Here is a 130,182-nt window from a genome sequence, read left to right as displayed (position 1 = left end):
GCCAATGGCAGATTAAGCATCTCCTCATATGCTACAGAGATGGCCTTGCACTTATGCAGTGTCCCATAGCAAACTGATAACCCTATCAGGCCCGGGACCAGTAAACCTGCTATGATGCATAATGCCTTTCCCTTTTCAATGCTAATTTGTCCCAGAGTATCACTATCCCACTCCCTGCATTCTACAAAGTCGTTTTCCTTAGTGAGTACAGATGAAAAGTATTCAATTAAAATCTCACTTACCTCCTTTGGTTCTACACTTAGATTGCCAATTTTGACCTCCTTGTCCTTAACATACTGTACATAAAATGCTTGCATATACAATAATTTGTAGATGTGAAGGAAACAAGCAGATCGCAATGAACTCAGACAGGCAATGTTTCAGATTGGGGCCTTTCTTCAGAAAGGATAAGGATCAAGATGGAATTTAATTGCAGAAGAGCCAACTTCTGCAGGTAGAAGTTACTCAGAAATCTAAAATTAGAAGAGCTATAATTAAACACAGAGGCTATTTAACTAACAATGTTTTGGGAATAGATAGGAAACAATGTTTCAGGTGCGGATAGGAGATAAAGTAGTGACCAAAGTGAGACCTTTCTGGATTTTGACAGAGATAGACAAAGTGACAAAACCCAAAAAAACAGAATATAGGTCATATGTTACGACGATTGCACGTGAGAGCGCAGCTAAAAAGGGAAAGCACAGAGGGGAAGTGAAAAAGGAAATAGGCTAATGAAAATATTTTGAGAATAGATTCAGTGAACACAAAAGGAAACACAAAAGTAATGTGAAGCAATGTAAGAAAGCAATTTGATAAACGGGGATTAAATTAGGACTCCAGAGGTGATCTATGCCAAGATAGAGTCAAACAGCATGGAAGCAGGCCCTTCGACCCAACTCGTCTGTGCCGACAAGAGGTCTCTTCTCTGCTAGACCCATTTGCCTGCATTCAGCCCATAGCTTTCTAAACCTTTCCTATCCATGAAGCTGTCAAAGTGTCTTTTAAATGTAGTTATAGTATCAGCCTCAACCATCTCAACTGAAAGCTCGCTCCATATACTCACCATCCTCTGAATGAAAAAAAAATGCCCTTCAAGTTCTTATCTTGCCTTCTCACCTTAAACCTTTTTACTCTGGTTCTTCATTCCCCTCCCCTGTGAATTCATCCTATCTATTTCCCTCAAAATTTTATACACCTCAATATCATCCCCTCAGACTGCTGCGCTCCAAGGAATAAAGCCGTAGCCTGCCTAACCTTTCCCTATAGCTCAGGCCCTTGAGCTACAGGCAACATCCTCGTAAATCTTCTCTGCATCCTTCCAGCTTAATGAAGCCTATCCTATAGCAGAGTAACCAAAACTTAACACAGTACTCCGAATGTGGGACCAAAACTGAACACAGTACCCCAAATACAGTAACCAAATCTGAACATCGTTCTGCAAAGCCCATCACAGACTATTCTGGTCAGCACTGCAGACTGCCTCCTCAGAAAATAAGTGTTGTATAAGAAGGATAAGTATCTTAATGAAAACCATCAGTCAGCCACATATTGCATACAAAAAACTCAAATAGTTTAACAGTAATTGATGTTCAACACGATTGCATCTTTAATTAGAGGAAGGGATATGGATTATTTGCAGTCAGATAATAGTTGGTCTTGGCATCGTGTTCGGCACAGGTATGGTGGGCTGAATTCTCTGTTCTTGTTCTGTACTGTTCAATGTTCTAACATGTTAAGAACGTTTGAGAACCAACTTCAATCTTCATAGAATAACAGGATCTTCAACCAAGGAGGCCACTTGCCCCATTGTGCCCGTGCCAGCTTAAAGAGCATCCTTTTGGTTCCACTTACCTGCCTCGCCAGGCACACCTTCACTTGACACGGTATTTATTGATGACATTTAAAATCAACATGAGCTCACACTTTCTTGATCGACTTAGGTATAGGTTGGCACTTGTATTCGTTTTACTATTGTCACATGCACCAAGATGGAATGAAAATTGTGTTTTGCATGCTAATCAGATAAAATATCCATACGTGAATATAATCAAACAATACAGAATGTAGTGTTACAGCTACAGAGAAAGTACAGAAAAAGAAAGTGCCAAGGCCACAGAGAGATAGATTGGAAGATCGGGACTACATCCGGGCTTACAGGAAGTCTGATGACAGCAGGGAAGAAGCTATTGTTGAGTAGACTTTTTCAAATGCCTTGCGAAACTCTAGGCATATTGCAACATTTGTTCTACCATCACACCTGATGTTACCCCAGAGATTTAATTTAAGTTCCTTTTCAAAATTCATTTTTGGGACTTGGGCATTTATCGCTCAATCCTTGTTGCCCATGAGCAGGTGATGGTGAGCCACATTCTTAAACCACTGCAGTGCTGAAAGTCATAGTCATACGGCATAGAAACAAGCCCTTCGGGCCGACTCCCCATGCTTACCAAGATGCCCCATCTACACGTACCACTTGTCCATGTTTGGCCCATATCCCACTGAACCTTTCCTATCCATTTAACCGTCAATATGTCTTTTACATGTTGTTACAGTACCTGTCTCAACTACCTTCTCTGGTAGCTCATTCCATATACCTCTTATAAGCAATATTTCTCTTATTGCTTCTTCCACTTGCGCAATAAATGTTTATATTTATGTATAAAACTCCCCTCAATCCCATCACTTACTATTCCCAGCGTTTACAAAAACTGTGAACTGAGTGGGCATAGCTCTAGATAATTACACTGCATGTACATCAAATGTAAGCATAAAACTTACCTAGGCATAGGAAAAAATAAAATTAAAGAGCACCAAAAACATGTGATAAAATACAAATGAGGTGGAGTCACTGTTGTAACATAGTACTACAGTCAATGTGCACACAGCAAGCCCCCAAAAATAGCAATGACTAACTATTCTATTTTAGCTTTGTTGTTTAAGAGAGAAATATTTGTATGGACAACAGTGACAACTCTTCTCTTCCTTGAATAGTGCTATTTATGTTTTTATATAACTCACTGTTACCTCTGATGTGACAGGTGGTGATTGGATTCGCAAATACGCTCATAGTTCTCCTGCCAAACTTGAGGTGAGCCATCCAGTGGCAGAGCTAATAGAAACCTGGCTCGATCTTGATCTCCAATGCTATTTGTGTGGAGTTTGCAGGTTCTCCTTGTGACTGTGCAGGTTTCCACTGGCAGCTTTTGGGGGTTTCCTCCCAACACCCCAAATCCTGCAGATTGCTGGTTAATTGGTCACTCTAAGTCACAGTTGAAAGATAAGTAATTGATACTGGGGAGGGTTGATGAGAATGTGGGTGACAAGAAAAAAAGGATTAATATAGGATGAGTGTAAATGGGTGGTTGAAGGTTGGTTCGGACTCCATGGGTCAAAGGGAGTGTTTCCATGCTGTATCTCTCTGATTCTAAGAAATACAAACATATGCAAATGCTATCTGCATTTAATGTGCCCTTCCAAAATAAGTCAAATGTAAATTCTTGGACATATTTAATGTAAAGACATATGTAATGTAAATTACGTTTGTTGGATTCCCGCAACAGTAACACTATAAGGAAAGAGATAATGTTAACCAAAATCTAAAGAGCCCTGAATTTATGCTATTATGGTTATGTGAAAGATTGAGGAGGCCAAGGTCATTCTTCTTCGAGATTTAATGGACATCAAGAAAGTTCTCACGTTACGAGCTGGCACAAGAGGTAACCCGAGTTAAACCTCGTGGTAATAACGTACGATTAACGTACGGCATTCGTGGACGCAACGTAGTGCATCGTGGCGCTAACGGCAGGTTCTCATATAACTTGTCTACTCTTGCAAAAAATCAAACATGTTTGAAATTTTCCACGAGTCAATTTTACTCTTGTGGTTAATAATTGAAACATTTTAACTCGATTTAAGAACGTAGTGGCCCGTGCGTTTACCTTAGTGTATCGTGAGTCTACCGTGGGAACTCAGCGGGCAGGCACCAGCAGATTGTCGCTCCCTTCAGTTTCCCAGCGACAGTCACCTGCCACGCGAGAGAGATCATGCACTGTTGTAGGTCTCCTTTGCACGTCGGTGTTTCTGTCTTTCTCCACTCATTGTTGGCTCCATCTGTCACCACCCCCACCTACACCCCTCAGCTTCCCGGCCATGTGTGTGACCCCTTCCCTCCCCTCTCCAGCTCCCCGCCCATTGCACCGGCGCGGGGGCTTTGCACTGTCTTCACGTCGGCGATGCCAGCAGGTCCGTGCCAGTCACCGGAGACGTCAGGACCAATGGGACATCGACCCCCAGGCCCACTGCAAGCACGGAGAACCCAGAGACCCACAGCCAACAGCAACTCCAGCCCCGCTCCAACTCCAGAGGAACCCGGGTTGCGGATGAGGGGGCGCTACTCGGGCTGTGGGCGAACTGCCACTTGTCGCCGTAGCGGCCCATCGGGGAGCGGGTTCCTGTTGGTCCTGACGTCTCCGGCCACCGGTACACCTGACGTCTCCGGCCACCTGACGTCTCCGGTACAGGAGCTGAGACTGGGAACTGTACCGCCCTTGCAGGTGAGCAGGAACCTTGAGCTCCGTCTCACAACAATCTGATGTGCACATTCTTCCACATTCAAAGATTTAATCTCCCGTCTCCCCGCAGTGTGTAGACATGGCAGTAAATTCAATTAAAACATATCAAACCTGTGTGTTTCAAACAAATCATAAGTATAACTGCTCTGGCACTGGATGGTGCGCATTTTCCCTTTGTGGGTCACATCAATAGATGCGGCCACTCTGAATTACATCTTTAAAACAAAGCCACAGGATGGAGAGGTCTTCTTTAACACTCATAACAATCTTCTTCTTATCGAGTCCACACACAGGATTAGAAGTTGTTCAGCCAGAGCTGAACACACCTCTCGGCATCTGCATACAATGGGTGTCTGTCTTGTCGCTTCTTGTGCTTCTTGTGCGTGGTGGTGGAAAGATTGGTGGAAACAGGGCCACGACGTGAACGCTCTTTCCTTGACCCCACTCATAACAATGTTGCTTATTAAAACAAAACTTCAATGAGGATTGGCTCAAGAGTAACTCGGGAGACGAACTGGGAACATCGCAGAAATGACAAGTAAACGGGAAACTGCCGTCTACCCGTGGGAACTCGGTTAACCTCTTGATCTTTCACTTGTTATATCGTGCTCAACCACGACCCCTTCACTCGGGTTACCTCTTGCATCAGCTCGTAACGTGAGAATGGCAGTAAGGAAATACATACTAATCTTTCTGTTGCAGGAGACACTATCCCCATATTACTTGATGACCTTAATAACTAGAAATCAATTATCAATAGATATCTGAATATTAGGGTAATGACATGATATGAGGATTGTGCAGTTAAATGGCAATGAGGTAAAAGATTGTCCATGAAGTTCATGAATGGGCATTTGACCTCTGCCTGGTTCTAATTCTTATCTTCTTATTGAGGTAAGTTTAAGTTGGTGGACGAGGGCAAGAGGCATGAAACTTCCCAATCTGGAATGCATAACAAAATAGCTGTAAGATTTAGTGATGATTTTCCAAAGGGTGTTGCATTAAGGCATAAAGAAGATGGATTTGCAGGTGCATGGTGAAAGATTAGAAGTGATATTAATTGGAGTACTCTTGAGACTAAAGAAGCAAACTTTCTGTTTAAAATCAAGAAAAACTGAAGCTACAGATTTCAAAAATCAGAAATGCGTGAAATATTCAGCAAGTCAGGCAGTAGCATAGGAAGTGATAAAATAAATTGGTTTTAAGTTGTTGAGGGAGTGGAGATAGGACGGATGGGACAAAGGGAATCTTAGAGGTTTTATCATTTTTTGACATAAAAATAGTAAAGTGGGAATTAAGTGCTCAAAATATTTGAAGGAATATAAATCTTGAAGGTGACATAAATTAAGAAAGTGCATTTCTGATTGTAATTATATTTTTTCTGATGTTACACAACAGAATGATAAATGTTCTAGTGAAAAACGTAAGCTTAAAGGGAGCACAGGAAAGAAATACGTTTCAAGAGAACCAACTCAGAGTGTGGGAACCAGACCCTGGTGAGCAATTGGAATTTCTGATTAGTTGGACGGGGATTATTGGGGTTTTACTGTTCCACTTTTCTACATTACAGTGTTGACCATATTTGGGACATCTTTAACTATGAATACTCAGGAATGTCATGAAATGGATGGCAAAGAAAAATCAAAGTATAAAATATCCAAAGATGCTCCTCAAGGATGGTGGGGGTTAAACGTTAGATATATTTGAGATGGAGATGAGTAAATATTTGAAAGATAAAGGGATTGAGGATTGTGGGGAACTGACAGAGGAATTGAGGCCTCGACAAGATCAGCAATGATCACATTCAACGGTGGAGCAGTCTGAAGGAGCCGAATGGCCTCCTGCTATTTTCTTGCAGACACAAGGAACTGCAGATACTGGTTTACAAAAAAGGATACACCATGCTGGAGTAACTCAGTGGGTCAGGCAGCATCTCTGGAGAACATGGATAGATGACATTTCGGGTCAGGTCATAACCCAACAATCATATACATGTTCTCCAGAGATGCTGCCTCTGTTACTCCAGCAATTGTGTCTTTCTTTCCTTATTTTCTCGTGTTTAGGTGTGTTCGACCACTACCGTACAGGACAGGCTCTTCAGCTTACTATGTCTGTGATGATCATGATACCAAATGAACGTAGCTGTCCTGTGCCTGCACATGATCCAGATCCATCCCAACACCCGCCTGTTTATGTGCTGCTCTATACGTCTCTTAAATACCGCTATCGTATCTTCTTCCATCACCCACCATAACAGCATGTTCTTGGCACCTACCACTCTTGTAAAAAAAAAGCTTGCCCAATCTCACGATAAAGTTCTGCCCTCTAGTATTTGATATTTTTATCCAAAAATGCTATCTACCCCGTTTATGTCTCCCTTAATTTTAGAAAAGCCTCCACATCCTTCCTGCATTGTGGTGACTAGTACTGCTCACAATACTCCAAATGTGGCCAAAGTTTTATTGAGCTGTATATGACTTCCTGATTTTTATACTCAATCCCCCGATCATTGAAAGCATGCGGTATACTTTGTTTACCACCTTATCTACTTATGTTGCTATTTTCAGGTAGCCATGGACTTGCATCCCAAAATCGCTATGTACTTCAATATTTCTTAGGGCATTAACTGTGTCATTTCCCTTTACATTTGACCTCTCAAAATGCAATACCTCAACTTGTTCAGATTAAACTCCATTTGCCATGTCTACAGCCATATTTCCAACTGTTCTATATCCCACTGCATGATTTGATAACCTTCATCACACTATTCACAACTCCACCATTTTTTGTGTCAACTGCAAATGTACTCATCAGCCCATCTGCATTTTTGTCCAAGTAATTTATATATATTACAAACAAGAGGTCCCGGCACTTATCCCATGGAGACCACTGCTGGTCACAGATCAGAAACACCCCCTCCATCTCTACCTCCTGCCTTCAATCACCAAGCCAATTTTGAATCTAATCTACTAAATCATAATAGATCCTATGTGCCCTAATCTTCTGGATCATTTTACCACCTTGTCAAATGCCTCACTAAAGTCCACGTAGGCGACATGCACTGCCCTAGCCTCGTCAATCATCTTTGTAACGTGCTCAAAAAACTAAATAAAACATGAAGCAATGAGAGGTGGAGAAACTGGATGGGAGTATTCAGCATTCACTAGACCCTGCCGTGGCATTAGATCAAATACCGGATAGAAATATCCTGAAAACACTCCAGCAGCAGAAAACCACAGACCCAGTAGTTCAGAGCATCAGCGTAGAATTTCCAGCACAAGGTGGCCATTGATTTCATGGCAACCAAAACTTGAGGTAAATTTATTGTTTCTCATCTAGGTCCACAATTGCTTCAAGATCAAATCATATTGAAATAATAAAAGACTTGCATCTCTAAAACACTTAAAATACATATGAGCTCAAATCATCCCAGAACAATAGGAGCCAATGAGACTGGCTCCACTTGATTGACTTAGAGATACAGTGTAGAAACAGGCCCTTTGGCCCACTGTGTCTATGCCAATCATCGATCACCTGTTTACACTAATATTATGTTATCCCTCATTCGCATCCATTCCCTTCACACTCGGGGCAATTTAGAGGCCAATTAATCTACAAACCCGCATGTCTTTGCGATGTGGGAGGAAACTGGAGCACCCAGAGGAAACCCACACGGTCACATGGAAACTCCACACAGACAGCACTCGAGGGTAGGATCATATCTAGGTCTTTGGTGCTGTGAGGCACGACTCTACCAGCTGCGCCACTATGCTGCTCTCAAATGTGACATGAAGTAAATAGGCAATGCCACTGTTACAGTTACAGTATGCAAACATTGAATTAAGGAGATTGTACATTTCAGCAGCTAATATTGAACAGTGGGAGTTAAGCTTTGGATGTCTTCCTGGAAGTGAATGACTTTTTAAAATTGTGTTCCGCATGCACAGATGCAATTATTTTTTTCTTTCTTCCTGCCTGCTTTCTTTCCGGAAGCTGTTGAGATGTGCCAGTGCTAGTGTTAATGTTTCAACACACCCAATGACCTTCAAGCTTATCGCCTGTTTGAAAAGCATCACAGCCTGATGCCGTCTTTCATGAACTATCACTAACTCACTCCCAGCCAATGCAGACGAATGGCAAGCAAGTTCTAGAAGGTTTAATTTACAGTAACTCTCCATTACACCAACATACCACATGTTACAGAGGAGGAGCTCCCACCAATTCCATTGATGTGCAGAGGAGTTCTGGAATTATGTTGAACAGCCCACTCTTTTCATGCTCCGTGATTCTTTATGGTTCACATGAACCATTCGACCACTGCAACGGTGACACTTCAACATCATTTGACATTTCCAATGGGCTGTGTACTTGTCCCTACTGTCCAATCTGTTTTTATATTTTTGTCCTGAATCATGCCCTACATGACCTTGGGAGAGGAATGTACTTGAGATACAGACTGGATGGATTTCTCTTCGACCTCCAGTGACTGAAGGCAAGGACCAAGGCGCATGTGTTTCCAAGATGGCGCCCAACACAGGCGATTATTTGTGTGCTAGTGGCAGAACCAGATCTACAATCACATATTACAATTGCTCCACACTTTTACATCTTTCTATACACTCGATTGTAATCATGTATTATCTTTCCTCTGATTGGTTAGCACGCAACAAACTCTACCTCGGTACACGTGACAATAAACTAAACTGAAACTTAGAGTTCAGCAGTTTTATTTGTCATATGTAGGTTAACACAGGGTCAACGGTATAATGAAATGTGTTTGACAAGACAACGGGTCACCTCAGCAATATTACCATATAACCATATAACAATTACAGCACGGAAACAGGCCATCTCGGCCCTTCTAGTCCGTGCCGAACACGTATTCTCCCCTAGTCCCATATACCTGCACTCAGACCATAACCCTCCATTCCCTTCCCGTCCATATAACTATCCAATTTATTTTTAAATGATAAAATCGAACCTGCCTCCACCACCTTCACTGGAAGCTCATTCCACACAGCTACCACTCTCTGAGTAAAGAAGTTCCCCCTCATGTTACCCCTAAACTTCTGTCCCTTAATTCTCAAGTCATGTCCTCTTGTTTGAATCTTCCCTACTCTCAGTGGGAAAAGCTTATCCACGTCAACTCTGTATTATTACAAGGATAACAATAAGATAAAATAAGATAATATAGATATAATATAGATAGAGGCACTGTTTGCTGATGGCTGCACCCTTGGAGCACATTCAGAGTTTGATCTTCAAGTAATCGTCTACATGTTTGCCAAAACATCATGGCCGGTTGGTCTTACAATCAGTCACAACGAGATTGGGGACCTGCACCAATTAGTCCAGGCCTTGAAGTATATCCTTTCAGTATAAGTATCGATGGTGCTGAGTGAAGATACACTTCAAGTACTTGGGAAACATCATCTCTTCTGATGGCTCTCTCAACAGGGAAATGGTGGATCGTATCAGCAAGGCCAGAGAGTTGCTTGGTCACCCATGCTTTCGTGATCAAGCTGTCAACCAAGATCAAACTGAAGGGTCTCGACGCGAAACGTCACCTGTTCCTTTTCACCAGAGATGCGGCCCTCTGAGTTACTCCAGCTTTTTATATTTATAGTCATATAGGCTATGAGATTGGATACTTTACAGGAAATACATAAAACAGCTTGTGGGTTTCCACATAATATCTCAGCAGTCACTCATGGGCATCAAATGGCAGGTCAGGGTGTCAAACCTAGATTTCCGGACAGGATCAGCACCGAACCATGATCCCGAGAGCGCAGATGTGCGAGATAGGCCATGTGATCAGTATGATGAAGCCGAATTTTAGTTAAAAATAAAAGAAGATATTAAATTGGCTTCTGGGCTAGCTTACAGCTTATATTTAGTCTCAAATTAGGCTTGCCTCAGGTTGCAGTGTGTGGGATAATAAATACCATAACATTGTCTCCCAAGTGAGGAAGTGACGAGAGAGGATCCAGGGAAGTGGAAAGATAAGATGCCATAAACCAAATGGCCTATGTTTATGAGGGACCAAGTGACAGAGAGGAAGCAGCAAAAGAGCTAGGGTGATCTCTTTGAAGATAAAATGACCTAAAACAAATGGCCAATGTTTTTAGTATATCTTGTACCATGTAAACAAAAGGCCTTTGATGTGATGCCTTTTCCTGTACCTCTGACCATGACTAATGTCTGTGGAATGTGCTAAGGTGACAAAGAAACACTATATAATGCGATGTAATTCTGTTGTTCAGAGAAGGGGACCGAGGACAGTCGAGTGTCTACATTGGTCACTTAGCTGGAATTCTCGCTCCCTTCCATCGGCCGATGTTAAGTAAAGTTTTGAACTGATCTACCAAACAGTTTGTGTGGTGTCTGTTTATTAAGAAGCAAACCTGGTTTAGTTGTTAAGAAAAGTAGCTTTTTCATTGGCGTAGTTATGCAGGCCTCGCTGGGACCACATCAACGGCTGATTGTGCAAGAGGTTGCAGAGGTTGCCGGGATTGGAAGGGAGATAACTGAGCTCTATCGGCCCCCTTGTCAGACCGACTCCCTAAAAACTCCCGGGAACATCTGTGATCCTTCATCAGACATTGAATTGGTTCCCTGCCGAGGTTCTTAGAAACAGACAAAGGTAAGACCAGTTGGGCTTTATATGGGGTTTTTTTAAGTAGGGATTGTGTATGTATTTTTAAGACAGAATTGTGCATGTATTTTTAAGAAGGGCTTGTGTATATTGTTAAGAAGGACGTGAGTGGTTTCTCTTTCTCTCTCTCTGTCTATCTCTCTTTGTTTTCTCTTTTTCTCTATCTCTACTAAGGGCTCATCGGCCTCGTTGCGACATCCGTGATTTGTCGGGTTGAATGGGGGTTGAGGTGTGCGTCTGGCTTATTGAGACATCCGAAGAGTTGTCGGATTGAGAAATAAGTGGCGTTGTATATTATGTTTAAAACGTCTGCCAGGTTGAGAAACTGGGGTCTCGAGTAGCGAGTCGGCCTGGTTGATATATTTGGAACGATTCGGAATTAAGAAGTCTGTTTTCTCTTTCTCTTTCTCTTTCTTTCTATCTATCTATGGGGAATGCTCTGGATAACAGTCCAACATATGTGTTATTTGAATCCTAAGTATAATAAGAAATTTAGAATGTTAAGTTACAAGTTGACCAAACGGTTAGGGGATGAAGCCTGGCCAGTAGGGGGAACATGGAATGTAGAGACATTTATATGGGAAAGGAAGGCAGGAAAGAAATGGAAGAAAGGAATTAAAACATGGGACGCAGACGCAGTGAAGAAGCATGAGGAGAGTATAGAGTTCGAAGTTGGATGGATGCTGTATGTAAGAAGGGGATAGAGTTAAGAAACAAGGATAGCACTCGGAAAGGATGGAAATTATTGCAACTAGAATGCCAGTGGGCAGAGGAACAAGAGAAAAGAATTAAAAGACAGACAGGAGGTGAGAAACAGGTGATGGTTAGTAAAAAATAAACCCAGTACTGGTAAATCCTCTGGAGGAGACTTCATGTCTGGCACGACAACCCTGTTTGGTAATGAAGATGAGGAGTTAGATAATCTTGGGAGACGTCCACCTCCCTATGCCCTACCAGTAGCAATGGCATCTTTACCTGGGACAGTTCCGTCAGTAACATCCCTATACCTTGAAGTTCTGACCTTACAAAGCTCCCCAGGATTGGGAGCACAGGAATGCCTTTCTGTGCGTAATTTGCTTGAGGCATTGATGCTACCAGAACAGCTGGTCATTGTTAAATGTACTGCACACACTGGTGCTGGGGACCCTATAGCAAAAGGCAATGAGTTGCCGATAGTGTATCCAAACAGGCAGCCTGTATATCCAAATGCGTAGTGACAGCACGTAAACAGACGTTAGCAAATAGAACGGTCCTGCCAAACATGAAGGAGGTATGTACATTACAGAGGGACGCCTCTCATATATAAAAATAACTATGGAAACAAGAGGGCTGTGCCATTGATTCAGCACACCCCGCTTGGACAAGTTGGTGTATACGATACATTTTTACCCGTCTTACCCATGCTGGTAAGGAGGGAATGATAGGATAACAAAGGAAACGTGGTGGCACCCGAAAATTTGATAAGAGGCACTGAAGCAGGCCTCTAATGTAAAAGTTGCCAATGAAGTAATCCAGGCAAACCAAATAAGATACCCTCAGGGGTGACGCCAATGCCATCACGACCGTTTCAATGTATACAGATTCATTTTATTGAAATGCCAAGGGCCCAGTGTTATAAATATTGCTTAGTGATTTTAGATTTATTTAGCAGGTGGAGTGAAGCTCTTCCAACCACTAATAATACTGCTGAAACTACAGTAACATTGTTGTTAATCCCAGGTTTGGCCTACCTACTGTCATAAGTTCAGACAATGGTCCTCATTTTAACCACTATTAATAAGGAAATATGTGCACATTTTAATATTCGACTGCAATTTTACTGTATACACCACCCACAGGCATCTGGGATGGTGGAAAGAGTCAATGGGGATTGCAAAACAAAATTACCCCGGAGGTAAATCCTTTTTCTGACAGGCAACTATGTTATAAAAAGAATTGGGGATGAAGGAAAATTTGATGGAGAAATTAGGATAAGGTAGGGAGACTGAAAAGTCACGGGGAGTCTGACTAATCATGATCTGGATCAATGTCCAATTAGGGTTAGGTAACCAGGATTTTGGTAAACAGAAGTCTTGTCAGAAAAAGGGAAAGTAAATTACAAAGAGATGTCTTTGAAGATGAAATATTATATACTGCTGGTAAAACAATGTTTTTGTATATATACTGCTGGTAAAACAATGTTTTTGTATATGTACTGCTTGTAAAACAAGGTTTTTTGTATGTGGAATGTGTGAAATTCAAAGCAATGAGCAAAGTTGTGTGTCACTTTAAGAAGTTTGTCCTTTAAAATGCAAATGGACAGTTTATGGTGTGCTCCATTAAGAAACAGGCATGAATGGGGGGCGGAGCTATACTCGAATGATAAAATGTGTTGGTTGATTATAAATCTTTTGAACCAAGTTTTAAAAAGACTCATCCCGATTAAAGTGTTAAATGAGATTGGAAATGTCAAAATTACAGAGAAAAAGAAAATGTATTATTGATTACTGATTCTGAGTGAGTCTTTTGGGAAAGATTGTTTTGATATGATAACAGAGGTTGCCTTTTAAAATGCAAATGAAGCAAGATTACTGTTTTCAAGCAAACAAAAAGATGTTGAAGCATGTGCTGTGTGAGGGAAATGAAGGTAGATGAAAAATTGTCTTATGGCTTACAAAAGGGGGGTTGAGGGAACTCACAATGAGGGATAAAAGGTGAGAAGATAAAGTAGATTGGGGAAGAGAACATATTTAGAGAATTGAATATTCAGGTGGAGAGAGCCTCTTCGGATATAATCGGATTAAAGAATAAATTCAAAGGGAAGTGTTAGGAAGGAACTGGAGATGCTGGAGGATCAAAGGTAGACAAAAGTGCTGGAGAAACTCAGCTGGTGAACAAGATTTACAACTTTTTATTGATGCAGGAAAAGCTGCTGTGTCCACCCCCTGGAGAGTGGGGGGAAGCCACCTACAGGCCCTGGGCAATTAACTAATTATGTATGGACGGCAATTAACCCATGTCTTGCCAGATCTACATTCCCAGGTTGGAGGAGTTTTTGCTGGAAACCAGTGACCAAGGCCATAAAAGCTATACGATGATGGTGCTGGGATAAGAAGAAATTGAGATTGTGTTGAAAAGAACAACCAAGTGTTGCTAACAACATGAACTGCTGTGAAGATGGAAGATCATCGTCACTGGATACAATTGATTGACTGTGAACAGTTTGTGGAAACAAGGACGATGGGCTATTGATGCTCCCTTTATTCTGGGGTGGCTCAGCCCACATGGACTGAACTTTCTTCAGAATGGCAAGCTTGTGGACTAACCCACATTCAAAGGATGGTACACACCTCCTTTTAAACAAGATTGAAGTCAAACATGACAAGCGCAGCAAAGATACCCCGACTACAGACAGTAAGAGGTCTGCAAAGGCCAGTTAAATCTACCTGTTTTTGCCACAACTAAGGAACTGGTGTATTTTAAGGAAACAGTATATTTGTGACAGGGCATTGTTATGTTGCAAATGCAGTGCCACACAAGAGAAGTATGAACCAGTTACACCAGCACACGGGGAGTTCCAAGCGAAGCCGAATAAAGGCTGAGCAATTTTTATGATCCTTTTCCAGTCCCATGGTAGTATCTTAGTGTCACGTCCGGGGGAGATTGGTGGCCATTTAAAATGTTTGGAGGGACTTGTGGAACGATTGTCCACTATGAATTGATTGTGTTACTAGTGTACTATTAATTTGTCTGATGAGATGCTTATGGTCTTTCGTATGTACTCAGCAAGGACTGAAGTTATCAAAATTTTGATAAAAGGATGGAATGATGAAGCCGAATTTTAGTTAAAAATATAAGAAGATATTAATTGACTTCTGGGCTAGCTTACCGCTTATATTTAGTCTCAAATTAGGCTTGCCTCAGGTTGCAGTGTGTGGGATAATAAATACCATAACATTGTCTCCCAAGTGAGGAAGTGACGAGAGAGGATCCAGGGAAGTGGAAAGATAAGATGCCATAAACCAAATGGCCTATGTTTATGAGGGACCAAGTGACAGAGAGGAAGCAGCGAAAGAGCTAGGGTGATCTCTTTGAAGATAAAATGACCTAAAACAAATGGCCAATGTTTTTAGTATATCTTGTACCATGTAAACAAAAGGCCTTTGATGTGATGCCTTTTCCTGTACCTCTGACCATGACTAATGTCTGTGGAATGTGCTAAGGTGACAAAGAAACACTATATAATGCGATGTAATTCTGTTGTTCAGAGAAGGGGACCGAGGACAGTCGAGTGTCTACATTGGTCACTTAGCTGGAATTCTCGCTCCCTTCCATCGGCCGATGTTAAGTAAAGTTTTGAACTGGTCTACCAAACAGTTTGTGTGGTGTCTGTTTATTAAGAAGCGAACCTGGTTTAGTTGTTAAGAAAAGTAGCTTTTTCAAGTATGGCCACTCCCGCATGCCACGTCAGCTCCTTTACGGAGTTATTGCACAGAGCCACCAGAAGCAAGGACATCCAAGAAAACAATTGACAATGTCATTCAACACAGCCTTTAACAGAGTAGCATTCCTGTAAGAGAGTTGGAGAACCAAACAGGCTGATTAATTTTGACCAAAAAGGCCTGAATCAACTTTAAAGGCAGTTGATAAAACGGAGTCACCAGAGCTGAAGAATGCGGGAAGGTCTAAGCATCTATATCTGGCACAGCATCCTTTTCATGCCCCCAGCATCGCTGAGTGTGCGCCTCCAGGGCTGGTCTTGCCAGCCACAGTCAGGCTCACCAATAAACATTACACAACTGACATAATTGAACTTGATGGTCAACTGACGAACCTTTTCGGCTCATCTTCTCTCACCTATATCTTTCAAATTCATTTCTCCCCTTGCTTTCACTTATATGCACCAATGCCAATTTTAGTTTTGATTTTTACGAGTTCCTCATTGAATTTATAAACGATTAACAGCATAAAATACCACATATCTACAAGCATTTATCACACAATTAAACTCTTTCCACAGCCTGAAGTATGTCAATCAAACACTCCACCTCGCCTTCATTTATTTATTTCCTTTCTAGATAGGTTCTTCAGGCTGACAATGTGAAGCTGTTTACATAATGGATGTTTTAACAGCATCATGCAGAACACTGCCTTACTGTGTTTTCAGAGCTTCACATTCTTAGCCCACGAGGCAGCCCCCACAGTCACCAGGATAAGTGCCTTCAGCTGTACAATGAATAATTGCAATGTTTAGGACTTCAATTCCTGCACAACTGTTTATCTCCATGGACTTTGCAATAGTAAGAGTCACTGTTGTGTTGAGACTGCAGCTTGGGAGGATTTTCATGTTGTTTGAACTGTTGCTGTGGTTAGACAGAACCTTTAAGCCAAACGGTATATCTAAGGCAAAAAGGAAGACTTACATTTATATAGCACCATTCACAACTTCAGGATGCACCAGACCCTATTGCAGTAATTTAAGTATTTTTAAGGTGCAGTTATTTTGTAATGGATAACATGAACAAAGTAACCTCCGACAAATAGCAATAGAGTCATAGTCATGGAGGGATACTGCATAGATATAGGCACTTCTTCCCACCGAGTCCACACATTTGTCAACCATCCATTTCATGCTAATGCTACATTGAACCCTATTTTAAAATCGTCTGCATTCTCAACCGCTCTCATCTGCATACTCGAAGCAAATCACAGTAGCCAATTAACCTAGCAGTTTTTGGAGTGTGGGAGATAATTAGAGCACTTGGAACAAACCCACACAGCAGCAGAGAGAACACGCAATTTCCACACCAAAGCAGTGAAAGTCAGGATTGAACCTGGGTCACTGAAGATGTGAGGCAAAGGTTCTACCAGCTCTGCCACTGCACCGGACATTGTGACCAGATACATTTTCATGATTTCGAATGAGAAATTAGTACAGGTCATGACACCAGACAGAATTTATCCGCTCTTTCATTTCCATTTAGCCTTACGTCAGAGAAGGCGGCTCCTGTTGACTCAAGGAGCAATCTCATTCAAGTCAAGTCAAGTCAAGTTTATTCGTCACATACACATACGAGATATGCAGTGAAATGAAAAGTGGCAATGCTCGCGGACTTTGTGCAAAAAGACAAACAAACAATCAACCAAACAAACTACAAACAGAATGGAGCAGAATCACATATTCTTTTACATATTAAATATTGTGAGCGGAAGGAAAAAGGGAAAAAAACAGCGATTTTTAAAAAAGCAGTAGAGTGGTACAGTAAAGTTAGTCCCTGGTGAGATAGGAGTTTACAATCCTAATGGCCTCTGGGAAGAAACTAATTTTATCTGTCATCTAAATTTCAAGTCAAGTCGAGGTTATTGTCCTAAGCACATATACGGTGATGGACAGATACAATTAAAATCTTTCTTGCAACACCAAACACACAAAACATAAATAATATAAACTATTCATAAATTACACAAAATTTCTCAAAGATAAATGATTGCAAAAGAACAGACATTTGCATAAATCACATTTAGAAAAAAAACCATGATAGTGCAACTGTTGTTGAGATAGGATTAGGGTTCTCCACAAATTCCCAACCACTCTACCACCCATTTACACCCTAGATGCAATTTGCAGTCACCTAATAACCCAACGACTGCACATCTTTTAGACGTGTGAAGAAACTGCAACACCTGATGAAAACCTACTGGTCACAGGGAGCATGTGCTAGCGAGTTTGGAAATGACGCCAAATTTTGCTGTTTTGCATATGTGACAATAAAGCAATATAGAACTCTACACAGACAGCACCTGAGATCAGGATCGAACCCAAGGCACCAGAGGTATGATGCACGGCTTCACTAACGGCAACACTGTCTTGTTCTTTATGAGGAGGATGCTATGAGGGTGCAGGGCGACTTGAACAGGTTGGGTGAGTGGGCAGATGCAGTTTAATATGGATAAACGTGAGGTTATCCACTTTGGTGGCAAAAACAGGAAGGCAGATTATTATCTAAATGGTGTCGTTGGGAAAAGGGGAATCTTGGGGTCCTTGTTCATCAGTCACTGAAAGTAAGCATGCAGGTACAGCAGGCAGTGAAGAAACCGAATGGCATGTTGGCCTTCATAACAAGAGTTTAGTATAGGAGCAAAGAGGTCCTTCTGCAGTTGTACAGGGCCCTAGTGAGACCACATCTGGAATATTGTGTGCAATTTTGGTCTCCAAATTTGAGGAAGGATATTCTTGCTATTGAGAGAATACAGCGTAGGTTTACAAGGTTAATTCCCGGGATGGCGGGACTGTCATATCTGAGAGATTGGAGCGGCTGGGCTTGGATACTCTGGAATTTAGAAGGATGAGGGGCAATCTTATTGAAACATATGTTTATTAAGGGTTTGGACACACTAGAGGCAGAAAACATGTTCCCGATGTCGGGAGAGTCCAGAACCAGGGGCGACAGTTTAAGAATAAGGGGTAAGCCATTTAGAATGGAGATGAGGAAAAACTTTCACAGAGTGTTGTGAATCTGTGGAATACACTGCCTCAGAAGGCAGTGGAGGCCAATTCTCTGGATGCTTTCAAGAGAAAGTAAGATAGATCTCTTATAGATGGAGGAGGGAAGGGATGTGGGGAGAAGGCAGGAACGGGGTACTGATTGTGGATGATCAGCCATGATCATTGTGAATGGCGGTGATGGCTCGAAGGGCCGAATGTCCTACTCCTGCACCTATTGTCTATTGAATAGTGCTTCATACATGAGAGGTCAGACAATTTGGTTTTATTCCAATCCAAAAGGTGACACTTCTAGAAATGCAAAGAGTCCCCAGGCATTGCCTGGCTAATGTGCTCCAGTCTTTGGGCTTGAATTTGAACCTTCACTTTGCTGATTCAGATAGAAATGTGCTGTGCACTAAGTCAGGCATGACGTTGGTCAGCTGGAATATTGGATGAAGGAGATTGAGCGTAAAGAGAGAACGGAACATAAATGTGTTAAAATTTATTTGCATATAAAGAATAAACTTCAAAATATAGATTAGATAGGTCAAATAGGTCTGCTTCTGAGTGTCCATAATAAATGAGATAAAGTTAAGCTACAAGGTTGGAAAATAGATATTTAAAAAACTCAAAATAAACACATGGATAGATGTTTTACTTTATTGCATGGTTTCTACATTTCAAACAATCCAATTACAATTAGAAATCCAAAATGTCAATCTTACTACAAATGGCATATATAAAAAAATCTATTGTGTGTTTCCAGAGCACTGGTTACAATGGTATCACCATCTTCGCCCAAAGGCTCGAAACATCGGCAATATTGTCTTTGTTCCTGTCATCAGTCCTCTACTAAAACAATTTCAACATTGTCATGAACCCCTTGTAGTAGCAGTTCTTCAGTGAAGCTGACAATTTTCTTCTTTTTCGCTGCTTTCAGAGTTCCCACCAGAGCCTCGAAAAGATTGGCACATCTATCATCGTTGAACAGCACTCCAAACTTCACCCTGATTTTACCATCTGGTCCTAGATACAGCAGAAGGACAGTGGAACATCAGTGCCAGTTATATGTACTCTTGAATACACAATATCACAGGGGTTTCTGTAACTTAATATTAACAGGGCTTAGAATATCCAGGGCAGTAGCCATCAGAAAATTGACTTTTTGGGAATAGGTGGATTTCAATCTGTGATCCCACTATTAAATCAGGAAAAAGTTAACCAGTGTTCTGTGACTGACCTGCATATTTCTAGATGTCCTTACGTAACAAAAATCTGTCAATCACAGTTTCGACTTTTTAAATTGACCCGTATCTGCTTTTTTTTGTGAGAGAGAATTTCAAAATTCACTACATTTATTAATGAACCCCTCCTGATATCAGCACCAAAGATCCCATATCTCTTGTAGGCTCTCTCTATTCCTTCAAGTAATTGAGTTATTCAGCTGGGAAGAATGCCCTTTGGCCCAAGAGCTAGTCTCATTTGCCCACGTTGGTTCATATCCAATAAACCTTTTCCAACCATTTCCCTGTCCAAATATCTTTTAAACTTTGTTATTCTACCTGCCTCAAACACTTCCTCTGACAGCTCATTCCACCCCTTCACGATTTTATATGCCTCTAGAAGAACCCTCAGCCCCTTCCGGGCTGCGAGGAATAAAGTTTTAGCCTGTCTGTTCCTGTAGCTCAGGCGCTTGAGTTCTGGCAACATCCCTGTAAATCATCTCTGCACCCTATCCATTTTACTGAGGGAGATGTTGAGAGCAGTGATAACATTTGAAGCTTGGCAAAAGTTTGGAAGTTGGAACAGTAATTATGCCCACACTGTAAATTATATACATAAGAATAGAGGACCAAGAGTAAGGTGTTTACTGCCCCTGCAGCTAATTCCAATGTACACATGGAAGTGCATGCAGCCTTTACGACAAATGCAGAAGTCCTAACGATGAGGGCCAAATTCCAATGGCAATTTTCCAACCCTTCTCTGCACGAACTCTGAATAAAGTTGAGCACGAATTTGCTGGAAATCCCAAAGAATCAGCACTCAAACCCTGGACTGGGTTAGACCTGCCTCAAATACGTTCATCAGAATGGCAATTTCACAAAAGAAAAGGCTAATTCAATTGATTAAATCGTTAATAATACTAACACAATTCTGTGTTCTGAGTTGATTTGTATTTGAGCTATTAATAATTTTTTTAATTAGTTGAGTTTGTTTTATTATTTTTTACAAGTTCTTGAAGCCTAATGCATCTAAAAAAAAGCCTGACAGATTTAAACAAATGGAAAGGCTTGGGTGTGAAGTACCAAGAGTTCCCAGGGTAATTTCCTGACAGGGCCAGATTATATTATTTAATCACATGTCTCCAGAGTATAGCAGAATCAACCAGGCTCAGCCCATTATATACCTGCCCACAATCAACCACTCATTGACACAAACTCATTTTATTGACCCCATTTTATGTTTCCCCTCATTGTCATCAACTGCCCCCAGATTCTACTATTCACTTACATATTGGGAGCAATTTACAGTGGTCAATTAAGCTACCGACCTATCAGTTTGGCATATTCTGTGCAGTTCTGGTCACCAGATTGCAAGAAGAATGTGGAAGCATTGGAGAGGGTGCAGAAACATTCGACAGGATGTGCCCTGGATTAGAGATATTAGCTTTAAGAAGAAGTGGACAAACTTACATCGGACATAGAACAATACTGCACAGGAACAGCCCCTTTGTTCCACAATATCCGTGCAGAACATGATGCCAAGTTAAACTAATCTCCTTTGCTTGCACGTGATCCATATCCCGCCATTCCCTGCATATCTATCCATGTGCCTATCTAAAAGCCCCTTAAATGCCACTATCGTATCTGCTTCCACCACCACCCCAGGCAGGGCTTTCCAGGCACCTACCAGTCTCTGTGTAAAAATTTGCCCCATACTCTGGAGGCAGAGGCAGAGGGGCGATCTAATAGAAGTATATAAAATTATGAGAGCGAGAAAGGGAGATTAGGGAAATAGTCAATTAGGGTGGAAATGTCAAATATTAAAGGACATAGCTTTAAAGTCAGAGGGTCTCTAGCGCTGCAAGGCAACAACTCTACCGCTGCTCCACCATGCATTCTTGAAAGGCTTGGGTTTAATTTATGCTCTCTAGCCCTAAACTCCTCAGTCCATCTGCCTGTTTTTTTAAGATACTAAATCTCTGATGTGCACTTCTGCCTTATTTTGTTTCATGACAAATCATGACAAGGACTACATAGTCAGCAGCTAGAGAATATAAAATATGCTCGAAACCACCAATTTTTCAATTTAGGGTTTAAATGGTTCTTTAGTTCACTGACCTGGAGATCCAAGGCGACGAATCTCTTCAATCAGAAGACGGATCTCATTGTTAGTATCCATTCTCACCTAAACAGAATTAACCATTCACATCAATATGTTGATGAATACGATTGAAAGCTGTGTAAGACAGGACAGCATGCTTCTAATTTGTCCTGCGGATTTTAGATCAGTTAAGGAAAAGACAAACGTTGTTGGAAGAGTTCAAAATTTGAAGAGATTTGCTTGAGTAGATAACGATTAACATGATGGTTTAGCAACCAAAGATAACAAAATAAAATAAGATTAAAACAAAGAAGACGAGGAAAATCGATTTTACTCAGCAAGAGGGAGAAAAATCTCCGGGGCTGCGAGGAAAGAGCATGGAATTAAGAGTCTTTGCAAGGAGCTGGCACAGATGTGATAAGCTAAATTAACTTCAGTTATGCTATACAATTCTAGAAGACTTGCTTACTGAAGCTAACACAGCACACAAGTATAGAAGACAAGAATTACAGAGCCAAATGCAAGTTAATGAGAGATGAGGCTCTAAAACTAATATATTTCCGATACTATAAATATAAAATACAAACAGCAAGTGCTGGAAATACTCAGTAGGAGGGCCAACTGGAAGAAAATCAGTTAACCCTTTAGGTTGAAAATTGGATCACGTGGGTAACAAAGAGCTATGTCACTCACATGCACCCCTAAAAGGTCAACTCAAATGACACACCCAAAGGGATCCATGGGCTTGGAATTCAATGCAGTGCTAATAAAATCTATCATAGTATCACCTTAAGCAGAACAATGCTTTGATACTTAAGAGAATATCATCCTTCTTGAAGAGAGAGGTAGTAAAGTCAATGGTTCCCCAGGCTCTAGAAATGCAATGAATGTGCACTAATTCAGATCGCCAGTCCGTCTATTTAATAACTGCATCTGTGCATTGGTGTTTCAAATTTTCAGGAAGGTAGTCAGGTCTTACAGCAATCACAGGAATTAAACAGAGGATAAGAGGCTGCTGGTTTTGTCTGAACAAGTCCTTCGTAAAGGAATGCGATGACTGCATTGTACAAATTTTCTGGCAAACCACAAACTGAACAGTTCTAGTTTCAAAAAACTTCATGTGATGCTGAAATACAATCTTAAGACATATTTCTGCATTAGACTCATCCTCACCAACATATATCTACAGAAACAGGAAGCTTTTGCATAAGGGACATTGATAAACCTTACTAACTGTCACACAATTAAAGTTACAGAACATACAGCACAGAAACAGGCCCTTGAGTCCCCAATGTCTATACTGGCCATTAAGTACAGCTAATCTCACTCATCAGCACTTGGACACTACATTTCAATGCATTGGTGATTCAATTGCTTATCTTGATATTTCTTTAAAATATTCCTCTGTTTCCATCACCCTCAGGATGAAAAGATTCTTCCTTATATCTCCTCCAAAACTCACATTCCTTACCTTAAATTACCATTCACACCTCTGCTATGGGGAAAGATTCACTGTTGTCTACCCTATTCAAGCACCTTATAGTTCTGCATATCTCTTTTAGGTTCCCCGCTCTAAGGAAAACACCCCCAGATTATTCATTACAATTGAGACACCGCATTCCAGACAATATCCTGGTGAACCTTCTCTGCAACTTCTTCAATGCAATATATTTCTACCAATACAGATGTTTCACTAACATTGGCAATTTAACCCATTTCTACTGCTTTGGCCACAGTATACAATGCCAGCTGAATTTTCCTGTAGGGGGTGTTGAGGATTGAAGGTGTGTTTGGGGGCTGGTGGGAAGGAGATGGTGAAAGGGAAGGGGAGTTACATGGGATCGATCATTTAAGATGAGGGGCATAGAAATCCCTCGCAGAGGGTGGTGAATCTCTGTAATTATCTGCCCTGGAGGTTTCTGCAAGCTAAATCATTGCAAGTATTTAAGGTGGAGAGAATATTTTTGGAAAGATTGGGGGATTTGAAAGCCACAGGAGACTAACATTGAAGTGGCAGGTCAGGTTTGAGGGTCATGGGGTCTTATTTTATGGTCCTATGTGGTTGTAAGTTGGGAGGAGGAGATGGAGAAAGGGAAGGCGAAGTGAAAATTGGGGTGGGGGAATGAAGGTTAGATGTTGAGTTGACGGAAGATGGTGAATGGGGTGACATTAGCAGCAGCGAGTTGAGATGGGACCAGGGGCAAGGGAGAATTAAATAACACCATCAAGATTGGATGAAGGGTGAAAACATAAGGTAGAGTTGCCAGACAGATGGACGGCGAAGCACCCGTCACTTTGAGAAGCCACATTTCCAGTGGTTAAATGTGTAAGTGGAGCAGCGCCAAGCGATGCACGGACGGGGATCTGGAGCGCTGCCGCACTCCTGAACAGCACACGTGAGACAATATAGTCGGCGCGGAAGTAAGCGACTTTACCAACGCCCAGTGTCGAGCACAACCGGACATGTATTACACAGGCAACAAAGCACAGAAAAGATACAGCCCTATTATTAAAAACAAGGTTTGCTTAATTAAATTAAATAATACACCCACTCCAGTCGCTTTGTGGAATAAACATTCTGCTACTGCCTCAAAATGCAGAAACACGCGCATTTATTAAAAGATCGGCAAATGCTGCCGAGTTTACGACTCGCAATCAATTTCCCAGTACAACCGCGCCCCCACCCACCCCACCTCCCAGTGGGCCACAATTACCAGTCAAAATACATGCACTTCAGCCTCCTCCGCTCGACTGTTAAATTCTTTTCGGTGGGTTACCCGACAAGTACAGGAAGTGTTAAAGATGAGGAAGTTGAGACAAGGGACTGACTCCCTGGTCTGACGTCAGGGAGCTTTCTCTGAGTTGCAGCGGATTTCCACCAGGGTTTGGTTACTGTCCTCCCGAGACTCCAAGGCGACTGGTGCTGAACTGGCTGTCGTTCCCATTCCTGGATTACGAACTGCGTCCCAGCCAGTTACGTTTCTATGCGCATGGAAATGAAATGTAGGACATGATTGCACTGGGGCGCAGAAGAAATCCACCTGCATGTTAAAAACCAGAGGAACTCAGCGGGTCAAGCAGCATCTGGGGGCGTTTATCATTCAGAAGAAGGGTCTCGACCCGAAACGTCACCCATTCCTTCTCTCCAGAGTTGCTGCCTGTCCCGCTGAGTTACTCCAGCATTTTGTGTCTATCTTGAGTTTGAACCAGCATCTTCATCTTAACTGTTACTTGTCCACAGCAGATGCTTCACCTTTATCCCCCGATGCATACACCTAGTGATTTCCAAGTCCAACATGATGCCAAGATATTCTTCCATTACCTCCATACTTAATTCTTCAGCAATGAAACCTCAACTCCCCATTGATTACCGTTTTACCTGTCACATTGACTCCCCCTTTTGGCCCTTTACACTCTATGGATTTTTTAATTTCCAATAGTTGATGTAACATTGACTGCCTTTTGTCCAGTCCCTTAGCAATTCTGAGCACACAGGGCTCCTCATTTCAAACCAACCCCAGCTTTGTCATTATTTCCTCAGGCAAGGGGCGTGCTGTTGCAGTCCGGTACATTATCTATCTCGCAGACACCATATCATACCATCCTCGGGAGCATGACCCTACCGTTCAAAACCAGGCCACCATCTCCCAGATAGTTACAGATTTTCTCTCCACAGCCTCCAATCTCATAGTGCCCCGACCTAAACTACCCACTGCTATTTCTTACTTGAGATCCATAAACAGGACTGAACTGGTGGGCCCACTGCTCTTGCCCAAACAAACTCACAGTTTCATACCTGGACCCATCCAGTCTACCCTTGTTCACTTTCTTCCTTCTTATGCATGGGACATCTTTCATTTCAACATTTCAATAAGATCCCTGGTCCCAACCAGCTCATCATTTCCATGGATGTCCAGACTTTATACACCTCCACCCATCAGGAAAGTCTTGGGACTCTCCGTTTATTTTCTGAACAAAGACCCACCATTTCCACTTCATTAACACTCTCATTTGCGTAACTTTTGATACTTCCCACTTTCTATGGATCGAAGGGGGAGACATGGGCATTCACATGAGCCCTAGCTGCACTTACTTTTTGATGACTGCATTGTCTTTCTTCCAATCCTATTTTGGCACGTACTCAAGAAATACAACTACTTCTCCCACCCTACCTCTTTTCTCCGCCACTGCCGCATCTATTTCAAGACAAGGCCTTTACTCCAAAACATCCAAAATCTTCGGTGGACCGAAGGGCCTGTTTCCACATTGTATTTTTAAACTAAAAAAGCAGAAGCAAAACTATGTCTGGTAACCACAAACAATGTACCCACTATGGGTATGTCCAAGGAACGGGACCTCACATGAGGTAGCATCTGAAGACCAGGCAAACAGGAGTGAATTGAATCCCATTTCATTATTCAACTGTTGACTCACAAGTTATGGTAGAATTAGTCCATTCGGCCCATCGAGTCTACTTCGCCATTCAATCATGGCTGATCTCTGCCTCCAAATCCCATTTTCCTGCCTTCTCCCCATAACCTTTGATACACGTTCTAATCAAAAATTTGTCTATCTCTGCTGTAAAAATATCCGACGGCCTCCACAGCCCTCTGTTGCAATGAGTTCCACAGATTAACCCTTTGACTAAAGAAGTTCCTCCTCACCTCCTTTCTAAAAGAGTGCCCTTTAATTCTGAGTCTATGACCTCTGGAACCTCCGGAGGCCTTTATCGAGGCGCCGCGGTCTGGACGACTCCTGGATCGCCCATAGAAGCCCGGGACGGGGCCTCGCAGGTCAGACGGAGGAGTCGGGACCTCGCGGGTTGGAATCCGGGTTGGCAAAGTGTCCAACGGAGCAGAGGCTGGGGCCCAAGTCGGTGAAGCCTCGTGACGACGGGACCTCGGCTGTGGTGAAGCGTCGCGGCGGTGGCGATGCCTCACGGGTCGACCCGTGGTCAAAGGTCGATGAGAACGTGGAGGGGGAGGGGAAGATCTATGGAGGACCCAGAGTGGGGGGACGCCGTGAGGGGGGAAGAACAATGGAGGGCCCAGCGTGGGGGGCCGCCGTGCGGGAGGCAGGGGGGAGAACAATGGACAATTGGGGAGGGTGGGAGAACAAAGGACAATGGGGACCCGGCATGGGGGAGCTGCTGTGGGGGGGGGGGGATAACAAAAGGAGCATGTAACTATGTCAGCGCCGTAGGTGGCTGCTATTTGTATACATTGGGTATGCAAGTAAAGAAGAAGTGCTAACTCCACTGCTCCGCGCTGGTATCCTGTCAGTCGAGGGCTGTCGGTTAACCCGGCGGGACAGGCAGAGTTGAGCTGGAATTAGCGCTTCTTCTCCGCGCTGGCTGTAAGCTTGGGCCACCACTGCAACGGGCCGGTGTCCCATCAGTCCAGGGCTGCCGGTTAACCCGGCGGGACATGCAGAGTTGAGCTGGAGCTAGCGCTTCTTCTCCGCTCTGGCTGTAAGCCTGGGCCGCCACTGCAACAGGCCGGTGTCCCGTCAGTCTAGTGTCACCCCGGACATCTACGGCCGCCCCGGACAGGGATGGGACACTCGGGACGGGACGGGGACGGTCCAGTACCAATTCAACAGCGCTTGCAGGGTCAGAGACCCAGGTTCGATCCTGACTACAGATGAACAGCAGGTCTGTATTCATGCAGCAGCATAGCTGCTGAGAATGTTTATCGCGAATTACCCATGATTTGGGCATGCGCAGTTGGAATACCGAACTCGCTTATTTCTAAGAACTGTGTTACCTCATCCTTTATAATCTATATTACTAAAAGTCTGATCTTGACCACTTCCTATTGTTCTGGATATTGATTTTAGAAAAAACGCTGCCACTTGCGGCTGTGAGTTTTGGCCATCTTACTCAGAGTCCCCTTCCGCTGCGCAGGACAAGAGGATTTTTCCCATTGATGAAAAATAAAAGAGTTATTAGTGTTTAAAAAATGTTGAGATTCTCTCTCCTGAAGGCCACGCCCCTTCCGGAGGGACTATAAAACCCGGAAGTGTTGAGTGCCTCAGTCAGTCTCTGCAAGATGGGGGAGCGAGAGGGTCACGTCTCTCAGTCTGAGCTGTGAATAACACTGAACACATGTCTACTAATCTGTGAGTGGTTTTACTGACCTGTCAGTGCCCTTAATGTGGTTTGAAAATATAGTTTGGAAATGCTAAAGCTGTGTTGCCTTTGGTTTAGAAATGCTAAAGCTGTGTTGCCTTTGGTTTGGAAATGCTAAAGCTGTGTTGCCTTTGGTTTGGAAATGCTAAAGCTGTGTTGCCTTTGGTTTGGAAATGCTAAAGCTGTGTTGCCTTTGGTTTGGAAATGCTATAGCTGTGTTGCCTATGGTTTGGAAATGCTAAAGCTGTGTTACCTTTGGTTTGGAAATGCTAAAGCTGTATTGCCTTTGGTTTGGAAATGCTAAAGCTGTGTTGTCTTTGGTTTAGAAATGCTAAAGCTGTGTTGCATAATTAAAGTTGCCTTGCCTTCTATATAATTAAAAGTCTAATCTTGACCACTTCCTGTTTGCGCTTTTTATTGATTTTAGAAAAAAAACTCTACCACGTACGGCTGTGATTTTTGGCCATCTTACTCAGAATCCCCCTCCGCTCATCAGGTGCCGAGGATTTTTCCATTGATGCAAAATAAGTTATTAGTGTTTAAAAAATGTTGAGATTCTCTCTCCTGTCACTCACGCCGAAGGCCACTCCCCTCTGGTGGGAGGGACTATAAAACCCAGAAATGTGGGCATGGCTCAGCCTCTGCAAGATGGAGGAGGGAGAGTTTACAACTCGCTGTCTTTAGTGGCCTTGCACCCTGCTTGAAGTGGTAAGAAACTGCACTTGAATTTGGTGGCCTTGCACCCTGCTTGTAATGGAATTTCAAGGAATAACGTGAGTCAACTGCCAGACCACCAGCCGTGAGTGAGTGTGCTGCCAGCACAACAGGCTTCAGTGACTGAGCCGCCAGCCCAATAATCCATTTGGCCCACAATGTCCATACTAGCCCTCTGTCTTAACACAAGCATTTATTTTTCAAGTTTGACAGTTTATGTGACTTGTATGAGCTCCGTGAAAAATCTAAATGCAGAAGCTTGGAGGAGTGGAGATTTCAAAGGAAACACATTTGTGTCTTGTGTCTACGTTAACCACTGAATTAAAACCTGCAATAGTATGGAGAAAAGATACAGAGGTAAAAAAAAATCACAGGATGGAAAAACCAGTAAGGAAGCATAGAAGTATTCTTCTGAGGGCGTGACAAATTACTGCAGAATCCTAGACTTTGTTTATTGAAAGGCTGGCAAATGTTCTATGGAATCCCACTAATCCAGAACCTTCTTCATAACTGTCATGGCAGACCACGTGATGTCCAGAAATGCACCAGTCCAAACCTCCAAGTCTTGATTTGATGTTACAGAACAGGAGAAACCATGGCTTTTCTTCTTAACCATTCCCTCAGTGTCAATGATGATTTGCTTGCACTCCAGTTCTGTTAGCCGGGAAGTGGACGAAGATTCCTTTGTGGGATCCACACACTGCAAAAGGCAGGGTATGGGGTTCTTTAAAGGGCAGATGGTTACTTTGAGATCTGCCATTTCCATTGAGCCTCACAAACTCAATTACCATACAGCCATACTAAATAAAGCAACAAGACACACAACTTCATAAGTTAACATAAACATCCACCACAGCGGATTCCTCACTATGATTGAAGGCAATAAAGTCTTCTTCCCTCTTTATTCTTCCGCAGTCGCAGCGATCGAACCATCTGCAGTCGGCAATCGAAGCTCTCGCGATCTGGGCGGGTGATCGGTGGTCGGCATGGACTCGGTTGTCCAAAGGGCCTGTTTTCACGCTGTATCTTTAAATTAAACTAAAAACACTAAAACCAGAGGAAATCTAAAGAAGGGTTTCTACCCGAAACGTCACTCCAGGGAGTTACTCCAGCTCCAGGGAGTGATTCTGCGTTGGTTTTCAGCGGTCGCGGTGAGGCAGCGACCCACCGGACAGCAATGGCGGCCAGATCTCCCACAATGCAATGGGAAGGAGAAAATGGCCGACGCCGACCAGTTGCCGTGGCAGTGCGCGTGTGCAGGGCCGCACATGCGCACAGCTACGGCCAATGATGTGCTGGCCGTGGTTGTGCGCATGTGCAGGCCGTGGCAGTACTCATGTATAAGGCGGCCGGCCGTGCCGAGCGGAGACCCGAGAGCCGAGCGGAGGCCCAAGAGTCGAGAGCCGAGACCCGGACACGGATGGCGGGCGGAGACAGAGAGAAAGAGAGACATAGAGAGGGGGCCCGCTCAGAATTAAACGCTAGGTGTCCCGGGTGCTTGCCAAGCCAGGCAAAATGGCATGGCTTTTAGCTTGCCCGGCGGGACTGTAGGTTGCCATTGGCACCCGGGCAACCGCTAATTTCGAGCCCTGTAGACCCTTTAATCTTTGGCATGCCACACCACCCATCTCTCCAAAGGGTCAAAGATACCAGATTGGGAATCACTTCGGTCTGCAATATTTGGGCTGCATGCAGAGCCTCTACAATACCCGAGGTATGTTTAGAATCTCTCTCTCTGTAATACAGAGGATAATCTCAGAGCCCTTCATTCTGTAAGATACCTGCGAAGTTCAAAGCTTCTTCTCTCTGCATGTATGGGCCACATTCAAAACCTCAAAATCTGCAATAATTATGTTATATTCAGATCCTCTGTCTGTCTGCAATACATTGGTATTAGTTCATTATTGTCACGTACCAAGAACCAGGGATAAACTTTGGTTCCGCATCCAATCCAGGCAGATCATATCTTGCATTAGTACAATCATACCATATATGACTACATCAGGTACTGCAAAAAAGAAAGCAGAATAGTGCTACAGCTACAGAGAAAGAGACAATAAAAAAGTGTTGGGGACACAAAAAGGAAGATTGGAAATACATTCTTAGCAAATATTTGCAAGAGATCTATTCAGCAGTCTCATAACAGGAGGGGAGGGATGGTGAAATGTGCATCCAGCACATTTGTATCTTCTGTCTGATGGCAGAGAATGACCCCTGTGCAAGTGGACCTTGATTATGTTGGCTGCTTTCACTGAGACAACGTGGTGTTGATGGATTTGATTGGGGAGAGACTGGTTTGCGTGATGGACTGGGCTGTGTCCACAATTACTTGTGTTTTGGGGCAGAGCAGTTGCCATACCACCTGGGATATGATCAGATACTCCATTTGGGATCAGATTTGGGTGCGCACCATAGATCTATACATGTCGTTGGGTCCCGAGGGTAGTCATTCTAGATGGCAATTACATTTGGCAATCTCTCTGGGGATGTCAATAACCCGAAAGACATACTTTAATCCCAATACCCTGAATATGGAGACTTTTGGTGTGGAACAATGAGGAGTTAAGGGTTTTTGTTGTTCTACATTTAGTAGAGCGAAGATTTTAATCCAGACTACTGACACATAACTAATCAGAAGACAGTTACACATTGTTTAATGCATGGCCATGGGACCCAATCCATGAACAATGGTACTAATTGCTAGTTGCTGTTTATTATATCTATTGGTTCCTAGCACAATGCAGCACAGAATAGGGACAAATTGTTAGTCACAATACTTTTCCTGTGACATCATTTCAATTTGAAACAAAAAGGGAAAATCTTCCATTTCAGTGTTGCCCAACATTGTCTTACATCTCAAAGCAGTTTTATAGTAATAGTAGTAAGCAGTATTTCAGTAATGCAGTCACTGCCATGCAGCAGCCAATCTCGAAATGCAGGTAACCCCTAGCTGCAGTGTAGGGGTTGGGAAGTAGAGGGGGTTGTGTTCCTAGAACAGAACACAGTACTCCAGATGTGACATAACCAATGTTTTATAATGTTCATAGTTATATAGCATTGAAGCAGGCTCTGCTGCCCACTGAGTCCGTGCTGACCATCAAGCACACACCTACACTCATTTTTCCCCCCCACATTCCCATCAACATATCCCAGATTCTATCAGTCAACTGTGCAGCTGGTAGAGCTGCTGACTCACAGCGCCAGATATATGAGTTCAATACTGACCCAGGGTGGAGTTTGCACATTCTCCCTGTGACAGTGTGTTTTTTTTCCTGGTGTTCTAGTTCCCACCCACAACCCAAAAATCCGCGGGTTTGGAGTTTAATTAGCATCTGTAAAATTGGCAATAGTGTATAAGCAGTGTATGCACAACTGAGATAACATGGAACTTGTGTGAACGGGTAATCCATGGTTGGTGTGGACTGCTGTTATAATGGAACAGGTTCAAGGATTAGCCTAGTAGAACAGAAAAAAGGCACACTCGTCTGTTTAGTTACAAATCAGATTTATTGGCTAGAGAGAAAAACAATACTTGTCTCAGAATGCGTGGGGTCCGTTTTACAGCAGCACACCTCCCTCTCTCTGTCTCTGTCCGTGGCGCTGATCCGTGACTCAGCCCATCGGAGAACCCCTCTCGTACATGAACTAACATGGCTTGCACAGGCAGAAATCAGCTGTTTAAATAACCGCTGTTAAGTCCTGGCCAATAGTGCCGCTTCCCAATTAAAACTGCAACCGATGGCAGCGGCCTGCATCCAAGCGAGGCCCCATCCGCTGGAAACAAAACACTAAGAGCCGCAGACTTGGCGCGTAAAGGTAATACACACAACGCTACCGGCTACAGACTTGGCGTGCAAAGGTTTAAACAGAGCGCTACCGGCTTAGCGCCTGGAGCTCTAAACAAAGGGCAGTCGGCTATAGCGCTATGACTTTAAATATAGCGCTGCCGGCACAACGCTATGGGCTTTAAATATAGCGCTGCCGGCCATAGCGCTATGGGTTTTAAATATAGCTCTATCGGCCACAGTGCTATAGGGCTTTAAACATAGCGCTATGGCCACAGCACTATGGGTCACGGACTGTTCGGGCAAAATTCTCGTACTACATTCCACCCCTCGAACAGTCTGGTTACTGATACATCTGTCCTGCAGGCGTTACCTCGTTACATCCAGACCACAGGCTTTAGTAAAGTCCACGTGGTCATGATGCCAATCCGCACATACAATGTAGTAATATTATGGCCAACAAGATTGTCCCAATGGTCAGTCACCAGTGCACCACTGTTGACCACCAGTCTCCAAACATCCTGAAAGGCCACCGTCCTCCCGAGGGATTGTTGCCGTGGTATTGTTCTCCGACCCTTCGAATCTTCCCCATGGCTTCCTGGATATGTTCAGCGAGGTTGGTGATGGTCTCTGAATCACCTGGAATATAAGTACAGCACTCCCGCCCGATCAAAGCACGTGCCCACTTTCTCAGCGAGGATGAAATCTGGGACCATGCGGTTCTGTAGGGCTACGGTGCAAATGGCCACTATTCTCACTGATAGTTCTGTGATGGCCTCTTTTACCCTACTCAGGGTCAAACCAGTCACTGAGTCTGTATGACCACGCATGGTATAAATTAACTTGTTTTGTCGGAGGTCGCAAACCTTAATGTCGTTATCACTACCACCAGAGATAATCTGATCGCTTGTGTCATTAAACGTTGCTGCCAGTATTTGGTACGTGTTTTGAAACATATGGATTGCAGCCTTCTTCCGAATGTCCCATAGCTTTGCTGTTCTGTCATCGCTTCATGTACAGACCAATTGTGCTCCCCGTCGGGCTGGATAACATGAATTCACAAAGGATGGGTGACCTTTAAGTCTCTTGATTCTTTCACTGTCCCACACTGCTACAGTTTTGTCTGTTGATGCTGGAAAAAGCATGCTGCAATCTGTGTTATAATGCAATTCCATCACTGCTCCACTGTGACCTTTCAATGTAGCATAATTATCGCAGTTGCCATATACATTCCAAAACAATACAAATCGATCAAATCCTGCAGATGCCAGTGTTGATCCATTCGGGTGAACACTGTTTTTTTTTTTTGTATTCTGTATTCAAATTTATTGTCATTGTCTCAGTTAGAGTCAACGAAATGAATTTCCCTTACAGGCAGTATCATAAAAATAAAAATAAATAAATAATAATAAATAATAAAACATATTAAAAATAAAATAGAATTTTTTTAAAAGTACAAACACTGAAAGTCCACGACACAACATAACACAGTGGCACCAAGGTGAGGAAGGCACCATAGTCCAGCCAGCCTCCCCTCCATTCTTCCCAGATGTTCACTCGTGGTCGAGGTCTTCCTAGCACCCGCAGTCGCCGCCCCGGGTGGCCCGATGTTCAGGCCCTCACGCCGGGCTGGTGGAACGCCGACGCCGAACCCCGACGGTGAACATCCTCCTCAGCGGCCCGGACCTCCTGATCAGCCGCCTCCCCAGCCGGAGTCCGCAGCTCCCGAGTCCGCAGGTCGAGCCGGGCAGAGTCGCAGGACCCCGCGCTGTCCATCAGCGCTGCCCGCGTTGGGAGCCCGCAAACCGCAGCTCCATGATGTCGGTTCCGCAGGTCCAGCACTCCGGGCTCCAGATGGCGATCCCCGGTAAGGCATCGCCAGCCCCGCGATGTTACAGCGCTGTCCCGCCGCTGCTGGAGCTCTGATCGATCCTGGCAGGAAAGGCCGCGCCAATACAGTAGGTAGGCCGCTAGGGGGGGGGGGGGGGGGGGGCGAGGACGCGACTCGAATAATAGTCGCGTCTTCACCAGGAAGCGGCTGAAGGACGGTATCCCCCTTACCGTGCCCGCTTCCCCCACATAAAAACACAAAAAAAAAACACACTTTTACATAACTAAATAAACAAAAAAACAAAAAGATACCGGGCTGTAGGTGGAGGCTGCTGGCACCTTTAAGTCTCTTGATTCTTTCACTGTCCCACACTGCTACAGTTTTGTCTGTTGATGCTGGAAAAAGCACCAGGGTAAACTTCTCCCACTTGACCCATTAAGGGCCTGTCCCACTTGGCGATTTTTTTGGCGACTGCCGGCATCATTGACTGACGTATAAGGTCACCAAAAGATTTGCGGTGTGATGATGTATGACGCGCGGTGATTTTTCAAGTGTCGCAATATTTTTTTTGTCGCCGCTGGATTTTGAAATGGTCAAAATCTTTTGGCGACACTGATATGGCGCTGGCAGTCGCCGAAAAAAATTGCCAAGTGGGACAGGCCCTTTAGAGAAGCTACAACTCTTGAGTTTCTTGGTCCTGCCTGCAGTACGGCCTGCTGCTGGCTGCCCTGCACAGAGAGCAGCAGCTCGTTACGGGGGTGCTTGACCTGCACCAATGCCATCCACTTTGCTATTTCTTTTTATCAAACATTTTCTATTCTATTCGTCAGATCCTGCCGACTACGCCAATTGTTACAAGGGAACAGATTCAAGGATCTGACTAGTAGAATAGAAAAAAGGCACACTCGTCTGTTTAGTTACAAATCAGATTTATTGGCAAGAGAGAACAAAAACAATACTTGTCTCGGTATGCGCAGGGACCTTTTTACAGCAACACACCTCCCTCTCTCTCTCTCTCTTTCTTTCTGCATCTGCCCGCGTCTCTGATCATGACTCAGCCCGTCGATGAATCCCTCTCTACATGAACTAACCTATCGCTTACCGGCGCCGGCCTTTATACAGGCAGATATTAGCCGTGGAAATAACCGCCGTTAAGTCCTGGCCAATAGTGCCGCTTCCCAATTCAAACTGCAACACATGGCAGGGGCCTGCATCCAAGCGAGATTCCCCTCCCCTTTGGAAACAAAGCGCTATCAACTTCAGACTTGGCATGTAAAGGTAATACACACAGTGCTACCGGCTGCAAACTTTGTGCGCAAAGGTTTAAGCAGAGCGTTACTGGCTTAGAGCATGGACCTTTAAACAAAGCGCTGTCGGCTACAGCATAATGGGCTTTAAATATAGTGCGGCCGGCCACGGTGCTACGGGTTTTAAATATGTGGGCAGAAATGCCTGCTATCATTATGTATCTCTGATCTAAACTAAACTTACGCACGATGAGGTATTGGGACAATGAAAATATTGTTTGCAGTGGCATCATAGCATATGGACTTGGACAACATGCAAAAATACAAATTATGCATAAATTGGCCATAAATTACAAGATATGTGAATGGAAAAAGACACTACAGAGCTCCCGTGGAAGCAGCTACAGGCTGATGTATGCAAAGATTTTCGTGCCATCACAGTGGAAATTGATCGCCGAGTGGGTGCATTGAAGCGCACCTTGAACACTACTCCAGTGTGTGCATTGGAGCGCACCACTGACCTGACTCGGCGCGGTGGTCCGGATGCATTGGCGGCGTTGGATGGAGCCATTGGCATGGCAGATACAGCACTGGAGCTGCACCGGCAGGAGCCTCTGGCTTAGTTGTCGGAGTGAGGGCTGCGGCGGAGGACCTTGTATTAAACGTGGAGAATAGTCCCAGTGGTCTAACGTTGCAAGACTCTCCAAAGTGGAGTCATGTTGTGAAAAAAGGTCGACGTCATGCTCCAAACACTGTTGGTAAGCCAAAATTGTCCACCGGGCAGAGGAAGAAATTCAGTAACGCTGTGCCTATTATTGGTACCGGAGCTGTGGGCAACATCAAAATGATTAAGACTAAGCTGGTGAGTGTTTTTGCCTCCAAGTTTTCACCGGATCTAGACGTCAGAACTTTATCTGTCTATCTTAATGAAAAACTTGGCCGTGAGGTTACCTGTCAAAAGATTGACACTGTACACAGTAGATACAGTTCATTTAAAGTATCTGCGGAATGCAATGAGGTTGGCGAAATGTACAATCCGGAGCTCTGGCCAGAAGGGGCATTTGTCCGGCGCTATTACGAGCCGCGCAGGGTTGGAGTCATCGGGTCAAGCACCGCGGGGGGAATGAATATACCTGCTGGTGCTAGGGGCACTCACTAGTCTCGCTAAATGAACATTCGAGTATTATCGTACAATTGTCGTGGCCTGCGTTTGGGCCAGAGCGCAGGGGATAAAGCTCGCTGCTCAGTTGTTGACAACCTCCTGGAGAACTGTGACATACTGTGTATGCAAGAGATATTCTTAGCGAAGCAAGACTTGGACAAACTCAATTCTCTCAATGACAACTTTCATAGGGCTGGGGAGTCTACAACTGACCTTGGCATGGGAATAGTCAGAGGTAGGATACCAGGTGGTGTGGCTATTCTATGGAACAAGAAGCTTGACTCATCAGTAAATGTGATTTGGCTTGATGTTGACTGGTGCATTGCCATACACATTACTCACAACGACAAGGAATTTGTTATCCTGAATGTATATACACCCTATGAATGCCATCAGAATGAGGATGAATATTTAAATAGACTTGCTTTCATCTATTCTTTCATTCAAAACAATAATTATTGTAGTGTATATGTCATTGGGGATATGAATGCAGATATCTCAGATATGAACTCATTATTTGCCAATCATATGGCTCAGTTCTGTCAAGATAATAATTTAATATTGTCAAGCAAAGTGCTTTTACCTACAGATAGCTATACTTAAATTAGTGAGTCCTAGCACACCACATCATGGCTGGACCACTGTATTAGTACAGCTGATGCACATGCCTCATTGGGGTGTATGAGCATTCTGTACGGGGCAGCAATGACTGATCATATACCTGTTGCTATGACAATAAATGTTGAACACATACCTGTGGTATCCAGAGATAGAAATAGCTTTAATACAGAAAAACTGGACTGGTCAACGCTTACAAAGGAAGACATCCTAGCCTATTATGCCCATACAGATAAATCCTTAAGCAATATTCATCTACCTAAAGATGCAATAATATTGCGACCACCTACCAACCTGGGTACACATGGAAAAGGCGAGTTCACATCTCCCGTTGCGGTCTGTCCTATGCTCCCAACTCCCCCTTCCTATAACATCTGTGGGTGCAGGCCCAATTGCGTCCCTCTCGCTCAAGATATGGAGTCAACTCAGGAAAAACTTTGGTTTACAAGGCCCTTCCATCTTGACCCCACTACTTAAAAACCACATCTTTAAACCTTCAAGTACAGACCACGCATTCAAAACCTGGCATAGCAACGGTATCAGTAGTATCAAAAACCTATACAAGGATGGCATCTTTTCATCTTTTGCGGAGTTCTCGTCCAACTATAGCCTCCCAAACTCCTACCTTTTTCGTTTTTTCCAGATTAGGGATTTTGTGAAGAAGACATTCCCCCATTTCCCAAATCGCCCCCCTGAAACCCTGACCGATACCATCTTAGCTCTAGATCCCAACCGGAAGAAATGCATCTCTGTTTTGTATAACATGTTAGGGTCGGTTATATTGAAACCTCATACCTCATTAAAAGCTGCGTGGGAGGTTGAGCTGAATACGAAACTAACAGACCAGCAATGGGACTCTGCCTTGGATTTGATCCATTCTTCCTACATACGTGCCCATCATGGCCTAATCCAATGCAAAGTCCACTACACAAATGCAAGATTATCTAGAATTTACCCCGCTGTTAGGGACACCTGCAACAGATGTAATCAATCTCCTGCCAACCATAGCCATATGTTTTGGTCTTGCCCTAAGCTAGCAGCCTTTTGGAGGAGTGCTTTCGACTTGATAAGCAGAGCCTACGGCCAGACTATTCCTCCAAACCCACTGTCAGCCATTTTCGGTACCCCTCCCAACACCAACCTCTCTGTTGCGGTGAAACGGGTTCTAGCTTTTACAACCTTGTTAGCCCAGAGACTGATCTTGCTTAACTGGAGGCTCACCTGTCCCCCGACACACGCCCGCTGGATTAAGGAGGTGCTTTACAATTTAAAGCTTGGAAAACTTAGGTTCTCTCTCAAAGGCTCTACCAAGACATTCCTAGATACGTGGAACCCTTTCTTGGAACTTGTTAACTCTCTCAACTTGTCCCCGGACTCGGAAGAGGACTGAGTGCTCTCCACCATTGTTCTTCTCTACTGCAGCTGCTCTCCCCTTAACCCCCCCCCCCCCCTCCCCACACTTATTTATTTAATTACTTACTTATTTACTGTTATTAGTGACCCCCCTTTTTTTTTCCTTCTTTTTTTTTTTAGTACTTTTTGTTTCGTTTATCTTACCATATTTGTGTGGATGTGTATGTATGTGAGTGTTGTTTGTCCCCGTTTGGTTCCGACCTGATTCGGGTGGGTTGAAGGTGGGTAAGGGTAAGGGCTTTGAGGGTTGCACAATTATGCCTTGACTGTCACTGTCTGTTATCATTGTATGTATGCTAATTGCTGTGAAATTCAAATAAAAAGATTTAAATCAAGATGCAATAATATGTAGTAATATTAATTGTAAAGATATGAAGCATAGGAGAGATATCTGCTCCATGTATAATGATATAGTAAGCGCCTTATATTTAGGCAGTAAGCCCTACTGCAAGCATAAAAATAAGACACATAACATCAGACCTGGCTGGAATAAGTATGTAGCTGAGTATCATACTGAAGCCCGTGAAGCCACCAAATCATGGGCTATGGCAGGTAGACCCAGACAGGGGCCTGGGTTTGAGCACAAGAAGCTCACTAATGCAAGGTATAAGTATGCTGTTCGCTTCATCTGTAAAAATGAGCAAGCTATGAGGGCTGATTCCATGGCTAAGAAGCTGCTAAGTAACAATGCTACAGATTTTTGGAAGGAAGTGAGAGCTCTTAGCAGTTGCAAAATATCTCTACCATGTACTGTAGTTGGAATCGCCGGAACAGCTAATATCGCGGAGTTATGGCGACAACATTATAGCACTTTATTCAACTGTGTCCAAGGTGACTTGTATAGGGTGGACAATATTGAGAGTAATGACTCGATGGTGATTATGTCACATGAGGTGTATCATGCCATGAACAAGCTGTCCAACAACAAAGCAAGTGGCTTGGATCATATCTCTGTTGAACATCTTAAGTATGCGAGTATGAGGATAGCTCCTCTCCTAACTATTTGTTTACTGGCTTTATGATTCATGGCTTGTTACCAGACTCAATGTTGTCTGTCCTGTTAGTGCCGGTCATTAAGGACAAAGCTGGTAAAGTAGGCAGCCTAAATAATTACAGGCCCATAGCTTTAGCCAGCATATTGTCAAAAGTTTTAGAAAGAGTTCTGCTGGATAGAATAAATGAGTTTGTTAACTCCACAGATAACCAGTTTGGCTTTAAAGCTAAACATGGCACTGACTTATGCATATATGCCCTAAAGGAGATTGTAAACAAATATAGAGGCAAAAACTCTTCAATCCTTATGTGCTTTATTGATGCTTCCAAAGCCTTTGACCGTGTTAATCACAGAAAGCTGTTTGGTAAAATGAGTCAAAGAGGGGTGCCTGAACACATTGTTAGAATTCTGGCCTACTGGTATGCCCACCAGACTATGCAAATAAAATGGGGCAATAGGGTCTCAGCCCCATTTGGGGTTAGCAATGGTGTTAGACAAGGGGGAATTTTGTCCCCAGTCCTTTTTAATCTATATATTGATGATCTGTCTAAACAATTGAAAGCCTGTAACACTGGGTGCGTGATTGGTAATATTTTAGTGAACCATATTATGTATGCAGATGATCTTGTGGTCTTTAGTCCATCTAGCGCTGGTCTCCAGCAGCTCCTTACTATATGTTCTGTGTATGGTGTGGAACATGACATTAAATATAATGCTAGTAAGAGTGCTGTTATGATCTGTAGAACCAAAGAGGATAAATGCCTAAAATATCCTGATTTTAAATAGTCTGACAACAATCTTAGTGTCTGTAATAAGATAAAATATCTAGGGCATATTATTACAGAACAAATGACAGATGATGAGGATATTTATAGGCAACGACGCATGCTGTATGTACAGGCGAATCTTGCGTAAATTTGGTGCGTGTGCAGATGTGGTGAAGATGTCGCTATTTAGAGCATACTGCACACCACTCTACACTGCGCACCTGTGGTCGAACTATTTAAAGACAAGTATGCAGTGACTAAAGGTGGCATATAACGATGCCATGAGAACACTGCTAAGGCAACCTAGATGGTGTAGTGCCAGTAATATGTTTGTGGCTGCAGGAGTCAGTACTTTAGAAGCTATCCTAAGACACCACATGTATAAATTCATTTGCAGGATAAATGACTCTAAAAATGTGCTTATTGTGGCCTTGACAAACATAAGGGTTAGCACTACACGCTACGAATCCCAGCTGTGGAGACACTGGTATCGTTGTCTCGTTGTAGGACATTGATCATCTTTTAATCTGGATTTTTAACTTAAGTATTGTGTTTTAAAAATATATAAATTATGATGTTTTTATAAGTGATATACCAAGATTTTATATGTATTTATGATATTTGATATGCAATGCTTTTTTAATGTAATGTTGCCCCTTGTCTGGACCTTGAGTCCGTAATAAAGTTTATTATTATTATTATTATTATTATTATTATTATATGTAGATTGAAGTCACCCATTATAACTGTTTTACCTTTCTAATTTCCACGCATTTCTAATTTCCTGTTTGATGCCATCCCCAACTCCACTACTACTGTTAGGTGGCCTGTACACAACTCCCACTAGCGTTTTCTGCCCTAGTGTTTTGCAGCTCTACCCATATCGATTCCACATCCTCCAAGCTAATGTCCTTCCTTTCTGTTGCGTTAATCTCCTCTCTAACCAGCAATGCTACCCCACCTCCTTTTCCTTTCTGTCTATCCCTCCTGAATATTGAATATCCATGGATGTTCAGCTCCCAGCCTTGGTCACCCTGGAGGCATGTCTCCGTGATCCCAACTATATCATAGTCATTAACAACTATCTGCACGTTCAACTCATCCACCTTATTACGAGTGCTCCTTGCATTGAGACACAAAGCCTTCAGGCTTGTTTTCACAACACTCTTACCCCTTATACAATTATGTTGAAAAGTAGCCCTTTTTGATTTTTGCCCTGGATTTGTATGCCTGCCACTTTTACTTTTCACCTTGCTACCTATTGCTTCTACCCTCATTTTACACCCGTCTCTCTGCTCATGCTCCCATCCCCCTGCCACATTAGTTTAAATCCTCCCCGACAGCACTAGTAAACACTCCCCCAAGGATATTGGTTCCATTCCAGCCCAGGTGCAGACCGTCCTGTTTGTACTGGTCCCACCTCCTCCAGAACTGGTTCCAATGCCCTAGAAACATAGAAAATAGGTGCAGGAGTAGGCCATTCGGCCCTTCGAGCCTGCACCGCCATTCATGGCTGATCATCCAACTCAGTATCCTGTACCTGCTTTCTCTCCATATCCCCTGATCCCTTTAGCCACAAGGGCCACATCTGGCCTCAACTACCTTCTGTGGCTGAGAATTCCAGATTAGCATTTATGATATGACTAGCCTGGATAGAATGCAAAACAAAGATTTTACAAAAGGAAAAAAATAAATAGAATGCAGAATAGTGTTACAAAGAAATGCAGGTAAGAAAAGTGCATGGGTTGTGGCAAGATAGATTGGGAATACATCCTTAGCATATGTGTCTTTTTACAATACTGGAGAGTTTTTAATGAACAAGATTAGTATTCACTTTTTTACACCAATACACTGTTCTTAAAAAAAATCTGCCCATCATGTGAAACCTTATAAATAGCAAATAAATGAGATAACTTCAAGACTGAAAGTCAAAAACCTATTTCATGACAGACAAATTTTCATCGTTTTACCACCAATTTGGACACCAAAAATGTGACTTTAAAAACGGTGCCACATTTAGTCATGAATATTTAATTCATAAATAAACTTCATATAACCCCTCATACATATACATTTTGATAAAGATCTAGGCTTAATATCTTCATCAATACCAGGAGAAAAATACAGTAAGTACAGCGTGGCAGATGCAGTATAATATAGATAAATGTGAGGTTATCCACTTTGGCGGCCAAAAACAAGGGGGCAGATTATTATCTCAATGGGGTTAGGTTAGGTAAGGGGGAGGTGCAGTAGGACCTGGGCGTCCTTGTACACCGGTCACTGAAAGTTGGCTTACAGGTACAGCAGGCAGTGAAGAAATCTAATGGAATGTTGCCTTCATAAGAGGATTTCAGTATAGGAGTAAAGAGGTTCTTCTGCAGTTGTATAGGGCTCTGGTGAGACCACATCTGGAGTATTGTGTATAGTTTTGGTCTCCTAATTTGAGGAAGGACATCCTTGTGAATGAGGCAGTGCAGCGTAGGTTCACGAGAATGATCCCTGGGATGGCGGGACTGTCATATGAGGAAAGATTGAAAAGACTAGGCTTGTATTCACTGGAGTTTAGAAGGATGAGGGGCTATCTTATAGAAACATATAAAATTATAAAAGGACTGGACAAACTAAATGTAGGAAAAATGTTCCCAATGTTGGGCAACTCCAGAACCAGGGGCCACAGTCTTAGAATAAAGGGGAGGTCATTTAAGACTGAGGTGAGAAAAAACGTTTTCACCCAGAGTTGTGAATTTATGGAATTCCCTGCCAGAGGGCAGTGGAGGCCAAGTCACTGGATGGATTTAAGAGAGCGTTAGATAGAGCTCTGTGGGCTAGTGGAGTCAAGGGATATGGGGAGAAGGCAGGCACGGGTTATTGGTAGCGGACGATCAGCCATGATCACAATGAATGGCGGTGTTGGCTCGAAGGGGGCGCTGATCTGTGCGCGGCTGCCCAGCCTGCAGCTGTCTGTCTTTTCATCTTTCTTTTTATTTTTAGTTAGTTAAAGTGTTTTTGTTTCTGGAGTTCTAGACTTTTTTATGTGGGGGGTGGGGGGGGAAGGGGGAAACTACCTTTCAGGGTCCCTACCTGGTCGGAGAGGCAGCTTTTCTCCAGGCTGCAGCTTCGACCCGTCCTCGCGGCCTACCAGCGGGCCTGGAGCGGCGTTTCCTGTCGGGCACTGCCCAGAACCACGGCTTCGGCAGCGGCACAGCGCTGGAGCGCTGTCGTGGAGTGGGCGATGCCTTGCCTGGGTCGCCGCGCTGGAGCTCCGGTGAGCTGAAGTCCGCCGAGTACAACATCACGGAGCTGCGGGTTTGAGGAGCGGCCAGCTGCGGGCGGCGGCGCCGAACTGTACACCGGGAGCCTGGGATCTCGCGACGAGATCGCCAGTTGTGGAGCTCCAACCGGCGCGGCCTTGTTGGCTTCGGAAGCCGCGGCCTCCAGTACGGAAACGGCCGTTCCAGGTGTCCCAAGCCGCTGCGAGGATTCTCCCGACGCCGGAGCAACATCACCCGGCGAGAACGGCCAGGAACATCGGGCCTCCGTAGAGGCAACTGTGGAGGCCTCAATGGGCCCGACTATGGGTGAACTGGGGTTGGGGACTGGACTTTGTGCCTTCCCTCATGGTGGGAGCCATTGTGGGGGGATGTTCTTATGTTTAATTTCTTATTAATGTTATGTCTGTATTCTTTCTTTATGTGCTGCACTGGCAAGAAGCATTTCACTACACCTAGGTGTATGTGACTAATAAATAACCTTTGACCTTTGAAGGGCCGAATGGCCTCTTCCTGCACCTATTTTCTATGTTTCTATGTAAATTAAAGATAATACAGTACTGTAAAGATCCCGTAACGGTCGTTGTGCTTGGTATCCAATGTCACAACGACCGCTATCGGGGTCAGTACCCCCGTAAGTTAAATCATGGAGGCTCCAAACCTCTAATACATTTCAAAAAACCAACGAGGTATCTTATGGTAGTAGCGATTACTGGGCGTTAATTATTTTTTCTTATTTTCCAATTTAATATATCAAAAACATCGTGGTGTCAAAAAATGCAACGACCGCTTACGATAAATTTCCCGACTTTTTTAAATAAAAATAATTTTTGTTTGTTTACATATATTGATCTTCAAAACTAAGAAACTGAGCCAATCTTCAATTTGGCAGCACACTGTCTCTTTTTACTTTTTACTTACAAAAAAATCACCCCAAATCAAACGATCTGACGAATCATCGGCCATCGATAGCTCAAATCCATAAGGTTTAGATCACATCGGTGAAAATGTTTGGTTCGCGCTGATAATGTAACGTTAGTTTTCTGGGACACCAAACCGTTTAGTGTCCACCGCAACGTACGTTTGTGTGTATGAAGTGTAATGCGCGTTGCGGTGTCCACTCAGATGGATGCAATATTCTACTACATGATCAGGTGAATGAAGTGGAAATGGTGTTTGTAATTTTATTGTTCCATGTGGTATTCATAAACACAGAAAGGAATAAGAAATACGTGCACTTACTGTGCCAACCAGGTCACTGGTGGAAACCACTCGACAACCGTTACACAAAATGTATTTGCATTCCGATGCCATTTTCGGAAACGCCATCAATATGCTATCTTTTCTTATGTTTTCACATTTTTGTGTGCAGTATTGTAAAAAGACATATATATACACATACTCATAAGTACACATACACATATATATGCTTTGCTAGGCGGAATACCAGACATGTTACTGTATTTTTCTCCTAGTATTGATGAAGATATTTCCCTAGATCATTATCAAAACCTGTACATACGAGGGACCATATGAAGTTTATTTATGAATTAAATATTCATGACTAAATGTGGCAGCGTTTCTAATGTCACATTTATGGTGTCCAAATTGGTGGTAAAACGATGAAGATTTGTCTGTCATGAAAAAAGTTTTTTACTTTTGGTCTTGAAGTTATCTAATTTATATCTGGTATTTATAAGGTTTCACATGATGGATAGATTTTTGTTAAGAACAGTGTATTGGTGATAAAAACTGAATAATAATCTTGTTCCTCAAAATCTCTCCAGTTTTGTAAAAAGACACATGTACACACTGAACTTTTTTTTCTCTCTCATTTATTATATTGTTTTACAGTATACTGTGTTTACAGATTCTGTTGTGCAGCAGCAAGAATTTCATTGTTCTATCTGGGACATATCACAATAAAACACTCAGACTCTTGGTCTAGCCGATATACAGGAGGCCACATCAGGAACACAGGATGCAGTAGATGAGGTTAGAGGAGGTGCACATGAACTTCTGTCTCACTTGGAAGGATTGTTGGGGTCCTTGAGTGGAGGTGATGGAGGAGGTATAGGTACAGGTGTTATACCTCCTGCGGTTGCAGGGGAAAGTACCTGGGGAAGGGGAGGTTTGGGTGGGAAGGGATGAGGAACCAAGGAGCTGCAGAGGGAGCGGTCTCTGCGGAAGGTGGAAAGGGGTGGAGATGGGAAGATGTGACTAGTAGTGAGATCACATTGGAGGTAACGGAAATGTCAGAGTATGATATGTTGAATGCAGAGGTTGGTGAGGTGAAAAATGAGGACCGGGGAGCACTATCCGTGTTTCGTCTGGTGGGAGAGGGAAGTAAGAGCAGAACTACAGGACACAGAGGAGACTTGGGCAAGTGATCCATCTGTGACAGAAGTGGGAAAGCCATGGTTACTACAGAAAGAGGGCATATTGGATGCCTTAGAATGGAAAATCACATTTTGTGGCAGAGACGGAGGAATTGAAAGTAGGAAAGAGTGAATTTGCAAGAGGCCGGGTGGGAGGAAGTGTAGTCCAGAAAACTATGGGAGCTGGGAGGTTTATAGTCAACGTCAGTTGGTAATCTGTCCCCTGTGATGGAGACAGAGAGATCAATAGATATTCCTGGTGAATTTGGAAGTACGTGATGAAGTTAATCAAATCCATGAGTTCTGCACAGGTGCAGGAAGCCTCCCTGATGCAGTGTCGATATAGCGATGGAAGAGTTGGGAGATAGCCCAATGTACAATGATTGTATGATATAACAATCCACAATTCAAGCCCAACTCACAGCTATTGTGTTCAAGAGGTTGTTCTCCGTTGCCATGCTGTGAGGTTGAGAAGGAGTTTCTTCCCAGAGGCCATAAGGACTGTAAACTCCTATCTCACCTATCTCTACCTAACTTTACTGTGCCACTCTACTGCTTTTTTTCCCCCTTTCCTTCCGCCCACAATATTTAATATGTAAAAGAATATGTGATTCTGTTCCATTCTATTTGTAGTTTGTTTGGTTGTTTGTTTGTTTGTCTTTTTGCACAAAGTCCGCTAGCATTGCCACTTTTCATTTCACTGCACATCTCGTATGTGTATGTGATGAATAAACTTGACTTGACTCATCTCTAGTCTTTGATCCAACCATCTGCCTGTCAAAAAATCCTCCTCGCCCTTGTTGACTAATACCTGCCACACTTTGTCCTGCCTCTCTCCTTTTCTAGCATTCTTCACACACCCTACAATCAGTCTGAAGAAGGGTCTCGACCCAAAACGTCACCTATCAATGCTCTCAAGAGATGCCACCTGACCTGTAGAGTTACAGTTCAATAATGTTTTATTGTCACATGTGCAAAACAGTGACATTCTTTTTCAAGTTGCCAGATAACTCATTAGTCTTATGGAGCGGCCTTCGATCCAGACGAGCCCCTAGAACGTTCAGCATATCGATATTCCTCTTCTCACCCAGCAGTTACTCCAGCACTTTATGTTCGACTTTGTATTTATTCAGATTCCTTCCTGGATCCTACGTATTCTGACCATCCAGAAGCCTACCATGCAGTGGTTTATCAAATACCCTGCTAAAGTCCATGTTGACAATTTCAACTGCCCTGCCCTTCTTGGTCACTTGAAAAAAAAACAAATTAACTGAACAAGATCCCTTGGACAAATCAGTCAAGAGTTATTCCTTGTGTCCAACATTTCCCACATTCTCTCTACAATTTAATGCTAGTTTCCTCACCTCCAGATGAATTGGACCGCAAACATTTCGTTCTTCACAAGTGCTGCCTGACCTGCAGGGTGTTTCTGGCATGTTTTAGTTTGCAATGTGGAGACACAAGATATGCGGGGTTTAAAACGTATGTTCAGCTTTGTTTTACATCTAACCCCCGCGGGCCTCCATCGTGCTGCCAAATGACGTCCTGCCGCCAAAATGAAGCGGCCGTTGCCGATAGCTTCGCCATCGCTTGGACCACGTGAGCCACAATCCAAGCGCAGCAGACCGTCGACGCCAGGACGCCATTGGACAAAAGTCTGGCCCGATAATATCTATTTAAAATGCAATTGATCGCTGAATCGGAACATATGCCAGGCTTGACTAGAGGTCAGGGCATACTGCCGGTACATTCCGTGCGCGCATTAGCGAGATAATACACCCCGCCAGGTTGCACTGTCCCTCGAGCTAGCGCAGGGTTCACACAGGCGCAGAACCATGGTGGTGCTGGGTTTACGCATGCGCAGAAGCGAGAGTGGCTGGGTTGGGAGGGGGAAGGGGTAATCTCGCGAGATGACGGCGGCGGTCCCGTTCCGCCCCACCCCCTCCTCCCTCCCTCCCCCCTCACGGAGCGCGGCTCGCGGCTCGCCATCTGGTTGCGGGACCTGGGCGGCCATTACGCTGGGAAGACTTTAGGAGGTAGGAAAGCGGCTGGGGAGCAGTTGGTGGAGGGACAAGCGCTGCTGCGACTATAGGAAGACGCAGTGTGGAATGAGCGTCTCTTTTTTATTTGTCGAGAGTTGTAGGATCCGGGAGGCAGAGGATGGGAGCTGGATGAGCGGTGGGCAGGGAGGGGTGAACGTTGAGTGGGGGATGTGAGAGCAGGCCGACATGGCCGGAGTCGGTGTTTGCAACTACATTTCCCATCGTGCACCTACTGAACCGCGCAATCGTAGAAACATTGGGGGAGAAAAAGTTTGTGAAAGCTCTGGAGTGTGTGGGTCACTTTCATTTCCTCTGCCGATTGAGGGTGGACGCTGGCAAGTAAAACTGGGGGAAACTAAGCGGTGAAAGAGTAAAAGAGCCTCTGTTTTATGGTAGATCTTTAGATTTAATTGAAAAGAAAAAGCCAATAACCGGGGTTTCTATGTCTGGAATATCGTAGGCAGAAGCAGCATAAATTATTTTTGAGAACCGGCGATGAGTTTCTTAGTGTGATGATGGAGTTCGCACATTATTGGGTGGTGATTGCAGGATTTGGAGTCAACGATGTGCATTTCCGAGACAAAATATTGTGTGACTTAGCGAACATGTAGCGATGGTCTTTCAGAGTGCCTCTTGGCTTGTTTTTAAGATGGTGGAGATTATAGGTTGGAAGCTTCAAATGTGGTGTTCAGAAATTTGCTATTTTACAAAGATCGCTCAGTTGCACTTTGTATTAGTTGTAGTCAATTGTTTGAATTTATTAATGTGCAGCAGTATTTAGGAATCCAGCTGAGTTCCATCTTTGATTGCATCTGATCATTTGCAAGGAACCTTGGTTTTTTGATTTTGTTTTGTTGGATGTAACTTTTTTTGGTATGGTATTAAGTGTACAAATTTGGAGAATCAAGATTTGATACCCCTTCTGTGCTATGGGAATGAGTGGTATCTGTACCACATTTTTTATACTTTGTAGTAGAATTATGAAAAATAACACATCTGCGATTTCTATGTTGCATTTACCCTCATTCAATATAGTGGTTCCGCTTTAGAATTGGAAAGGTTGTTTGCTATGTAGTTAATATCTGACCACACCATGAAATATATATATTAAATGAGATCAAATCAGCAAAAAATAACCACTTCCTGATATGTGCCACAATGTGTGTAAGTCGTTAAATATATTCTCACAATTCCCTTGCTTTCAATCACAAGGCACTTAACCATAACACAAGCAAAAAATAAACTGCTCGACGAACCCAGCGGGTCAAACAGCTTCTACAGAAGATCAGTTTGAAAAAGGGTCCCGAGCCCCGAAACGCAATCTGTCCATTTCCTTCCACAGGTGTTGCCTGACCCGCTAATTTCTTTCAGCGGGTTGCTTTTTCTTGAGATTCCTGCATCTGCCATATCTTGTGTACCCAAATACAAACTGCTGATAATCTACGATCACTTTCCTGAGGAATTAAGTTGGTCTGTTAATGTTCACTGAAAAAATGCTTTGTTAATGTTCACTGAAAAATGGGCTTATTGCTTGCTTTTCTGTTTTACAATAACCTAAATGTTGGGCCTTAGTAACTACTGTTGATTTCACTGGCTCTGGTTAGATGTGGTGGAAGCTTAATGCCAGATAAGATGCTTGGCGTCGCTAATCCAAATTATTTAAAGGATGGACAAATCTGGAAGCTTATTCCTCAACTTAATTTCTGTTTTTGCTATCTTGGGAGATCTAAGACTGGATCTGCCTAAAGCTAATGCATACAATAATGTTTGTGTAGTAAAGAACAGCAGATGCTGGTTTACACTGAAGATAGACACAAGATGCTGGTTTACTCAGCAGGTCAGGCAGTATCTCTGGAGAGAAGTAATGGGTGACGTTTCGTGTCGAGACTCTACTTTGGTCTCGACCCGAAATAGTAGCCATTCCTTCTCTCCAGAGATGCTGCCTGACCTGCTAGTTACTCCAGCATTTTGTGTCTATCAATAATGTTTGTCTGCTCTGAATTAAAATAATGTTTGTCTGCTTTGAATTAAAACAGCATTTGTCTGCTGTTAACACTTGTTCTTGCATGTATCGCAGATCATCCTGCACATAATTGGGCCCAATGAATCTATACTGATATCGACACATATTTACGTGGATCTCATTTTTTTTCCGTCACATTTCCTTCAATTCTGTTCTGATTCTGTCACTCACTTGCACATGAGGGACTATTTACAGTGGCCACTTAACCTACCAACCCGCATGTGAAGAGAAACGGGAAAATCATGTCACAGGGAAAACATCCAAACTCCATACAGACAGCACAAGTTAACACAGCTGTGAGGTAGTAGCTCTAATGCCTGCGACACTGCCAGCCTGAAGTATATAAATTAGTTGTGTTCGCATTGTGTTTGTATTCTTTTGCTATCCTCAGAGACAATTCTTTGTATTTCTAAGATGTTTATAGAAAATAGTTGATTAAATTCAATTTGTTTTTTTTTAATTGAATTGTCAAGAAGATGTCACATTGGGCATTACCATCACCTTGTACGTAAGTGAATGAAAAACCGGAAGATGTTGGGAATTGTTTGGTTAAATCTGAACTAAACTACGGATAAGAGGATTATGGTTTGTGGACACTCAATGCACTTCAGTTTAAATTATATTTCTCTACAGTGTGTCAGGTTGTTGTTGACATATCTATGAGATTTAAACGGCGATGACCTAAAGAATCTCTGCGTCTGAACCATTGCAACTTCAGTACTGGATTGGTTTGTTTTGTTATGCCTCAAGTTGCTCAATGTTGACCTGTCACTGTGCATCTGGCTAAATTATTTTTGACTTTAAAGTTGTCAAACTGTTCCAGTATAAAAATACTTCTAGATGTGGTTTACTTAACTTATAATTTTTGAGAAGTTAAAAAAAAAGAATGTTGCTAAAGGCTCTCGAATAGCATGGGGAGATAATGAAATCCATTTGTAGCTGCTCTGAAGAAGGGTTCCAGCCCGTAACATCACCTCTCCTTTTTCTCCAGAGATGCTGCCTGACCCGCTGACTTACTCCAGCACTTTTTGTCTCCCTTTGGGTATAATGCATTTGGAGCCAAACAAACACCTAATGGAACAGCAGCAGGACTGTAAGCCATTCAAGCCTGCTCAGCCATTTATTAAGATCAACCTTAAGCAGCCCTTAGCATTAAGGCTGACTCGTTTTGTGGATTCTGAGATGCTGATGCCAATGATGGAACTGCAGACTTCCACAGATGGAGTAGGAGATACCTGACTGCGCAGTTTAGTTTAATATCATGTGTACCGGGGTACAGTGAAAAGCTTTTGTTGCTTGCTAACCAGTCATCAGAAAGACAATACATGATTACAATCGATCCATTTACAATGTATAGATACATGTTAAGGGAATAACATTTAGTGCCAGGTGAAGCCAACAAAGTCCGATTAAGGATATTTCGAGGGTCGCCAAAGAGGTAGATAGTAGTTCTGCACTGCTCTCTGGTTGTGGTAGGTTGATACAGTTGCCTGATAACAGCTGGGAAGAAACTGTCCCTGAATCTGGTGGTGTGCGTTTTAACACTTCTATACCTTTTGCCTGGTGGGAGAGGAGAGAAGAGGGAGTGGCCTGGGTGTAACCTGTCCTTGATTATACTGCTGGCCTTGTCGAGGCAGCGCAAGGTATAAATGGAGTCAATGGAAGAGAGGTTGGTTTGTGCGATGGTCTGGGCTGCGTCCATAATTTGTTGCAATTTCTTGCAACCTTGGATGGAGCTGTTCCCAAACTAAGCTGTGATACATCCTGATAACATGCTTTCCATGTTGCATCTGCGGAAGTTTGCGAGAGTTGTAGAGGACATCCCAAATTTCCTAAGCCTTCTAAGGAAGTGGAGGCGCTGGTGTGCTTTCTTGACTCTTGTTTCAATATGGGTGGTCCAGGAGAAGTTCTCAACACTCCTGCCCTCTCCGTATCTTTAACCCCTGGCACAGACTCCACACGCTGTGAAAGGAACTCTCCCCCAAATTGGACCTTTGAATCAGTATTGTCATTCAATAAGATGACAATGATTCAAATTCCCGGTGTGCTCCCGTTTTTCCCACCATCTCTCCACCTTCATCCTCTGTCCCCCACCCATTCAGTTAAAAATTAAAAGGAGATTTAGAAGCCATGGAAAATTTGAATTGTTACTTATTTTTATTTTTTACGGAGAGAACAATCTGCGCATGCGCGGTTTAAGTTTTTTTTTAAAAAGCCGACTGACTGCCTACCATGAGTAATTACTCACGGCACGTGCCTGCCGGGAGGGAAGGGAAGAATTGACATAGAAACATAGAAAATAGGTGCAGGAGTAGGCCATTCGGCCCTTCGAGCCTGCACCGCCATTCAATATGATCATGGCTGATCATCCAACTCAGTATCCTGTACCTGCCTTCTCTCCATACCCCCTGATCCCTTTAGCCACAAGGGCCACATCTAACTCCCTCTTAAATGTAGCCAATGAACTGGCCTCAACTACCTTCTGTGGCAGAGAGTTCCAGAAACTCACCACTCTCTGTGAAAAATGTTTTTCTCATCTCGGTCCTAAAGGATACCCCCTTCATCCTTAAACTGTGACCCCTTGTCCTGGACTTCCCCAACATCGGGAACAAACTTCCTGCATCTAGCCTGTCCAACCCCACTAAGAATTTTGTAAGTTTCTATAAGATCCCCCCTCAATCTTCTAAATTATAGCGAGCACAAGCCGAGTCTATCCAGTATTTCTTCATATGAAAGTCCTGACATCCCAGGAATCAGTCTGGTGAACCTTCTCTGTACTCCCTCCAAGGCAAGAATGTCTTTCCTCAGATTTGGAGACCAAAACTACACAATACTCCAGGTGTGGTCTCACCAATACCCTGTACAACTGCAGTAGAACCTCCCTGCTCCTGTACTCAAATCCTTTTTCTATGAATGCTAACATACCATTTGCTTTTTTCACTGCCTGCTGCACCTGCATGCCTACTTTCAATGACTGGTGTACCATGACACCCAGGTCTCGTTGCATCTCCCCTTTTCCTAATCGGCCACCATTTAGATAATAGTCTACTTTCCTGTTTTTGCCACCAAAGTGGATAACCTCACATTTATCCACATTACACTGCATCTGCCATGCATTTGCCCACTCACCCAGCCTATCCAAGTCACCGTGCAGCCTTCTAGCATCCTCCTCACAGCTAACACTGCCCCCCCAGCTTCGTGACATCCGCAAACTTTCTCCCTCCCTTTTTAAAAAGTGGGGTTACATTAGCTACCCTCCAATCCTCAGGAACTACTCCAGGATCTAAAGAGTTTTGAAAAATTATCACTAATGCATCCACTATTTCTGGGGCTACTTCCTTAAGTGACAAGGGAGTTACGGAGGGAGTGGTCTTTGCGGAAAGCAGACGGGGGGGGGCGGGGGGGGGAGAGATGGGAAGATGTGGCGAGTGGTGGAGTCACGTTGGAGGTGGCGAAAATGACGGAGGACTATTTGTTGTCTGTGACGGCTAGTGGGGTGAAAGGTGAGGACTAGGGGACTCTGCCCTTGTTACAAGTGGGGGGATGGGGAGAGAGAGCAGTGTTACGGGGTATGGAAGAGACCCTGGTGCGAGCCTCATCTATAGTGGGAGGGGAACCCCCATTCACGGAAGAATGAGGACATTTAGATGCCCTGGTGTGGAACACCTCATCCTGGGAACAGATGCGGCGTAGACTGAGGAATTGGGAGTAGGGGATGGAGTCCTTACAGGAAGCAGGGTGGGAAGAAGAGTAGTCTAGACAGTCATGGGAATTTGCCGGTGAACCTCTGTCGCACCTGTAAAGCTGGGGGTTGAACACGCAGTCTTGAGGTGTTTCCTTACTAATTGTTACTGAGGATGAAGTGTTTCCGCCAATTCGATCCGACTGTGGTCTGTGGATGAGGATCCCTCTGCAAGTCATCCCAATTGCAGAGGGATGCGCAGAGTCCCAGTTCCGTGAGCTTGGTGACCATCTTGGAAGGGATGATGGTATTAAACGTCGAGCTGTAGTCTATAAACAACAGCCTGATGTGAGTGTTTTTATTGTCCAATTGGTCCAATGTGGAGTGGAGAGCCAGTGAGATTGCATCCTCCGTTGATCTGTTATGGCGGTAGGCGAACAGTAGTGGGTCGAGGTAGGAGTTAATGTGCACCATAACCAACGTCTCAAAGCACTTCATCACCACAGACGTTAGTGCCATTGGTCAATAGTCATTGAGGCATGTCATCTTACTCTTCTTGGGTACTGGTATTATTGATGCCCTCTTAAAGCAGGTGGGAACCTTTGACCTCAGAAGTGAGAGGTTAAAAATGTGCGCAAAAATTCCCGCCAGTTCTGCACAGGTCCTGAGAACTCGACCATGTATACCATCAGGTCCAGGCATGGCTCTTCTTCTGCGAAGTTAGCGCTTCTTCTCTGCGCTGGCTGTAAGCCTCGGCCACCACTGCTCCGGGCCGGTGTCCCGGCAGTCCAGGGTCACCCCAGACATCTCCGGCTGCCGCTGGACAGGGATGGGACACTGGGGAGGGGACGGTCCAGTAGCAATTCAACAGCGCTTGCAGCACCGGAGACCCGGGTTTGATCCTGAGTACGTATGAAACGTACAGATGCCGAGAATGTTTATCGCGAGTGACCTATGACCTGGGCATGCGCAGTCGGAATACTGAACTCGCTTATAAAAGTATAGACTATTTTCTAAATGGGATGAGTTTTCTGAAATCGGAGGTGCAAAGGGACTTGGGAATGCTGGTGTAAGATTCCCAAAAGGTTAATTTTCAAGTTGAATCGTTAGTAAGGAAGACAAAGGCAATAAATTACCATTTATTTCGAGCGGACTAGGATATAAAATCGGATGTAATGCTGAGGCTTTATAAGGCACTGGCCAGAGTGCTTTCGTAGTGTTGTGAGCAGTTTGGGGCCTTGTATCTGAGGTAGGATGTGCTGGTCAGAGGGGGTTTATGAGAATGATCCTGGGGATGACTGGGTTAACATATGATGAGTGTTTAACAATACTGGGCAGGTAGAAACAATGGCAGTTGTGTTTAAGTATTTTGGAGAGACGTTAAAACCGGGCCGTGCGGGGCTGGGGCACCACAAGGTTGGAGGCTGTGGAGGGCAGACTGCCGGAAGTGATAAAAATCACTGACTTCTGTTTTTCAAACCGCCGGTCCTCATCTTTATTATGGATGTTCAGTCCATAATAACCTCCATCCCCCACCGGGAAGGCCTGAAAACCTGCTCTGTTACTTCCTCGACCGCAGGACCAGCCAATTTCCCTCCACTAACACTCTCCTCCACCTAGCGAAGCTGGTCCTCACTCTCAACAACTTCTTCAATTCCTCCCACCAATGGCCCTAGCTATGCCTATCTTTTTATAGGGTACATCTTAGTTCCAGACATACACCGGTCCTATCCCCAAACTCTATATCCGCTACAATGATGACTGCAACTGGGCTACCTCTTGCACCTGTGCAGAACTCATGGACTTCATTTACTTCACTACCAATTTCCAATTGGAATGTCTCCAAACACCTTCCTCCCCTTTCTTGATCTCACCGTCTCCATCACGGGAGATAACCATTGGCTGACATCTATTAATCCTACTGACTCTCACAGCTACCTAGGCCGGAAGTGGCGGCACTGCCCTGGCAGCAGCGGCTCGCCTGCAGTCCGTTTGTTTTTACTTTTTTGTGTTGTTTTTTTTTCGTTTTGTCTAGTTAAGTTTTTGGATTTTAGGTTGTGTTTATGTAGGGGAGGGGGTGGGGGGTTGAAACGGGGCTTGATGTCTCTCCCTTCGGGGGAATACGACATTTTTGTCGTATCCCCCTTATCTGCCTCCGTCTAGGCCTAATGGCGGAGCTGGCGACCTCGAGACTCCGGAGGCAGAGCCAGTCAGGACTCGCCCTGGGCTTGCTCCCGTGGGGGTGGTCCGGCTCGGGGCTGGAACGGCGCTCCCGTGAGGGGCTGTGACGCTCCCGTGAGGGCGGCCTGGCGCGGGGCTGAGACTCTCCCATGAGGGGTGGAATGGCGCTCCCGCCGGAGCGGCCCAGCTCGAGGGTGGAATGGCGCTCCCGTCGGAGCGGCCCAGCTCAAGGGAGGTACGGCGCTCCCGTCGGAGCGGCCCAGCTCGAGGGTGGTATGGCGCTCCCGTCGGAGCGGTCCAGCTCGAGGGAGGAATGGCACTCACGTGAGGGCAACCCGGCTAGGGGCTGGAACGGTGCTCCGGTGGCTGGGACGGCGTTCTGGCGGCGGTGACCTGAGTCCGGGGTTCAGCCGCGGGCCAGCGGCTGCGTCCGCTGGACTGGAGGGCGGCAGCTTCGACCACCCCGGGCCGCGGTGTTTGAGCCGGCCTGTTTGCGGGGTTCGGTGAGCCGCGGGACTGTTTGTACTATCGCTCGGTGGGGTATCGCCTCAGCGCAGAGGGAGAAGAGGAGGGAAGAGACTGCAGCCCTAAGATTTTTGCCTCCACCACAGTGAGGAGGTCCTTGGAGGACTCACTGTGGTGGATGTTAATTTGTGTTTATTGTTGTTTATTATTGTATGTATGACGGCAGGCACAAAATTTTGTTCAGACCGTAAGGTCTGAATGACAATAAATGTAATTCTAATTCTAAATTCTAGACTACACTTCTTCCCACCCTGCCTCCTGCATAGACTCTATCCCTCACTCCCAATTGTTCCGTCTACACCACATCTGCGCCCAAGATGAGGTGTTCCACGCCAGGACATCTGAGATTTCCTCATTCTTTAGGGAATGTAGGTTCCCGTCTTCTATCATAAATGAGGCCCTCGCACGTCTCATCTTGTTACCCCGCAGTTCCGCTCTTGCTCCCCCTTCCCCCAGTCACAACGGGTATAGAGTCCACCTAATCCTCGCGTTTCACCCCTTCAGCCGTCGCATACAGCACATAATCCTTCGACATTTTCGTTACCTCCAATGGGATCCCACATCCTTCCATCTCTTTCTGCAGGTACCGTTCCCTTTGCAACTCTCAGGTTAACTCATCCCTTCGCATCCAAACCACCACCTCCCCAGGTATCGTCCTCCACAACCGCAGGAGATGTAACACCTGTCCCTATACTTCCTCCCTCGATTCTGTCCAAGGACCTCGACAGTCCTTTCAGGTGAAGCAGAGGTTCACTTGCACCTCCTCCAACCTCATCTACTGCTGTTCTAGGTGTCGAATATATATCGGCGAGACCAGGCGCAGACTGGGTGATCGTTTCACTGAACACCTTTGCTCAGTCCGCCTTGGCCTACCTGATCTCCAAATATTTAAACTCCCCTTCCCATTCCCATGCTGACCTTTCTATCCTGGGCTGCCTCCATTGTCAGGGTTAGGCCAAACGTAAATGGGAGGAACAGCTCCTCATATTTTGTTTAGGCATATTTTGCTCTCTCTCTGTCCTTCCCCAACCCAAGTCATCGTGCTAGTTTCCTGTTGAGTTTCACTGTATATCTCGTTATCACCTACCCCACAGTCAACAATGGACCATTGTGGGCTCCACCTTTCCTTGATCATCACTGCTTTTTGTATGTCTTTCATTCATTTGTCCTATGTCAATGGATAAACCATAGTGTTATTGATCAGTTTATGGTTCTTGTCAAGATAGTGCTGGATGCTCCATGGATATACAATAATTTCCACTGAGCTGCAAAATACTTTTGTGCCTGCTGACTTTTTTTGATCAGTTTTAAGAAATATTTCAGTAATATTGATCAAGTCATCATGTTCATTTCATTGGATGATCCATATTTTTTTAATTGAAACCTTATTGTAGATTCTCCCACAAGAGGCAGCACGCTTCATATGAACGCAGACTGAAGATGCTGAAACCTGAGCAAAAAAACAAATGACACCATAGGCACGTCCACCCTGTCAAACTCTCGGGTCTTGGATGTTTCATGCAGCCCATTTAAGGTCATAAGATAGGAGTAGAATTAGGCCATTCGGTCCATCATGTCTACACCATTCAAGCATGGCTGATCTATCCCTCCTAACCCTGCCTCCTTTGTTTTCTTCTTAAACTCCAGCAGATCTGAGCATAGCCATTCCTCGGACAACCTGGCTATTTCAGGTCCATAGCTTGGTGAGCTGTCTCTGAACTGTCTATACCACAATAACACCCATCCCTAAATATGAAGACTAATACTGTCTTTGAAATTCCAATGTAGTTTCATCAATGCGCTAAATAATTATAGCTTTATCATACCCCCGTGGCTATTCTCTTAGCAATAAATAATGCTCTTTTTGATTCTGCAAATTGTACTTGCACGCACAGATCTATCCGTCTCGGAGTTCTACAATCTCTTGCCATTTGGATAACAGTCCTATTCCAAAATGGACACTTCCATATTTTCTCACATCATACTTCTTTTGCCAGCTGTTTGTCACTCTCTGGAACTCTCTATATCCTCTTCCTTGATCCATTGCTTTCCTATCTGTCTTTGTGTTATCATAAAACTTAATGACTACCCTTTAATGCCTTTACCCAAGACGTTTATATACAGTAAAATTAAACTATCGTCTAGTTGTCCCGAAATCCTGATGGTCTGGAATGTGAGCTGGGGGTGTTGGGCTAGAGACTGGGTCCATACTGTGGGCTAGGTATGCCACTGGACACCACACTGGGTTGGGAACAACAAAGATCAGCAACAGGGTAGTTTTTGGGCCACCATCAGTGTTTAGTGCACCTGTATATTTTGCACTCCCTTTAAACTCAACAGATTTAGTGGGAAATTTATTATACTTCTCTTTAAAAAAAAAAAATTTTGCCTAATAATAGGAGTGCCATCTAATTGCATAGAATTACTGAAATCCCGTGTTCAGCATTATTGGACCTTTACTATAAATTATAATGTTGAGGCTTTGGCACCAGTCCCTGTAGGACACCACTCCTTGCCCACCAGAAAAAAACTATGTTGACTATATTGGGCACTTTTTAGCCAGCTACTTTTGTCTGTGTCATTATTTTATCTCCTGCTACGTGAATTTTAATTTTTCCAAATACCTTGATGTGGCACCTTGGCAATTGACAACTGGAAACTTAATAATTGTAGATTTTTAAGTTTTGGATTTATTATTGTCACATCTAGCAAGGTAGAATGGATAAAGTTCCCCTTTATTCACAACACACCTTACTACTATGTTTGAATGTGGTATCGTTTTCACGAAGCCATGACTTTAATTATTTTAGGAGCGTGAATGGTGATTTCTCTCCGCCCCTTCACCACCACAGTTGTCCTGCCAGTTCCACTGTTCGCATCTATGTATCCTTTTGTTATCGCGTCTTTCACAGCCAACAATGGACCATTGTGGGCTCCACCTTTTCTTGGCCATCGGTGCCGGCTTCAATTTGTTCTGAACCTTTTTATACCTCTAATTTCCCTCTACATTGACCCTTGGTCTGAATGGGAATGATTTGCTGGGGAAATGGGGTTCATGGGAATGCTCCCTAGGAGTGGGAATGAACACCATGGGGCAAATTGCCACTTTTTCTAAGATATTTCTGGCCAGCTTTAATTCTTGATCTCTCTCTGCCTTCATAGATCATGGCGGGTAATATAAAGTTATGCTGTGATTTAACAAAACACTGGTTCGGCTGCACGTAAGATTTTTGTGTGTGTGTGTGTGTAGTTCTGGTTGCCATGATATAGAATGTATGTGGTTGGGCTGAAGACAGTGCAGCAGATATTCATCCGATTGTTGCCAGAATTGGAGGACTTTATTTATGGGGACATCTTTAAGTTTGCTGATGATATCATCAGTATTAGACGAATATTGGGTAAAGTTGAGTCAACACAAGGGAGTTGGAGAATCAGATTTGAATGGTACCAGAACAGCAATCTTGCTGTCGAGTTAGCAGTACCAGGAAGCAGATTATAGACTTCAGCAAGGGGAAAGTCGGCGATCCATCATCCTTGATAGGCTGGGTAGTGGCGGAGGGTGTCAATACTAAGTTCCTGGCAGACTGCATAAAGTGGTGGACATTGCATGGTCTATCGCGGGTGTTGACCTCCTACCGTTGAAGGGATCTGCACTCTGCCTTAAAAAGGTAGCTAATATCATCAAATGCACACCACCCTGTGTCGTGCTCTTGTATTCCTGCTACCATCAGGAAGGAGGTACAGGAGCCTGAGATCCATGTCTCAAGGTTTAAGGGCTGCTTCTCCCCATCAGTCATTACGCTCTTGAACCAACCCTACCTCAGCAACAATCTACCAGTAACTTTATTTTTGGTGCTTGTCTATTATGTCCATTAACCAAGCATTTCTATTATGCTTGGTTATCTAATATTGCTGATAATATTGTATTATTAATGTTTGTATATTTACGATATGTTATTACAATATTGGGCATATAAAACTAAGATTTCATTGCCCATTCCAAGTGCATTAGACAGTTAAACATTAGATTAGATTAGATTCAACATTAATGTAATTGTGCAGAGTACAAGTACAGAGACAACAAAATGCTTTTTCACCATGCAGCCATACGAATGAAAAAAATAGAAAAATAAGAACACACAACACGATAGTCTATAACATAAACATCCCCACATAGCGGTATCAAAGTTCAGTCAACCTCTTGATGTTCACCCGTGGTCGGGACCTCCCGAGCCCCCCGCAGTTGCCGCTACGGGCGGCCCGATGTTCAGACCCTCTCGCCGGGATGATGGAACTCCGACGTCGGAACGGAAGAACATCCTCAGCGGCTTGGACTCTGAGTCGGTCACTTCCTACCGGAGTCCGCGGCTCCCGAAGTCCACAGGCTGAGCTGAGCGGAGATTGAACGCTGGCAGCCCTCGGCAAAGGGTCCCAGGACCCCGCAATGTTGGTCAGAGCCGCCCGCCCTGGGAGCTCTGCAAACCACAGCTCCGCGATGTTGATGCAGCAGGCACCACACTCCGGAACTTCAAATGGCGATCCCAGGTAAGGCATCTCCCGCTCCGCGATGTATCCGGTGCTGCTGAAGCTCTGGTCCGGTCCCCGGCAGGAAAGGCCGCGCCAATCCAGTTGGTAGGCCGCGAGGAGGGGGGCGAGGACGCGACTCGGAGAATAGTCGCATCCTCGCCAGGAAGTGACTGGGAAACGGTTTCCCCCTTACCCTAGCCTCCTCTCCCACATAAAATACTAAAAAAAAATCCTCCAAAACATACTTAAAACAAACTAAAAATAAAAAAAGATAAAAAGACAACAGACTGTAGGCAGAGGCTGCCATCATGCGGCGCCCCCCTCAATATGTATAAACATTCTTCAGTGTTCAGTGGTTTATTGTCCCATGTACAGAGATACAACGGAATGTTTGTTCTGCATGTTATCTATCAAATCATACCATGAGTACAATAGATTGTTTTCTGGAACAGCGTGTGGAGAGTCGTCATGTATCAGCACCATCTTGCAACCTCCAAGTCTCTGGAAGTCTGATCTAGGCCTAAGGAGATATGCAATCTAATTTTAAGGCCGGGTGTCCTGGCAGCACTAGATTGGCGAAGCTTGGCCCAGCCCGATGCCATTGGCTGCTTCATCTGCTGTTTAGTTTAGTTTTATTGCCATGTGTTTTGAGATACAGAGAAAAGCTTTTGTTTGCGTGCTATCCAGTCAAAGAAAGGCTAATGCATGACTACAATCATCCATGTTCAGTTTAATTTAGAGATACAGCGTGCAAACAGGTCCTTCGGTCCAGCGATTCCCACACATTAACACTATCCTACACTAGAAACAATTTACACTTACACCAAGTCAATTAACCTACAAACCTGTACGTCATTAGAGTGTGGGAGGAAACTGGAGATATCGGAGAAAACCATCGTGGTTTCCGGGAGAACGTACAAACTCCGTAAAGACCGCACCTCGGTACACGTGACAATAAACTGAACTGAACTGTAAAGCATTGTTTTTGGTAACTACAGTGAGTGGCTAGAGGTACAGAACAACATGATAATAAGTGGCTGCATTTCAAAACATTGGCATTTTTATATATCCAATGGTCACTGAAAATGCAATTTATGACAGGAGGGAAACTAATTCTGCCACAAGTGGTTAGGATATGGAATGCCCATTCGGGCTAAGTTAGTGGATGCACATTTAATTGTGGCACTTAAGCTAGCTGGATAAATACTTGAAAAAGCATTAGGGAGGGGGAAATACATGGTCTCTGAGATAGTGAAGGAGTGGAACTAGGAGGAAAATACTACTGGAAGAACTCAGCGAGGTGATCAGCATGTGTGGAGGCAATAGCGATATTTCAGATTGAGACCCTGCATCAGGACGAGAATGTAGAGTGACTTGAGCCAGTATTTGGAAGTGAGGGGGAAGGGTGAGACGGAGGCTGGTAGGTGATGTAATCTGATGAGGGGTATGTTGTGCAGATGGAGTCTGGGTGGGAGGAGAGAAAGTGAGTCATAACGTGTAGAAACATTACAAAAAAATAGCAGATGGAGCTGTGTGGGGGAGGGAAGGGGATGGTAAACAGAAACTTGGGTAGATGGGTCATGGATGATGAACAGATTGAACTTGGGAGAGTCAGACATAGAACTAGCTGGATTGCTCTCACACAAAGCCAACACAAACATCATCAGCTATATAGCCTCCGTCCACCATGTAATTTTTCTGTGATTCTGCAAATGCTGCTCTTTTACAAAAGGCAAGTTCACTCGTGTTGCAGGAAAATGCCTCCAGCAATCCTTGTTCAGTGTTTAGAATGTTCGAGGTAAATGTGAAAGCACAAATTAAATGTATAGGCAAGAAGTTCAGATATTGTCATGTGTGTTCCTATGGGCGAAGTGATAGTTTCTCCACACATATTTAATTCCTATATCAAATAGTTTGGAGAAATATGATTGCAACAGGATGCTTAGAAATATTCGCACCTAAGAGGCATATTGTTTTGATGTTTGCATAACAATTTTTTTTCGTCTGGTTTTATTTCACTTACAGTATGTGAATTAGCATGAAATTAGTGATCGCTTTGGCAGAGCAAGGTTTAACTGAGACATCCTGTAGTTTCTTATATCTTTGGAGAGGCAAAGCGAATAAAACAAGTTTATAAACTTTTGAATCTCTTGACCTTGAGTGTTTTTGTCAATTGCTGCTTGATTTAATTGTTTGAGACACTTTTTAGCTATGAAAAAACGGAAAGGATTTTATTGTTTCAACACTGCTTGCATGCAGTAGTTTTCTCCCTTTGATGCAGTGGATCCTTAAAGGTTCACCCTCGAGTAATTTGTAAAGGAATCCCCTGGAGGGAAGAGTTGAGATTGCAATATCTGATATTTTCATCTTGGTCACTAATTACACTAAACCCTCATTGTTGCAGACCTCTTTGTAATTGATTTCAGTTATAGTGCATGGACCTACTGACCTTCACTGCCAGGCTGGACTGCTAACACCACCCCTCGCTCCTTCCAGGTTGCGCCTGCCAACGACGGACCATACGGCTTCCTCGGCTCCATCCATTCTATGCTTTCCGCTAACGCCATTGACCCGTACCTGCTCTATGGCCGCCTACTGGCCCGGGCTGTCAACGCGCCTGGGTTCCAGGCTCATCTCCAAACCCGGAGTCTGAAGAAGGATCTCGACCCGAAACGCCACCTATCCATGTTTATCAGAGATGCTGTTTGACCTACTGAGTTAGTCCAGCACTTTGCGTCTTTTTGTGTAATATCCAGCATCTGCAGTTGTTTGTCTCTACTACATATTTATGGATAATCCCTTACTCGGTTATAGAGGACAATCGGCAATAACGGACACCATATTTTCTCCAACTCCACCACCCACAATGGTCCGTTATAATGAGGGTTTACTGTACTTTCTAATTTTTCCTGTGTATAACCATGTATTATGTGGGGGATTTTTCTTAGAACTTGCTTCTAAAATGCCTCACAAAAATTGGGCAGTCTTATCTTAATGAAGTATCACTTTACCATATTGCATAATAATGTATAAAGCGAGAAAAATGTGACTGCTTTTGTCGCCTGCATTCTCACTGGTCCAAGTTTCAATATTTATCATCTATATATCATACTTTGAGGATGTTGATTACAAAACTTTAACTATTTATATGCATTTGCTCAAGAGAAGATGAGCACAGAATAGTCCTCAGCGATAGCAGCATAATTTTATTAATCACTTTTAATATAATAAAACTTCCAAGGCACTTTTCAGAGGCATTTAAACAAAAACAAACACAAGTAATCTACAGCTGGAGATACAGGTGTAGATGACCAAATCCTTGGTCAGAGAGAGGGGTTCTGAAGGAATGAGAGGCTTAAAGAACCCCTAGAAGCATTATAACTAGTATTGGGTGATAACATTTTGATGGTCAAGAGACTGGAATTTGGGGAGTGTTGATGTTTTGGTTCACAGGGTTTTTGACATACGAAGGAGCAAGCCACAGAGGAGAATGATATTTTTTTGGAATAAGATGTTGTGTCCTGGTTAACCACTGGATTTATGGGAGATCAGGAAATCCAGGGTTCTGGGTGGCCCCATTTATGGGTAGATCTGGAAGTGTGGGCTGATGGTAGCCCAGAGCTAATGGGGCAGGGATGAGGGAGATGAGCTTAAGAGCAGTTATAAAAGTGGAGAAAGGTGATCTTTGTGATCCCAAACTCATCATAGTCAAATATCTCAACAAGATTGTGAATATTGAGACCAGATTTCAGACAATTCTGAGTGGAATGGTGGCTGGTATGCTTTCATTACTTTTCATTTTGTTGTTGCACGTGGTTGGCAGTTCCTGGCAGTTTTCATAATGAAAGTGTGGAGAACTTTTTGTCTTGGACATTGACCGTTGCATTATTTGTCCAATGATATACAATACAATACAATTCAATTTATTGTCATTTGGACCCCTTGAGGTCCAAACGAAATGTCGTTTCTGCAGCCATACATTACAAAACAAAAAGACCCGAGACACAACACAGTTTACACAAACATCCATCACATCGTTGTGATGGAAGGGAAAAAAAAAAACTTATCTCTCCACTGCACTCTTCCCCCCCGATGTCAAAGTCAAACCCCCGGCTGGCGATGGCGATTGTCCCGCGGCCATTAAAGCCACGCCGGGTGATGCAAGGTCGCGCACCGGGTCTAGTTGTTAGAGCCCCCGGCGTGCGCTCGCAAAGTCCCGCGGCCATTCCAAGCCGCGCGGGGCGGTGCTGTAAGGCCCCGCTCCAGGTGCTCTTCAACCCCGCAACTCGGGCGGGAGAAGTCGCCGTTGCGGAAGCCCCGAAAAGCGGTCACCCAGCAGGGACCCGCGGGCTCCCGGTGCCGCCGTCCGCCAAACCCGCAGTTGCAGCCTCTGGAACTCCGGAGGTCGGGTGGCAGCAGCGCTCCACCACAGCTCCACCCGCTCCGGACTCGGCCAGCCCCGTGACGGTGAGTAGTCGGCAGCTCCGCAGCTGGAACCCCAGGTCGTTCCTGTTGGAGGCCGCTCCACGTTGCAGCCCCAACGACAACGGAGACCCGACAAAAAAAAGGTCGGGTCTCCCGTGCAGGGGAAAGATTTTAAAGTTACCCCCCACACACATACCCCAACAAAAAAAATAACAAAAACTACATAAAAACGAGACAAAAAATAATAAAACACAGACGGACTGCAGAGGCCGCTGCTGACGAGAGTCGCGCCGCCCACCGAATTGGAATATACTAATTGTTCTTTAAAATGGAAAGTTAATACTAAAATCAAGGACCATTAGAGGGTTATTTAAATGTAAGTTATAAAAAGTATGTTGGTATGCGTTCCACCTTGCCTGCCACATCACTGAATTGTGGAACCACAACCAGCCTTCCACTGGAACTCTCGTGTTTGTGAGCTTTAACTGTTCTTTTATAAAAGTGCATAGATTCAATTGTGCCAATTCTTGATATGATTTATGGATTTTAAGTAGTTCTCATAGCGCAACTATGTGAAAATTCAGCACATTCAAAATAAATAAAACCTGAATCAGTGGTTAAAGTTGACTTTTTTTCCTTTGCCAAATGCAATTGGCAAGATATCCCAGGTGGGTTTTGAGGAGGCTTTTGAGGATGGGAAGACATGTACACTCCAAGACTGCTACCAAAAGAAGGAGAACTTAGAGCCATGGAAATATCAAAAGCCACTTTATAGTTGGCAAGACTGAGGTTACAAAGCAAGGAAGGGGTTTATTAGTTTTCATGTCTGCAAGCAAAATTATGACAACCAAGAATAAGGTTGATATAACAGGAAGTGAAACTTAGTGCATCGCAGAAAGCAGATATTTGAAAAAAAATGAAGATAAGATTGCATCCCATGTGGCTGGATCTAGAAAGAGGGACTTTTGCAGATATGCTGCGAGCAGCATCAACAATTGGCTTTGTTACATCACCTTCTGTGGCAAGTGTTCTGAGACATTTCATGGGATAATTAACAAGCAAATATTAACATTAAGTCACTGGCAGTGCTAAGAACCAAAAGTTTAGGCAAAATAATGGTTTTAGAGCTTGTCTCCCTGAGCTGACTCTAGTGGGATCTGATTTGATTAGGTTTATGTGTTAGTACATTTTGGTGAACTGCAAGGTCGTGCCATGCTGGATCGGCATGGTACTTCATCCAGATCACAGTTACTTGCTTAGTATTCCTGGATATGATTACATATTTGGAGTTATTATATTTATTGTCAAGATGGGGGAGAAAGAAGGGGAGCAAAGTTATTGCATCAAGTGCAGATTGCCATGATTGGGTTTTAATTTGATTTTCCAAAGAGTGTCAGAAGAAAAGCAATGGTAGATTTGGAAAGATGTTTCTAGAACAGGGCACCTGGCATGCAAATGGAATGATGAAGCTTTGGGATAGCAAACAGTTTTTTAAAATTATGTGAGGAAGACTCACAATATGGTAAAGTGATAGTTCCAGTGGAAGGCTGGTTGTGGTTCCACAATTCAGTGATGTGGCAGGCAAGGTGGAACGCATACCAACATACTTTTTATAACTTACATTTAAATAACCCTCTAATGGTCCTTGATTTTAGTATTAACTTTCCATTTTAAAGAACAATTAGTATATTCCAATTTATATCATTGGACAAATAATGCAACGGTCAATGTCCAAGACAAAAAGTTCTCCACACTTTCATTATGAAAACTGCCAGGAACTGCCAACCACGTGCAACAACAAAATGAAAAGTAATGAAAGCATACCAGCCACCACTCCACTCAGAATTGTCTGAAATCTGGTCTCAATGTTCATAATCATTGAGATATTTGACTGTGATGAGTTTGGGATCACAAAGATCACCTTTCTCCACTTTTATAACTGCTCTTAAGGTCATCTCCCTCATCCCTGCCCCATTAGCTCTGGGCTACCATCAGCCCACACTTCCAGACCTACCCATAAATGGGGCCACCCAGAACCCTGGATTTTCTGATCTCCCATAAATCCAGTGGTTAACCAGGACACAACATCTTATTCCAAAAAAGTATAATTCTCCTCTGTGGCTTGCTCCTTCGTATGTCAAAAACCCTGTGAACCAAGACATCAACACTCCCCAAATTCCAGTCTCTTGACCATCAAAATGTTATCACCCAATACTAGTTATAATGCTTCAAGGGGTTCTTTAAGCCTCTCATTCCTTCAGAACCCCTCTCTCTGACCAAGGATTTGGTCACCTACACCTGTATCTCCAGCTGTAGATTACTTGTGTTTGTTTTTGTTTAAATGCCTCTGAAAAGTGCCTTGGAAGTTTTATTATATTAAAAGTGATTAATAAAATTATGCTGCTATCGCTGAGGACTATTCTGTGCTCATCTTCTCTTGAGCAAATGCATATAAATAGTTAAAGTTTTGTAATCAACATCCTCAAAGTGATATATAGATGATAAATATTGAAACTTGGACCAGTGAGAATGCAGGCGACAAAAGCAGTCACATTTTTCTCGCTTTATACATTATTATGCAATATGGTAAAGTGATACTTCATTAAGATAAGACTGCCCAATTTTTGTGAGGCATTTTAGAAGCAAGTTCTAAGAAAAATCCCCCACATAAGGAGAATAAAATCAGAGGAATAACTATGATATAAACTACAATTACAATGTTTTAATTGATTTGATTTAAACTGGACATCAATGTAGGGGAAATAATGTAATGGATGATGGGTGAATGGTACGATGTGAGTTGGGCTACAGGAAGCACTGCCTTAATAATTGCTGCTGATCAGAAATCTTGGTTAGGTGAGTGAAGAAAAATATTGTCCATTTGGAAGGTAAATGAAGACGGAGGAACGGACAGTTTATTGCCTCCATAATTTTGCCCACTGAGCAACCAAAGCTTCTGTATGAACAAAATGCAACAAATCTAAAATGGTAACATCATCCTAAAACTGCATGTCAGTTTCTATGTCAGTAGTTAGAACAAAATTAATGTTTCAGTTCTCATCCTTTCTCAGAAATTGACATTGCAGTTGAGTCAACCAGGTCATGCAATAACAATTCCTGGTTACAAAATCACAAATGGGAAATTTTGGATGTAGAAACTTCTAATAGATTTGAATTGATATCAATGTCATGTACTTAATTAAATTTTAATGCAAAGTTACGTAACAAATAATAACAGGTTATTCGAGTAATACTGCAGATTAGTTAAACCAACACTGCGAATTAAAGCAGATCAAAATATGAAGTTTTAAAATGGGGTAAGGTTAATTTATGTAAAATATAACAGACAATCAATCTAGCAGTTCAAATTCTGTAGTGTTTTTGTGGTATAATCTTTATGGATATTCTAAGTCAATCTTTCTTTCTTCCAGGCATATTAACGTTTACAACATTTAAAACTGGTGCCAGGGATATCAAATGATCATATCTAATGTTTTCAACTATTTTGCTATTAGAAACAAGCTTGTATTAGATATTTAAATTTAACAGTTTATTTGTCCTGATTATATTGCACAAAATGTTCATCCATTTAGAATTACTTGGAATTCTCTAAAGCAAACTAAGGTTGCTATTCATTGACTGCAGGTGGAACGTTTTGTACTAACTTACATACATAAAGCTGGAGACGTGACGACTCTGTCATGCAGTTAACTGAAGAGACATGAGAACAAGGCATCAGTTTTCGATCCCCGTGTTTCTAGATAACTCTCCATTGTCACGATTTCCTATAATGTGAAGCCACCTCTCTCCGTGCATGACCCAAGTAGTTCAAATTGAAAATGAAATAACACTTGGCACGAATCCTGTGACACCAAATTTTATTCACTAGAACTGCCTGTATCCCTAAAAACTAAGGACATTGACATCAAGACAAATGTGAGGTGTTACATGTTGGGAAGTCTAACATGGGCAGGACCTGCACAGTGAATGGTAGGGTTCTGGGGGGTGTTGTAGAGTAGAGGCATTTTGGAGTGCAGGTGCATGGTTCCTTGAAGTCGCAGGTAGGTAAGGTGGTCAAGAAGGCTTTTGGTATATTGGCCATCAGTCAGAGTATTGAGTATATAAGTTGGGAGGTCATGTTGCAATTGTATAAGACGTTGGTGAGACCGCATTTAGAGTATTGTGTTCACTTCTGGGTACCATGTTATAGGAAAGATGTCAAGCTGGAAGGGTACAGAGAAGATTTACGAGGATGTTGCCAGGACTAGAGGTTGTGAGCTTTAGGGAGAGGTTGAGTATGTTGGGAATCTATTCCCTGGAGCGCAGGAGGATGAGGGGTGATCTTATATAGGTGTACAAAATTATGAGAGCAATAGATTGGGTTGGTGCACAGAGTCTCTTGCCGAGAGTAGGTGAATCAAGGACCAGAGGATATATGTTTAAGGTGACGGGAAAAAGATTTAATAGGAATCTAAGTGGTAACTTTTTCACACAAATGGTGATGGGTGTATGGAACAAGCTGCCAGATGAGGTCGTTGAGACTGGGACAATCCCAACTTTTAAGGAACATCTAGACAGGTACATAGATAGGACATGTTTAGAGGGATATGGACCAAACGCAAGCAGGTGGGATGAGTGTAGTTGAGACATGTTGGCTGATGCGGGCAAGTTTGGTCAAAGGGGCTGTTTCCACTCTATGACTTAAGATAATATACTGATAAATGGGCAGATGTGCAAATATGTTGAGAGGAATGCTTGAGGCTCTGAACACTCCTAAAGATGACAACAAATAGGAAAAGAGATACAAGTGCTGTGGCCCAACTTGGGGTGCCAGTGGAGTACAAGCAGAAAATTAAGAACAGATAGAAAATGAACTAAAATGTCATGGAAGGTGCCATTTCCTGGAATCTTGGGAGGGATAGGAAAGATTATGGCTGAAGAGAGGTCTTGACCCGAAACATCGGCCATTCCTCTTCAGCGATGCTGCTTGGCCTGCGGAGTTACTCTAGCACTTTGTGTCTATCTTCAATTTAAACCAGCATCTGCAGGTCCTTCCTTCACAAAATTAGGGAATGCTGCTTTTAAAAAAAATTCTGGCTACCATATTACAAGACAACACATGAGATGCAAGAAGATATAGATGTTGGAATCTCGAGCTAAAAACAGGTTTAAAGAACTCAGCGGGTCAGGCAGCATCTGTGAAGGGGAGTGAAAATAATGTTTCAAGTCTGGATTTTTCTTCAGCTTACACTTGCCATGGGGAGTGCAACAAAACGTTCATAATACTGTTCCCAGGTGTAGTTTGCTTTGAGGATGGATATAGACTGAATTCTTCTTGTGTTTAAAATTATGACAGCAGATTGTATCAAAAATGTACAAACATCCTAAATGGCTTGCCAGACTGATTTCTACAGCTGAGGAGTCTAGGACTGGGGGTGTGGTTTCAGAGAAAGTAGAAGGCTGTTTCGGACCGACATGACAGAGACAATCATAGTTATACCACATGGAAACAGGCCCTTTTATTTTCAACTCATCCATGATGCCCCATCTAAGCAAATCCCATTCATTGTGGCGAGCCTTTAGATCTCTGTGAGCAGCTATGGAGACTTGATTTCTTGAAAACATTTAAAGCAGATCATAGACTTCTGAACATTAAAGGACATAGCAATTGTGAGGAAGCCAAAAACATAATAATGATGGAGCACGTTTGAAGGGCCTTGTATCTCTTGTGTTCATTTGTTCTTGAGGTGAATACTTGAAGGAGTGGGTATGAGTGATATGCAAACAGAGGAGACTTGTTTAATTTGGCATCATATAAGTTACAGATATTGTAGATCAAAGGGCTTGCTCTGTTTTATCAAAAGGGTAAGCTTTTCAGAGGGTGGTGAATATTTGGATGGAGCTGTCAGAGGAGGTAGTGGTTGCAGATACTATTAGAATGTTTTGAAGGTATTTGGATAAGATTAGAGGGATATGAGCCTAATATGCACAACTGGGATCGGCTAGGATGGACATCACAATCAGCATGAATGTGGTGACCACTTATAAGGTGTATTTTTGTTGCACGTTTCTGATTACGTGCCACAAAATACGTTTAAACATTAATAGTGCTTCTACCAGACAGTGTCTGCAACTAACAATGTGAACAGGTCAGACATCATTAGAGAAAAAACACTGAAACCCAACATCAATATAGTTCAGTATCATTATAGCATGATAATTACAAATTAGCTTAGCTTCAAGCAGTGTAGATATGCTTTTTAATCCTAGCATTACCTTCTATTTAACATATATTTTGTTTTCCTCAACAGTGAAGATCCATTACACAAATCTGTAGTTTCTACGAACAAGCTAAAGCTGAGGCACGCATCTATGTATTCTGATCCTGAGAGCCAGGGCACGTACACCAGTGTCATTCCTCCCCCTCCCAGCCGAATACAAGTGAAAAAAGTCTCCACCAGTGTGCCCCATGATGTGATAGCACAGCGAGTGCCAGCAACAGAACAACAGGTATTGTGAAACAGTCCGTTCTCTTCAGTCTAATTTTTTTTAATGTGCACCCAGATACAGTGATAAGCTTTGTTATGCATGCTGTCCAGTTGAATCTTACCATGAGTACAATGAAGCACTAGTAAAAGAATGGAACAAATTGTAAAACTGTAGAACAATTGCAGGATAATAGTCGACCCACTTCTGGGACAACAAGTAAAGAGTTGTTACGTTCCTGCAGCATCTTGCAAATTTCAAGTCTCAAGTCGGCAAAAATTTCGCTCTTTTCCCTCTTCCCTATCTCCTTCATGAAAGCTTCCTGATTTTGGGAACATTTACTGATTTTTATTTTTAATTATATATGCTAAAATCATTGATTTGCCAAGGGATTTGAACGTGATCTCCGGGTTGATCATCCAGTGCCACAATCATGAGATTACCAAAGGCATGCAGTATTGCTATTTGTAAAGGTTACTGCCTAAAAATTACGGCAAATTTCTTTTAATATTGATTGTTTTGAGAACAAGCACACTCGCTCGCCCCTTGTTGAATCAGCTGAATAGTAAATTAAATACAAGCAGTTCTATAAGGCAGGAACGGGGTACTGATTGGGGATGATCAGCCATGATCACATTGAATGGCTCGAAGGACCGAATGGCCTACTCCTGCACCTATTGTCTATAATGCGAGTTATGTTCCTAAGAAACCTTGTGTTATAGAATATTGTCACGGTCTTTTAAACAGTCATATGTTTTTGTTACAGTAAGCTAAAGGATTTATGTCACATTGTTCATAGTATTGCACAAGTTTCAATAGAACCAACTGCTTGCCAATTTCAGTGGTCAACTGCAGTGAAGCTGACAGACTGTATTCTTAAGAGACAATGGTGTCTGATTACTACTGGACTGCTTTGCAAGACAGCTTTTTTCTGTTTGTCAATTTTGGAAGTAACAAGTTATTTTGTTCTGATCAAAATTACGTTGTAACTAATATAATACAAATCATCCCTCATTCAATTGCATTATGTCCAATTTGTGAATTAGAAACATGCATTATTGCAGAACAATTTATGCCAATTTGATTTTTTTTGTTTTTAAATTTGATTCGAGACCTGAAAGTTCTCTCTTTTTCTACCCAATCAGGATTCTACGTCCCCAGTTGTGTCGCCTCATCATTCGCCACTATCTTCACCAGTTGCCTGGAGGAAACACAGCAAGCAGCATCCAAGTGGAGGTAAAGCAGAGAGCACTTGGGCAAAAGTGGTACATGTTTTTTCTTTGTCAATGTTGGATTGACCTTTTCCAATGTGGCAGATGGACGTGATTTGGTGACTTGATCAGTAAAGTAATTGGATGCAAAAATTGTACCATTAGATGAAAATGGATTATTATTGTTATGCTGAGGATGTTGAGAAAGTCGGCTAGAACAGAACATGTTTTGTGTAGGAAGGAACCGCAGATGCTGGTTAAACAGAAGATAGACACAAAAGGTTGGAGTAACTCAGCATCTCTGGAGAAAAGGAATAGGTGGCGTTTCTGGTTGAGACCCTTCTTCAAACATGCAGACAAGAAGGGTCTTGACCTGAGAAGTCACCTATACCTTTTCTCGAGAGACGTTGTCTGACCAGCTGAGTTACTCCAGCTTTATAGAAACATAGAAAATAGGTGCAGGAGTAGGCCATTCGGCCCTTCGAGCCTGCACCGCCATTCAATATGATCATGGCTGATCATCCAACTCAATTATGTCTCTATCTACAGAATATGTCTAAAGTGAAAAGCCAAAACCATTTACACTTTGCGAGTTTGTGCCGCTGTTAGCTTTTTCCCCATATCTGCTAACTGGTGTAGAAAATAAATTTTAATCTTTAAGTTGATTTTAATAGATATCTAAAACCTGCTGTGCAAATTTCCTATACCTCCATTCCCTGCATATCCATATCCCCGTCCAAATGCTGCTATCATACCTGCTTCCACCCCTCTGGCAGCGCATTCCAGGCACCCATCACTCACTTTCAAAAACAAAACAAAAAAAGATGTAACCCGCCCACCCCTTTTAAACTTTGTCCCTCATCGTATTCCTGCATCAGAGGTTATGGAGAGAAGGCATGCGAATGGGGTTAGGAGGGAGAGATAGATCAGCAATGATTGAATGGCAGAGTAGACTTGATGGGCTGAATAGCCTAATTCTACTCCTGTCACTTATGATCTTATGATCTTTCTCTGTGTCTTCTGAAGACATTGGCTCATAGGGGGATCTAATGCTCTCAGTCATCCAGTTCTTCAACTCATCCCACTGAGGGACTTGACGATGAATGTTGTCTTGGTTGTGGAGATGTCATCAATGAGCTGTTGCCTTAATTATGCAAAAGCTACATCGTCCAGCAGAGGTCACTAGAGGGCAAATAGAGGGCTAAGATCTCCGGTCCTTCGCAATAAGCGAGTTCGGTATTCCGACTGCGCATGCCCAGTCATAGGTCATTTGCTATAAACAGTCTCGGCAATGGTGGTGCTACGTTGTGTGCAGGCTTGAGTTTCGTCCGTGGTCGGAGTCGGGCCTGGCTGTCTCGACGCTGTTGAGTTGCTGCTGAGCCCTCCCCGTCCGTCCCTGTTCGTGGCGGTCCCGGACTTGCAGTCGGCGCTGCTGCTGCTGGCTCCAGCTCGGCTCTGCCTGTCCCGCCAGCTGCCTTCCACCTCCCCTCCCTTCCCCTCAGTCCGACACCAAGATCCTGCTGAAGATGGACAGCCGTCAGTCCTGCTCAAAGACAGGCGACTTGGAGCCTCTGCTGCTGGAGACATCCTGGTCGGAGAGAGAGAGTCTGCGGACGGGCTCCTGCCAGCAATGGGCAGGCTGGGCGCCCGCTGGAGCTGCTGGTGCAGTTGGTAGTGCTGGCGGCAGCAGCAACCTCCTCCCCCTCCCTTGCCCAGCCCAGAGTCCGGGAAAACTCCAACTCCACATCGTGGTTGAAGGCCGCCCACAGAGCGGCCCAGTCAAGTGACGGGTCGGAGGAGGTCCAGCCCAGGTGAGCGCTTTGGTGCAGGCGAGGCCGGGGCCCTTGCTCCTCCTCGGGGTTGGGGATGAAGTGGCAGCGGGTACCGTAGCGGCAGAAGCCAGTGGTGTGCAAGGTGCGGCACAGCTCCGTCTTGTACTTGGGGTGGCGGCTGAAGGAGCGCAGTTCGGCCAGGCTGTGGGTGAACTGGCACATGTCGTTGTAGCGGCCCATCGGAGAGCGGGTTCCTCTGGAGTTAGAGCGGGGTTGGGCTGGAGTTGGCGCTGGCTGTGGGCCTGGGGGCTGGTGTCACAACTGTCCGGGCGGGGATAGGACACTCGAGTGGGGGGGGTGGGGCGGGGCGGTCTGGTGGTGGTTCGGCAGCGCTTGCGGTGCCAGGGACCCGGGTTCGATCCTGGCTGCGGATGAGGCGCGGGTCTGTATGCGTGCAGCTGCCGAGAATGTCTCTCCGCCGGTCCAGTCTTTCCCCGCACCCCCCGGACTCCCACTCGCATCTGCCCCCTCTATCTGCCCCCTGACAAAAATAAGCTTGAAAAAAGACAAAAAATCGGACCCAAACTTTACTCACTGTATCTACAGTTTGATTTTTCTTTATAGCGTTTGACCTTTGACAAATCCCATGATTCCTTGCATTTTTCGGAATACCAAACTCGCTTATTGCAGCAGCAATCTTGGATTGTTTGTCAGCACAGTTTGAACCTTGTTCTGTCATAGGTATTTATTCTGTAGAATACTTTACCTGTTGAAGGTGTCCAAAATCATAAATTCCACAAGAATATTTTTGGAAAATATGAGATGGCTGGATAGGATTTGAAGTGGACGGTATAGAGCTCTTTGTAAAGAATTGTGAAAGTTAGTTTGTCTAGAATCTGTTTTCAAACATGTGGGGCATGGTACAGGTGGGAGGGGAGGCACAGTTATTAAAGCAAGTACTTTTTTTTGTTAAAATGGAGAATGAAAGAGACCCACCATAACCATCATAATAAGTCACCATTCTGAAATGGAACACAATAAACAAAATAAGAAGCCAATAATCCAAAATCTATTCAGTAAGGATGCTGATTTGGATTACAATGGGTTCTGGAATATTCACTTGTTTTAGTCGTCCAATAGTATTGTTTACCTCTGAGCTGCGATCCAGTTGCCTTGGGTAAATTGAAGCAGTAAGTAGGAGATACAAGAAACTGCAGATGCTTGAATCTTGAGCAAAAAACTAAGTGCTGGAGGAATTCAGTGGGTCAGGCTAAATAAATATTCTACATAGCTTGTAATACCTAGTTTCCTTCTGATCCCATGTTCAATTTTAATGTGTATTTGCAAAATATTTTTAATAGAATGTAATTAATGGCATGTTTTGTTTTGAAATTTTGTCTTTAAACCATAAACTTCAATGCTGCTAATTTAATCGGTATTCCTTATACTTCCATTCCAGGGTCGGCTGCTGGTGATGGCATGTGGCCTGCCCACTCCCCACCTCCCAATCAAGAGAACTGGGTGAGTTTCACTGATACTCCTCCGAGCAGCACACTTCCAACAATGCATCCCGCTTCCGTTCAGGTAAGCAAGGGCAGCATATGTAAAATACTCTTAAGCCATTTGCTTTAAAACAATCTTAAATAAATATAAAATCTTCAATCCATAGTTATAGGGCCTGAATATGGGCCCTTCAGCCCAACTTCATGCCATCCAATATGCTGACCTACCCCAATCCTATTTATCCATGTTTGGCCCATATCTCTCTCAATTGTTCCTGTTCAATTTCCTGTCCTAATGTATTTTAAACAGGCGACCCTCATGTTACTGCTGTTCAGGTTATGGAAATTCACCCAATAATTTGGGATGGAATTAAATTTACACTCGAAATTTGAGGGGAAATATTTATTTTGACTAATTTCTTGACCTTCGTGCAGATGATCCAACATTATGTTACTGAAAATATTTTGTTCTATAAATACACCCACAGTCATACAGGGTCTCATTGGCTCCAGAAAAAGCAGTCCCAGCCTATCCAATTGTCTTTATAGCTCAAGACATGTTCTGCAACGTTCTGTGATTCCATTCTGCACTTTCTCCACTTTACTCGCATCCTTCCCACAGTGACGATCAGAACTGCACCTAATACTTTGTGTGAGCTAGCCAATGTTTTGTACAAATCTAACACGATGTCACAACTCCTACAAACAATTTTGTTGCCTTCAGTATTTATGTAACAAAAATGGAACATTGAGCTCTTGAAATTGAAGTGCAGGGGCGATGAAAAGTATTCAGTGACAGTGGCTAATGGGTTGTTATAAAGAGTCAAGTCCCATTTGTTACACAAACATGCAGGGTTGAATGGGAGATTGTCATATTATCAGGTTAATCTAAGTAATTCCTGTTGGCTATAAACATCCAAGATGTTTTGTAACAATCTGATAGGTTAATGGTAACTCTTACAGTTGCCAGAATACGTTTTTTTTTAAATTTGTACAAATCATTACATTGATGTGATTTGACTAGACTATCTAGACTACAAACATTTAAAGTGTTTCCTGGCCAATACTCAAAAACATATTCTGGGGGATGCTAATACTCTAATCGTATATTTCCCCCAAAGAAGAGGATTTGAGTGTACAGCAAATTGTTTTAGCAATTTTTTTATTTTTTTTTAATTTTCAGCTCGGCCAGAAGCTTTTTTCCATATTGCATTTTTTCTATCTTTATGGTGGAAGTACAGCTTTACATAGGAAACTAGCTATGCACACAGTTTGAGATGAAAAGCTGACTGACTTACTGAGTTGAATGACATTTTTTATCTCGGTTAAATCATTTATAGTCAGTATGGAAACGGGCTCATCGACCCAGCATGTCCATGCTGACCAAGATGCTCCATTTGAACTAATTCCTTTTGTCTGCTTTAGGCCATATCCCTCTAAAATATTCCTGTTCACATACCTGTCCAAATATCTTTTAAATGTTACTGTGCCTGTCAACTATTTCATCATGTAGCTCGATCCGTGTACTCGCCACCTCTATGAGAAAGTTGCCCCGCAGGTTCTTATTAAATCTTCCCCTCTCGCCTTAAACCCAATACCCACTTGCTCTTGATTCTCCTCCTCTGGGTCACTGCGTTCACCCTATCAATCCCCGTCATGGTTTTACACAGCCCTATAAAATGATTCCTCAGTCTCCTGTCCTAGGATTAAAGCCCTACACTGCCCAACCTCGAGTATGTTAGTTTCGCTAATTGCAAGGTCATGGATTTGATTCACCTTGGGTTTGTTATGCAGGAACACACAACAGTAAGGACAGTGGCATCTGCTACAAATGCCATGGAAATTCGCAGGCAATCTAGTGGCTATGATGATCCTTGGAAGATTACAGATGAGCAAAGACAGTATTACATCAACCAATTCAAAAATATTCAACCAGATTTGAATGGTTTTATTCCAGGTACGATTTGAAAATCAAATATAGTCTAATGTTCGTTATGATGAACCTCTTGGTGAATTAACAGATGGGCCTGGCATTAAATGTAGCTTTTCTCAAAAGAGGAAAGCTATCAATTTTTTGCTGCCCATGCTAAAGTTGAAGCAGTTAGAAATCTTCAACTGTTTTGTTTCCTCCAAAGAGAGCAGCCTACTCGTGATAAAATAGCAGCATTTTATTAAATAAACTATCATATGCAAGGTCTGTATAACGTTATGAACTTGCATTGTCACAGCCTGCAAATTCCCAGAATCAAAATCTTCTGTAAGAAGTTTAGGTATTTATTATATGGTGTCCAACATGACTTTTTTTCATTGTTTGGTTATCTAGACAGAAACTGAAGTTCAAACTTGAAGTTTGACTCAGTTCCTTTTGTTAAACATTTTAAACATATTATTATTTTATGCAAGTTCATATACACACCCAAGATTGAATTATTTGGAATTACAAACGGGGTATAGGATGAACAAAAAAATATACTTGGCTATGAAAGTGGATGTCTGGAATTGTTTTCCAAGTCCATATTACTGCTCTTTCACCTTATTTACTTTATTGCAATTTGTATGGTAAATATTCACTTTGCGCCATACTAATCATAAATTAAAGTGTACTGGAGTTAACAAAAACATTCTTAATTTCTCTTACCAAGATGCTGTATTCTTGCAGGATCTGCAGCTAAAGAATTCTTCACGAAATCCAAATTACCAATTCTGGAGCTTTCTCACATTTGGTAAGTATCAGCACGATTTAATATTTGCAGTATTTCGTTGTCAACGGTTCCCAAAACAAATGGTTTGGGGGTACAAGTAGAATTTTGCTTTACATTGTCATTGAACCAAAGCCTTTCTGATAGGCAGAAACAATGGACATTCAGTATTCATTCCTTTCAATATCTTTTGTAGCTTCTGCAGTCCACCCACTCATACTCTTGTTTATCTTAGCATTGACAAAACCTAAATAATGAATATGGGTTGATGAACCACTTTGTTATGTTGGAAATGGAGACCTTTTTCAGAGATTTTCACCCCCTCACTGGGTACTTTCCCCTGCAACCGCAGGAAATGCAACACTTGTCCCTTTACCTTCCCCCTCCACTCCATCCAAGGACCAAATCAGTCTTTCCAGGTGAGGCCGAGGCTCACCTGCACCTCCTCCAACGTCATCTACTGCATCCACTGTACAGATGTCAACTTCTCTACATCGGCGAGACCAAACGCAGGTTCGGCGATCGCTTCGATGAACACCTCCGCTCAGTCCGTCTTAACCGACCTGATCGCCCAGTTGCTCAGCACTTCAACTCCCCCACCCTATGCCACTCTGACCTTTCTGTCCTGGGCCTCCTCCATTGCCAGAGTGAGGCCCAGTGCAAATTGGAGGAACAGCATCTCATATTTTGCTTGAGTAGTTTACACCCCAGCGGTATGTACATGGACTTCTCTAATTTTAGATAGCCCTTGCTTTTTCCCTCCTTCCCCTTCCCAGTTCTCCCACAAGTCCCACTGTCTCCGCCTACTTCCTTTCTTCCCCCCCCCCCCCCCAGTCTGAAGAAGGGTTTCGACCCGAAACGTTGCCAATTCCTTCTCTCCATGGATGTTGCCTCACCCGCTGAGTTTCTCCAGCATTTTTTGTCTACCTTCGATTTTTCCCATCTGCCGTTCGTTCTTAAACATCTCATTCTAAAGTATTGCTATTTCAAGTAAAAAATGCGTGAGAAGCAAGTAATTTGATTCAGTGGCAGTTGGACTGAAGGATTCAAGTGAAGTTCCACCAAACTAAAGCTCAAAACATTTTTTTGCAGACTAGCTAGCTGGACTGGCCATAGTCGCACATGGATTAACCACTGCTTTGTTCATTGTTCAGAATTCTCATTGTGGAGTTGAATATTTACAACAATGGCCCAAGCCAATTGAGAGCTGATAAATGTGGGGGTAATGTTTTAAATAAGTGAATAGCCATTTATTCCCCACCCGTACAATATCATTAGCTTAATTACGTGAAAGAATAAAGTAAAACAGATAACAGTAATGCAAAGGACATTGTATATTTGATCGCCTTCTTCCCACTATTTCTCTTCCATTTTTTAATGTAAGTTTTCTGTATTTTAAACAGTTTGTCATATTGACCTTTGACCTGTCAGTTTGTTAACATCATGCCAATGGATATTTTGTTTTATTTCCCATCTTCCTGTGATGAAATTTGCTTCATCATAAAACAGATTTGTATTGAATTGTTGATTTAGTTTATTGTCACTTATACCTAGATACAGTGAAATTCCTTGTCTTTGAATAAAGTACACAAGAGTCGCCACAAAGGTGCCGACAAATTTACAAAAAGTACTCATCCCTTCTTCGTGTGCCAGCCATGTCACCCTTAGTTCTTTGCTTTTCTCTCCCCAAACGCCAGGTCTCCCATTGTTCTCGGCGGCCTCCCCACTCCGGGTCCCCCTGTGTCTTGGCGGCCCCACTCCCATGCCAGGTCCCTCTTTGTTTTCTCGGTGGCCTCCCATCCAGGTTCCCCTTAGTTCTCAGCGGCTCCCCCGCATCAGGTGTTCCCCTTGTCAGCAGTTCATTACATCGGCTCTGTTCTTTTGATGGGATGCCATTTCTATGCGACACATTTGTACCTGGCAAAAACCACTTACCTCTATGGAATTGGGAGTTTTTGTTTGGAAGAGAAAATAATGTACTAGGAGCTGGAATTGGGACAGCAGATAGCAATTGTGTTCTCCCTATTGATTATCCACAGCTATTGAAACGACACAAAAGATCTTGACTGAGGATATAATGGTTAGATTGAAGTGTGATTGAACAAATTGAGCATGTTCATACTGAAAAGAAGGTTAAGAGGTGATGTGATTGCTTTTTATGATTTTAAATTGATTACATAATGTGACCCAAGATAACTTAGTTCTATCCTTCTAGATAAGAGGATGTGAGCGGTCTTGAAGAGTAAATTCTCAACTAATCTGTAGAAACAGTATTTTGTGCTCTAATCCATGGCATAAGATTGATTTATACAAATGCAAATTTTATTCTGGCTTGTTATCAGGTGAAAGCATTTGCGCGCCATGACAAGGTGGGAGAGTTGCAATGCCGAGGATGCACGAGTAACTTTATACTGGTTCCCAGAGCATTTCGCCAGTCTTGTTGACCTTGTTCTAGGCCTGGATATGTTCCAGCTGCCTTGATAATTACTATTTAACCACCTCATGATTTTATTGTGTGACTTCCAAACCAATGAACGGAAAACAAGTTATATTAACCCACGTTAATGATATCGTTGTTTGTGAATGTCTTAATAAAAATGATAAATCTGATAAATTTCTGTGAAAATATCCATTGTTCAAAATTATACAGAGTACATCAATTTGTACCTTTACCTGGTGAGTTAGATGGTGTGGGAAATGGTAAAATGTTGAAGTGACGCAATGGAGGGTGACTTTAAGAAGTTGGCTGCCAAAAGTGGAAGAACTCAAGTTCCTAACAGGCTAAAACTCTTCATGGTATTGAACACAATTTGTAACACATACTTGAAAGTGGTTGAATTTGTCAGTGTTTGTTTTTGTGATTCAGGGAACTATCAGACTTTGACAAAGACGGCGCATTGACACTGGATGAGTTTTGTGCGGCATTCCATCTTGTAGTAGCCAGAAAAAATGGTTATGATTTGCCAGAAAAGTTACCTGAAAGTTTGATGCCAAAGCTGATCGATCTTGATGATTCGGGAGGTAAGTAGCATTTTATTAGAGATCTACAAAATCATATTTTGGGGTGTAGAAATACTAAGTTTCATTGATGTTTTCTTACCGTTACAACTAATTTAACCAAAATAATTAAGTATTTGCTCTGCCTGATCAGGATAAAGTGCAATATAACTTATCTTGTGTTTTACCATTAGAGTTTGGTTCTGGATAATGATAGGACGTGTAGAGCATTGCTCATTTTTTGTTGTTTCAGCTGAAGTGGCTCTTTTTTTGCTCGGAAGCTATCTGGAAACTTTTTAATTTCACTCTTTTAGGATTCACATGAGTTAAATGAAGTTTCAAATGTAGCCTTTATTTTTTACTTTGGTCAAACATTCTGCGTTCTACCTAATTTTGCTTTTATCTTCCTGGTAAAATGTTATCAGCTGTGAAATGTTAAATACAAATGGATGTTCAGGGTCAGGAGGGTGTTTGAAAATGAGTTTAGTAGATCCATTAGTGGTAATCCTGCTGTGATATATTTTAAGACAACAGTTGCTGAAATCTGGAGCAAAACAAATAACTGGAAGAACTCTACAGGTCAGGTAACATCTTTGGGGTGGGGGGGGGGGGGGCAAAAGATAAATTCATGTTTCAGGTCAAAATCCTGCAGGGGTCTCTATGTGAAACGTCAACCCTCTTTGCATTACATTTTAAACAATGGTAATAAATGCAAAGCTTTTAAGAGATGGTTAAATTAAGTGTCAGTTTTGGTTCCTGAATTCTAGAATTGTCTTACTGGAGCAAATAAATTATTTGTAAAGAAAGTAGTATTTCTTTCAACATGCAGAGCATAGCTGCTTGGACATGAGTAGTATATTTGATTTTCACATATTTGGGTTAGAACATTCTACCACTTTAGAGATTCAGGCAATGTGGTATAATTCACATAATCAAAGTAACACAGCACAGAAACAGGCCCTTCAGCCCAGCTAGACCATGCCAATCAAGTTGAATTGAATTGAATTGAATTCAATACCTTTATTGTCATTCAGACCTTACGGTCTGAACGAAATTGCGTGCCTGCAGTCATACATACAATCATACAATAATAAACAACAATAAACATAAATTAACATCCACCACAGTGTATCCTCCAAGCACCTCCTCACTGTGGTGGAGGCAAAAATCTTAGGGTTACTGTCTCTTCCCTCCTCTTCTCCCTCTGCGCTGAGGCGATTCCCCACCGGGCGATGGCACAAACAGTCCCGCGGCTCACCGAACCCCGCGAACGGGCCGGCTCAAACACCGCGGCCCGGGGGTGGTCGAAGCTGCCGCCCTCCAGTCCAGCGGACGCAGCCGCTGGCCCGCGGCTGAACCCAGGACTCAGGTCACCGCCGCCAGAACGCTGTCCCAGCCACCGGAGCACCGTTCCAGCCCCAAGCCGGATCGCCCTCACGTGAGTGCCGCTCCTCCCTCGAGCTGGGCCACTCCGACGGGAGTGCCGTTCCTCCCTTGAGCTGGGCCACTCCGACGGGAGTGCCGTTCCACCTCGGGCTGGGCCACTCCGACGGGAGTGCCGTTCCACCTCGGGCTGGGCCACTCCGACGGGAGCGCCGTTCCACCCTCGGGCTGGGCTGCTCCGACGGGAGCGTCACAGCCCCTCACGAGAGAGTCTCAGCCCCTCGTCAGGCCGCCCTCACGGGAGCGAGCCCAGGGCGAGTCCTGACAGGCTCTGCCTCCGGAGCCTCGAGGTCGCCAGCTCCGCCATTAGGCCACAGCGCAGACGGAGGCAGAGAAGGGGGATACGACAAAAAGTCGTATTCCCCCGAAGGGAGAGACAGCAAGCCCCGTTTCAACCCCCCACCCCCCACATAAACACAACTTAAAAACCAAAAACGTAACTACACAAAACGAAAAGAAAAAAAAAACACAAAAAAGTAAAGACTAACGGACTGCAGGCGAGCCGCAGCCGTTCCCAGCGCCGCCACTTCCGGTTGCTTATCAAAGCTAGTTTCCCTTGCCTGCACCTGCCCTATATCCCGCCAAAATGTTCCTGTCCATGTACCTATTCAAGTGCCTTTTTAAATGTTATAACTGTACCTGCCTCCACTACATTCTCTGGCAGTTCATTCCACACTCTGTGAAAAAAGTTACCCCTCTGGACCCTTTTTATATCTTTCCCTTCTCACCATAAACCTATGCCCTTCTATGTTGGGCAGAAACACAGGGTACTCACCTTATCTATGCCCCGCAATATTATGTATACCCCTATCGGGTTACCTCTGGCCTCCTATGCTTCAGGGGGGAAAGGATCCAGCCTGCTCTTATAGCTCAAACCCTCCAGTCTCTTCCAGTTCACTGACATCCTGTCTATAGCAGGCTGCCAGAACTGTACACTGTACTTTAAATGTAGCCTATCTAATGTCTTGTAAAGTAGTAACATGGTATTGTAACTCCTTCGAAGATGAAGGCAAGCATGCCAAATGCTTTCTTCACAACCATGTCCACTGGAGTCCCCACCTTCATGGAACTGTGGACTACAACACACCCTAGGATCCTACCATACCACCAATTTTCATGTAATTAACAAACTTACTAACAATGCCACCTGAATTCATATCCAAATCGTTAATATGAATAGCGCCGATCCTTGTACACCGCTTGTGGCCTTCAGTCTGAAAAAGAACACACCACCACCTCTACAGTGTCTCCTACGTGCAAGGCAATTTTGTATCCAATGGGCTAGCTTGCCCTGAATCCCATGTGATCTAACGTTCCAAAGCCAGTCTGCTATGCAGTACCTTGTCAAAGGCTTTACTAATATCCATGTCTGCTGTACTGCCCTCATTAATCATCTTGGTCACCTCTTCAAAAACAACTCAAATTGGTGTGATTTTCCATACACAAAGTCATGCTGACTATCTCTAATCAGTCCTTGCCTTTCCAATTGCATGTAGATTCCATCTCTCAGAATCCCCTCTAATAACTTGCCCATCACTGATGTAAGGCCGATGTTCCCAGTTTTTTTTCTTTGCAGCTTTCTTAAAACATTTGACATCCTCCAATCTTCTGGCTCCTCACCTCTGGTTGTCGAAGATAGAAGATGCCCCACAATTTCAATGTCGTTGGAGATCTTTTATCCATCTCAATTTGATTCAAAATCTCCATATAATGTGGACTCTTCCATAATGTGAACTCCTTCAAGGCATTGTTATTATTGTTACATTCCCTGAGTTCCATAGCATCTGTTTCTCTCCACAGTAAATACAGATGTATTCATTTAACACCTCACTGATCTGTGCCTCCACACATAGAGAACACTGCAGATCTTTAAGTGATCCTTTTCTCTCTTGAGTTAGTCTTTTGCCCTTAATATACTTGTAGAATCTCTTGGATTCTCTTTTATCTGTCAAAGCTTTCTTATGTTCTCTTTTTGCCCACTGGATTACCCTCTTGTGTGTACTCCTACTCCCCTCTGCATTCTTCAAGGAATTCACTAGATCGTAGCTGCTGAAACAGACGTATGCTTTTTTTCTTGTCATCCAGGGTTCCCCACTCCTGTCTGTCTTGCCCTTCATTTTAACAGGAATGTACTAGCCCTGGGCTCTTGGTATCCCACATTCAAAAGTCTCCTTATTAGACATCCCTTTTACCCGTAAATGCCCATCCCCCACCACCTCCACTAATCAACTTCTGCAAGTTATAATCTAATACTTATCATCGGGATTGGCCTTGCCCCACGTTAGGTTCTCATCTTTTGGACTGGTCCTATCCTTGTGAATAACTATTTTAAAACTAATAGAATTACTAGTCCCAAAGTGCTCCCTCACTAATGCTTAAGTCACCTGCTTTGCCTTATTTCCTAAGAGGAGAATGAGGTTACATATTCATTGAGAAAACTTTTGAACTAACAAATCCCATCCAAGCCCTTAGCACAATGGTAATCCCAGGCTCACAAGTTAATGCTGTGTTCCTTTCATGTGCCAAAATGTCCTCTGTATCCATCTTGAACAGATTAGCTGAATATTTTATTGCTTGGGGTTTTATTATGAACAAAGACACTCACATTTTCTCCCCCCCCCCCCAAAATTAACTATTTCAAAATAGTTGAACATTGGTCTTCTTGGAGATCTCTCAGTGATGTTTCTTTCTGACTTAAATGAAAATCATTACTTCTCCTGCACCTTCATACAATTTGACCAATTAATAATTTTGGAAGCATAGGCAAATTGTTGTTACATAGGCAAATGACAGAGCTGATTGTGCATAGCTGGATCTATTATAATTGAGTTGGTTGTGGCAGAGCGCAAACTATTCAGATAGGTTGCTAAAACCTTGTGTATCACCTGAAAAATTACACTAGATCTCTGCAATTCTCTAAAAAGCCAAAATTCAGCACCTAGAAATACTCCCAAGGCATGGTCTGTACTAAAGTGGGGTTTTTTAGTACAGTTTGAGCCTACCATCCAGTTTGAAGTAAAAATGGAGCCTAAAAGACATTAAAGCACTTAGAAATTGGAAATATGTAAAGCAAATTTCCAGAATTTATTTTCCAGACTATCCAGAAGCAGAAATTGTAGTTCACGCACACACGTGCAGCTCCAGTCAGGAATGGAACTTCCAATGTACGTGATGAATTCCAACATTTATGTTTAGAAATATTTAGTACTCTAGACTAAAGGTGGCCCCCTTCATTGAACCTGTGGCCCCCAAATCCCCAATTTTTTCTGTGGCCCCCCCTGAAATAGAGCACTGTCAGAAGTTTAGAGAACTAATATATTCTGTAGATTTTTCGCAATTGGGTTGATTCCAAGATTTTTGTTCAAACAAGATCCTGATCTTGGTTGTGGTGTTTAGTAATTTCTACTTGTTTGAGGATTTGTGCTGCAAATTTTGCATTAACTTGCATTCTATTTTAGAAGTTGCTGACCAAGTTTCTGAAACTGGCTTCTCAAGCTCTCCTCCAGAAGTACCCCCGAGCAAATCACCATCAATGCCCTCACTAAACCAGACGTGGCCAGAACTGAACCAGGGCAGTGAGGTTAGCAATTGACTTCGATCATATAATATGCTTTCACTGTGTTGCAGTTTGTGCTATTTTTGATATCAATTATCTTGTGTTCATTAATGGCTTCAAACCTGCATTGTTACCAAAGGAGACATGGTGTACAATAGTTTACTGTTTTTGTTTGCTCTTATTAATTCCTTCCATTGTTCGCTCTTCCTCTCGAGGCAATGCCTTTCTGTTTCAAAGTAGGGCATGGACTCATTTTTGTGCACGGTTAAATAGTGTGTGTGAGAGAACAATTTGATTGTTGAGAGATTCACAGTTTGGTCTAATTGTGGGATGGAGCATTGAAACATAGAAACATAGAAACATAGAAATTAGGTGCAGGAGTAGGCCATTCGGCCCTTCAAGCCTGCACCGCCATTCAATATGATCATGGCTGATCATCCAACTCAGTATCCCGTACCTGCCTTCTCTCCATACCCTCTGATCCCCTTAGCCACAAGGGCCACATCTAACTCCCTCTTAAATATAGCCAATGAACTGGCCTCGACTACCTTCTGTGGCAGGGAGTTCCAGAGATTCACTACTCTCTGTGTGAAAAAAGTTCTTCTCATTTCGGTTTTAAAGGATTTCCCCCTTATCCTTAAGCTGTGACCCCTTGTCCTGGACTTCCCCAACATCGGGAGCAATCTTCCTGCATCTAGCCTGTCCAACCCCTTAAGAATTTTGTAAGTTTCTATAAGATCCCCTCTCAATCTCCTAAATTCTAGAGAGTATAAACCAAGTCTATCCAGTCTTTCTTCATAAGACAGTCCTGACATCCCAGGAATCAGTCTGGTGAACCTTCTCTGCACTCCCTATATGGCAATAATGTCCTTCCTCAGATTTGGAGACCAAAACTGTACGCAATACTCCAGGTGTGGTCTCACCAAGACCCTGTACAACTGCAGTAGAACCTCCCTGCTCCTATACTCAAATCCTTTTGCTATGAAAGCTAACATACCATTCGCTTTCTTCACTGCCTGCTGCACCTGCATGCCCACTTTCAATGACTGGTGTACCATGACACCCAGGTCTCGCTGCATCTCCCCTTTTCCTAGTCGGCCACCATTTAGATAATAGTCTGCTTTCATGTTTTTGCCACCAAAATGGATAACCTCACATTTATCCACATTATGCTGCATCTGCCAAACATTTGCCCACTCACCCAGCCTATCCAAGTCACCTTGCAGTCTCCTAGCATCCTCCTCACAGCTAACACTGCCCCCCAGCTTAGTGTCATCCGCAAACTTGGAGATATTGCCTTCAATTCCCTCATCCAGATCATTAATATATATTGTAAATAGCTGGGGTCCCAGCACTGAGCCTTGCGGTACCCCACTAGTCACTGCCTGCCATTGTGAAAAGGACCCGTTTACTCCTACTCTTTGCTTCCTGTTTGCCAGCCAGTTCTCTATCCACATCAATACTGAACCCCCAATGCTTTAAGTTTGTAAACTAATCTCTTATGTGGGACCTTGTCGAAAGCCTTCTGGAAGTCCAGATACACCACATCCACTGGTTCTCCCCTATCCACGCTACTAGTTACATCCTCGAAAAATTCTATAAGATTCGTCAGACATGATTTACCTTTTGTAAATCCATGCTGACTTTGTCCAATGATTTCACCACTTTCCAAATGTGCTGCTATCCCATCTTTAATAACTGACTCTAGCAGTTTCCCCACTACCGATGTTAGACTAACTGGTCTGTAATTCCCCGTTTTCTCTCTCCCTCCCTTCTTAAAAAGTGGGGTTACGTTTGCTACCCGCCAATCCTCAGGAACTACTCCAGAATCTAAAGAGTTTTGAAAGATTATTACTAATGCATCCACTATTTCTGGAGCTACTTCCTTAAGTACTCTGGGATGCAGCCTATCTGGCCCTGGGGATTTATCGGCCTTTAATCCATTTAATTTACCCAACACCACTTCCCGGCTAACCTGGATTTCACTCAATTCCTCCAACTCCTTTGACCCGCGGTCCCCTGCTATTTCCGGCAGATTATTTATGTCTTCCTTAGTGAAGACAGAACCAAAGTAGTTATTCAATTGGTCCGCCATATCCTTGTTCCCCATGATCAACTCACCCGTTTCTGACTGCAAGGGACCTACATTTGTTTTAACTAATCTCTTTCTTTTCACATATCTATAAAAACTTTTGCAGTCAGTTTTTATGTTCCCTGCCAGTTTTCTTTCATAATCTATTTTTCCTTTCCTAATTAAGCCCTTTGTCCTCCTCTGCTGGTCTCTGAATTTCTCCCAGTCCTCCGGTATGCTGCTTTTTCTGGCTAATTTGTACGCATCATCCTTCGCTTTGATACTATCCCTGATTTCCCTTGTTATCCACGGATGCACTACCTTCCCTGATTTATTCTTTTGCCAAACTGGGATGAACAATTTTTGTAGTTCATCCATGCAGTCTTTAAATGTCTTCCATTGCATATCCACCGTCAACCCTTTTAGAATTAATTGCCAGTCAATCTTGGCCAATTCACGTCTCATACCCTCAAAGTTACCTTTCTTTAAGTTCAGAACCATTGTTTCTGAATTAACAATGTCACTCTCCATCCTAATGAAGAACTCAACCATATTATGGTCACTCTTGCCCAAGGGGGCACGTACAACAAGACTGCTAACTAACCCTTCCTCATTACTCAATACCCAGTCTAAAATAGCCTGCTCTCTCGTTGGTTCCTCTACATGTTTATTTAGATAACTATCCCGCATACATTCCAAAAAATCCTCTTCCTCAGCACCCCTGCCAATTTGATTCACCCAATCTATATGTAGATTGAAGTCACCCATTATAACAGTTTTGCCTTTGTCGCACGCATTTCTAATTTCCTGTTTGATACCATCTCCAACTTCACTACTACTGTTAGGTGGCCTGTACACAACACCCACCAGCGTTTTCTGCCCCTTAGTGTTTCGCAGCTCTACCCATACCGATTGCACATCCTGCAAACTAATGTCCTTCCTTTCCATTGCGTTAATCTCCTCTCTAATCAGCAACGCTACCCCACCTCCTTTTCCTTTCTCTCTATCCCTCCTGAATATTGAATATCCCTGGATGTTCAGCTCCCAGCCTTGGTCACCCTGGAGCCATGTCTCCGTGATCCCAACTATATCATAGTCATTAATAGCTATCTGCACATTCAACTCATCCACCTTATTACGAATGCTCCTTGCATTGAGACACAAAGCCTTCAGGCTTGTTTTTACAACACTCTTACCCCTTATACAATTTTGTTGAAAAGTGGCCCTTTTTGATTTTTGCCCTGGATTTTCCGGCCTGCCACTTTTACTTTTCACCTTGCTACCTATTGCTTCTACCCTCATTTTACACCCCTCTGTCTCTACGCTCACACATTTAAGAAACCCTTTCCCTTTAACTCCATCCTCCACTAGCCCATTCGACACCCCACCCCCCTTATTCAGTTTAAAACCACCCGTGTAGCAGTGGCAAACCTGCCTGCCAGAATGCTGGTCCCACACCTGTTAAGATGCAATCCGTCCCTGAACTGAAATACAAGATCATGTGAGTGAAATGTGGTGTTTGTTTATTTTTTTTGAAGCCAGGAAACAATGAGGCTAGTTGTAGTGCCCAATCAATACTTTTACGAAAAAAATACTTTAATCTTTGCTAAGATGGGCTAACCACTTGTATAAAATAGATTGGCTCTGTCGGAATGCAAATAAGCATATACAGGAATCTGAAACTATACTGGAATCTGAAACAAAAACAGAAGTTACTGGAAGTACTCAATCAGTAAAGCAGCATTGCTGGATAAAAACAGTTCATGTTTGAGGTTGTAGCCCCTTCATCAGAACTAAGACAGAAAGCAAGTTGGTCTAGGTGGCAGAGAAGATGGATGAGTGGAACAAAGTGAATGCTGGTAATAGGGTGAAGTGATGTGGCCATTAAATGATCAGTTCAGCTCCTTTGTGTAACCTGAAAGTGATGTTGAAGTTTGAGTGCCATTTTATAGTCTGGCCTGCTGGTAGGTGCTGAGTAAGTGGGGAAGGAGGAATGGCAAATACGGATGGCAAGTTCTGATACAAACTGAAAGCAAGAGCAAGTTATCCAAGGTTGGAGAATTTGATATTGAGCTCTGTAGGTTACAAAGTGTTCAAACAGAAGATGAGATGTTGTTCCTTGAGCTTGCATCGGGCCTCATTTTAAAACAGTACAGGAGGCCACAGACATTGGATCGAGTGGGAGTGTGAATTAAAATGACAGACAAATAGAAGGTCAGGATCATTCCTGCTGCCTGAGCTTGGGTGATCTGCAAGGCAAACACCCAACCTACATTTGCATGGGAAGATGATGTGGTTTGGGTGGACGTTGATGGGGACGGACTGAAATGAGTGATCCCTGTAAAATGCCAAAAGGGAAAGAGTGTGGAAGATGAGGTGGTGGTGTGATCACATTAGTGCAGAATCTGCAGAGGATAATAGGATGAATGTAAAGGCTGGCAGGGTGGAAAGATTCCTGTACACATGCTGTTCATGTCATTCCCACAAACCCTTCATGTTAATTGCAGTTTTGTTCCGAGTTTTAATAATTTTTCGGTTATTATGTTACCCTTAACCCCTGGGACTGTTGCTTTGATATTTGGTTGGCGTGCAATTGGATCTCTTAAACATTGGCCACAAGCTGCAGTTTAGAGGTTGATTTTGGGATGGTTTTGAATCTTGTTAAGGATTGAGTGAAACAGCAAGGAGTAAGAAGGTGAAACAGGGTAGGGGCGGGAACAAAGATCATTGTAGGTATTGGGAGCTTTGAGAATATCGTGGGAATGCCAGGAGATGAGGGTATTTTGGTGGCAGAAATTAAAAAAACTTAAAATTTACCTGGGTGGACTCTGGCTAGAAATAATTGTGACGATTGACGACATCAAGCTGGCAGTTTTTAAATACATTGTGTAAAGTAAAATAGAAAGGAGGCAACATTAACTAAAATGTAGAATCTTCTTTTCATTTTAGAAAGGCAGCCTTGTCCATCAAAAGTTTAACAATTCCTTAAAAAGAACATTAAGTAGAATAGATAGAAACTGTTAAGTCCAGATATGAGCCAGTGATGTTCTAGGTGCTCACAGGAATGTTATAGGTTGCCATTCAATGAGCACGTTGACATTTGCTGATTGCAGATAATTTGATCACTTGCCCAATGTGCACTGGTTTATAATTCTGGTCTCCGCACATATTAAAATCTCAATTGTCTTTTGGACTTCATGTCTTTGAACTTACTTGAACTTCAGTTTTGCTGTCCAAATTCCCAGTGTCCTGCCATAGTCAATCTCACTGTAATAATGCAAAACTTTATCTGAAGCTGCTGGGACTTAATCACATGAAACTACCTGTTCATGGACGCAAGTCTTCCTTCTCCCAGTTCACCATCTCCACGACATTCCTTTTTGTTAGGCTGTGGGCCGAGCATCAAAAATGTGTCTAGAAATCGATTTTAGTGACCCACGTCACGGAACTACATGAAATTTTCCACAGATTTAGATGAAATATAATTGAGAAGGATGTCATAACTCATCAGTGCCACAAGTTGCACATTAATTAATTAAACTAATTAGAAAACGAGATCGGGAAAGTAAGTGCCGTCTAGTGGCCAATGCCCATATTACACCATGGGCAGCCTATTTCCGTCTGGCAGTCCATTTAAACTATTATTATACATATATATATATATATATACATATGACTAATAATATATAATTAAGTATAATATTATATATAAAATAATATGATGAATATAATTGTGAGTGTTTTTTTAATCACACTGTCGCAGAGGTCCTGCTCCTGAACCAGCCTAATTAATGGGTGAGGGCAGTTCATGTGGGTTCCTCCCTTTACTGAACCCCACTGACTGCCATAGTGGGGAGAATGGGGGTAACGGCCATAGTGGGACTGGGGCAGTGCCAGGCTGGGGGACAGTCCTGCAAGGCATCTTCCAGTCGCTGTAATAGGAAATTTACTGAGACTACAGTAGAGGTCCCAGGTTTTAAGGACTCGTGAACCTGCCTAATTAAAGGGTCAGGACAGATCCTCTGGGTTCCCCCGTTTACTGAACCCCACTGACTGCCATAGTAGGGAGAATGGGGGTGACGGCCATAGTGGGACTCGGGCAGTGCCAGGCTGGGGGACAGACCTGAAAGAGACCTGTCTTATTTCTGATGTAAATGTCACATCCTGACCAAGAATCGAATGCTCTCACGTTTACTCGATGAGTATTCATTTTAAGCTACAATGAGCCTATATTTATGTTAGAGACCCCCCCCCCCCCCCCCCCCCGATGGTGCCTTTGCAAATGAGGGCTATTATCTTTAACCTAAAATAACCCTAAAAGTGTTGCATTGTTTGAGTATCTGTAGTTTGTGTGTGTGCCTGTGTATACCTGTCAAACGTGGATCTGTAAGTGTGGATGGATGTATGTGTGAATGTATGTGTGTGGATGTATGTGTGCCGATGTAAGTGTGTGCATGATGTGCACATGTATGTCTGCGTGCGGGTGGATGTGTGTGTGCGGATGTATGTGTGTGTCTGCATGCATGGAAGTGTGCGTACGGATGGATGGATGGGTGGACTGTCTCACTGTCATTCACCAGCACGCCATTATCATAATTCACTCATTGTTTGAATAATTTGACCAAATAAACAGTGAAACGATCGACATTAAAATAAAACTTTATATGATCATTTATTTCCCTAATTTATTTGTTTACACTACATCTGATCTTCATCTGAATATTCTTCATCAGATTCCAAGCCTTTTGATAGGTTTTGATAAGTCCATTGATAAGTTAGTTCAAGTTCAAGTGGAGGGTCAGGCAGAGGCTACAAAAAAAATACATCTCACAGTCATTAAGTCTGCATGGACTTCAATTTATAAAATTTCAACCGCTTCTTAATGTTAATGAGAGTGACACTGTTACTACCATAAATAAATTAGTTCAAGTTCAAGTTCACATACACCAATTCATTTCTACATAAACATCAGCCATTTCTGACCATTTCTCACTCCAATGGAAGCCTATAAAGTGCAATCAATATTCCTCAGTTTTTCTCCCGTGGTCGGGGCCTGGAAACGGACGGCACTATGTATAGCCTCCCCCCCCACCCCGCGGAGATGGTCCAAATGCACTCCGCAGCTTCGCGAATCGGCCACTTCTTAATTGAGACCGCGGCTTCACTATGTTAAGTACATAGGCCCCGCGGTCGGAGCACTTTTTCCCGGTAAGTTATCGCAGGCAGCTCCGAGGATAGACGTTAAAGAAAACTTATTAGACTTCAACAAGCTGGCATTAGTGAAAATGTTTAATTTACTTTGTTATGGATACACTTTGTTTAGGCCGAGTGAATGAGTGAGTGTACAGCCTCCAAATCTCATTTTTTCACATTATAAAAGTGCAATTAAATTAATTAGAATCCATACAGATTAATTTTCATAAATTCAGACTTTAGATCTTACCTTTCAGTTCCAGTTGATTCACAAAGTTTGACTGGTTTCACGAATTGGCTGTCCTCTTTGTGTTGCAGCACCTCAGCAGGAACTTTGCTTTCAAGGCTTTGTTCCACTTCTATCCACTTAGCTGCACATTCTTCAGACTTCTTAATGCTTTTTTCACTAAATTCAATTACCCTGCTGCAAGTTTCCGCTACATGTATTCCACAGAACAACAAAGAACCTTCATCGGAATCTCCAGTAAAACAGGCATCAGTAGAAGCACTCTCAGCCATGATGCGTGCTCCCTGCCTAACTAGGCTGAAACAAAGCGCGTGATTGGCCAACTGGCGTCCGACTCAATGTCAAACATGCTTTGATTGGACTAAAAATACCCGAAGATTTTCCGGTTTTTCTCTAATTTAATAAAAATGTGCAAGTTTTGTTCTTGACGAGTTTCAGGGATGATTTATATAATATTTTTACACAATATGTGAAAATTTCATGTAGTTCTGTGAGTTGGGTCACGAAACTGCACAAAAAAGCTCCTCGGCCCACAGCCTATGTGTAGTAAATTGCAGAATTAATTTGTATCTAAATGCCTAAAAAAAGCTGGTAAGAAGAGATGCCACCTCAAACAGTTAAATGCACATGTGCATCTCTTATGTGATTTATAATGCTTGACTTTGAAACTTCTTTTTTTACTCCTCTGCAAAATTACCTTTATGAAAGCTTTTGTGATGTACCTTTTTTCATTCTGATTGGTCTCTACTCTGTCCAGCAGTGGGAGACTTTTAGTGAACGTTCTTCCAGCTCGCAAACTCTGACCCAGTTTGATTCTAACATTGCACCAGCTGATCCTGTAAGTGAATCACGCAGTGGGCTTTCTGATGTTATGCTTTATTTAACCCTGAACTTTTTTTTAATTGCTCACTGGTTTTGCATGTGCTGTAATCGGAAATTCAGTGTTTGTACATACTAATCAACCCTGTTGGAAATAACTGGTGATATTGTTACATTTTGAAGATCTTATTGCTATCTATGCTGCATTTGAATCATCAGCATGCGCTTAGTATTGTTCTGTCTCTTATCTAAAATCTACCATAATTAAAAGGGCTTCCTTTTGCTATTATGTTTCAATTGCCATAATAAAAAAAACTTACACAATAATTTTCTTCATGTTCAATGATTGGATATTTTCTCTAAGCCTTTCTTCAGTGTCCCAGTTTCTTTATGTTCTCTCCCTCTTGTGTATGCTCTCATCATTGTCCCTCTCCCTCCTGAGATGCACTGGCATTTTTTAATGTTGCTCACTTAGTTCACTTCAGTTATTTGTGAGAGTAGACCAAGTGACTGTGGGCTGCTTGACTAGAACAACTAAGCCTAGTCTCATCTGCCCAGCTAGGTCGCTGGTTGGTATTTAAGATCAGATGTGCTTTGACTTTCCAGTTTAATTATTGCACCCCTCACTGACCTGTACACATTCTCTGTTTGGGCACCATCTATATGATGTTTTCTGCTTTCAGTGGGTTGATTTCAGATGGTACTAAGCAATTAGGACACTCAAAACCTTGTTACTTCAAAGCTAGACTTAGTGAGAACAGGTTAATCAGGTTAACTGGGAGGTTAAATCAATTCAGTTGGTTTTGCTCAATTTTCTTAGCTGTACAGTTTGAAAACACAACCTGAGTTTCATGATATATACTGACAATGGGAGGAGTAAATTTTGTGCAGCAACTTTTGGTTTTGCAGAAGGATTTATCAGATCTGGGGCTTTTTTAGTTTTTAAGCAGTAGTGAGCTTAGTGCGTGTAGAGTCAGTTATGCAACATGAAAACGAGGCCCTTTGGCCTAACTTTCATCCATAATTACTATGATGTCTATTCAAGCAGGCTCCATTTACCCATGTTTGGCCCAATCCTTGTAAATCTTTTCTATCCATCTACCTGTCCAAATGCATAGAATCACTGTCATACAGCATGGAAACAAGACGTTTTGCTTTAAATAAATGTGATATTTTGCGACACCATAGGTGGTCCACAATCTGCTTCAGTTCTTTTTTCTTCTGATGAAGTTTCACAACGATTTCTTAGTAATCTCTGTCAAACCCGAGCATTTGGAAGGGCTCCTTGCCCACAAAATGAATTCATAGTTATGAAGACATCAGTCACCCCTGTGCATTTCTGCACACTTATGCAACAATCAAATTAGCTGTGTTGGAAAGAACTGCAGGCACTGGTTTAAATTGAATATAGACACAAAATGCTGGAGTAACTCAGTGGGACAGGCAGCATCTTTGGAGAGAAGGAATGTGTGTTGAGATCCTTCTTCAGACATCATATTAGCTGACCGCTTTATCAGTGAATGTTCTTAACTTTCACTGACTTCCCACGTAAAATGCTGATTAGAAGCTTGTTAGAAGTAGTTGACTTGGTGATGTCATGTTGCCACTTTAGTGCTCACAGATTAAGAGGATAGATACTGAAAATTGAAATAGAAACTAAATTAGACTGGACATATTCAGCTTAAATTTCTTACCTGGCATCATCTGGGAAGAGAGCAACAATTTACCATATTCCATACAACATAGCAGTTCATTCAATCCAAGTCAACTCGAGCCAATCGTGTATTTCCCCCAACTCCTCCCAAGTATTCATCTGTCCTATTGAGTCATGTATCCATCAATATGCCCGTGATTCTCCCAGCAGCCACTTATGCTAGCCAATTAGCCTAACAACCACCACCACTTGGGACACAGGAGGAAATGAAAGCATTTCAGAGACACCCATGCACTCAAAATACCATTCTTCAGGCCAGGACTGAGAAGTAGCTCTACTACATTCTTAGCTTCTGTTTGCATACACGTTTCCTCATCTGATGAGTATTTCCAGTGTTTTCTGCTTTCATTTCAAAAGTGTACATAGATCTGCGCTGACATCAGCTTCCGATTCATTCATTGATCCCTCTTATTCCACATTTTTCCAAAATGGAAGATATAGGTGGCAGGGGATCACTTCAGTTGTAATGTTTCTTTTAACCAGAATTGATGTAAAATAGAGTATGTTTTGGAATGGAGTGGGAGAAATAGTTAAAATAAAGAAGAATTAGATGAATTCATCAACTCTGCCTCATGGGTGTGGAGTAAAGGGATAGATGTGAACTTCAATGCAGTGTTTTGGGGATTTCATTATAAACATGGAATGGTATTGGTACAGTTACCTGGGTATCAAGTATTTACTTGGAGAACCAGGTACAGTGTTGGTCCTCTTATTTAAGAAAAGAGATAGCAGCGTTAGAAGTCCAGAAGAGATTTGCCAGTCTGGACATCAGGAATAAAACTGAAAATACTGAAAGCATTCAACAAATTGTGGGAAAGTTGGTGTTTTGGGTCGAGTTGATTCTGGTAGCAATCTCCAAATTGATACTCTTTTAGATGCTGTTTGACTTGTGGAGTGTCTTCAGCATCTTTTTAATTTCAAATTTTTTATTACATTCCTGGGCAGGGGGTAAAGCTATTAAATTTACTTAAGTGAAAGTGGTTACATGGGAGAATGACTGTCATATCATTGCAAAATCATGAGACTTTTGATGAACCCAGTTTAAAAATTAATTTAAGAAAGCTTCAGGCACAAGATTGTGAGGAATTTTAATGTTTGGTTAAAGTAATGGTAGAATTACAAATCATCAGTGTTTAAAGGGCACATAAAAACAGGAACGGAATTGGCTCTTTTTCTTAACTTCTGACAAGCTTATTGATCGGCATTTTACATGGGAAGTCAACAGCGAAAGTTAAGAACATTCACCGATAAAGCAGTGAGCTAATTTGGTGTGCATTTGATTTCCACCCAAATAGTTCCTCAGGTATTATGAAAGTAGGATCATAAAACTAATGTGAAGGATTTATTAGTGGAATGAGGATCAATTTCGGCTGCTTTTTCTTCCCCAATCTCCCACAATGTGACATTAACTAAATTTTTATGATGCAATAGGAGACCTTTTGCTCCATGAGGTATGAGATGTCCCCGCAGAACAATCTTATCAGTTTCATTCCTCCTACTCATTTCCCTGTGCCCAGCAACTCGTCCTTTCCAATCAACTCCCTTTGATTATTTTGGTACTCACCAATACTAGGGGGTAAATTAGGGTCACCATTTAATCTACTAGCATATCTTTTGGGCAATCCTATGTTTCTTTGGAATTAACCTATATTGACTTAACAGAAAATACTATAGCTTTGTTTCTATGATAGATTACGTCTGAACGCAATCTTTTAAAGTAATAGATGCGATGCAACTATCTGTTCAAATATGTGTTTTTTGTTCATTTGAACTATACTGTTGAATTTCGCAACTGCCTTTGAAAATTTGTGGAAAACCCAAGCTTTATTATATCTGTAGACTTGGTGTAGTGATAGGGTTCAAAGATTGGAGAGATAATGAAAATGGATTGTCATCTAAAGTCGTGGGGTCTGGAACACTCTTCCTAAAATGGTGATAGAGGCAGAAATGGGTATCACATTTACAATAGTTATTGAAATGTGCATTAAAGAGGTGTAGGTTACAGTGACAGCCATAGTTTATTGTCCAACCCCATGAGGTGATGCGTCATTTTAAAGCAATCTGAAGGTTGCATTGTGTTAGTAAGTAAGGAGTTCTAGAATTTGCAGTCGGGGACGGTAACGGTATGGAAGTAATTTCCAAATGGTGATGGTATGTTTTGGATGAGCTTTGTAGGTTGTAATGTTCCCATGCGCCTCTTGTCCTTGGTGGTAGAGATCATGAGCTTTTGGGAGGGGCTGTCAAAGTATATTTTCCTGACAGTTTGTCAGCCTGATGTCTACGCTTGCATTGAAGTTTTAATTGAAATCATCAATCAATTAGAGCACATGTGCCACTAGAATTTTGTGAATGCGATTTCCTTTTTGCTGCAGTTCAGTTGGAAAGTAAATATCAGTGAGATTCATAAAATCCTTGATAGACACAGTGCTGGAGTAACTCAACGGGTCAGGCAGCATCTCTGGAGAGAAGGAATGGGTGACATTTCAGGTCGAGACCCTTCCAAAACGTTACCCATTCTTTCTTTCCAGAGATGCTGCCTGTCCTGCTGAGTTACTCCAGCACTTGGTGTCTATCTTCGGTTTAAAACAGCATCTGCAGTTCCTTCCTACACCTATCCATAAAATCCTTGTTATTGTTAGACATCCTATTTGGATGAAGAGCATCTGAGTCCTGCAGATTTCTCAACCCATCTTGTAGCAAAGAAACCTTCACCATTTCTGGGGAAGCTGAAATAAATAATGTTTAAGAACGTATAGCTATCCGGAGAGAATATCTTGGCTGTCTTAAAAATGAAAACAGCACACATTGCTGAGAAGAGGATGTATTTCAATGCGACACATCATTGTAGTTGCAATGAATGCCTATTCCTGGATATTAGTTTCATAATTAGCCTAGTTTAATAATGACCTGTTGTCATGGTAATTTATTATTCTGTAAGGTTTTTTTTGCATGCATTCCATAAGAAAAATTGTTCAACATAAATAACGGGTTTATTTTTGATTAAATGTTTTCTCGAATTGTCAGTAGTAATGTCTTTTTTTTTCTCTCCATGTTTTCCAAAATTAACTCTCAGGACACGGCTATCGTTCACCCTGTGCCAATCCGCATGACTCCAAGTAAAATTCACATGCAAGAGATGGAGCTGAAAAGAATTGGAAGTGGTAACTGAAATGGCTGCTCCCATGTCTGTCTGTCTGTCTAATTCAGCATTTACTTAAACTTCCTTTTGCTGTAATCTTGCTTTCCAGAGAAGGTGTTTTGTTTTTATTCATGAGTCTGACTTATTATCTTAAAGAACCTTTCAAACACGCAACTGATTTGTTGCTCTGCTCAGGGCCATGAAGAAAAGTTGCCTATGCTGCTTTGGCCCTAATGAGAAGGTGTTTTGAAGTTCTTGTATGTCCCAGGTACAGTCTCTTTCCTGAATGAGAGGTTTGACAAAAGTTGATGTCTGGCCAGACATACGGTACAAGCCAGGTTACAATCGCTCAACCTATGGATGACCCCGCATGCAATTTGACCTCCTGTAAATTAAATTCAAAAGGCTGGTGCACATACTAGCTTTCATTCCTACAAATGGCAGAACCAGTTTCCTTTCTCTCCACTTTTAGTTCTTTTTTGCTTTTGATGCTGTTCATTATAATACTGTGGAAATATGGTTACCATATCTATTTTTATTGTATTTTCTGACGTAAATTATAAAATTGACATGTACATATTCGTAAAATGTAACATTCTTTACATGGAGATGGCAGGTATCCTTGATGGATTAATCGTTAGTTCCTGAGGCTTCATTGGTGGAAAGCACTGCATTGACTGTGCATGTTGCAAAGACATCCATATCTGAACTTTGTCAACTACATCTGAGAGTAGAACAGTGTTCTTGATTTTGGGAAGTGGCATTAGCCAGAGGTTTACCCCATAGTTGTTGAAGTCATGCTCCGTTTCAGAATTTGATATAGACAGTATTGGGCAGAGTTGCATTCACCCATGTCGTACTTTTTTTTGTTGGTGTCTCTATAACTGATTCAAATTCATTTTACAGTAGAAAAAAGTTCCAAAGTTGATTGTTTATTGTGTTGTATGGATGTGCTTGCTATTCTGTATATAATGGAAGTGAACATATCGTCAAAGATTCAAAGTAACATTAGCAAATTTGCTGATGACACAAAGCTGGGTGGCAGGTGTGAACGGTGAGGAGGATGCTATGAGAGTGCAGGGTGACTTGGATAGGTTGGGGGAGTGGGCAGATGCATGGCAGATGAAGTTTAATGCAGATAAATGTGAGGTTATCCACTTTGATAGCAAAAACAGGCAGGCAGATTACTATCTAAATGGCGTCAAGTTGGGAAAAGGGGAAGTACAACGGGATCTGGGGGTCCTCGTACATCAGTCTATGAAAGTAAGCATGCAGGTACAGCAGGCAGTAAAGAAAGCGAATGGCATGTTGGCCTTTATAACAAGAGGAATCGAATATAGGAGCAAACGGGTCCTTCTGCAGTTGTACAGAGCCCTCGTGAGGCCACATCTGGAGTACAATTTGTGTACAATTTTGGTCCCCTAATTTGAGGAAGGACATTCTTGCTATTGAGGGAGTACAGCGTAGGTTTACAAGGTTAATTCCGGGGATGGTGGGACTGTCATATGCTGAGAGAATGGAGCAGCTGGGCTTGTACACTCTGGAGTTTAGAAGGATGAGAGGCGATCTCATTGAAACATATAAGATTGTTAAGGGTTTGAACACGCTAGAGGCAGGAAACATGTTCCCGATGTTGGGGGAGTCCAGAACCAGGGCCACAGTTTAAGAATAAGGAGTAAGCCATTTAGAACGAAGACGAGGAAACACTTTTTCTCACAGAGAGTGGTGAATCTGTGGAATTCTCTGCCTCAGAGGGCGGTGGAGGCGGGTTCTCTGGATGCTTTCAAGAGAGCTAGATAGGGCTCTTAAAAATAACGGTCAGGGGATATGGGGAGAAGGCAGGAACGGGGTACTGATTGGGGATGATCAGCCATGATCACATTGAATGGCGGTGCTGGCTCAAAGGGCCGAATGGCCTAGTCCTGCACCAATTGTCTATTCTATTATCTTCCCACTATTGAACAGATGAACATCCCTATTGCCCACTCCAATGTATATATTTTTAGTTGAGCCATAAGATTACAGATACAGAAATCTGGAGCAACAATAAATCTGCTGGAGGAACGCAGTGAGTTTACCAGTATTTTTGGAGGGAATGGACAGTATCATGAGGGCAAGGCTTTGAGGCTCTAATTTCTTTCCAGAACATGGATCCAGCCAGTTCCACTCTACTAGCGTGCACCTCCACCTAGTGGAACTTGTACTGCCTTAAATTACTTCTCTTTTGATTCTTCCCAATGTCTACAAATTAATGGGGAAACTACGAACCCTAGTTATGCCTGCCTTTTTGTTGACTACTTGGAATGGCTTTGTTCCAAACCTACTCCGGCACCACTCCCAACTGTGCTCCACATAACTACATTGCCAGCGTCATTGGTGTTGCCTCCTGCACCTGTGCAGAACTTGGGTATTTCATCATCTTCACTACTAATTTCTTCCCTATTCTCAAAAGTCACGGACAATATTCAATCCCTCTTTTCATGAACATTCCTGCCAGCTGCAATGTGATCCCACAACCAGAGGTATCTTCCCCTTTCTGCTTTCCACAGGGACCACCACATGACTCCTTGGCTTGCCCGCCCCCTCGCACTTTACCCTGTGAAGGTTGAAAGTGTAGCACATCTCAAAACCTTCTTGACTACCATCCATGGGCCTAAACTGTCCTTCTAGATGAGACGGATTCAAGTGCACCTCCTCCAACATCGTCAAGGGCATTCAGTGTTCTCGATGTGGCTTTCTACATCGGTGAGACCTAACAAACACTTGGCAACTGGTTTGCCGAGAACCTGCTCTTTGTCTGCCATGGCCACCTGGACCTCCTAGTTACAAACCTTACTAATTCCTCTTTCCATCCTCACACTGATCTGTCTGTCCTTGGCCGCCTCCACTGTTGGGGCGAGGCTAAACCCAAACGAGAGGGATAGCACTTTGTATGCTGTCTGGGTAGTGTACAGCCCAATGGAGTCTCCAATTGTAGTCTCCAATTGTAAGTATCTTGCTCCTCCTTTGTCCTCTTCTCTGATCTATCTAGATCCTCACGCATACCCCCTTCTTTCCAACCCCATCCATTCTATCTGTCCATCTCTCACACATTCCATCTTCTGCAGCCCTTTGTTACCTCCACCAGGCACGTCCAGCCTCTGTTGATAGTTCCCTCTTCACCTGGATCCATACATTGTTTGTCAGCTCTTGCCCCAGCTCTCCCACTCACTTTTTTGCTGGCTCTTTTTCCTCTGCTCTTTCAGTTCAGAAGGAGGGTGCTGACCCAAAATGTTGACTATCCATTTCCCTCCACAGATGCTGCTCCACCAATGTTCTTACTGCAGATTTTGTTGCTGAAATTCTTGTTCATTGAGTCACAGATTTTCTAAATTAACTTTGTACCCAATTACTGCTGCATTGTTGTAAATTTCACTTTTCGCCTTTTTATTTGTGGGAGCCGTCCAGATTCGGTGTTCCCCTCATGATCCTTGCTCTTGAGCTGGAGCAAGAGGACTGGGGAGGGGGAGTAATTTAATTTAGAGATACAGCGTGGAAACAGATCCTTCGGCCCACTGAGTCCGTGCCGACCAGCGATCCGTTGCTCATTAACATTATCCTACACACAAGGGACAATTTGCAATTATACCAAGCCAATTAACCCACAAACTTGTACGTCTTTGGAGTAGCTTGCCCAAGGAAAAGCAATGTTGAGCACTGCATTTTGGGAATCATCTGATCAAATATTCATGGCCATCAGTTTGTTATCGATCACTGCATAATGTAAGGCAATACAGTTTTTAATGTGAGCATTTGTGCTGTTGCATACACTTTGGTGCTCAGTTCTGATGTAGGATAGCACATTTATCACTCAGATGAATGCCTTAGGTCTGCCTCTGAAAAATTGTTTATTTCTCCATTCCCAGCTGGCATTTGGGAATGCTCTGGCTTGTGCGTACAGATGAGACTGGATGGAATATCTATGTTTCATAACTGGCATTTGCTTCATCTCTCTACCCAACCATATTTATGGATGCGGAAATCATATTTTGTCATTTGAACAGCCTACAACAGATTGTTAAACTGAAGCTTTCCAGGCTAGAAAATGAAACCTAATAGACTTGCCAGTTTGTGGTAATAGGTTCAACAGTAAAAACATAAGAAATATAAGCAAGTCGGCCTCAGCTTGCTCTGCTATTCAATGATATTTTGGCTGAATTTATTTGAACTTCGACTCTACTTTTCTGCCGTAACTCTCATATCCCTTGATTTCTTTGATATCTAAAGAATTGTGCACTCAATATTTCATTAATGGGTATTGTGTCATGCAGTAACAAAATGTAGACCGCACTTAGACTTTTGTGTGCAGTTTTGGCCGCCACACTACAGGAAGGATGTGGCAGAGGTAGAGTGCAGAAGCAATTCACCAGGATGTTGTCTAGAATGGAGGGCTGTAGTTCTAAGGGGATTTTGTTGACACTGTAACATAATGGGCTGAGGGGTGATCTTACTGAGGTGTATATAGAAGTGGTGCAGTGGTAGAGCTGCTGCCTCCCAGCGCCAGACACCCAGGTTCGATCCTGACTACGGGTGCTGTTTGTGCAAAGTTGGTGCTTTCTCCCTGTGACTGCGTGGATTTTCAGTGCGTGCTCTGGTTTCTCCACATTACAAAGTTGTGAAAGTTTGTAGGTTAATTATGAAAGTCCTGCCCTGGTTTGACAAAACAAACTGCGACACCTCACACGTGACAGAGTTGAATTCCATTTGCCATTCTTTGGCCCACCTTCCGCACTGATCAAGATCATTAATATATAGATATCCTTCCTCACTTTCTACTGTGCAACTAATTCTGATGTCATCTGCAAATTTACTAATAATGTTAACTACATTGTTATCCAAATTGCTAAAAACAAAAAGTAGTGGACCCAGCACCCGCCTCTGCTGCACACCACAGAAAGCAACTTAGTTATTGCCAGGTTAGTTGACTGGAGATGGAAGAATGGTTTGTGATCTTGTATTGAGCAATAGGTAGGGTTATTGAAATAAAATGTACTTGAGGTACAGTAAGGATTATTGGCTCCTATGTTTTAAACTCTCATGCAGACAAACCATAGAGGAGTTGATTGGTATGTTGGAGAGAGGGGGAGTGGGGGGGAAGGAATGGGACTGGTAAGAGAGTTTTGTTGGACGTGGCTCATGGCCGCCTTCTGTGTCGTAATAAGCAAGCAAATAGTGGACTTGTGCATTTTTCCACATGCCCATAAATATCCTGCCTGGGACACTTGTACTAAATGTATTCACAGGTCTGATGTGAAAAGTGCAGTAGCGGTACTGGAAAATGTACCCTGATTTATGAGTGGTGGTGTTTTCATATTTTGAACTGTCATTGATGAAGTGCAAATGACCTCTCTCAATATATTGCAGAACTAACACACCCAACTAGTCCTTTGCTTACAAACTCGCCGGAACTTTCAGAAGAGACCAAGCTCGCTACCACTGTGAAATTTGTTGCAGGAAACACTGTAGGTAAGGGAAATAAATGTTTGGCACCACACACAGCCAACTGTTTGATTTCTGTTTGCACTCTGTATTGGGGAAAATGCACTTGTTTTTGTCGTAACTCTGGTGTTCAGCTTGGTAACAAATAAAATATAGTATATGGATATTCTTAAGCTGCACAAGCTTGATTTTATTTCCCCTGGATTCTGAATGGATCATTTGAGATTGCATGATGATTCAAAATGTGATTCTTTTCCCCTCGACAGATGGCTACAGCAGTTCAGATTCATTTGTTTCTGATTCTGAGCAGATTGGAAACAGCATAACCCGGCAACGGTGAGTGGTTGCTTCTCTTGGGAGTTTCTAGATTTGAAGCTTCATAAAATTGAATTACTGCACGGAGAAGAGTGTATTATGATTGATGGTTTTTGAAGAGAGAGTGTAATGGAATTAATTCTGTGGAAATGCGACTGATGACGAGGCTGAAAGCATACATTACTGTCTCAGAGTTGTTCTTTTTACAGTTCGCATTCGGGCACTTCTCCAGACAACACGCTCAAAACTGCACCTCCTCCACCTCCACCTCGACCACAGCCATCACATTCAAGGTCGTCTTCACTAGATATGAACAGAACCTTTTCTGCAAGCAACGCAGGTGGGGAGCCTTATTGGAAAGGTTTTCTTTATCACAATATTCAAAAAAACTGAGTGCAAGGATGTTTGCAGTCATTAAATTATGTATCGGTTTCAATCGTACCAATTCCAAATGGCACATCAGGGAAGTGGCGGCTGGTGTGAAACTGGGTCAGCTTGTGTAATTTGCAAGGCAGGCATGATGTTTATTTGAGAATATTCAGTCATTGCATTTTTATTCCTCGTCTATATTGCTCCTCTACAGGGCAACCACAGGCTGGAGCTGTTGCCTGTCCCCCTGCTGTGCCTCCAAGACCACAGCCAACACAGGTAACTGAATTAACTTTTTGAGACTGAGTCTTGACGATGTAATAGTGGGTGAGGAATGCATGCTGAAATAGCCGGAATATCTCAGTAATATGTATCAGAATGTTATAGAAGTAGAAAGTGTAAATTTTTGAAAATGAGCAGGACTCGTAGGATTCGCATCATATTACTTCAATTTCGCTTCTATTCTATGGTTGTGAAAGATGTGGGCACATGGGGGTGGGGTTTACTTCTGACTTGATTCCTTGAAAGTGGATAGAACAGAATTCTCGAAATGGAGTTCAACGTCTTTTGTTTAATCCAAGCAATGGAATAATATTTACCCGAACATTTGGAGGCTTTCAAAGTTTGTACAAATAATTTTGGTGCCAACAAGTTATTTTTGTTTATGTACTACAAAAAGTACTCTTGGAATGTCTTGTCTAGTATCAATCTGTTGTGACTGTTTTAAGACTGCCATGGAAATGAAATGCTTCTCTGAACACTGCTGCTTTTCACCTAGGTGACTGCGCCTCCATTACATCGGCCAGTGGACGTTGATGGTCACGTGACGCACGGCAACACCTCGCCACACCAGATGCCAGAACAGCCAAACTTTGCTGATTTTCGCCAGTTTGAAGCATTTGTATCGAAGGCCACAGAGCAGCAAGTAGATGACTCAGATAGGCATTCTGAAACTATTCCGGTGAGCGTGATTGCATCGTGATATTGGGAAACTTATGTATCATTGCTCTACATATCTGGTTTAATGCAGCTTTTAATCAACTTTGTTTTTTGTGTAGCCAGAGAAGCCTTCGGATTCAACAGTGACGTTGAGAACGGCAAAGCTAGCTGGTTCTAGTGATGAAAAGCCAACTGGAAACACAGTACGTTGTATATTTGATTCAACATTATAACAGCATTTAATAGGCAGCATTATAACAGCATTTAATAAGAAGGATGGTCACTTGTTTTCACAAGGTTGAGAAATCTAAAACTAGAGGGTATAAGTTTACAGTGTGAGAAGGTTGAACAGGTTCAATTACAATGTTTGAAGACATTTGTACGGTACATGGATAAAAGCAGGGAAAAAGCCATCCTGGAATCTGTTTGCACGTGCTTGAAAGCTTTCGCATTTTCTGCCCAAGAGAAAAAGAGAGAATTACTGGGATGTAAGTGGTCCTTCATAATGTTAGTTGTTTTCCCAATGCAGCATGAATTGTAGATCGAATCAATGAGGGTGATTGGTTTGCATGATAGATGGGACTACATCCATAACTCGGTAATTTCTTGCTGACCTAACCATGTAATTGTGAAACCTAACTGTGATACATTCTGAAATTAGGCTTTCTGTGGGACATCCTCATGACCCTTTTTTCGATTTCAGCTTGCTAAAGTTTACATATGTTTCCCTTTTCTCCCTTGACTAAACTTGCAATATCTCTTTTGTCATCTAAGGTTCCTGAACTTAGCTATCCTAATGAATGAATGAATAAGTTTATTGGCCAAGTATGTACACATACAAGAATTTGCCTTGGTGCTCCGCTCGCAAATAACAACACGACATACAGTAAACCATTAAGAATAAAACAATCATTAAAACATTATAGTTTAAACATGTGAATGAAATAAAATACCAGAGCAAAAGGAGGCTACAGACTTTTGGTTATTGAGTAGAGCTACTGCTCGTGGAAAAAGCTGTTTTTATGTCTGGCTGTGGCAGCGTTGACGGTCCGGAGTCGCCTTCCAGAGGCAAGTGATTCAAAAAGTTTGTGGCCAGGGTGAGAGCGGTCCGAGATGATCTTACCCACTCGCTTCCTGGCCCTTGCAGTGTACAGTTCGTCAATGGGGGTAGGTTACAGCCAACAACCTTCATAGCTGATCGAACGATTCGCTGCAGCTTCCAGGTGTCGTGCTTGGTGGCTGAGCCAAACCAGACCATGATGGAGAAGGTGAGGATGGCAGTAGAGAATTGGACCATCATTGCCTGTGGCAGATTGTGATTCCTCAGCTGCTGCAGGGAGTACATCCTCTGTTGGGCCTTTTTGACTGTGGTGTCATAGAAACATAGAAAATAGGTGCAGGAGGAGGCCATTCGGCCCTTCGAGCCAGCACCGCCATTCATTGTGATCATGGCTGATTGTCCCGTATCCCGTGTCGATGGTGGCCCCCCATTTAAGGTCCTTGTAGATGATGGTTCCAAGGAACTTAAAGGACCCCACAGATGTGACTGGTGGTGGTGTTGATGGTGAGTGGGAGGAGGGGAGGGGACACACATGAACACACTGTCCTGAACTCTAAGCAGCTGACCTTTCAAAGACTTCCGTGTGTCTTCAAGAACTATTCCCTCAGTTCCTGCCTAATACAGCATATTCAGCAAGGAGACTTCTGAGCTCTGAAGTTTGTACATTAAACATCAACTAGATACTATCACATGCTTCTTACTGCTTCAGAATTGCTTTCAAGAACCAAGCATGAATTAGAGCTTGGTACCATGTTTGCTGTCCCCTTTTCAGTCCCTGGCAGTTCTTCTGCTTTGAAGTGATCCAGCAGTCTTATGGGTTCCGAATCATTTAAAATATTCTGTATGTACTTGTTTTCAATCCCTTGCATTTATTAAGCATATTTAGAATAGTTAAATATACCAAGGCATTCGACCGGAGTGAAATACATGACAGTGAGCCACATAAAGGGCACTGTGGGACTGGTGAACCTAGGTGAGGATATAGATTTTAACGATCATCTCAGAGCAGGGCTGAAATTTAAGGGGTAAATACCAAAACTTAGGTTACTCTAAGTATGGTTGATTGTGATAATTACAGGTGTACATAACCGCCAGAGTTAAAACGATGTGGAGATCTGAGACAAGTCCGATGATTATGGATACGAAGCAACTGCAGATGCTGGTTTAAACCGTGGATAGACACAAAATGCTGGAGTAACTCAGTATCTCTGGGGAGAAGGAATGGGTGACATTTCGGGTCGAGACCCTTCTTCAGACTGATGTCGGGTGTGAAAACAGGACAAAGGGAACTCTCGTTGGAGAGAGGAGGTGAACTTCTTCAAAGTAGACATTCCTTGAGGGGATTTTGCAGTGGAGTAAACGAAATGTGTAGGCAGGAACTGCAGATGCTGGTTATGGATATGATTGGGGATAAATAAAGTGGTTGATCAAGGTTTTGCTGGACCAAAATACAGGATAAATTGGCACATCGAATGAGACAATACAAGCTCGGACATGAGAAGCCGAGTTTGGTTATTGAAAATCTGGGTCCCCATATTTTCACATCGTAAAACTTTTTTGGGGTGGTGTAAAAAGATTGGAAGACATCTTCAACAAAGCGCTCTTGGTTCAATTGGTGAGGGTGGATAGAGAAAAATCAGATTTACGATGTGCTTCTTATCCAAATTGAACTGCAATTGTAATTCAGTAGAAAATGTTAATCTGGAATTTTGAATTAATCCTGCATTTTCCAAATTACAGGTAAAAAGTACAACGTGTCTTGTTCCTCCTCCAAAACCCATTCGGCGAAGACTGCAATCTGAAGAAGAGCTTCGGGGCGATGCAGAGGAGCCTACCCCAAAACCCAGCATCAATGCCGTATTAGTCTCGCACTCTTCGGTTTCAAGGTGGATTGGATTCTCTTTAATTCCCTTTTGCAATGAGATTGCAATTTCTCTGTGGCTGGTACACTGAGTGTGCACCATATTAGATCCTGCTGTATAAGAATATGCTGTTGATGCCAAATAGGGTCATTACTTTGGATTCAATGCATGGTTATTTTGTTGTACCTGGTCATCTTTGCTGTTGATATGTTCACACACTTATGCATGCACCAAGAAAATTAGACCCATGGTAGTTAACTGGATGTTGTGTTAAAGAAGGAACTGCAGATGCTGGAAGATCGAAGGTACACAAAAATGCTGGAGAAACTCAGCGGGTGCAGCAGCATCTATGGAGCGAAGGAAATAGGCAACGTTTTGGGCCAAAACCCTTCTTCAGACTGATGGGGGTGGGGGGGTGGGGAGAAGAAAGGAAAAAGGAGGAGGCGGAGCCCGAGGGCTGAGGGATGGGAGGCGACAGCAAGGACTAACAAAATTGGGAGAATTCAATGTTCATGCCCCCAGGATGCAGACTCCCCAAGCGGAATATGAGGTGCTGTTCCTCCAATTTCCAGTGTTGCTCGCTCTGGCCATGGAGGAGACCCAGGACAGAGAGGTCGGATACAGAATGGTAGTTAACTGGATGTCTATTTGCAAGAGCAATGCCATACTGGAGCTGCAAGTGGCTATGTGGTTCCAAACCACTTGTGCCACATTATGGCACTACTCATTGCCAGTCTGTGGGTCAGTTACTATCCTTACTCATAATAAGAGTAACAGAAATAAGCTGCTTTAAACTAAAATGGATGGGCACACTAACATCTTATTTCATTTTAGGTCAATTGGAAAAGATAAAAAGTCCATTCAAGCTTCGATCAGAAGAAATAAAGAAACTAATACAGTGCTAGCCAGACTCAACAGTGAATTACAACAACAGCTGAAGGTGAGAGAATGGAAGTATCGGTAGTGAAAATTGAAAGCATTGATACTTGCAGACTTGATTTCCTGAACAGCACATTTCAAAGTATTAGGTAATACTAGATGCCAGCAGGGCCATCTTTAACAAGGGAGCTCATCCAAACAATTGGGCAAACTTTAAAGAGTTCAATAACTAAAGCATTCATTTAACAAAGACCGCAGGAGTAGCCAATAGTTTGCCAATCTATTATGTACTTCCTTGTATAAATGTCTTGGTAGTATGGAGAAATCTGGGGGCTGTCTGATCAGCATGTATATGGTTTTCATATAGATAAAATTAGTTTACATTTTAATGCAAAATTTTGATGGTGTGACAAATGGCATCTTCTTCTTCTTGCATATGGCGTGCACAGCCTAAAGTTGTAGGACAACTTGTTCTATTTGATCTTATTTGATTGTGCACGTCAGGTTGATTGCATTCGTCGAAACAGGGCAGACCACGTGAAGGTTACAATCTCCCACCCAACAAATGGTATAATATTGTATTTATGTTTAACATGTGCTACCTCACCACCATATTTGTTCAGCTTGCATTCATATGAACATTGCATTCAGTGCAATGTATCCATAGTCAAAGGCTAACAATAAATCAGGATTTGGCCAGAAGATTTGCAATTGGTCATTAGCTTATGTCAAGTGGTTCAAAGGGCACGTGGGATCAGTTGACGGGTTGGGAGAATTGTAGGAAATTAATACATTCTGCTTTAGACTATGGAAAAAATCCAGAACAGTTATTGACTACCCCAAGGCACGGACTGCCTGCTCAGTCCATGTAACGTGCATCATTTCTCCCGTACACGTGTGATGCATGTAGCCTTTGATGCTTCAATTTAAACTCCCAGAATGTGAGCTTTATCTAAGTGGAGTACATGCTCCAGTCAGCATCAATGGTGCCAAAGTGGAAATGGTTGAGAGCTGCAAGTATCTTGACGTCAATATTACCAACAACCTGTTGTGGACCAACCACATTGATGCAACAGCCAAGAAGGTGCACCAATGCCTCTACATTCTTAGGAGACTGAGAATCCATTGACCCGTACAAACTTCTACATATGTATCATAGAAAGCATACTGTGGGTTACATCAAAATTTGATTTGTGAACAGCTCTGCCCAAGACCGCAAGAAATTGCAGAGTTGTCGATGTAGTCCAGTCCAACTCACAGACCAGACTTCCCACCATTGACTCCATCTACATCTCATGCCCCTGAAAAGCAGCATAATCAAATACTTGTCCCACCCCGGTCATTCCTCCTCCTCCCTGTTCTCGTCCAACAAAAGGGACAGAAGCTTTAAAGTGCGCACCACCAGATTCGGGAACAGCTTATTCTCTGCTGTTATTCTTTCATAAGCTAGGATACTGTCTGATTCACCTCTACCCTATTGCGGACATTGGACTTTGTCTATGGAACTGAAGCATAACAATGCTGAGAATTATATTCTTTCCTCTGCATCTTTCCCTTTGCTCTATCTATTGTTCTTGATTTTGACTTGTATTTATGTATTGTATATCTGAACTGTTTGGATAGCATGCAAAACAAGCTTTTCACTGTGCCCTGGTACACATGACAATAATAATCCTGTACCAATCCCTTGGATTGTGAGTTGGAGAGCAAAGGCAGGCCATTTGTTACATTGCTGCAGCAGGTAGAAAGACCACAGTGTGACATGAACTGAAATGAAACTGCATACACTGAGAAATAACTATTAACCAAGGCTCTTTGTTTCCTCTTATCTCTCCGCTGACTGATCGTTGCAGGATGTACTTGAGGAAAGGATCTCGCTTGAGGTGCAGCTGGAGCAACTTCGGCCATTTTCGCACTTGTAGGGCAGGAGCTTCCTGGCCATGTGGGTGAAACTAAAGATCGTGTTGGTGCAGATGTGCCACTGGATCCTGACTACTCCCTGCAGGCAGCTTAACTGCTCAGCTTTATGCGTCTATTATGCAGTGATAGTTTCCATGGTTAACTTCATAGAACTGCTCACTTGTCATGTGGTGCCATTTGTTTAAAAAAAGGGAGAAATAAAATCAGGGAGCTATGAAGCTGGTAAATATTCTGGTCATGGAGGGGGGAGAGGGGGGGGGGGGGGGGGGGGGGGAGAGGAATGGAATAGAGGCAATTACAATAGTTTTGATTATACAGAACAGCAAATAATTTCATCTTCTCCCTGATTCCCTTCCCTTCAAATCTGTCCTCAATTTAGACAAGAGAAATTACTTGCCAATAAGACAGTTCTTCAATAAGATGAGCAGGCCAGAGTAGTTCCTGTTGAATCCTCGAATCATTGTCATTGAAGGAGGATTGCTGCCAGTTTGCTTCAACATTTGAAGCACTGTGTTCAGTAAGCCAATGTCAAGTGTTTTATAGTCTTGGGAAATATTTGGTAGAATTGTGAGACATGGAATGGAAGAGCTCTGCTAAGAGTGGCCGTATTTCCCGTATCAGTGTTCAAAGGGGTGTCTCAAAATGCTTCTCCCTACTCCTTAACTTGCATAGCTTTCTGTTTGGGTGAGGCCTGTGTTTGTGCAGCTTGAGTAAAAAGGACTTCCTTGGCCCTTTTTGTGTTTGAATATTCAAAACTTTTTTGCATTGCATTACTGCAGCAGAAACACTAAGAAGAGTATCCCTAATCAATTGGAACAAGCTTGGTGGTGTTGTGAGGCTTGGTTGAAGATATGTAATGAAATATTTTGCACTACTGAAGTATAAGTGTATTCATGTATTGCTAGTTATGGTTCAAAACCACTTTTTAATTGGAGGGTGTAAAAGATAATATATGCTTGGAGTTGGGGTGAAAATGTAGAGACCACCACTAAGATTTTTTAATATAAATTGAAGCCATTGAATTGTTAAGGACCACCCGCTGAAGCAATCAGTTGGTTTGAGCATGTCAAGAAGCTTGGGTGCTGGCTTTTTTAATACTGAGTGCACTGGACTCGCTAATAAAGTTGCTCTGTGGCCATATCCCAGTAGTTCTGTTGTAAACATTCACAGGGAAAATTATTGTAGCATAAACCACAAACGGGGTTGGATTTGGGAGGGATGCTAGGTGCAGTTGTATGCATATAGCATCTTGGGTTTGAGTAAAATATTACACAGAGCTAAATCTGTGCGCCATTTGTTGGATAGTGAATTAAGCAGGTGAATCTATACTCTTTCCCCAGCCTCTGCACTCACTGGAAGTGACAGTGTGTGAAGGTTTTGTAGTTAAGGGGGTTTGTGGGGATACATTATGACTTACGAAAGACAACTTAAGTGTGTGTGTGTGTGTGTGTGTGTATGTTATTAATCTGCAGTTGTGCGATTACTCAACGCCACCTCTGTCTGCATGCTGTTGAGCAACCTCTGCTCATTACCTTTTCATTTCACCCACATCACATTCTGAGTACTGATAGATGCTGTCCACCTCCCTGACACAGCTAAAGATAATCCTCTTCACATTTAATACTCAAACTAATTGAAGATTGTACAAAACTAGAGAATTTTTCTTTAAATTATTATGCAAGGAACAACATTTTATAATTGTTTGACTTCATTGTTCAGTATTCTAAGGGTTAGTGTGATTTGCAGTTTCTTATCTGTGTACTTTTTTAAAGAAAACAAGTTTCCGTTTGGGAATATTTTTGGTTTCTCTAACTTCAAGCCTTACCTTTACGGCTTTGTAGTTTAACAGAGAGGGATGTTTGGACAGACCGGGAGAAGAGGGGGAGGCCTTTCATTTTCACCCAATGAGAGTCACCTTGCTATTCAGGTCAATGTACTGTATAAGGAGTATGATGTAAATTGTATGATACACATTTTTGATCTTGTATGTAAATTTACATTAAATTGCTGACTAACAGCAAATCTATTTAATTGCTTATTTTGGCTCTGGGATCTTGGGTATTCAACTGCATGGATGTATCTTGGCAGAGCAAAGTAGCAACTGTGATTTTTACACAAATAAAACAGCACAATATTTTATCTTGACAACTTGCTCCATTCACCGTTGGTTCACTGTTTTCTTGAGTTCAGTCCCCACAGAGAATTGCTAATATCTGCAACTATGATATTGATGGATGAGACCTGTAAAAGCAGATAATGATTTTTTTGTGGAATTTACTTTAAAGAAAAATATACAAGGGACCTGTGAAACCTATTGTTTGAAGCCTGGAGCACATCACATGGCTAATTCATCTTCTGTCATCAAATGGTAGACACAATGCTGGAGTAACTCAGCGGGACAAGCAGCATCTCTGGAGAGAAGGAATGGGTGACGTTTCGGATCGAGACTTCTTCAGACTGATGTCAGGGGAGTGGGCGGTACAGAGATACAATGTAGTCAGAGACAGTAAGACTGGTGATAGAACTGGGAAGGGGGAGGGAATGTAGAGAGAAGGAAAGCAAGGGGAACTTGAAGTTAAAGAAGTCGATGTTCATACCGCTGGGGTGTAAGTTACCCAAGTGAAATATGAGGTGCTGTTCCTCCAATTTGAGCTGGGCCTCACTCTGACAATTGAGGAGGCCCAGGACAGAATCTGTCATCAATTCCTCTCCGTAATATAAAGCAGTGATGCCATCCTGCAAAGGTCAATTGGTAAACATCCTAACTTGGATGTGTATTGCTGTTCCTTCATTACCACTACCTCAAAATCCCAGAACTCTATCCGACAGTACCTTGGGAAACCTGCACACAACTATTTCAATTGAAGGTGGTTCACACTACCCAGCTGAGAACAATTTCAGTTCATCAATAAACTGGGTTTGTAAATAATGTCCACAACCAAAAATGTATAACAGAGAATGAAGTATTACCCGGTAAGTTAAAGAAAAGAGGAATCCTGAGCATTGCTTTTGAGCCAAACTTAAACTAAAGATGTATGAACTGACAAAAAAATGCAGCTGGTGCATTGCAGTCAGGAAAAACTTCCTCAAAAGTTGCAAACAAAGAAAACTGAGCTTGCCCTTCCTGTTCTGTTTTAGTTAATGCAGAAACCCCCAAAAAAGCGACTGTAAAGTTAGCAGTATCAGCAAGGATACTATGATGCTGGGGCTTGTCTACAGTTCCAGTATTGTGCAAACATCACTGTAATATTGGTTAGTTCAAATGTCTGGGGGATAGACATTAAATCAAGGTCCTTTATGCTGTCTGAGATACAAAACACCTGGCTCTTTTAAAGAGCAGAAGAACGTGCTGTATTACTATTTTTGATCTGGGTTTTTAGCATTTTCCAGCAAAACATGGGCAATGCATTTCTCATTCATTTTAAATCACTGCAAAAATACACTTTGTTGCTCTAATCAAACTATTCTCTAAGTTTATAATGTTGGAAGATGTTATCAACAGAATTATTTTGCTCATTGCAAAGATCTCTACTGCAGTCTAATTTTATTTTCTGAGTGTTCCATGGTATAAAATAATATTGCTCCCTAATTCTTAGACAATGGCTCTTTTGACAGAAGCAGTGATTTTAACTGGTGATGTGCCTTGTTTTGAATAAAATTGCACAATGTACCAAGAATGTGAAATACAAGGCTTATTTTTAAGTAGCAGCTTAAGAAAAATGCCAGATGCTCAGCATGATCAAACAAATGGCATGCCAATAAGGGAATCAGCATGAATTAAAATTGTATTTATTTTTCAATTAAATATGTTGCAAATAATCAAAATATAAAATTGGAAAACTTGAATAGTGAGAAGGCCCTTGGTGGGTATTGTGCTGAAAGCTTTTAGTGGTAATAACGAGCTGCCTGGGAGATCAGGTTTCCTCAACTGCAGCACAAATGGCACTTTCTAATATAGACAGCCAAGTGACTTTGTCTTCCACTGTCTCTGTTGCACAAATCCATTGCCGTTTTGGCCCTTGCAGTACGAATGCGTTTTGAATATCTGAAACCCAAGAAAAATATTTTTATGCCCCAAAACAAGCTTTGAAAACATGTAATATAAAATGTTTGTCCTATTTTGTGGTTGAAACAGTGTGCTCATCCGGAGCTCAATTTGACAATATATAAAGGTATCACTTATAACCATATAACAATTACAGCACGGAAACAGGCCATCTTGACCCTTCTAGTCCGTGCCGAGCACGTATTCTCCCCTAGTCCCATATACCTGCGCTCAGACCATAACCCTCCATTCCTTTCCCGTCCATATAACTATCCAATTTATTTTTAAATTATAAAAACTAACCTGCCTCCACCACCTTCACTGGAAGCTCATTCCACACAGCCACCACTCTCTGAGTAAAGAAGTTCCCCCTCATGTTACCCCTAAACTTCTGTCCCTTAATTCTCAAGTCATGTCCCCTTGTTTGAATCTTCCCTACTCTCAGTGGGAAAAGCTTATCCACGTCAACTCTGTCTATCCCTCTCATCATTTTAAAGACCTCTATCAAGTCCCCCCTTAACACTTGGGTCCTGATTTGCAAAGGTATTGGATGAAAAGCTACTTTCAGATAGACGCTTAACATGGCTGCACGGTGGTGCAGCAGTAGAGTTACAGCACCGAAGACCCGGGTTCAATCCTGACTGCGGGTGTTGTCTGTACAGTGTTTGTACATTCTTCCCGTGACCACGTGGGTTTTCTCCAAGATCATCAGTTTCCTCCCTCATTCCAAAGAATGTACAGGTTTGTAGGTTAATTTGCTTGGCTGAAGTGTAAATTATCCCTCGTATGTGTCGGATAGTGTTAATGTGCAGGGATTGCTGGTCGGTGTGGACTCAGTGGGCCGAAGGACCTAAGCAGGACAGCTTCATGCTAAGCTTGCAACCTCTATGTTTGATGTGCCTCCCTCAATTCTGCTGCTATCTGATTTAATCTATAGAATGGAAGTCATGTCTCTGTCTTACTCAGATTGCAGTAGAAGGTCTTGTGCTGGGGATGTATTGGGAAAGTGATGGGGTTTTTTTTGTACGCTTGCCAATTACATATAATTTACCTTAAGGTGGTCTGTGAGTTCAGGCCCATCTACACTAGTTGCGTCGGTCTGTTTGACCTATATCCTCTAAAATGATCCTATCCGTTACATATCCATATAACATGTCTTTCAAAATATTATTGTACCTGCTTTAACCACATCCTCGGGCAATTTATTCCATATACATACTGTGTGAAAAGGGTGCACCTCTGTATCCTTTTAAATCTTTTCCCTCTCACCATAAAACTATACTCTATAGTTGTTAATTCTGCAACCTGGGAAAATGATTGTGCATTCACCATGTCTAGGCCCCATGATTTTATATTCCTCAATCTCCTAAGCTCCAAGGAATAAAGTTCTAGCCTGCCAAACCACTATTACTTTCTCCCTCATTCTGGCAGTATTCTCACAGCATTCTTAATTATTTTTCTTTCCAGCGTAATGGCATCTTTCCTACAGCGGGAATATAAAAACTGAATGCAATACTCCAAATGTGGCCTCATCAACATCTTGTATGAGTGAAACATAATATTCCAACCTCTACACTTAATGCCCTAACTGCTGAAGGCCATTGTGCTAAATGCCTTCACCACTGTCTACTTGTGATGTGATGTCCCTCACAGGGCACTGTGTACTTGGTATCTCTGTAATACAACACTCCTCAAGGCCCTACTTTTCACTGAAAATCTTAAACTGATTGGACTTTGCAAAAGGCCACTCCTTGCACTCATATCTGAATAAAATTCTTATTTGCCATTCCACTTACCTAGCTGAACAAGATCCTACTGTAATTATCTTCACTGTTTACAAACTACCTATGTGGTGTCATCTGCAAACTTACAGCTGAGTATTTATAATTCTGGATATTTCAACACTTGAATAAACAAACAATTGAAAGTATGTGCTAACAGTCAAAGGAGTGCCTGGTTCTATCAGAGTAGCCAAGAGAAACAATGGGAGCAATAAGAAAATGAGTGAGATTGGACAGCAACTCGCCCTTGCTGTGATATGAAGACTCAATCGAGTGAAATGTTTGTCCCATGAGAGGAAAGCATAACCTTAGATAAGGAAATATACAAATTGCTGTACATTTGGAATCTGGAATGTCTTCAATAAGCAGTCTGGAGAGAGCCACGGATGCCAAAAACTGGAGCGATGACTTTAGATTTTGTTCAAAGGGCAGATGAGAAACTGTTCTTGAAGCGAAAAGAAGAACATCATTGAAAAGGAAGAGACTCAGGTCACTAATGCACTCGTAAATCCTGGGGAAAGAAACCAAACCTTTGTAACATCATGCACAAACAATCTTTTAACATTCACAATCAGACATGTTTTATGGGAGTGTGTTATATCCCATGCTCTCAGGATTGCCCCCAATCAGCAAGGTCTGGAATTGCAAGATATTTTACAACTATTTTTATCCAAGCATATTCTCACTGCCTTTTTCATTCAGTTAATTTCTAAAGCATAAATGCAAGCTTTTATATAAACTTTTCTAAGACCAATGCTGACCTCAAACCATCTTGGTTGGACTATTGTATGATGAGGGAATAGAATAAAGTTTGGAACCCCATACCTTAAGGTTGCACAAATCTTTTCATCAGGGCTGCTCATCTGAGCCACTTCTTGAACCCGGATCAGGTACCTGTTCGCCTCCAGAAGAATCTGTAAATCAATCACATATCCTATCAGTGCTCCTGAAAGATCAGTTCCAATGCACTAAGCCCAAATTCAATACCACCACCGTTCTTCACTGTCCCTGTACCAGCAGTAAGCAGCTGATGTATTGGGTATAGAGTGCCAATCTCACTCAAGTTAACTCATATTTATTTCCCTTGGCTGAAGTGGCCAATTGATACAACTTTCTCACTCCCAAATAAGGGTCAAAAGGTCAAAATACGAGACAAATTCCCGACAGCAATTCGTTGACCGACTCGGCCATGGATGGGTAAATGATGAGTTGGCCCGGGTGCTGGACTAACACGGGACAGTTGGAAAGTTACAAAACACATCTATCATGATCCTTAGAGAAAATGGCCAACAATCCAACTAGGAATTAGTATTATACAGGGCTGTACACAGAGTGGAAAGATTATTTGTGGGACCGATAATGCTCTCATTTTGGAGGAAGAACTGATTTGTTAAATTGTTGTAATTGCAGTTTATAAAAAGCCCATTCCCATTGTGGCGGTGCTGGTACTTTGCATTTTGGTGTCCCAATTAAACTGATCGTTAAGAGAACTTTATGCGCTTTATAGACAAAGAAAGCCCACTCCACATTGCCAGCACATCAGTCACGGCACTGCATGTACTTGCTGAATGCTTTCAGCATTGTTTTTATTCTTAATTGGCTCAGTTGCCTGCATTGAGCTATTTCTTTGAGGCTTTCCCATTTTGGAGGGGAGCAAACACATTTGAAATATAGATAAAATGAACCATTGCACAGGTTCTGCTGCAGAGAGATGATATTTGGCCTTGTACGCAAAATGGCTGTAATATTTGCCAATGTACATGACAGCCTTGTAGTGCATTGTATATTCCTGATATGGGTATACTACTCAATGCCGACCTTAGTAACAGCAATTGGTACAATTCTGAGGTTATTGTTAATGTATTATTAAATTCCCATTTACAATGTGCATTGTAACATGTGCCAAGGTTCTTAAGTGACTTGTCAAATGAAGTGACATTGTACCAGAGGGAGAACAGAACAGAACAAAACTTAATAAAAACGGTCTATTTTAAAGGAGTGTTTGAAAAAAGCAATAATCGTTAAGGATGATTATAAACTAATTTCAAATAATGTATTCCGCTGCTGCACAGTGGACTGAACACCCAACAACCGTCAACACAAGCCTATGAGTAAACGGAAAGAAGAATTGTAAACAATGGGAATTGAAAATGAATGGGGAGTGCTGGAGAGGTAATGGAACCATCTCTTAGAAGCATTGCTAGAAAATCACTCACCATTACTCTGCTAGATACTCCAGGGAAAAATCCATTCAAAAACCTTGGTTATATATAAATGACAATAGGTGCAGGAATAGGCCATTCGGCTCTTCGAGCCAGCACCGCCATTCAATGTGATCATGGCTGATTATCCCCAATCAGTACCCCGTTCCTGCCTTCTCCCCTTATCCCCTGACTCCGCTATTTTTAAGAGCCCTATCTAGCTCTCTCTTGAAAGCTTCCAGAGAACCTGCCTCCACCGCCCTCTGAGGCAGAGAATTCCAGACTCACCACTCTCTGTGAGAAAAAGTGTTTCCTCGTCTCCGTTCTAAATGGCTTACTCCTTATTCTTAATCTGTGGCCCCTGGTTCTAGACTCCCCCAACATCGGGAACATGTTTCCTGCCTCTAGCATGTCCAAGCCTTTAACAATCTTATATGTTTCAATGAGATATCCTCTCATCCTTCTAAACTCCAGAGTGTACAAGCCCAGCTGCTCCATTCTCTCAGCATGTGACAGTCCCGCCATCCCGGGAATTAACCTTGTAAACCTACGCTGCACTCCCTCAATAGCAAGAATGTCCTTCCTCAAATTAGGGGACCAAAATTGCACACAAAACTCCAGGTATGGTCTCACTAGGGCCCTGTACAACTGCAGAAGGACCTCTTTGCTCCTATATTCGACTCCTCTTGTTATAAAGGCCAACATGCCATTCGCTTTCTTCACTGCCTGCTGTACCTGCATGCTTACTTTCATAGACTGATGCACAAGGATCCCCAGATCCCGTTGTACATCCCCTTTTCCCAACTTGACGCCATTTAGATAGTAATCTGCCTTCCTGTTTTAGCTACCAAAGTGGGTAACCTCACATTTATCCGCATTAAACTTCATCTGCCCACTCCCCCAACCTGTCCATAGAAATGGAAAGATAATTTGCAAAATCTATTTGGCAATTAAAGAAAGTTAAGCAACATTAAATTTACAATGTTTTAGAAGGGTCTCGACCCGAAAAGTCGCCTATTTCCTTCGCTCCATAGATGCTGCCTCACCCGCGGAGGTTCTCCAGCATTATTTGTCTACCTATTTTTCCAGCATCTGCAGTTCTTTCTTAAACATTAAATTTACAAAGATCATATAAGGCCAAATAATATGATTTTTGCAATAATGTGAAAATATATTCTGTATAGATACAGGTTTATTGGTTGAATTAGATGCATATCTATTCCTGGCCATCTTGCATGTCATTCATTGGCTTACAGGACTGCCGCCTATGCTGTTTTGGGCTTCCACCATCTGCAGTTCTCTCTCCTTCTGCACTTTCAGCTGGAACAGAAAATAACAGCATCAAATCCTGACAGAAAATCTTGAAGTGCATGAAGTTAGGGACAGATACAGAGAGACAGATCATTCTGACAAATGCAACACTAACCATATATTAATTCCATTTTATTCTGCCCATGTTCTCATCAACTTCTAGTTTTACCAGTCACCAACATGCTAGAGACAGTTTACAGTGGTGAGTTAACATACCAACCTTCATGTCCTTTGGGATATGGGGCAAAAAACGGGGGACCCACAGCGCAAGTGTGCAAAATCTATAGGGCGCACTTGCAAACTCCACACAGACATCAGGAATGAACTTGAGTCTCTTCTATGCAGGATCCTGGTTCGCATGCCCATTTTAAACTTATTTGATTCACTGAAAATAATATACTGTCAAAACATTTTTTTAAGAAAGTGAGTTAAGTGTGTTGAGGTTTTAACAATAACATCTAATCATATGGAAAATCTGCCAGACTGTCACCACCGAAGTCCTGAGTGTGCCATATGGATGGGGTTTTATTGCTAACAACAAGCATATGCATTTCTCCATGTGACAGTATATCTCAAAGTCAGGGTGGTATGTGACACCAAGTGGTCGTGCACCCATGTGAATGGGTCCCTTGTGCTTTTATGTAACAGGTGTCATAAGTTGAGGTGGTGCTGCTGCTGAATCAGTCTTGGTAAGTTTCCTTAAGGGCCTGTCCCACTTTCATGACTTAATTCAAAACCTCTGCCGAGTTTAAAGGACCTAAAAAAAAAATCAAGATTGTGGTAATCTACGAACTCCTACGACCTTCCATGACTATGTTCACGAAGTCCTACGGACTCCTACGAGTTTGTGTACGAATTCCCACGACTATTTAGATTCCCTCCTTACGAGTAAAAAATTGCATTTTCTTTCATCCCGACCATTTTTTTACTCGTGGACATTTTTTATCGGGCTGGAAAAAACGTCCCGACTTACCTGATGCCACGAGTACCTACAGCTAGCATAACGAGCCGCTATGATATATCTACGAACTCCTACGGACTCATTACGAACATTCTGCGAGTATGAATCAAGGGGAAAACTCGGGAGAATTCGTGAATTACCTCTTGAAAGTGGGACAGGCCCTTTACTATATTGTGTGCAGTTTTGGTCCCCTAATTTGAGGAAGGACATTCTTGCTATTGAGGGAGTGCAGCATAGGTTTACAAGGTTAATTCCCTGGATGGCGGGACTGTCATATGCTGAGAGAATGTAATCCCCACAATGTCATATCTAGCAACCTCTAACTGAACCTCAAGCTCATCTACTTTACTTCTTATACTTCGTGCATTCATATACAATACTTTTAATTTCTTATGCATCTCACCTTTCACATCGATCCCTATTACACTTGGCCATACTCTCCATCCCTTTGTGAGCTTCCTTTCCCGTTAATTCTGGGGGTCATTAACTATCCCTTTACTCTCTTTCCCTTTAACTCCATCCTCGACTATCTCATTTGACACCCCACCCCCCTTATTCAGTTTAAAGCCTGCCGGAATGCTGGTCCTCGCCTGTTAAGATGCAATCGGTCCCTTTTGTACAGTTCCCCCTTACTCCAAAACAGATCCCTGTGATCTAAGAATCTAAACCAGTTCCTCAGCCACACATTCAGGTCCCATATCTCCCTGGTCCCCCACCTGTTAAGATGCAATCCGTCCGCCGCTTAGGATGAAGATGAGGAGGAATTTCTTTCGTCAGAAGGTGGTGAATCTGTGGAATTCATTGCTGGAGACGGAGATGGAGGCCAAGTCATTGGGTATTTTTACTGAAGAGATTGACAGGTTCGTGATAAGTAAGGGTATCAAAGGTTACAGGGATAAGGCAGAAGAATGGGTTTGAGAGGGAAAAATGCATCAACCACAATCGAATGGCAGAGCAGACTCGATGGGCCAAATGGCCTAATTCTGCTCCTGTGCCTTTGTGTGTATGGAACTACAGGCCAGTGAGTCTGACTTCAATGGTGGTTAAGTTACTGGAGGAAATTCTGAGGTGCAGGATCTATCAGGCAGGGACTGATTAGGGGTAGTCATCGCGGCCTTGATGCATGGGAAATCGTGTCACACAAATCTATTCGTTTTTTGAAGAAGTATCCAATAAGATTAATGAGGCCGGGAGGGGTGGACGTTGTCAAAATGGACCAGCAAGGCTTTTGACAAAAGCCAAGCATGGTAGACTGGAAGGTTAGATCACATAGGATCCAGGGAGAGCTGGCTAATTTGATATATAATGGTATTGTGGATAGTGAAGAAGAACCCATGTTTTGAGTTACCTTACTCAAAAGCTAAGGTGTTAATTACGGCAGTCTTAGTGAGGAAATATTATATAATAGAACCGCTCGGATAGTGACTTTTATATAAGCTAGGTAATATGCAAAAGAAAAGCTTAAGGTTTTCAGAAACACATGTATCCTAAAGAAATAAAGTACAAAGAGACACATACAGCGAACAGATACAATACAATACAATACAATACAATACAATACCTTTTATTTGCCATCTGAACCTCACATGAGGTTCAAACGAAATTTGGTTTTGGATGAATCAAAACATAAAAACGCTAATCGGAACCTGCATAGCTTAGGTTATTGCTTTGAGGCAATTATAACGCTGGAGGAAATTGTATTTGACATGATTTTGTGTTAAGGAATAGATTACTGAATAGGGCCTCTTCTTAGGCCAGAGGTCATCTGCTCTTTCTCTATGGCACATTTTTGAGCTCTGATGTGCCATAAAGATGAAGAGTTATGGCCGGTTATGCTGAGTTCGAGACAGAATTCAAGGCTGAGAGATAATAGACTCTGTGGTTAGCTTTGGCTATGTTAAATTATAATGAGGTTAAGATAAGGGATGGATGCTTGCAGAGGAAAAGAATCAGATTGATGGATTTGTGACCTTCCTTCTGTTTATAGAAAGTCGAAGAAGCAGATGTAATTCTGAGGTAATGGTCTGGTTGTGAATCTACCTTTGTTCTGTAATATTTGTAAAAGGCCTTGCAGATGAGATTGGAAATCGAGATCCCAGATAACAGGAAAAGAGGCTTCAAATTAGAATGAAGCTGTACCTTGACACAAAACACATATCATCAATTGTTGACAGATTTACGACCCATGCATGCTTGGAGTTTGGAGGCGTGTGGGTTTGAATTTAACTTAGAAACTGTAATTCGGCGAACTCATATAATTAATGTTTTAATACATAGGTAATAGTATTTTAAACTGTAAAATTGTAGTGAAACCATTTATGAAAATGTATTGTGTCTAAGTAGGATTGTAATTAGATTTTGTTTAGATTTATAGAAATATCTTTCTTCTTGGTATAGAAAGTGTGTTTTGTTTGTATGACTTGTGTGATCATTGTATTTTGAGGAGTGGTCTGTGATAATTGAGCCTACTAGGGGTTGTGTTGAAATAAAATAATTCTAAACAAAGTTAAATCACAGGCAAACGAAGGTTGTAAAATGAGGTCAGAGAAGGGGGGATCATGTGACTGCTATTGTAAATCACCAGAAGGACTCAGATGATTGGGTACCAGTTTGTCATACCCTCTGTATCTGAAATGTGTAATACCTATATACAGTAAATGCCATGAGCTTCTATCAAAGCTATTCTTCTCTGGACCCGCCCCAGAGCATCAGCTCTGTGTTGGAAAGTTCAGAAACTAGTCTCAGCTGAATAAAGAATCGATTTCAACAGCTACATGCGTTTGAGTCGTTGACTTTAGATTGACAAAAGAACTCAGTTTAACATTAGACTCCCATCCCTGGGGGAAAGAGCTTGGAATTCTCTTTCCCAGAGTGTTTTGGAGTTAGAGCCAGTATATTGCATGCCAAGGTAGATTTTTAGACTCGGGAAGCTTTGGGGGGGATAGCAGAGAGTGATTATTGTGATTACCAAGAAAATAGTTGACCCAAGGTCAGATCAGCGGTGACCTCATTTAATGGTGGAATAGACTCCAGAGGCTAAATGGTCCATCTCCTCCTAATGTCCTTCAAATCCAACCAATACACTCACCTAAGAGACACAAAATGTTGGAGTAACTCAGTGTGACAGGTAGAATCTCTGCAGAGAAGGAATGGATGACGTTTTGGGCCGAGACCCTTTTTCAGACCACAAAGTCCAGTCTGAAGAAGGGTCTAGACCTGAAACGTCACCCATTCCTTCTCTCCAGCGATGCTGCCTGACCCGCTGAGTTACTCCAGTGTTTTGTGTCTATCTTCGGTGTAAACCAACATCTGCAGTTCCTTCCTACACAATACACTCACCTGTCGGATATAATCACGAAAGCATTTCAAACTGCCGATGGCGGCGGTGAGGTCATGGTGATCTACATGCTCTGCTGGAGTATGCAGTTGCAAAGCATGCAGCAGTGATGTATACTCGTCAAACCGCATAGAGGGGGCCAGAAGGATTTCATGAAGGCTGCAATGACAACACACGAGACTGCTGAGGAAAATGCACTGCAATGCGAGCTCGCCTCCTGATGAATGAATGTTGACGAGTGGTTACCTCAGCATTTTGGTCATGGGCGTTCGGTCGTGCCTAGTCAGGAAGGCACGGAAGCTTGGGATTGTGTTTCGACACTGGAAGAAACGGTAAAGTAAGCCTTTGGTTAATCAGGGAAGATATACAGAGGTTCCCCCATTCTTGATTCCTGCCCTTTCTCTGAATTTGGCTTTTTCCTGCTTGCTGTGAGGAAAGAATACCAAAGGGGACCGTAGCTCATGATATTTGTACCAGGATCCATCAGTTCATCTCACCAATCGTACGTTCCATAAACTTTGTTTGACCTCTTCTTTTCAAAATACTTTTCCAACTCCCATTTTAATTGAATCAACTTCACAGCCTGTAAATGACAGTTCAGTAAGTGCTCAATGTTTAAAAATAAATCCTCAGTGCCCGTTTTTTAACCAGTAATGTTAAAATGTCTCCCTATGATCTTACCTGCATTACAGAGAACAATCACACCATTAACTCTTCAACTGATCATGCATTTTTTGTATTCATTCATTGGATGTATCACAGGTAGAGGAAGCATATAGACACAAGAGTGTACAGAAGCTGGAATCTTGAGCAAAAAAACAATCTGCTGGAAGAACTCAGTGGGTCCTGAAGAAAGGTTCCAATCCAAACATGTCTATTAATTTCCCTCCACAGATGCTGCTGGACCCTCGAGCGCTTTGTTCTTTTTGCTGGAGAGAGCATGCGTTGGCTTCCCCTGAATTGCTTTCAAAGATTTGTGTGCGGTTACAACAGGGTACGAATCCTGAGAATTCTTCATAACCCAAACAGATTGCAAATTGGTAATGCGGCCACCCAGTAATATGTTTTTAAATATAAAAACATAGGCTAACCAAATGCAACACAGTGAAACCAGGGTGTTTAACTCAACCAGACATTGCCTCTAACCAAACTCCCACATGACAGAAGATGCCTGCTGCCTAACAGCAGTCACCAGATCCATTTGTGTAGGAAGGAACTGCAGATACTGGTTTACACCGAAGATAGACACGAAATGCTGGAGTAACTCAGCGGGACAGGTAGCATCTCTGGACAGAAGGAATTGGTGACTTTTCAGGGTTGAGACCCTTTTTCAGACTTACATTCATTGTACCCAGAGATGCTGTCTGCCCCGCTGAGTTACTCCAGCATTTTGTTTCTATCACCAGATCCATCTACTGAGCTCCCAAATTTGTGTGTACAGGTTAACCATAAGTCGTAACCTCAGGAGGCTTTGTATGTGATCCCAACACTAGCTATCTCTGTTCCTGCAACCAGTAAATGCTATATGTTAGATTACATTGCCTCTCCTTTTCATACACCACATAATTATGCTCAAGCGATCCTTTAAAATTGTGAAAGTTGTTGAGATGTGAGTGCATCCACCCATCATTCACCAAGCTTTGTCCTGCGCCTCCTATCTTCCAGCTTTCCACCACAATCAGTTTGAAGAAAGGTCCCGACCCAAAATGCCACCTATCCATTTTCTCCAGAGATGCTGCCTGACCGCTGAGTTACTGTGTCTTTTTTTTATAAACCAGCATCTGCAGTTCCTTGTATTTACAGCTGAAGCCTTGCCTGAAATGACTGGGGATTAATAATAGGACTGCTTAAGAGGACACAAATGAAGAGGGGCGAGTTCTTGGAAGGAAGAGATGACAGAGAGAGGGAGGGCCAAGGCCTTGTCGGGATTTGGGAACAAGCGTGAGAATTTTAAGGACAGCTGGATTCACCTTCTACTCCGGCCCATGTTGCTGAGGTCCACCATTTGGTTTTGGGTCATAGGCACTGGGATGATTCTGGTTGTGGAACTACTTCAGTGAAGGGCAACAAATATTTTGGTAGCACTTTGGTTTAACTCATGGCGGCACAGTGGTGCAGTGATAGTGTTGCTGCTTTACAGCACCAGAGACCCCGATTCGATCCTGACTGCGGATGCTGTCTGCACTGAGTTTGCAAATTCTCCCTGTGACTGCATGGGTTTTCTCCTAGGTGCTCAGGTTTCCTCCCACACTGCAAAGACACGCAGGCTTCTAGGTTAATTGGCCTCTGTAAAATTGCCCCTATTGTGTAGTGAACAGGTGATAGTTGGTTGGTGCAGATTTGGTGGGTCGAAAGACCCGTTTCCACGCTGTATCTTTAAACTAAACTAAACAGTTCTGGTTAACTGTGTCTAACCTGATGACTAAGTTCCAGTTCAAGAGTTTGCAGCTTTACATTTGCTGAGTATTTTCATAAATTCATCTTAAAATAACTAACTCTAGGTGACTACCCAAATCTGTTCACTGAAATCTGTAAATGATCTCGTAGTCGTACCTTATCAAGGGTCTTCAGGATGGCACCGTAGTTGTTGAAATAGTTTGTGTAAACGCTAAGTTTGTTACTGAACTTGATGAAGACATCTCCTAGGCATTGCGGAGGGCCCCACTCCTGGAGACGGTCAGTCAAGTCCTTCAATAAATTCCTACACAGTTCAATACAACCATAATTTGTTATTGGAGTGATAAATGTAACCGGCAAACAGCATATGAATAATTAGATTTGTAAACAATTGAAAGGCTCAGATGGTTTATATATAAGATTATATATAGCATAATAACAATAACTATCGGGTCATTGAACTGACCTGCTGAACCCTAAGCCTACCTCAACAACGGAACACTAAGGACCACCTCTTGCACTACCATTACCTTGTTTTCTTCTAATTGTGTTTACAACAATGTCTTTTGTTTTTTGCAGGTTTTTTCTCTTTTTACTGTCTTACTGAATTTCTGTGTCATTTGTTTTTGTGCGTTTATCTAAGTCTATGAGTCTGTAATGCTGCTGACAATAGGTGCAGGAGTAGGCCATTCGGCCCTTCGAGCCAGCACCACCATTCAATGTGATCATGGCTGATCATCCCCAATCAGT

General features: G+C 42.7%; 2 protein-coding genes across 14 annotated transcripts; one reads left to right on the top strand and one right to left on the bottom strand.

Annotated features, from left to right (window-relative positions):
• Nucleotides 1–19,331: 19,331 nt before the first annotated feature.
• Nucleotides 19,332–47,848, bottom strand: abracl (ABRA C-terminal like). 6 transcript variants are annotated; one of them, XM_033025987.1, is made up of 3 exons: nt 47,688–47,848; nt 22,033–22,099; nt 19,332–19,717 (listed from the first exon to the last, which is right to left on the bottom strand). In XM_033025987.1, exons 1-3 carry the CDS (start codon nt 47,757–47,759, stop codon nt 19,533–19,535), a joined length of 324 nt encoding a protein of 107 aa, XP_032881878.1. In that variant the 5' UTR covers nt 47,760–47,848; the 3' UTR covers nt 19,332–19,532. The 6 variants fall into 6 exon arrangements, with proteins under 6 accessions (XP_032881878.1, XP_032881881.1, XP_032881883.1 ...); XM_033025990.1 differs by lacking the exon at nt 47,688–47,848 and adding an exon at nt 24,730–24,933; XM_033025992.1 differs by lacking the exon at nt 47,688–47,848 and adding an exon at nt 24,742–24,933.
• Nucleotides 47,849–48,285: 437 nt separating this feature from the next.
• Nucleotides 48,286–115,544, top strand: reps1 (RALBP1 associated Eps domain containing 1). Of its 8 annotated transcripts, none has more exons than XM_033025984.1 (19): nt 48,286–48,359; nt 72,040–72,238; nt 73,360–73,450; nt 76,657–76,781; nt 78,494–78,656; nt 79,359–79,422; nt 82,265–82,419; nt 87,297–87,418; nt 95,663–95,743; nt 100,512–100,599; nt 105,981–106,082; nt 106,322–106,391; nt 106,580–106,710; nt 106,954–107,018; nt 107,518–107,700; nt 107,798–107,881; nt 110,479–110,624; nt 111,435–111,540; nt 113,333–115,544. In XM_033025984.1, the coding sequence occupies exons 2-19, from the start codon at nt 72,101–72,103 to the stop codon at nt 113,399–113,401; spliced, it is 1,983 nt and encodes a 660-aa protein (XP_032881875.1). In that variant the 5' UTR covers nt 48,286–48,359; nt 72,040–72,100; the 3' UTR covers nt 113,402–115,544. The 8 variants fall into 8 exon arrangements, with proteins under 8 accessions (XP_032881875.1, XP_032881876.1, XP_032881874.1 ...); XM_033025985.1 differs by lacking the exon at nt 48,286–48,359 and adding an exon at nt 48,515–48,757; XM_033025981.1 differs by lacking the exon at nt 48,286–48,359 and adding an exon at nt 50,391–50,689 and having other exon boundaries at nt 76,657–76,718.
• The last annotated feature ends 14,638 nt before the right edge of the window (nt 115,545–130,182 follow it).

Source organism: Amblyraja radiata, chromosome 8, assembly GCF_010909765.2.
Source record: "Amblyraja radiata isolate CabotCenter1 chromosome 8, sAmbRad1.1.pri, whole genome shotgun sequence".
NCBI classification, from domain to species: domain Eukaryota; kingdom Metazoa; phylum Chordata; class Chondrichthyes; order Rajiformes; family Rajidae; genus Amblyraja; species Amblyraja radiata.
The sequence above is the reverse complement of the archived record's forward strand: the minus strand, read 5'-3'. Positions and strand labels throughout refer to the sequence as shown.

What these genes read in the sequence shown, in the direction of transcription:
- abracl (XM_033025987.1), bottom strand. Translation starts at nt 47,759, where the DNA reads ATGCCAGAAACACCCTGCAGGTCAGGCAGCACTTGTGAAGAACGAAAT. An exon ending in GCGGTCCAATTCATCTGGAG is followed by an intron (nt 22,100 to 47,687) that starts GTGAGGAAACTA and finishes AATTCTGTTTAG; the next exon opens with GTGAGAATGGATACTAACAA. An exon ending in TCGTCGCCTTGGATCTCCAG is followed by an intron (nt 19,718 to 22,032) that starts GTCAGTGAACTA and finishes TGCTGTATCTAG; the next exon opens with GACCAGATGGTAAAATCAGG.
- reps1 (XM_033025979.1), top strand. Translation starts at nt 50,631, where the DNA reads ATGTCACAGGGAAAACATCCAAACTCCATACAGACAGCACAAGTTAAC. An exon ending in TTTGAATGGTTTTATTCCAG is followed by an intron (nt 78,657 to 79,358) that starts GTACGATTTGAA and finishes GTATTCTTGCAG; the next exon opens with GATCTGCAGCTAAAGAATTC. An exon ending in TCGCACTCTTCGGTTTCAAG is followed by an intron (nt 110,625 to 111,434) that starts GTGGATTGGATT and finishes ATTTCATTTTAG; the next exon opens with GTCAATTGGAAAAGATAAAA.